General features: G+C 41.8%; 5 protein-coding genes across 9 annotated transcripts; 3 read left to right on the top strand and 2 right to left on the bottom strand.

Annotated features, from left to right (window-relative positions):
* Window positions 1–25,641: 25,641 nt before the first annotated feature.
* Window positions 25,642–74,594, top strand: samd11 (sterile alpha motif domain containing 11). 2 transcript variants are annotated; one of them, XM_079359236.1, is made up of 13 exons: window positions 25,643–26,894; window positions 27,932–28,023; window positions 38,454–38,629; window positions 46,242–46,351; window positions 54,203–54,295; window positions 58,897–59,061; window positions 63,947–64,100; window positions 68,889–69,004; window positions 69,368–69,446; window positions 69,775–70,559; window positions 71,572–71,705; window positions 72,597–72,707; window positions 72,957–74,594. In XM_079359236.1, the coding sequence occupies exons 1-13, from the start codon at window positions 26,195–26,197 to the stop codon at window positions 73,239–73,241; spliced, it is 3,000 nt and encodes a 999-aa protein (XP_079215362.1). In that variant the 5' UTR covers window positions 25,643–26,194; the 3' UTR covers window positions 73,242–74,594. The 2 variants fall into 2 exon arrangements, with proteins under 2 accessions (XP_079215363.1, XP_079215362.1); XM_079359237.1 differs by lacking the exon at window positions 72,597–72,707 and having other exon boundaries at window positions 25,642–26,894.
* Window positions 74,595–77,723: 3,129 nt separating this feature from the next.
* noc2l (NOC2-like nucleolar associated transcriptional repressor) lies at window positions 77,724–93,609 on the bottom strand. The gene is made up of 18 exons (XM_079359903.1): window positions 93,494–93,609; window positions 92,971–93,105; window positions 92,682–92,865; window positions 92,361–92,601; window positions 91,704–91,794; window positions 91,525–91,603; window positions 91,190–91,300; window positions 89,863–89,976; window positions 89,499–89,687; window positions 88,711–88,850; window positions 87,744–87,855; window positions 86,149–86,262; window positions 84,483–84,584; window positions 84,139–84,282; window positions 81,060–81,173; window positions 80,683–80,818; window positions 78,615–78,713; window positions 77,724–78,019 (listed from the first exon to the last, which is right to left on the bottom strand). The coding sequence occupies exons 1-18, from the start codon at window positions 93,511–93,513 to the stop codon at window positions 77,898–77,900; spliced, it is 2,247 nt and encodes a 748-aa protein (XP_079216029.1). The 5' UTR covers window positions 93,514–93,609; the 3' UTR covers window positions 77,724–77,897.
* Window positions 93,610–93,910: 301 nt separating this feature from the next.
* klhl17 (kelch-like family member 17) lies at window positions 93,911–107,886 on the top strand. Of its 3 annotated transcripts, none has more exons than XM_079359901.1 (12): window positions 93,911–94,012; window positions 95,698–95,962; window positions 96,730–96,851; window positions 96,973–97,194; window positions 100,845–100,961; window positions 101,089–101,320; window positions 101,402–101,546; window positions 102,456–102,623; window positions 102,786–102,874; window positions 103,042–103,115; window positions 103,273–103,454; window positions 105,585–107,886. In XM_079359901.1, the coding sequence occupies exons 2-12, from the start codon at window positions 95,749–95,751 to the stop codon at window positions 105,811–105,813; spliced, it is 1,794 nt and encodes a 597-aa protein (XP_079216027.1). In that variant the 5' UTR covers window positions 93,911–94,012; window positions 95,698–95,748; the 3' UTR covers window positions 105,814–107,886. The 3 variants fall into 3 exon arrangements, with proteins under 3 accessions (XP_079216027.1, XP_079216028.1, XP_079216026.1); XM_079359902.1 differs by lacking the exon at window positions 93,911–94,012 and adding an exon at window positions 94,019–94,691 and having other exon boundaries at window positions 101,089–101,302; XM_079359900.1 differs by lacking the exon at window positions 93,911–94,012 and adding an exon at window positions 94,019–94,691.
* Window positions 107,887–112,315: 4,429 nt separating this feature from the next.
* On the top strand, window positions 112,316–125,155 carry plekhn1 (pleckstrin homology domain containing, family N member 1). 2 transcript variants are annotated; one of them, XM_079359482.1, is made up of 16 exons: window positions 112,316–112,606; window positions 114,292–114,382; window positions 114,515–114,676; window positions 115,543–115,623; window positions 116,042–116,132; window positions 118,050–118,183; window positions 118,760–118,900; window positions 120,074–120,154; window positions 120,275–120,350; window positions 120,625–120,770; window positions 121,068–121,220; window positions 121,708–121,950; window positions 122,398–122,553; window positions 122,869–123,108; window positions 123,326–123,386; window positions 124,325–125,155. In XM_079359482.1, exons 1-16 carry the CDS (start codon window positions 112,533–112,535, stop codon window positions 124,507–124,509), a joined length of 2,115 nt encoding a protein of 704 aa, XP_079215608.1. In that variant the 5' UTR covers window positions 112,316–112,532; the 3' UTR covers window positions 124,510–125,155. The 2 variants fall into 2 exon arrangements, with proteins under 2 accessions (XP_079215608.1, XP_079215607.1); XM_079359481.1 differs by having other exon boundaries at window positions 122,866–123,108.
* A 1,141-nt stretch (window positions 125,156–126,296) lies between these two features.
* perm1a (PPARGC1 and ESRR induced regulator, muscle 1a) lies at window positions 126,297–133,719 on the bottom strand. The gene is made up of 4 exons (XM_079359474.1): window positions 133,114–133,719; window positions 128,479–132,182; window positions 126,643–126,759; window positions 126,297–126,466 (listed from the first exon to the last, which is right to left on the bottom strand). The coding sequence occupies exons 2-4, from the start codon at window positions 132,155–132,157 to the stop codon at window positions 126,351–126,353; spliced, it is 3,912 nt and encodes a 1,303-aa protein (XP_079215600.1). The 5' UTR covers window positions 132,158–132,182; window positions 133,114–133,719; the 3' UTR covers window positions 126,297–126,350.
* Window positions 133,720–144,179: the final 10,460 nt, after the last annotated feature.

Genomic DNA, 144,179 nt, shown 5'->3' with positions numbered 1-144,179 from the left:
GAATTTATGTTTCTCCTTTCTATACTGTACTATATACTACCTATTTACTGCACATTGAACCCAACATGATTTGGAATTGAAGAGATTCAGAGTATATCACTACAGTGTGTTAATAATGAAACAAACTTCACATGTTTGAAACAAGGTTGTATTTAAGGATGGCTGCCTTATATTCACTTGGTCATTATCTGAAAGAGGATTATAATAATTTCCACAAAGGTGTGTGTGTGTGTGTGTGTGTGTGTGCATGCTGATGGTATGACTGTTGGGGGTTCCTTATTTACGTTCATTATAATTAAGTTTGTGCACTTTTCACCTCTCCTACAGTTTCTGTAAGCTTCAATCTCACCAGTGCTATTTCCAGTAGGATGAAGGATAAGCTGACCAGAATCCGCACCCAAAACTGGCAGAGTTCAGATGGCTTTCAAAAGGTACAGTCAACGAGTCATCTTCTTTAATGAATTTAAAAGCTCAATTGTGATCACAGACATGTAGAATGATCTTTTTTTAACATATTAACATGTTATTTTACTACTACTGAAAGTCTGTCATAGATTGCTTTGCCACTTATATTGCACTCTTTTGAGTGCAATATAAGCAACATACCAAAGGTGTGTATATATATATATATATATATATATATATATATATATATAGAGAGAGAGAGAGAGAGAGAGAGAGAGAGATAAATTGATCATTCTTCTATTGTCATGAAAACCAATTCTACATTTTTGTACTGATACCTCTTCCAATATCTTCACTGAACTTATTGACACTAAACCTTTCATGCCAGAACTCGCCTCCCCCATGTGCAAATGTTCATATCAAACAAGTTCTTTTTTCTGACCAACAAAGCACAAAGACTGCCCACTACATCTTGGCCTTGTCCACCCATCAATTACTCAAGTGAATTAGCTGTCTATGTGATTTCCTGTTTTGCTAATGAATGACAACATGCAGGCAGTGTCTTGCAGTGTATTAAATACATCCTTTCTGATGGGGGCCTGTGGTACCTTAGGTCTGGCAAAAAAGACAAATGCCTTTATCCACCAAATATCCTCGATCACTCCAGTAGAATAATGTAAACCATGCTATAGTGTTGATTTTTGCTTTTTTTATTATATCTATAAAGTTAGCCATGTGGGGCTGAGAATGCATGGGAATGTATGCTTCTGAATATGGCTAGTTCTTGTTTTAAACAAACCTATTTATTGTCTATATTTTGCATTAGCCCTTATATACATGCAACCATACACTGCTGTGTGTGTGTGTGTGTGTGTACACATGTACACGTGTGTACTTGTGTGTTCCAGTTGATGTTGGCTTCCTGAGGCTGATTACCACCCTCATCCCAGCGTCTTGTTTTTGCCCGTCTCTCCGCCTGTGTGGAAGTTGTGTGGGCACCCTCTGGATTGCCTCACCGCCGAAGCATGCCGGACCCTGTTATCCAGCTATCCATCTGTGTTATTGATTTTTTTTCCCTCTTTGTAGAGTTTCATCTTTCCTCCACTTTTCTGTAGAGCAATAGAGAGGGAGGGAGTGCAAGAGAGAAAGGAGGGGCAAGCAAGGGGGCAGAGCAGAGATCTGAGAGTTGGTAGAAGAGGGGGGAGGAAGGGATGGAGCGGTGGAGGCGCAGAGCAGCGGTAGGGCTTCTGAAGGTTGGGGTTTAAGAGGTTGGGGGGGGGCTGAGCCTGGACTATGGATGAGCAGAGAGAAGGAGCGAGAGGGAGACTCTTGAAGTGTTGGGTTTTTTTCTCACTCTCTCTTCCTTCGTGTCTCTCCGTTCTCAGGGGAGCGCCCCCCCCCCCCGTCGCCCTCCTCCTCCTCCATCTCTCCTTCCTCCTCCATCCTGCTCCGAGGCGCCTCTGGTACACACGCTCCACTCGCCACCCCCTCCTCCCTCCTATATCTCCCCCTCCTCCTTCTCTGCCTCTTGCTCCGTCCGCCTGCCTGCCGTCTCTCCTTCCCGGGGGGCTTGGACAGTGCTGGCGGCGTAGCCGTGATTTGCAGGAGATTTGTCTAAGTGAGAAGCAATTAGTGCGCCTAAGCACTGCTAATGTATGCATGCTGGGGTAGCTGCCGTGTCTCCCGCCTGGTAGTGCCAGGACCCAGGCATGGCACTGTTGGTGTTCTCTGTCCCTGAGTCTCTTTTTTTCCTTTTCATCTGCAGGACCTTATCTTACTCTCTTTTAGATGACCCAGTCAACTCATATTTTATTGAAACATCCTCAGTTTACTGGAATTTCTTATTAGAATGTATAAATCTGTATTTGTAACTTTTCCCAGTCAAAAGGATTTTCAAAATGATTGTGGTGTAATGTGGGGTTGTGCACCCAAAGGCCAATGTTGGGGTCTTTGTCCCTTGGGTTCCCCAGTATTTGTTTCCAGATTAGAAGGAGGCTTCAGTTAACCTGGAAATCTAAGTGAGTGAGGGTGAGTGTAAGCATAACTTAAATGTTGTAACCATCCACACACAAGATTATAGACTCAAATGAACACACTGACACATCACAAACGCACATGCTTTACAAGGTGGAACAGTGGTGGGTGGTAGGATTCCCTTTGAAACCTGTGTTGTACAAAGGGTTGTTTGCAAGGGTGCATGCATGAGGGACATTCTGTATGCTGCAACTCCCCAACTGCTTGAAGTTGAACTCTGCCCTTTTCTGAACATTCACTCTCTCTTAACTCAGACAAAAACAAGATTAAGTCTGCTCATCTTTACGCTGCGCTGACTGCCTTCCAAGTGGAAGCCTTCATGGACCGTGGGTGGTTTTGGAGCGAGGTGCTCGTTAATTAAAGTTAGGCTAATTGCTGGTGCTTCTTAGACTGGCTTTGGCGGTGTTGATAAGAGGATAATCCTGGAGAGAAAGGCGGAGATCGAACTGGTCCCCGGAAGACCAAGCCTCCTGTTCAACAGGGCTGGACGAAAATGTGCCCCCACTCCTCCTCCCCCCGTCCTGTCTGTGCTTAGAAGAGCAGGACTTGCCACCAGATAGTATAGAATATTCAAGCAGGCTGCACTTCTCCATGAGGCTGCCGACACAAGAGGCTCAAAACCTTTAGCCATCTCTTCTTGGGCTAAGGGTTTCTTTGGAGTTATTAATACTACATCCATTTATTTCTTGAAGAAAAATAATTCCTCATTCCAGATGTAAAAAACAATGCAGACATGTAAACATATATCACATTTACAATCCACCTTACACTCACATGACTAAAAGGTTGCGGGCCCCGGATATTATTCACGTGTTCCTTACCCGTATTTTGTCATAGGGAGTTAGCCATTAGCACTTGCAGGGCTGTTACCATATGCTGGGCCTCCACATCTATAATTCAAGGGTGGCAGATGTCCCCATGCATTATTCATGAGAGCCGTTCCGTGCTGGGCTAGCAAGCGAGCCAGCAGCAGAGCAGTCACAAGGTCCTTGCATATAGCGGGTCTCTTCCATGTTGACCTGTGTGTGCACCTTTTTCCTTCCTGCAAATGGACCACAGCGAGCTTTCAGAGATGGTGGGAATCTCTTTGCACTCTCAGCATCATGGAATAGGAATGCACCATTTTCTTTGAAATTGTTGACAAAATTTGAAGACAAAATCACTTGCCGATAAGTTTTAACTGGGATAATTTGTTGTATCCGTCATCCAGCACTTTTCATACTGTGTGCGGACATAATACCATTTTCTGGGACTGAGTTGCTGAGAAGTGTCAGGTGAACAAAACATTGCATAAAAAGTGGTGGCCAATGCAACATCATCTCTTCCAAACTTTGGGATAATTCCCCTAAAAGTGTTAACCTTTCCCTCTTTAGAATCATGACCATAGCCAGAAAGCACAGGGTAGGCTTAAACGTGAAATAAGCCATTCAAAGTGGCAGAGGTGTGGTTTTTCCGATCACTGTGGCTACAGAGAAATGCTAACAGTTTTTGCTTAGCCATAGCGACAAAATAGCCCACGATTTCAAATAAAGGCATTCATTTCAGGTCTAAATCGCATTGCGATTTACACGTTAATGCTCGCAGCCCTGCTTTCTAGTTTTGTGAAGCAGACGTTGATTATCATTAACAAGAAAATCTGACTAATGAAAAAGATGAGAAGTGGGTGTTCAGGCAAAAACATATTGGATAAACTAGATTCACTTTGTTTTCTAATAACACATCTAGCTATAAATCCCTGTTCTTTTCTTAGGCCCTCTCAGTCAGTCCTGATTTCATCCTTTGAGATTTAAGATATTTAAAGAATGGGACCCAAGTCCGATTTTAAAATAGAAAAGGTATTTCCTTTACGACTTTGGAGAAAGCTTCATGGTATGATGCTTGTCACAGTGTTCTCTCATTTGGGTTTAAAACTCCTCATCTCCCCTTGTTAAACCTAGCAGTGTGCGATGCAGTACGAATATTGTAGTTGCTTTGGATTATTGGAGGTCAGATTTGCATGTAGGTGCACATGACTGTGAAGCGTCTACACTGTAAATTACACTTACATACCTAGAAGAGACAGCAGCGCTGTGTGTTGATACCCTCAAAGAGTGGGAGATAAAACAACGCACTCACACAGGCATCCAAGATCACAAGCCGCCGCCAGCACCAAGCCTGCACGGCGCTGAACCAGCAACCCGATACCTCCTCCGGAGCCCTGCGGAGGGGGAGAGTGGGTGTGGGAGAGAGGCTTCCATAAAGTCTGTCCCGACGGTCAGCCGTAACCTGAGCTCCCAGCAGACAGCCGCGGTGCCTTGCAGTCAGAAACGGAGTGTGTGTGGGTGTGATGTGTGTATGTGTTTTCAGCGCAAGTGGATTGGTGACATGCAGCCACATGCGTGGCCAAACTTGGGATCAGACCTTTGTGCGTGTTTAGATTACAGGCTCATTCACTTACAACAAGACGTCCTCTTGACTCTTTGTCTTTCTCACAACTTTACACGTTACACACCCTAAATCACAAAGAAATTCTTTCAGCTATGTGTTATTACATCTACATTCACCCTTCCTCTCCCTGTAATTGATACAGATGACGAGCTGACGGGACCTCTGTCACAGAGTCACTGAGATTTTATCTCCTTCAGACTTTTCTCCACTATCATTTCCCTCTTTGCCCTCTGTGCACCTCCAATAGGACCATCTTCCAAAAACAACGAAGACGTCAGAGAGCTGAAAACTGCTGTCAGCTGCTATTTTGCATGTGCTGCCAGGTTGCTGCCCTTTACGGATGCGAGTGTGGTGTGCGGTTTAGGAACTGGATTGCAAGAAGAGGCAAGGGGCAGGGGGTTGATCGTGCTCTTCTTTGGACTGGCAGTGGGACAGGGGCCCCCCTCGTGCGGTTGCAGTGGGTGAGGAGGTTAACTGAGCCCCAGCAGAGCCAAGACGCTGCCTGGGATATTGACAGGTTGGAACCTGAGGGCTCCTGCAGGATAGGAACACACTGCCAGAGGCTTGGTTACCACCACAGCCTCACTGCCTCAGAGGGAGGGAGGGGTGTAAAGGGGAGAGAAGGATGAAGGGAGGATGGGGAGGGAAAGATGGAAAGACTGGGTGAGGGCAAGAATATGAGATTATGTCCTCCAAAATTAAAAAAAAAAAAAGCCCTATGCTTGTCCACTTTAATAAAGGTTATGATTCATGACGGGGAGTCTCCTTGAAAAAATGTGAACATAATTTTAGATAGTTGAATCGACGTTTACAGCAATGTTTTCCTCATCGATCAATCATTTGTATAGTGCCAATACATAACTGTTCAAGACGCTTTAAAAAAGGAGTATATGGGATAATATGCAGACAGGATTATTCCTTTGTATTCCTCGTGTTCCGGTTGTCCACACTTCCTTGCTGCTGATGTGGGGCCGGAGAAGGCTGTGCATGAATGAGGACGGCAATACTTTATATCAATATATATATATGACGAGTTTTACACAAAACCCACCATAACTATGTTTCTTCATTATTTGGTGAAGTAGAATTGTGATGAACACAGTGACATCAGATAAGGACAATTTAATACCACCTAAACTCAATAAACCTCAAGGAATTATCCCAGAACCCTCTAAAGTTTTTCAAAGAGCAAGTGACATTTACTAACTAAAACCAAATGTACAGTAACAGCAACATTACCCGCCCATACCGAAGGATTTGAATTAGTTTCACCAGCTTTGCTGAGCTCTGCTTTGCTGCCTTCACTCATCGAGGAGCTGAGTATATAGTCTGCGTGGTTCAGGGTCATTTACCATGGTAACGGTGGACCAGGTCATGAGGTGATTGGCTCAGCTGAGGAGGGTGCTGGCGGCTGTTTGTTGATTCTCTGATAGGGGTGACCTACCCCTGACCTCCACACAAATCAATACTGCCTCCTTAAACTTTCATTTGTTCTCGTTTGCTGACGCCCAACCCCAATTGGGAGCAATTAAGATTGGGCTTCACCAAGTCGGGAAAAAACACGTTGAAATTCAAGGCTGAGTTTGGACAGAGAAATGTTTGTGTGTAATTATGTCATGTTAGTGGAAAGAGAAAAACGGGTTGAATCATCTACGGCATTACACAGATAAATTTAGATGTGAACTTAAATGGCCTTTGTATTGGTGTAGGTGAAATGTAGCTGGTAAATTTCCAGTCACAGTGTACTGTGTTTATAAAGAATCTGCGTGGTGCAGGGAGTCCCTCCAACGCAGGAAAGCCTTTGAGAAGTTCCTTCCTGTCTTCCTCTTCGTTGCACTTTTGTTTCTCTCACTCCTCTCACCCCCTCATTCTCACTTTTACAAACCGTAATCCCCGGCGTGGCCTACAAGGTGACTGTGTTCCCCTCCCGATTAGGGCTCTGTGGGTGCATGTTTTTTTATGATATTACTCCTTTCTAGGGTCACCCTTTTCCACTTCCCACGAACAGGGAATCACCGAATTGAAAGGTGCTGTGGTTGATTTAGTGGGTAGTTGCACCAAAACGTTCGTCTTCTGCAGTGTAAGTGACATGACTTGCTGTGCTGCTAGTTCCCAAAAATAACAGGCCAACATACAGTGTATGCGTTAGAGTGTTATTACAATGCATAAGACTTAGCTTCTGTATTTTATTCTATTTTATGTACATAGATACAAAATTACATACATATATACACACATACAAACATAATTAATACATACATACATACATACATACATACATACATACATACATACATACATACATACACACACACACATACACACAAACATACATACATGTGTGTGAGTTACTGTACTGTATCTCCAGAAAGTTAGTAGCTGTTGAGGCGTCTGGAGGGCTGCACCGTGGCCGTAGCTGCGTGAAGCAGCAGCACAGGAAACACGTCAAGGCGCTGAGAACTAACTGGAACCAGATGTTTGAGGCTACTGGCTGAGGGACTCTCACTGTGGAACAAGAGCGTCAGAGGGACAAGTTCACTTCCCCCTCACTGTGTTTGTGTCTTTTTCTCTGCATTTCTTAATCTTTTCTCTTAACTTTTTGTCTTACTTATTTCTTTGGATTTATAATGAATTTGATATCTAAACACTTGCAAAATCAGTAACAAGAGATATATAAAATAGCTACGATGAACAGAAAAATAGTAAAGCCATGTTTTAACCCACAAAAGGCACACCTGCCCTTCAGTATAACTCAACACAAAAGTTCACAGTTGCCAGAAACCACTTATCACCATTCAGAAGATTAAAAAAAAAACACCAACTGGTTTTCAAATGTTGGTTTTAACTGTGAAATGTAGTCATTGGTTTAGTTTAAATAGAACATAACAGCCCATTTTACATAACTTTAGTGACAAAACCTAGCATTCTCTATCATCTTGCGTTTTACTGCCCCATCTCTTTGAAGCTCTCCGTAGTGGGAGATGGAGTTGGCCTGCTTTCTATGCCTGGGAGCATTGCCTGCCCTCCTCCGCTTCACTGCCCCCTGACTTTCTCTCACATATACAGTACAGACACACACACACACATGTGCATTTAAGCACACATGCCACACACTCTCGGATGTGCATTTAACTTATTCACTCATGCACAGCAATCATGCATGGCACGTGCACAGGCATGATGACCCATGCAGCGCTGACTCTTAATCTGCATGACTCCAGCTGAGCCTCCAGTCTCCCCGGTCTGCTGATGCCTTGCTCCGGTTTTACCTCAGTCTTTTTTCAATTGGTGGTTCCTTCAAAGCAGGCGACTCGGTGACTTCCACACTCACGCTCCTGCGATGAGGTACACTTTAACATAGGACTTTATACTCGTACTGTAGGAAGAAGGACGAAAGACAATCACTTTTGTCATGTGTTCATGACTGTTGGATGTAACAAGATGAATACTTCATCAATGTTTTGTTGTAACTATTTTCTTTTTTACTTTGTTGCTTCTTGGTGGATCGGCACAGCCTGAAGGTCCTGGATAGCTCTGGGTTAGAGCTGCTTTCAGCAAGCTGTTAGTCTTATCATCACACTCGCACACACACACACACACACACACACACACAGACACTGTCCCCTCTGACCCAGGCCGTTTCCTGCCCCTGGCTGATCTATTGGCTGATGCCTGCCCTGTGACTGTAGAGAAAAAGAGAAAAAGAGGAGGGGAAGGAAGAGTGTGTATGTGTGTGTATATGTGCTTGCAGCCTGTCCCAGCGAATCGATATCCGTCTCGTATCCGTGAGCTGCGCCTGACCCCTGGTCGACCTTGCTCAGTATTGGTGGTTGGAGTGTTCTGTTTTTTTTGTTGGGGTCTGAAAATGTAAGAGGCACATCAAGTTTTACCCCCCCCCCCCCCCCCCCCCGCTAATAGAGGTCTGGGGCCACAGAAAAGTGTGAAAAGTCCAGACTTAAATGTGCCAGTCTGAGGAGGCAGAAACAACACATATGAAAAGAAGTGAAATACGCAATAAAGCAGGAAATACTTAACATAGATTATTTCAAAGTTAGTAAAAATATAGTTCGAAGTATTTCTCTAAAGATGAGTCCGACATGATTCAGTTTCAAATCTCCATGGAAACATGCCATCCTAAAGCTAGCAATGGAATCATCCATCCCTCCATTTTGGGGTTTACAAAAAACGACAGAAAATGAGTAAAACACAGTTTTTACTTGATGCATTTTTGCTTATGTCTTCTACACTAGTACAACAGATCTTAATTGTGCATGTGAGCATACTTCCATGAGCCTCATGTGCTTATATGTGTGTGTGTGACTCAACTTGCCTTGACGTCAGTTCACTAGTTGGATTCAGCCTTGCGTGTTGTTGGTGTGTGCTGATTGAGGCTCCAGCTCCCGGACTGAGCGGGGCTGCGGGTGCTAGCTGCCGCCGGCACTAATTGAACCCTGCCGCTAAGGTAAGGGGGGGAGCTGTCAGCGAGGGAGAGAAAAGAGAAAAGAAAAAAAGAGGTGGAAGAAAAAAATAGCGTGGTGAGGGCGAAGTGCCCCTGGGGGGTTGGGTCCCTGCCTGCCTGCCTCTCCGGCTCCGGCTCCTTCCCCCTCCTTTTCTAAATAGCCGTGCCGGCGCTCCAGGGCTTCCTGCGCCTTATCTGCTGATAATTGGGCACTGGAGCTCCACAGCTCGCTTATGAAATATAGATTCCTGACGGAGGGGAAGTGTGGGGGGAGGAGGAGAGGTGGTGAAGGGAGTGTGCAGGCAGAGAAAAGCCCCTGGTCGTATCAGAGAGCATGGAGCCTTGTGGGCTCTGTGTGTTGCTCTGGCTTGTTTAGCAAACACAGCCTCAGTAGTAAAGGCGAAGTCCTCTCTGTTGAGCAGCACACAATGTCACAGACCATTGAAAAACAGAACAGTACTTTGTTCGTTTTGTTTCCCTGCACCCATATGGTTAAAAAAAGCTACAAAATGGCGTGTTAAATGCTTTTTGCGTAGTTTGTCGCAGAGGACGTGGAAGCATCTCAACAAATTTGATTATGCAATACAAGACTCAATTCTCTACAGCTCAGTGTTCTACTTTGTGTTTGCATATCTAATATCTAATGAAATTGTAAAATGGTGCTAATGATGAGCCTACATAGTTGTAGTGTCATTACAGTTAGTCTTGAAGAGGGTATGTTACATATCTCAGTATTCCTCCTTGTATAGATTGAACAGGAAATTATTTTACTGCTATCCACAGTCTTATGGGAGAACGTTGTTGGATTGCAACAGAGACCAAATCCCAAGGAGAGAATACTCTGCTGAGTGCTCTTCGCAGCATAACTCCCACTTGTCCACGGTGTCTTGTAGCTTTGAGTAAAGTTGTTCATTTACACTTTTATTGTGTGTTAGTAAATTTGGGCTTAGTCCATACTATTTCATTTCATGCTATGTCAATCTGTGTCTATACAAATTTACATGAACACTGGTAAACTGGGCATTGAAGCAATACTGAGCATTGATTCAAGGCAAGTGCTCAATTTATAGCTTGTCTTCAAAAACAAGAAAGGCCATAATTAGTCATTTTAGTCAGCTTTTTGATTGTTTTTGTTTTCCTCCAAAATATTGTGAAATGATGGTGACATGTCAAACAAAGGAAGGAGATATTCTGAGGAAAACCCAATCAGAAAGCTAATGTGGATTTTCCCATCATCCTTACTAAAAGTCGTTTTGATGCATGTCCACGCTCAGGGTGTTTTGACTCCTGGATTATTTGGACAAGTTCTTCCGAAACATGAGTGCGTTCCTCCTTGGTATGGTTTTTTTGGACATACGTCAACACACCTTTATTCTGAACAAAACAAGACAGAGGAAGTCCCCTAGAAAAAGTGGTCTACTTTTTTTTTAAAAACGAACCCTGGAATGGTTTATTTGCAGTAAGAACCCCAATCAAACCAGCCACCAGAAAAATAACTACTTGACTCATCACACTCCACGAGTAGGCCTAGTTGTATTTTCAGCAGTAGTAGTAGTAGTAATAGTAGTTGTAGTAGTTGTAGTAATAGTAGTAGTAGTAGTAGTAGTAGTAATAATAGTAGTAGTAGTTGTAGAATCAGTAGTAGTAATGTAGTAATAGTAGAAGTAATAGTTGTAGTAGTAGTAGTAGTAATAATAGTAGTTGTAGTTGTAGAAGTAGTAGTAGTAGTAGTAGTAATGTAGTAATAGTAGAAGTAGTAGTTGTAGTAGTAGTAGTAGTAGTAGTAGTAGTAATGTAGTAGTAGTAGTAGTAATGTAGTAATAGTAGAAGTAGTAGTTGTAGTAGTAGTAGTAGTAGTAGTAGTAGTAGTAGTAGTAGTAGTAGTAATGTAGTAGTAGTAGTAGTAGTAGTAGTAGTAATGTAGTAATAGTAGAAGTAATAGTTGTAGTAGTAGTAATAATAGTAGTTGTTGTTGTAGAAGTAGTAGTAGTAGTAGTAGTAATGTAGTAATAGTAGAAGTAGTAGTTGTAGTAGTAGTAGTAGTAATGTAGTAGTAGTAATGTAGTAATAGTAGAAGTAGTAGTTGTAGTAGTAGTAATGTAGTAGTAGTAGTAGTAGGAGTAGTAGGGGATAGATGAAATTTCAATTACACTGATAACCAGCATAAAGATAGCCATAGGTTAACATTACTCCATCTAATTCAACATCAGCAGAGCATCACAGGTCTGTACAACATCTACTGGTTCAAAAACTAAAACTTATTTAGTTCAGAGAATTTTGTCCATCTCTGTAAACCTGGGGAATTTGTCCTTCTCATCACTATAACCCTGACATTTGAGAAGCTGGTCTCCTTCCTTTTCAGTTGTGTTGACATGATACCTACATTTGGTCCTTTAAACTCAAACCACGTTTATTATCATAAAATGTGATACTCAAATGATACTGATTCAATACGCCTTATGATCAGCTATAGGATGTCCAAAGAGGCAGTTCACAGTTTTTAATAACCTGAGGTTTGAAAAATACATTAGTAATGATTGCTTAATCAGTTAATATTCATTTGTAATTTATCAGAGCACATTGTTAGTTGATATTCAATACAGTGCAATATATTTATTTAGAGAAATGTGTGTTTTTGCAAAACAATAGGACTACATTTAATAATTTATTAATAGGTAAATTTATGAATCGGTGGATAAAACTTCCCATCAGGGTCATCTCTGTAGGCAAGTAGTCCTTCTGAAGATGTCTGCAGCCCCATCTGTTTAGGAGGACAAGGCGTGGAGTTTGTTAGTCTTAGGTTCTTTTGAACAATGACATGTTGACAGTTTCATTCGGAAACAATGCGTCTCTCTTGTGGCTGAGAGACGCTCTATTTCACCATTGACAGTCTAACTGGACGATCTTCCCTTAAACTTACACTAACAGAGTTTCACTGCTGACAACTGCTGTTCAGGTTTTAAGAGCTGCCATGTTAACTGGCAACCTTCAGCTCCGTAAAATGGCAAGAGCACTTACAAATTCCTTTTTTTTTCATTTCAGAATAAACTCATAACTTACAGTTTGTATTTCATGAAAACCAAGCAGTGTTTTTTCAGAGCTGTCCCAGAAGCTTTTGGCTCAAATTCGCCAGTTATCAGGATCAACCATTAAACCGTAACAGAGCATTGTATGCCCCATTTGCTTATATGTTGATTCACAGGTTTACAGGTTACACAACTTTACAGTACTACAATAACAATATATAATTTTATCATCTGAATGAACAAAGTAAATAAGCTATAGGTGTGAAAACACCCTAAACGGTTTGAGTAGTGCCAATTGTAATGAAACAAAACCTTTCTTTTGTTGTCTGCCTTTTTTTCCCTTTGTGACTGTGTCTTAATTTATCCTACATTAATTTAAGATGGATATTAATTCATAATATTTTAAATAGAGACACGGGTTGCAGGTTCCAATTAGTTAGTGGGTAATTGGTAAATGAATGGGGAGTGACCTGAATCCCTGTGAGAGGTTGACTTGCTGTTAGGGTTTTAAAAAAAACACTGTAGTTCTCTACTACAGTAACAGCACAGAGGCTATGTGCTGTTTCAATAAGCTTTTTTTACTTACTGGGCAATGTTTTGCACATTTTATTCGAGGTTGTAAAAACAAAAAAATCACGGGCAGGCTAAAGCAATCTCAGGATTGATTCCCCTCTGTAGCCTTTACCTTTGTACATTTCACGTTATTTTTCAATAACACTAGCTCACATCTAAATTGTGGCCAAAAGTCAGAAAACCCTATACCATGAATAACAACACCATCATCCCACAGATCACAGTTGCCACATGAGCCACCGAGAATAACTTATTTGTTACATGCTTCAACTGCTACCACCTTTTATTAACTGTACACAAAGGCTAGTGCTGGGTCATGCATTGACCTTGGCACGGACACTCTGCGCTCCCTGTTTAATTTCCTTTGGATCACTAGGGCCCTATTGGTCAATAGCAATTGCAATTCCCTGTACCATGGGCCAGATAAATTCATTTCAATTACAATTAGCATGGACGCCCAGTGGGTGATTTATGGTCTTGTTTTCCTTCCTGTGAGTTCCTTCACGCATTAATCACCCCTACGCCGGCCCGTGTGATCCTCACTTCATCTACCTGCCAAGGCAGCGGCCCTGCTGTGCATTCCTGGATCCCTTATCCCCCTCCTTTCCTCCCCAACTCTTGTCCTCCTTTCTTCTGGCTGCATGGAACAGGAGGTGTCCTTAACTGGTACCTGACACAGACCAGGGCAGGAGCAGGGCTGCATTTCTGGCTTCTGATTCACACTTATTTATTATAATGTGAAGGAAAAGTTGTGTGGTATATTTTATAATTTAAAAAAAAAATAGCACAATATGTTTTCATATATTTGCTAATTTTATAGTAAGGAAATTTGTTGTCAAATGATTCCTCTTTATGGTTAAGAACTACAGGATGAACATGCCCCTTAGATCTTTGTACCCATGTGCTGCAGCCAGAGTGTAGGTTTAGATGTCTTCTGCCTTGACTGGGAAATAATTTTATAACCTACAAACACTCTCATCCCTCACTCTACATTTGGTTACCATCAGGCTGGGATTAACAGGCCTGTTTTGGAAAGTCTGGAAACTGTTTGGGATGGAGCGGTGTCTCTTCACTCATCCTGTGCCGTGGCGGAGGCTGAGTCATCCACGGCCAGACGTTTCCACTGGGACAATGTAGCAATCCCTGATGGCCACACTCACTCTTGTTTATCCGGCCCTGTGGATATGGCCAACTTCTGTCCTGTTCCTGGCTCCGTTACCCTTTGACGTTATACCTCAAAGGCTTGACGTGTGTTTGCGTGGGTCAGGTTGTAGTGACCAAGGAAAAGGTGCTTCAGTGGAAAGCCGTGTATTCAGAGAGCCAATAAAAACAGAGTGCAGAGCACAACTCAGGGCAGACTAAACATCTGTTAGCACAACATCCTGACTGGAGGTTCTCTGATGGCAGGATGGTCTGTAAGCATGTGCATGTACACGTACAACTGACTCCTAAATATACATCAGTGAGGTTTTTATTTCTGTTTGAACACAAAAGTGAGTAAGCAATAACTAATGACTATTGGAGATCAGGGACTTGGCACTATTTTGAATTGGCTTAATTGACTATGATATGATTGTTATTGGAAACAGTTTGAGAGTTATTGGCCTATATTGAAGTGGGAGTTTCCCATCAAAATAGACTTAAACATTGTACTATCGTGTCCACAGTAGAAATACTTTTTTCCCCACAACATTTAAGGCACTGTGCATTGTTAAAGTACAGAGGTAAAACAACAAACGTATTAATATTATTTTTGCTAATTGACTAAAAACTCAAACTCTATGTTATATTATTGGGTCAAAACTTGGATGCATTATGCCACACCAGTTATTTGTAAAGGATCAAATCCAGGAGTTGAAATTAGAGATATTTCTCGTCTGCTCAGCTTACTCAGCTTTTTCCTGATCTTGGCTGACCAGGTCAACACCATTGTGAAAGTACAATTTAAAAAAAAAAGTTTAACAACAAAAAGAGCACTGGTTGGCTTACCAGCCGTGTCATTGTCCCCAAATTAAAATTAAGATTTTCAAAAATAAAGGTTGTTTGCGTTTATTTGCCATTAAATTTACAAAAGTTTTTTTGGGGGGCTCTGATGCATGGACGCATGCGTGACCTTTTTTTTGTTTTCTTTAACCAATTACTGAAAGTATTTTGGTCTGCTCATGCTACTTTGGTTTTGTTTGACTTGCTAGACTTTAGGTTTAAATCTTTCAAAAAGTAATGGGACATTATTTTCAACAATAAGATGGACTGATTTGTTTTTAAGTGGAACTTAAGATATATATATATCAAATCACATTCAGTTATGTATCTAAACAAGCTGGCTTATCTGCAACCTACCCAAGCTCTCCCACACTACACCTCTCCTCCACACCGTGCTGTAGCTACTGGTGGCGGTTTGAATCTGAATCAAGACTCTGACACTGGGTTTTTGTGCTGGAAATAATACAATCCCATCCTACATCTAGGACATGGTCTACTTGTACTCTCAGCCATCTACCACGCTCTGCTATTGCTAATTGACCTGCTACTCCCTCACTGTAATGGGCTTTTAATATTTCTACTTTTGTGCCTCAAGGATTTGCTCCATTCTCAACTGCAACCTGTAAAGTACAGTTAATAGACTTGGTCTGAGTGTGCCATTAAAATCTCCCCAATAAAGTTAAAGGTGCAATATTTTACACATAAGTACAACTTAAATTAAGTATATCCTCTGTAAATATCTCTCTGAGTCATTTACAATGAGTGAGAAGCGTGACTCCCACTGGCTGTATTGTTGTCAGATCTTTGTTTACATCATGTTTACATAGATGGGACAGCCTTGTGTATAAAGTTGTTTAGTCAAAGAGAAAAGAAGAATTATATACGTACACTCTGCTTACTTGGATGTCTTTAGATCACATATGGAGCTATGAATTAACTAAAGTGTGCTAATGTTAGCCTGCTCCAGGAGAGGACAATTTCAATCACCTCTTGTGCGTAATGGTGGTTAATTATGGTGCGTTAACTGATAACTCCTTTCTGGAGAGGGGTTGGAGTTGTGGCACTGGAGGAGGGCAGAGGCTTCTGAATAGCGACGGTTTCGCCAAACAGCAATTTTATATTTGGTTAATGCTCGTGCGTGTTTTTAATGTGACTGCTTACAAGACAAACATGTTTGCCATTATGCAGGGTTTGTAACATCCGTTTGGAGATGAATATGGTGAAGAGAAAAAAAAAGACCAAGAGGCGATAATACTTTCACAAGGTGATGAGTGGTTTCATCTTTTTTTCTCTAACCTGAAGTCACACCCATACCCTTTCAAAAGGGTTGTTTAAGGTAAAAAGTCTGAATCTGTTATGACTTAATAAGTAGCTCTTCTACAGTTTTTTTTAAGCAATGGAGGTCTGGTATACCTGCTCTCCTGTTGTGTCTTTCTGTAAAATAATTCCAGACTTTGTAAACCTTTTTCCATATGCGTTAAGTTTTCCTCATGGGAGGTGGTGTTTTTTCGCGTGACCTCTGTGTGACCTGCGCAGCCTCTCTTGTTTAACACCTGGGTGCTGAGTGAAGAGGTTCAGTCTCTCCCTCTTTGAAACAGGAAGTTGGGATTCCTTGTCTACAAACAAGACAGAGATAGGCAGGATAAGCAAAGAAGAGAGGGAGAGAGAGCGAGAGAGAGAGAGAGAATTTAGACTCCCAATCCTCAAACAACACAGGAGGCTGTTGGAAAAGCAGAGAAGAAATTGAGAGAGCAATGGATGTTGCCCCTTCTACTTTTGAAGTATTTATGAGGATTTCCACTAAGACTGAACTTTCCTCCCACAGACTCAGAGCGTCAGCACAGGTAGAATATATTTCAACCTCCTGAGGCTTAAGGAATTTTTATTTCAATAATGTTAAATACAGTGATAAGTTTACCAATACAAAAAGTGTTAAGCTTTTTTCCAATTCAGGACCTCGCAATCAATGAAAAGCAACTCTCCTTGAACCATTCGAAGAAAACTCCTCCTTTTATACATCATTTGATGCGTGTCTATTCTTTATGTTTAAGCAGCTGGTCTAATCTTTCATATAAATACCCATCAAATTAAGCATACACTTCATACGTTTTTCTCCTTTGTTTGATTTACATCAGCGTTTGCCGACTTGCATGAAACCTTTACTGTATGACTCACGCCCACACACTCTCATTCACAAACACATGAACCTGTAGTCCAGCATCAGTGCATGCACACACACAAACATACACGCACGCACGCACGAACACACACACACACACACACACACACACACACATAATAAGCTACCCAGAGAGGGAGTGCCGTATTGGGTTTTCTTCAGGAAGTGTGGCTCCTCCAAAGCTTTGGTCAGATGAAAGGCAAAGAGCTGTATTGATCGGCCCAGAGCAGGCGGAGGGGGATGGTGGGGGAGGGGGTGTTATGTTGGTGGGGGGAGCAGAGCCTGTTGTGTGTCTGCCTCATGCAAGGCTGCCAGCCAGGCGAGGAGCAAAGGACCAGAGGGGTGAGTGGGCTGAGGGGGGGACAGCGAGTTGTCGCTGTGGCCCCGTGGCTCCACCGTAACCCCCTGGCCCCTCGGTGGAGAATGTACAGCACGTTCACACACCCAAGCACGCATGCATGCACACACATCGCCAGCACTAGCCTGCTGTTGTTGATGTGAGCTGTCAGAGAAGAAACAACACGACTACCAGTGAGAAAAAGAGAGACTAACAAATACACATTTCCAAACATTTATCTGGTGATACTTAAAATCTGCTTTCAGGAATGTTTTGTTAAATCTCTTTAAGGAAAAAAACTTTTCCTTAAAAATGTAAGTCTAAGTTCTCTCATGTTGTCTAAACCACTGCTGGTCTATCATGACCACCTAAATAAAGCATTTTCTGGATAAGCTGTTCAAATAGTTAAATGTGAAACAGTTGAGGGTTATTTATCATATGTATTTCATGTCAGTAATCACTGTCTCATCTTGCCCCACTGCTCCCTCTTTCTACTGGGAACAACCCATGTCAAACAAACCACTCGTGTGAGGAGGGTTTCAAAATCAGTTTTTACTGCTAATACACTAGCTTTTGTTTTGCACTCAATGTTCAGGATCTAGAACTCGGCACTAAACAGAATACTTGCAGGCCATGTATATAATATCCCAGTGTGTTATCAGAATCATTTGAACCAACACAGAGCCATATGTGGACCTGTCTGGGTGTGCCCGACCCTGTGTGCCTCGGGGGAGAGATCGGCCTGGGCGGCTCGCTAATTGAAATGTGTTGGCGACTCATCGACGTCTCGGCTCCAGTTTCAGGGCTATTTCGAACCGCAGTGCTGATTGCTGGTTTCACATCACACCGGGTAAAAAAAATCAATAGTAGCTGGAAGAGCTCGAGTTTATTCTTTGCAAGCAGACATTAATGCTTTGCAGAGGAGGGTTTGATATTTTATCATTTGTCATTTTGTCTTTTCAGATCAGCTTAATCTGTGGAATATATCCAAACTGATCATTGATAGTAGAAAGTGCTTCTAAGGAGTTTCCAAAAAACCCTTTTTTGTTTGAACGTGAAGATTGTGGCCAAATCATGAGGCCAATTTTTTCAATTAATCTCAAAACTTTTGTTTTTTCGTATTTATAGTGGAGAGAGGCCCCTTTTCTGCTAATTTAATTAGTGGCTCTTGTGCAGTTCAGCAGGTTCAATCTTTTGCTGTTTTCAGTTTGTTTTTAGGCTCTTCATGTTGGCGTAGATTGGTAGCTACTATCACTGTGATTATATGTTTTGTAGTTGACAGAACACAGCTAGTTCACCATTTCTGTACTGAGGATTTTAACTTTAGAAAACTAGTTTGTCACATTTTATAAATAAAAAAACATCAAGTCTTTAAAAATCGTAAGGCCACCCAAACTGTCTCCACTTTGTTCTCTCACTAAAGTTGGTAGAATCTCTCAGAAATCATGTATCATCCAAGTTGTTACTGCTTGGCTCCAAAATAGCTCTACATTTAACTAAATAACTTTGTGACAGTGTCTGCCTTGTGCTGGTGCTAAAGCTGCACTTTGTTTTTTTATTTTTCACTGGATTCCAGGGAGATAATTTGGTGTGAAATTATGGTCATATATGGCACTGGCCATATCAATGAGTTCTGTTCTTATTGCATTGTTTGAAATCATTAAGTCAAATCTCTTGGAGGCTAATGTAGCAGACTATCTGGGCTTTGGCTGCTGGCGCTGCTACCCTTCAAACACAGAGTGAGCCCTTTGAAAAATGGATTGCGGAAGAGATAAGAAATAATTTATGTTCCTATCACTGCCTCGCACAAATATGGTGGGGAATACTGTGCCAATAACTCCCACAAACTCAGAGAGGCACGCTATCTTTTACTGCACAAATTATTAACGGCGCTGGGGAGGAAGGGGAGACGCCGTGCATTTTTTGCTCGATAGACCTGGCTCATTGCTCTTGGAAGCTTTGAGTTCACCACAGTGCTTAATAATCACAGATAAGGACTCCTAAAATGAAAAGTGAACAGAAACTTGTAGAATTTTTTTTAATTTCATGATTTCCAACCTCATCAAAAGCTGAGGGAAAGTTTCACTGAGACAAAATAAGAGGCTGTGAAGTCATTCTTTGTGTTTGTGTGTGTGTGTGTGTGTGTGTGTGTGTGTGTGTGTGTGTGTGTGTGTGTGTGTGTGTATTTTCTCTATGCCTTGTCTGTGTGTGAACAGGGAATAGAAGGAGGGGAGGGAGTCCAAAGGGGAGTGTTGAGGGAGGATACTCGGGGTCGGGTGTCCGCTCACCTCTGTCGGCTGGCGTTGACAGCTACAGACGCTGGTCTAAAATGAGAATCCTCTTGGGCCGCCTGCCTGCCCATCCAGCAAGAAAATAAATCCCATGTGGAAGAGCCGCTGTGTGGGATCACAGACAGCCGCCTGACCCCCCAGTTCCACAGGGGGAGGCCAAGGGCGCCGGCACGACAGCATAAGCCCCCCTTCAGCCCCCCCTCATGGGGTCTAATGTTACTGTTCCTGCTTGCCAACTCTGAAATTCTGAAGTTGCCAGGTTGTGTTGGAGCCGAACAAGTTCAGCTTTAAACTGATTTTGGGGGGAGTTTTTGGATGAGTCTTAGTGGTTATTTAGCTTTAGGCTCAGGTGATATCACAAAAATAGCACGGGGGCCTCTCTGTGCTTTCTAGGCCAAACACAGTTAAAAATATTTTGAAACCCAAAACAAAAGGAAAATTTAACTTAAACCTTAAGAAAAGGGGCTGGTGCAAACAGTGGCCAAAATGCTTCCTGGTGAGCAATGAGAGACACTAAACTCTCTGGGATTACAATGTCATGTTTAGCACTACAACCGAATCATTGAACCCCAGAAATTCAACACACGGTTCTCTTTCAAATGACATCAAATGTTAAAGATAAAAATAAACTCAGGACCTGAGACAGCATCCCCTCAAACATTTTCAGATATTAAATTCCTCAAACTCCAATTTCGGAGGGCTAAACTCCCTCCAGGACCCCTGAGAAGTTTCATGTTCAGTTAAAATGATAGTGAGTCAGCAAAAAGAAGCACTTATTTGAGGGGAGAAAATAGACTTAAGGATTATTAATGGCTACAACAGAAAGTTTAACTGAACAAAAAGGTGCCTTTTACATTTTTAAACTTTAATTTCAACAAATAGCACTGACATGAAATGCTTGATGATAAAACAGAAAAAAAGTCATGATCACAGTGATGTCCAGGTCAATGTGTAGTTTAGCTGGTAACATCTTTATCATGGTTGTCATACTTGACATCCACACAAAACGTTCTTTGAAATGAACAAAACAAATGGATTTACATAAACTAATCATAATACTCACCTGGAGTAAGATGAGGACTATAAGAGAGAATCTGAAACAGAAAATGACAGAAACACGTGTGGATGTTTTTATGGTCCTGAAAAGTTACATTTTATACAGGGCTTCAGACAAACTGTTGGCTTAAAAGTACAATGTTTCATCTGTCTGTCTTAACAGCTCAAGCTAAAGTTAAGCTGCATGTCTGTTGAACCTACTGCAGCTTGTTGCACTATGGGGCTGTTGACAAAGTATTTTGCACTGCCTTACTAAACAAATTCATACTTTGCTTTAAATAGTTAATTACTCTCGCCTTGTCTCCGGCGGTGACTGGATGCGGATGGGTGGGGAGGGGGGGACGCTTCTGTCTGTCTTCCTTTTTTTTTTTCCAGTAGGGGAAGGCCTATATATTTTGCAGCTCATGTCTGAAAGGCTGGCTCCAAGCGCTAGGGGTGGGCTTTCGCTCTCTGATGGTTTTCCAGTGAGTATTTGTCAGGTCAGACTGTGCACCGCCCGGCGGTCTCCGCTCCTCTCCCCGGGTTATTTATTACCTCTCTCCCCCGCCGGCAGCGCTGCGGCTCCGGGGCCGCTGCCAACAACGGCGCAGAGGCGGGGGCCGCGACAGGGGGGTTCCCGACGGACGATGAGGGTAAAGGAATGGACGTGAAATGCATTTTGAGTATGGGCAGACGTGCAGCCTTTTAAAATGGCCAAGTAACCGTCCTTGACATATTCAGTAAACATAATTTGTAGTTTGTGTCCAGGAGGGAACTTCTTTTTTAAAACTATTTATGTAAATCAGAGTGCAGGTTTTTTTTTAACTGGAAGGGGTAGTTGCATTTGTCATTATTCATCTCTGTTAATGAAAAATATATATTTATAGCTTTTGACACATTTTTAAAATGTAGATTTTAGTGCCACAAGGATAATTACATTGTATTGCAAAGCAGTGATCCAGATCAACTGTATCTGTGTAATCCACAAAATGAAACAAAAAAAAAAGAGAATTCAAGTATTTATTTTAACTGACTACATTATTGGCTATTTTCCAATTTCACTGTTTTTGTAGACATGAAGATGAAAAAGTGTTTGCTTATGTTTTGTTCAACTTTGAGTAACTTACTGTCACTTGAACAGTGACATCAGTTCATTTATCATAAAGACACAACCTGTCAAAAGAGAAACCAAAATAGTTCTGGAAAATAGAAAAAAAAACACACCTCCTGATTAACACATGTGAAATACACAAATTAGAGTTATGAGATAACACAACGCTGAAAATGTGTCCTGCCTCAAAGATTTCTTCAAACTTTATAGTGAACTTTCAGGGGCTATGCTCAGTTCTTTTTTTTTTGTGGAAATAACCCAAAAGACTCTGAAAACCAATCCTAGTAAAAAAGCACAAAGCAGGAATATCACTGTGTACATGCAGCGTTAGCTTCATCGCTGGGAAAGTATTGACTGGAGTTTAGCTCCGTAACAAACTCAAAGGAGCTACCATTGCAGAGCATCAATTTAGCATTTAATGCTTTAAGAACAAATGTGGGTATAACTACTTAAGTCCTCTGACTCAGACAAACATTTCAGTGCTGGAATATAGATAGTCAAACTCCTTAATTCATCTTTATATAATCAGCGTAGATTGTTATGCTGCCTTTGTAATTTGTCGAACCAAAGCCATGTCAATAAAAATATCCTCATCCACGGCCTCAAAAAATACTTTTTTGAGGCCGGGATACTTAATAAAATCTTTAACTCTAAAAACAACTGTTTAAAAAAACAAACATTTAACAGATAAATTTAGTTTGTTGCTTTATAAAATGATACTTTTTTATGGATTGTAATGAATAAAACTTGAATGAAACTGCAATAATGTTTAAAATGTAGATTGGTCTAACGCAGAGGAGTCAGTCAAGCTTGTGTGTTTGCATTGAGTAGCAGCCTCACAGTTTGTCTGTATTGCTGTGAAATCTGAATCACTGTTATTCTAAATGTTCTTATGTTCTTATAGCTTTAATTTCCCTCGGGATCAATAAAGTATCTATCTATCTATCTATCTATCTATCTATCTATCTATCTATCTATCTATCTATCTATCTATCTATCTATCTATCTATCTATCTATCTATTGTGAGATAGATATACTTTCTTGATTTCAGACAGCAAAAATGTGGAAACAATCTCATTTATCAGAATCCATGCTTACGTTATCTCCTCTAATTTTGTCTTAAATGTTTTAATTAGGGATGGCAATTTACTGTCATCTATTTACTTGTTCTTCGAGTACTCAAGTACTCAAATATTATTATCATTCGCATGATTATTATTTTTTATTATTAAAAAAACAGGGAAATAAACATCTAATCTTTAAAGATAAATATAAATAAATAGCCAACAATAGAAAGCGATCGTCATGTCACAACAGCAGAGTAGGCTATATACTTCGTACTGTGTTGCTTCAAACTGTCAAAGAACAGCCTCGTACCTGTCGTTCTCCGTGATGGTAGCATGTGCTCTGTTTTGGTTATTAGCAGGCTAACAACGTGTGCTAGCAGGGCTAGCTAATGACATGACTCGAGACTGCCTGTTTCAGTCTCTATTTGTGTTTTAAGCGTCAAACTAATATTTCTATGGTATGCAATTTGAACTCCACAAATCTTGCACTGAACATTCACTTCTTCGTGTTGTCATCACTTTTCTTGACTGACATGTTGCAGGTGTAGCAGACAGTTCTGTATTTATTGTGCTTTTGCTTTCAGCTTAATTTGTCCCTTGTGAGTTGCCATAGAGACCTATTGTTTTTGTTGACATCTGGCTCGTGTGTACTAAAGCTGAAGCCGTGGCCGGAGAAGTCATAAGTTTGTGTCCTGTTCCTTATTTTCCTTGCTAGTATATTCAAGGAGGCGAAAATAAAAAGCTGGGTCAACGCTGTATGAGCCTAAAGCGGCGCTTGCACAGGTGCGCGAGTAATGAATCGCAACTTGAATAATGGAGTCGGCAGCGAGTAATCGAGTGCTCATATCCATCCCTTGTTTTAATAGTCTCAATTGTGTTTTAATAAACAATCTACACACAGGTAATTCAGTTGACAGTTCTGAGGTTTGAATTGATGTACAGTAATTCCCTGGAAATTCTTGGTTAGAAAGAGTAGGAGGTATATGCAGGTTGCTTTTTTCACTTTTTAGAAACAGAACACTCGAACTGCCATCAAATTCGAGAGAAGAAAAAGTTATGTGCTTTAACAAGGTTTCCCCATCACATCAAAGTAAAAAAAAAAACAAAAAAAAAACATGAAGGCTAATGGAAAGATCTACTCATTTAACACTTGACTACATTTTAAAGATATGAAAGTTGAAGCGTTGTCAGCAGACAAGTTTGGGGAACCCCTCTCTGACGAGCCGCGTAGAATGAGTCACAATCAGGGATGAAGAGTAGGCGTATGAGTGAGCATGGGTGTCCCCTTTATGACTAGTTTCATCAGGGCTCTCCTGATTGTGCAACCTGTGGCGCCAACGCACACATAGAAAAGGTTTCCATTGAGACATTTGGCTGCGGTGAAAACTGGTTTGATAAAGACAGAATCAAAAAGGTTTTCATTTGAGAAAATGTTCCACTTCCTCGAAACGGTTTTGTAAACATAAGCCGTAAATGTCAGCAGAAACAGGTTTTATGTCATTGCTGCTTCTGCTCTGTTACATGTGGGAAGTAAATTTATTGTTTGGCTAAATAACAATGCCCTTCAATTAAAGTTTACTGACCTTGACATTGCATCTTTGCTTTCGTACAAGTGATTTCAGGGCTTTTATTTCACTGAGTTTGTTAGTGTGAAATCTGTTTTGGTCTGTAACGATAAACAAATCAACGTATGTCTTTAATTTCCATTCAGGTATTAATGCTCCTCAAGTTCAAAGACAAAAAAGTCACCTTCCTGCCCGTCATTGTCTTTGTAGAGGTAACTGGCATGTGTTTTGTGTAAATGTCTGCTGTCTGTTCGCCTCCCTTGTCCTGGCTGTAGGCATAACACCAGCTCTGGCCAGGCTGTGGTCTCTGGCCTTCTCATGCACCGCTTCCGTTTGCGGTGTGGCGTGCCTCCTTCCTGTGTGTGTCGGAGGCAGTTTGGCCTGATTTATAGGCCCCCAACACACAGCGCTCCAGACCCCACCTCTGCTGCTAGAATGGCTATCCCATGTGTTGGTGGTGGATCTACCTGGGTGGTTCTCCACTGATGGAGGTCAGATGTGGCCTTGCTCATGAGCTCCAGGAGCTCAGGGGAACATGGCCTGCTGTCAACGTGGAGAGAAAGTGCTCTCAGAAAATGTGGTTAAAGGCTGAGGATGTTAAACCTTTGCCAGAGCAACAAGCTTGCAGCAACTGCTGCACATGTGAAGATGTTTTCTTATTGGGGTGGGGGAGTGAGCGCATATCACTAGTGTCACTGTAGGTCAAGTATAATGAATACATAGCTGAATTTAGACACATGATGCATTGACTGACAACTGATGTCATTGTTCTGTTAATCCCGACTGACTAAGTCAAAGTTGAAGTACTTAATTTAGGCAAATACTTTGGTGTTAGCTTCTAACACCATCAAAAATAATAATTTTGGTGATATTTGACTTTGCCTGAAGTTGAAGGCCTGGTTTGATTCACTCTTTCAACAATCAGATTATTTTAAAATGTGGGACAAGAGGGTTTGAGGAGACTGTATCCAAAGTAAATGTTTTTAATGCAGTCTATGTGATCACACTATTTCAATGTCATGTATTTAAAAATTTTAATATGAGGACACAGGTGTTAGTATGGCTTGCTCATGCTCACTTCCTCGTGCTCATTTATGACGGTTCCTCCGTTTGACGCAGTGAAGCGCCGTCCTTCGGAGCCCCCCTTTTTCTCTGTGGCTCCCGCCGAGCCTCCGCTGTTTAAATGGGCCAAGTTGAGAAGCAGCGGAGAGTGCAAATCTTGTTTGGTCTGGGTCTGTGAACTTCAGCGTGACTTCAACGACATACACGGGCTGAAAACAGCTCTTCCCTAACTTTCGACTATATTAATGTTGCTAAATACCACTCAGGGATAGCAGGCCTCTTGTGTTCGGCGCATGTTTCTAAACATGGCATGTCAGTTTAAGCGACAGAAGACATTAATTTATATCATTTTCTATTTGAATCTCATTGTGTATTGAAATATATGCTAACTTGGCTATATGCTGACGCCCTGTTATTGTATCTATAGGATATTTGAAAATTTAAATTTGACAGCCATATCCAAATTTCGATTTTACTTACGAAAGTGAAATAACTTTAAAAAGTAACTTCCTGAAAAGAAAAGAAATAAGAGACAGGACGCGTAGCCGCGACGTGTAGCCTAATGACCAGTGGGTAACATAATGTCCGGGGCTCAGGGCTGCTCAGCATGTCAGGTATTAAGAGAGCGCGTGTGATTAAATGTGGGAGGTAGGAGCTGTGAGGCTGGTGGAGAGCGCTGCTGCCGCTGCGAGCTGGAAACTACTGAATGGGAATCTATCCGGCAGCTTCAGCAGCAGACCGCTGTCTCACGGCCACACGGGGAATCTGCGTAAAACCAAGCGCCGCGTCTCCAAGTCTGGCTCAGCCCAACTCACAGACGGAGAGGACGCTCAAGTTGGATCGGAAGAGCTTTTCACTTGTTACCGGCGCGCGGCACCCACGACCATGCCTGCCATCAAAAAGGAGAGGCTGGATGGAGACGACATGGCATTGACTGCGTTCAACCAGTCCGAATACCTGGCCCCTTTAAATGCCACCGCTATCCCCGTGGTGACCCCGCATCCGCCGTCCTACGATCACATTTTCGCCCATCACCGTGCGTACTTGGGACTCCACGAATCGGCGCTTCATCACCAGCACCTCCACCATCACACGGACGACTTAATGCTGGAGAGGTTTTCCTCCATCCCCGACTTTCAGCCCTTCTTCGACAACGGGGAGCCGTGCATCGAAGTGGAGTGCGGGGAAAACAAGGCTTTGCTTTATATCAATAAATTGTGCCAAGGTAGCAAGGGACCCTCAATTAAATACAGGGGCGAGTGGCTAACTCCTAACGAGTTCCAGTTTGTCAGTGGACGAGAGACTGCCAAAGATTGGAAACGGAGTATTAGACATAAAGGTAAGAACAACCTACACTGTCTTTTTCAGACACTTTTAGAGGCCATTTATTTTGGGTAAAAAACTTAGTCTCGTGGTTCAGTGCGGAGTTTTGGAGTGAAAGGGTTACAACAGTCGTGCGTAAGAGGACGAGAAAAGGCGCAGATCCTTCACGCAGCCTCTGACGCTCACACAGAGTTTGGGCTGCGGTCATACACCAAACCGGGGCATCTGGAGTTTGCTGAACGGGACTGAGGTGAAAAGTTGGACAGAGCTTCTACACCGTGTGACATTTGAAATATATATTCCTTCATAGTGGTTTGAATCGTTGCGTCAAGTGCTGCGCTCTGCACTTTTGCAGGAGTGTTTACTCATGACATATTTAACGTGAGATTTTGTTTTATTTGTTGATCCAATATTGCAGTCAGTGTAATGGGGGACGAATTTGTGACGAATAACATTTTTTAATGCTGTACCTCTATGTTTGCTTATTTTAGGTTATGGTATGGCTGTTGGCGACCGTAGCAACATCAATTCAGTTGTTCCGTTCCGGTATTTTTTGCAATAATTATGCATGGCGGGCCTTACCACGCACACACACACACACACACACACACACACACACACACACACGCACACACTCAAGGTTACTCATGCAGAACTGACAGGCGTTAAGATGTGTGTGTGGTGGTGGGGGGGGGGGGGATGTCGCGTTGCCCCCAGGTAAAAAAATGTTAGCCTAATACTTTAATTTTCCGATTCTTATAGGCAGATGACAGTAGGCTGCTGTCTCTCTTGCTCAACACCCTGAACATGATTTGAGTTAGACGTTACATACACATGTGAAGTGTGTCTGTATAAGGAGAGCCCATGATTACATTATTTTTGACACGATTTGTCATTTGACACCTATAGGAGGATGGAAAAGAAACTTAAGGACACAATTCTAAAGCAAGTTGTTGATCATATTGTGTCACATGCTGTGTCCTGGAGGTGATGAGTTTGTTGATTGGATGCTGTTTTCTTAGTTTTTCTTAGTTTGTCTTTTTTGTATTTCAGGAAAAAGTCTCAAGACTCTGATGTCCAAAGGAATCTTACAGGTGCACCCTCCAATCTGTGATTGTCCTGGCTGTCGAATTTCATCTCCAGTGGTAAGAATATTTGATCTCCTGTCATGCTATCTCTGTTCTTGTTGAATTCATGTCGTAACTGAGAACCTGCATTGAAGATGTAGTCGTTGTTGCTTTAGGGCTGACTTTTTTTTTTTGTGGATTTGCACAATATGGAACATTTAGGGACGCTGTATTGTATTCTGTGGTGTTCAAGAACTCACCTCATTTGTTTGAAGGTTGTAAAACAGCAAAAGGGATACAGACTGAACTAACTGATTATATAAAAAGTTGCGTTATAAGGTAGTAATTATAGTTATTTCTCTTGTCTTGGTCCATAATATTAAGGACACGTTAGTGCTTTCTTAGCTGTCATTAGGATTGTTGTATATATTTTATTTTATTTTATTTTTTCAAATGTAGTTGTTAATCATTTTAATTCCTCACGTTTGCTATGGGTCATAGTTTAATTAAGTTAAGCTTGTGTTGGTTTGTGGAGCAGCTCTGGGTATTTGGGTGTACTAAAGCATTGTCTGTCTTTGTAACCTTGACGGTTGAAGACCCCACAGGCACACATGTCAACTTTGATGGTAATTTCTCTCAGCATGGATATCAAATTCACTTTCAGCCGTTGACTGACACTGAGTATCAGACAGCCTTTTATTCAGAGCCATTGAGCGGCCCAGTCTGTCCGTCTGACGTTGTGTGTCGTTGCTGTCTCCCCGTCCCATTGAATCAAATTCTTCACCTGGCTGTTGAACTTTTGTTTGCCCGATGTGTCCCTCGGGGCTCGGCTGGGGGCATGGTGCCAAACCTTGAGGCCTTGCAGGTGTGTCACGATTACAGCATCACCACCCTGCTTGTGTGTGTGTGTGTGTGTGTGTGTGTGTGTCAGCTTTGAGCAAGCACACTGCCGGCTCACCGTCGCCAAATCTGTTCACACAGGTGCGTTGGGTGTGTGTGTTTTTATCACCACGGAGCGCATCTGTCGTCGCTCCCCAGCACTAATCTTGAGGGAAGGGTGTAAGAGGCTTAGCAAGCTACTGAGCGTGGCTACTGCTGATTATTGTGTGCGAGGCACGCAAGGCAAAGGCGGTTTAGATAAGCCGGAGGTGTTTGAGTGATACAGGTAAACTGGTGACATTTTTCACAGCCAAGAATGGAGACCTGCACCTTAACACGCAGGGTTCAGCCAAAACGAATTACCTGAAGGAGGCAGGGGGGCAAGGAACACATACAGGAGAAATGCTCATGCGTTATTTTTCAAAGAAGGATTAAAAGAATCTGAGCATGTTTGGTTATGTTTGGGCTTATTACAGATATCAAAGTGATTGGCTTTTGGCTTGCCAGGGCTTGTACAGCTCCACATCAATTACAGCTGTGACGGAATACAACTCTGTTATTGACGTCAGCAGGGATATGAGAGTCTTAAGATTGTTGTTGTGCTTAGCCTCTCTTCCTTTCCTTGTCTGGTGGTGAAGCCTATGTCTAACCCAACAATTGAATACCACCATGACGCTTTGGTGCACACGCGCACACGCACGCACACGCACACACACACACACACACACACACACACACACACACACACACACACACACACACACACACACACACAGACACACACCCACAAACTGAGTAAGTTGGCAGTTCCATGCGAGGCGGTAAGGGTTAGTCGGAGGAGGGAAGGCAGCGGGACTTGTATGGCCTGCACTGGCGTCTTCCTCTCTCCCCACTGATTCCCCTCAGGGCATGGCAGCCTGCACTCCCTCACTGATGAGCTCTCTCTCTCAATCACATGCACACAGCAAGCACGCACACACACACAAAGACACACAAACTATATGCCTGCCTACTGACACAAATTACCTCATGCAGTCATTTATTTTGAAAGTTTGACGTCTGAACTTTGAGTGATCTTGTTTCGCTATAGGCATGAGGCAAGCGATCATAAAAAAGCTGCAGCAGCTGGTGGGAAGACTTTCACCTGCCTGCTCAGAACTTGTGGAATTTAATTTGCTGTGTCGGTCTGAGCACAAGCTGTTCACAACAACACAACATCAACGAAACTGTTTTCACACTCAATAGTTTTAAGTTTAATTGTCTTGATAAAATGTATAATCTGCGCTCCCTAAGTGAATAATATGGACTGAGATATGTTTGTTAACTCAGTGTCAACTCTCTGTTCAGCCTGTTGTTCTCTTATTATCAGCTGTTAGATGACTTCATTCTCAGTAGGTTCTTTTGATCCCAAATTTTTCGCTTTAAGTTTATCCATACTGCTTATTTTTTGTTTGTGGCACCATATGTAATAAACTTACATGTATAAAGTGTTATACACAGTATTGCATGTTGAATTTAATTTTTAGTTCTGTTCGTGTTTTTCGTCTGCAAGTGTTTGTTTGTGGCTTGTTCTTTATCCATGCATTTCTGATTATTTGCACACCCGTTATTGGTGGCTGACTTGCGTGGTTTCTGTGTTTGTGCATGTGGGCCTGTGTGTGTGTCTCCTCCTGGGAGAGCGGGGCTTCCTCTCCTCTGTTATTTCAGCGGAACTGGCGGAGGCCGGGAGGAAATTACACTCCCCTCCTCCGGCTCGTAAAGACCTCCTCCAATCAAGGGCTCCTCTTGCAAAGTTGAATTAAACACACACAAAAAAAACACATGAACAGACACACACACACACACACGCACAGACACACACTTTTGCCTATAACTTATAGTGTATTCTCATTAGATTTTCATAATGCTGTTTCCGATAGGGTTAATGGGGAACAGATAATTAAACTGAAAGCACAGAGTGAAATAAAAGAAGTTTCATGTTGATGTGATGTGGAGTTGTCTTCATAGATCACACACCTTCTGTTGTCATCTATTTATTTTTTGTGATACTGTATATGATCAGTGCGTTTATGATTGCGAGTTGCTTAGGCTATGTTGCTATGGTAACAAGAGAATTGGTCACTGGCCCTGAAGTGTGCCAAACTAGTAGTCATGCTGTGTATGTTTATTTGTTCTATGTACTTTTGTGTGTTTTGTTCAATATTCAGACAAATTAGAGATTTCATTGAGATTCTCTTCTTTTTGAGATCCATGCAGATATGACTTCATTGTGTCAATAAGTAAATCAGCAACATGATAGAGATTGGTATTGAGCTGAAAGTGTATTTGTTTGTGTGTACATGAGTGAGATTCCTTAAAGTAAAGCACACGGACTGACTGGACCCTGGTGCAGACCCTATTAACAGGCACCAAAAAAAGATGAAGCATCAGCATCGGGCAAATGTGATTGATCATAACAAGCCAATGATGATATTTCTCAAAATCCTCCTCCCAACATCTGTGTGTGTGTGTGTGTGTGTGTGTGTGTGTGCGCGTGTGTGTGCGTGTGTGTGTGTGTGTGTGTGTGTGTGTGTGTGTGTGTGCGCGTGTGTGTGCGCGTGTGTGTGTGTGTGTGTACACTGTCCACAAAGTATTTTTGCGATTGTTGTTTGCCACATGATTTCCTCTGACAGTTTCACACATTAGGCTTTTGCAGACAGTACTGCTTCATTAAGCTATCACACTACCACAACACTCAAAGCTGCCCACAAATAACTTTATTCTAAGTGAAATGTTTAAATAATTTTCTTAATTTTTACGCACTAAATTTTCAACAAAAGTAGAATTAAAATATGTATGTTTTTTAATACTTTCTCCCCAACTAAAGTCAGATTTAAAAATCCAGCTGTCAGCATTTACACATGCAGCTCACCCTGAAAACTTTGCAGAAAGTTTGTGCAGATGTGAAAGTACTACATGTGGGGGACTAATGGCATGTTAGGTGCAGGCTAATTTCTATTTTGAGAGTATATAAGTTCACCTGAGCTGTTGCTGACCATTAGAATGACTTATTTTTTATGTCTGTGTCCCTATAGTTTAGTCAAGAACTGGTCTTAACCTTAGCGATAAAGATCTTTAAAACTTATAAGAGGTTTAATTTAAATGTATTGCATTGCATTGTATTGCATTTGTTTGTGCCTGTCTATTTAACCAATATATTTTTAACGTGTTGTACTTAAGATGAAAACATTTAAATGAACGATAGTAACAACTATTGTTTAAACCAACACAAGAGGATTTTCAGTTTAATTTAACCAACCTCTACAACACGCTCTCTTTCACTTCCCTTGTTTTTGTGTCGGGGAAAGTGGCTCGTTACCTGCGCGTAAAGCTCCCTCGCAGCAGCCTTGGTGGGCCTAACCAAACACAGAGAGAGACAGAGAGAGAGAGAGAGAGAGGGCAAGAGAGAGAGAGAGACAGAAAGAAGAAGAGTAAGAAACTGGAGGTAGAGTGGAAGCAAGAGGCACGCTTGATTGCACCGCCACTGACCTCCCAGCGCCGTCCCAGCAGCCCCCCCCCACCACCGCCGCCTCACGCCCTCTGTGCAATGCCCCCCATCCCCCTCCCTTTGCCCTGTGTGCCGCTCCACTGGGCTGCAACTGCCTGCTCGACTCAGCGCGTGAGGGCCGAGGGGGTGTGTGTGTGTGTGTGTGTGTGTGTGTGTGTGTGTGTGTGTGTGTGTGTGTGTGTGTGTGTGTGTGTTGGGGCATACTTGGTCGCATGCCTGTCCGCCCTACAGTGCTTTCTCACTTTTTTCCTTCTCTCACATGGCCTTGAACAACCAAGTGTTGCCTTTAATCTAGACATGAGCCACATACACACAGGCACACACCAGCACAAAGCTTTCGAATATGTTAGCAGTTATAAGGAATTTTACACCTTTTAGATTCATTAAAAAAAAAAAAAAAAATCCAACATTTGCTCTGTCTCAACCACTTAATCACTAATAACTAATATTAACCTGAAACCTCAAAATAATGTACTTAAACTGTTCACCTTAGACTGACTATTTGTAATGTTACACCTGTTGAGAAGATTACATGAAAAATGTGTTAGTTTATAAATTTCTCCCACTATAAACCAAGAAATAATGGACAAGGGCTCTGTAGGCTGTCATCTTTGCCTTAAACTTGCAAAATGTGACACATTGGAGTTTCAAGGTGTCACAGGAAATGTTCGATGCTCACTTAGCAAATTCTGACATCATTATTAAAAGAGAACACCACTGTTTTGCAAAAAAAATTAAAATGTGGGGTTTAACCCATACACAACTGACTCTATACAAGGGTCAATGAGTGTGCTATACATAGGAGTTTGTATTTGTTACGCATTAGTTCATGTTTTTTCAATTTGTGTATGAGCATAGTAAAGATTTGATAATATCCATATCACGGAACTGTAAGACTTTTCATTTATTATGTGGGCTCAACAGTTTAGAGGGACTTCACATGATTGGAGAGGTAAAAGAGTAACGTTAATGTTTCTATCAAAAACAGTTTCATGGATAGAAGTGAGTACAACTAGTTACATTTCCTTTTTGTATAGTAGCACCAAGGAGAAGTTTTCTACGCTTAGCTACAAATCCTTTCAACAATGTTCTGACTATCAAATATATCATTTAAACTCTATTATGGGGTTACTGAAATCTGGTTACTATGAACCTTGTAAACATTTTAATCAGATTATTCACAGTAATCAGGTCATGTTTGCGTACTGAGCAAACTCAATTTGATGAAAGCCGACAAATGTGTCGCTCATCACCTTTCATAGGTGCACCTGTGAAAATGTCGAGATTAGTCTCTATATGAGCCAGAGACATAGAGGTGAGCCTGAAGTATGATTTAGTAACATTTACATCAAGATGTACCTGATGTCCAAACACACAGCAGACAAGTTGTTTGTTACAGCCTTGTTTCAGCACTCGGTAATGACCGCTTCAACCCCCCTCCCACTCTCCTCACGCTCATTTTTTCCCCGCTCTCCTTCTCTGTCGTCTCCTCATTCCCCCTCCCCCCTTTCCCCTAGTGCTCGCGCCAAATCAGGCTGCCATCCCGCCTCCACACACACACACACACACATACACACACTCATACACACACACACACACACACACACACACACACACACACACACACACACACACACACACACGCTGCGAGGTAACGGCAGACAGGCGCGTGACTCATTAGGCATTCGTCCCCCAGGGAGATCGCTGGGGGGGCGCGTGCGAGGGAGAGAGAGCGCCGCAGCTGCAGGAATGTCACGGGCGGCTACCGCTGCGTGTGCTCATGTGTCTGTGTGTGTGTGTGTGTGTGTGTGTGTGGGAGTGTGCTCACTAATGTTGGTTGGAGCCAGCAGCAGGGCACCGCACCTTTCAGGAAATAACGCAAGGAGAAAGAAGAAAAAAAAAAAACCACACTCATATTAGTTCTCTTTTTCCATCAAGAGCTCATTTCACAGTCTGAATTAAATTAGTACAGCGAACACATTGGATAGCTTTAAAAATTCTGCTTCACCAGCCAACACGTAGTTGAGATATTACCATGATTAATTTTTTTTACCGCATGTTGCCATAGACTGGGATGGTGATGACGTATTTTTGTAGGCCAACCCGGAAGTAACTACACAAGATTTTTGCATTGGGTTTTGGATCATTGCAGAAAATAATCTCTGTGGCAAACACTCGTTTCTGTTGTGTAGCTGTTTTGTTCAGCTGGATAATCTTTACAGATGAACAACATTTTTATGAAGTTTGAAGCATCAATGCAGTCAAGAGAAGTAAAAAGCTACAGTACAAGCGAACTACACTTTACTGTTTATTTTGACGACCATTATGCTTCATTGATCTAACTAGCAGTTTTGACAAGCTAGCGATGCCATAGCTTTATGTTGTTTATTAACCTAATATTTATAAGAGCACTGAAAAACATGACTATAGGCTGTAAGGCGGATTAGTGAGAGAGTTTCCGGCGTGATGATGTTTAATGTCTCCATGACAACCACTGTAGTCACAAGTGGGAGTCTTATCTAATGTAGTTAGCTTAGTTTATTTTGTTTCACAAAAACGTCAACATCTCTCAAGCTTGCGTTAACCATGGACCTTATTTCAGGCATCTAACCACAAACCCATTCAAAATTCCTATTAACTTTTAGAGTTAGGAACCCATGGTGCTAAAATGCTGACTCACTTCCGGGTTTTAGGACTCATCCCTGTGCCGGTCTATTGAGCCATCCTTTGTTTTAAATGTAGGAATCAATTCAATTCAAGAGACTTTATTTATCCCAGAGAGGCTGTGATCCCAATAAGTTTATGCAACATATTAAACTGTTTAACTTGATTTCAATATTAAAACTTTAATACATATATCTGCTACTTTCTTAAAGTCCTTTCACAGAAAAGCATGATTTACAGTAGGGATGTTGTTCTTGGGATGGTACTCAGCCTTCTTTTTCCTCCAAACACAGCGAGTGAAATTTAGACCAAAAAGTTCGATTTTGGTCTCATCTGACCACATTTTTTCCCATGCGTCCTCTGGATCATCCAGGTGGTCAGATGGGCCTGGACATGTGATGACTTGAGCAGGGCAATCTTCCATGCAATGCATGATTTTATACCATGACGGCATAGGGTTTTACCGACCGTAACCTTTGAAACTGTGGTCCCAGCTCTCTTCAGGTCATTGACCAGCTCCTCCTGTGTAGTTCTGGGCTGATTTCTCACCTGTCTTATAATCACTGATACCCCACGAGGTGAGATCTTGCATGGAGCCCCAATCTAAGGTAGACTGACTGTCATCTTTAGCCTTTTCCATTGTCTAACAATTGCTCCAACAGTTGATCTATTTTCACCAAGCTGCTTGGCAATTGCCCCATAGCCCCTTCCAGCCTTGAAGTCTACAATTTTTCAACTTCTAAAGTTATACTAAGAGATGTCTGAACTATATATGTATGTTAATTATGTATGCCAATTTTAAAAGACAGTATTCATGTATTGTCATGTACACAATTTTGAATTGTCTTCCTAGATTGTGACTTGGTTAGTTTGTCCCCTGTATCTGTAGTGCATCTTTATGTATTTGTCATTTTTTTTGTCTAAATGTGAAGCCCAGATATATTCTTTGGCTGCCTGTCAGACAGAAAGCGTGGGTGGTGATATTCATAGAGGTGCTTTTAGCAGATCTTTTATGAGAGACTTTTTTCCACGGCTGAAAGGAGGCTGACCACACACAGTAAGGTTGCTTCAGCTCTGTGCAGACGCCTGTGTTTGTTCGTGCACGTACAAGCCGGCGCACTCAGACGCCCTTCCTTTGAGCGCTCCTACGTGGGCTGCAAGGGGTGTGTTTTTCTTCGTGTTTTGTTTCGGAGAGCCCTCCCCCGTGCTGCGGAAGTGTTGCCGGAAGCAGTGGGAGCTCACCCCCAGTTCTGCGTCAGTGCCACTAAAGAAAGGATCGGGGCTTTCCGGGAGGAGAGAGGAGAGGTGGGGGGTTGACGGGGGCTGTCAGCCTGGGTATGTCACGGCCATGTGGGTGGTTGTCTGCACACTCACACACAGCCACAGTCACGACTGGTCTCCGACAAACTATTCTTGTGTACACGATATTTCTAGCATGCTCTGAGTAAAATACCCTCTTAGAGGGGAATTCTAAGAAATAGGAATAGAGTGTGCGTGCATGTGTAGGTCGTAAGTGGGGTACTCATGTACAATTGTGTAGTTTCCCTGAGATTGTTAAAACAGCAATGAAAGACACTAGGGGTTGAACATTTGTATTTAACAGATGTCTGCGTCCAAGAAATGTGACTGTAGTAGCTCCATGAAAAACTGCTCTTCATTTGTTTTTGTTTGTTGCCCATGTTTTCTCCTTTAATAAGTGGTTAGAGCGCCAGTACAAACTTTCAACAGCAAGGCATTGTGTGGAAGTAGCAGAAGTATCAGAAAGTGATCTACTGCACTTGAACACCAGAGCAGAAACTTCGGCGAAAGCTCCAACAGGAAAGAAGAAAGGAGGTAAAACCTCTTTTCTGGCATGGCATGATAAAACAGAGAAAGCAGAGAAATGTGCAGAACTCTGTGGCCTGCTCATCCTGGGGGATGTTTTCATCTTTCTCTGTCTTCCCCTCCTCCCAAACTCTTTTTAATGTCTGCCATTTGAGAGATCCAGAGGGGCTGCACCTGTTTGCCTCTTGGCTAAGAGCCCCCAAATCCCTCCTCCTGCCCCTGCCTGCCACTCACGCTGCCGCGCCTCCTGGGATGGAGGGAGCGGTGGAGAGTGAGGTTGCGTGTGGTGGAAGGGATAGCTGGAGGGCCTGAAGGCGTCCGGGAGTTAGAGCAGAGATGCAGGCACAGAGAAAGAAGAGGGAGAGGGAATAAAGTTTCAAATCCAAGTCCACTCACACTGGACAGACCTTACTTCTGTGGAGCCTTCTCTCTGTAATGTTCTTACTCACCACATTCTCTTTCATTGTGGCTTTCTTTTCGCTCACCTTATCGCTTCTCTCTCCTGTACAAACCCACATATGCCCTCCCTCTCTTCTCTTGGCGTTAACTTTTCTCCTCAGCCTACCCTTCTCCTGTTTCCTCCCCCTTCACAATAGTTCCTACACTTTCCACGTCTCTCCTCCTAACTCTGCTTCTCTATCGTGTCTTTCTTTCTCCCCCATGTCCCTTCTCTCTGTGATAGGACCTTGTTAATCTGCAGTGACCTCTTCAGGTCACATTAAAAGTCGCCCAGCTTCACTTCCTTACACCCCCAGGGCCAGATTCTCCTGTTTATCCTATCTTTTCTCTGTTTATTGCTGGCTGCTTTGGAGCAAAATAAACACTCAAATCATTGTCCAATCCCCCCCCCCCCCAAATCAGTAGCTATAAATGGTTTGTTTCACAACGACAGACCTAATGCAGACTATCAAAACATTTTTTTCAGTAGTGCTTTGTCATGCATTGACAGTGTATACTGGATTAAGGGTGGCTGGCCTGGAGCCTGAATGTCAGCTTTACAAGTGACAATGATTTGGATTCAGCGACACTGATTGCTGTTTAACCAGTTTTTTTCTCAAAACTAACCAAACCACACATGTCACATGGAAGTGGCCTGTCAGATATTGTCAAGCGCCATATTACAATAGTGTTAATTTAAGCTAGAGCTTCACTTAATGGTGAAAAAGTCTTACTGCAATGATTTGGACATCATTTGTAATTAAAATATGATTGTGCTTTGTTACTGTGATCATTTTTACAATACGTCTCCTATTATCACTGAAAAAAACTGTTACAATCATGATGGTGTAACATATCTGTGGTTTGGTACCTAAAAAAACAAACGTCTTCTTACATCTGGATGGAACAGTTTTGACTTATTGCTCACTTCTTGCAAATTGTTTGTCTGTTATTCCAGTACTTTTAGCTCATTAATGCAAATAGGCACATGTTAGATCAGGCTCAATATTTGAGTAAACTTTTTTGAAAATAAAATTGCAATGAGTTGCCTTAATATGCCCCATGGCAACTTCACGAGTTGGGGCCACCAGTGCTCATGGCTGAGTATGTACCTAGCTGTACTGAAGTTCTCTTTCCTTGTGGTGTTTTTAAACAGAACCGTGGGCGCTTGGCTGAAAAACGCACCATACCCCTGCCTCCCAACCGGGTCCCCAAGAAGGAGCTGGCCTCCATCTTCAGCAGTGACGACAGTGAAGGCAGCGAAAGAGCCAGTGCGGATCATGCCCACATCAAACAGGAAGACGAGTTGCATTACAGTATCATGAGAAAGAGGTGAGGACTCCATGACTTCTGTGTAGATTCGAGGACAATGTACTATTTAGATTTCCTTTTTATTGTTCCTTAATGTAGGCTACATTATGTGGTCAATCATCACACAAAGAAAATGTCATGCCAGCCTCTGAGTCAGTTTTGTGAAAAAAACAAAAAAACAAGTTAAAAGTCGTAAGTTGATCTTCCTTTTCTGTATAACTTTTACCTTTTTGTTACCACCCGAGATCAAGTGCAGAATTTTCAATAACAGTGATTGTTGAATAATTTTGTGGTGTTAGAGACACATTATGAGAAACAGCTTAAACAGACAAAGATCAGTGTTTCAAAAATGGCTGTTGCTCTGGGATTTTCATTGGAAGCGCGTGTGCTGCGCTTTGAAAGTGTTAATTGGTTTGTCGGTTTGTTTGTTGCTCCTGCCAAGTCTGAGTGTATATGTCTTGACTTGATGTTGAAAGACTGAGTCACCTTAGTCACCACTATCTGCCTCATCTCTGTGCTGTGTCTGGGAACGGTTTGGTAATAGAACGTTTAATATAAAACTGAAGTCATTATGTCTTTATGTCATGGCTTTTAACTAATTTAGGATCATTGTATTGAATCAAATTCCAGAAACCTCCTTAGCCTTTACACTACATAAAGAACAAAAACATTGAGTCATTTTGATTTTTACCATTGTTTCTAGTGATAATCAAAGCATGATCATAAATACTTGAATTGAAGTGAATATTCTAATATATTAGTAAATATTCAGAGGGACTCAAACATTGGGATTTTTTTTTTCATCTTTTAATTGTGATCAGGGTTCACATTGGCTTATTTGAGGAATTAAAAAACTAAATCAGTCATAGACCATTGACCAATTGTCCAAACAGATCATTTGTATATCAAAGGCTGTCAAAGTTTTTTAAGGCGTTAAAGGGGACACTCACACTAGTCAATCCGTAATGTGCCCAAGTATGCTTCAAACCTAAAGTCCAGTTTGTTGACTTGGCATGGAATAACTTTGTTGTCCCTGGTACGCTTGGAAGCGGGGTGCTTTGGCACGGTACAGTTCATGCACGAGCACGGGTACATTATGTGGACAGCCTTCATAATGGAGAAATCCTAGAGTGTAACGGCTGTATCCGCCTAATAACTTAAAATAAAGTCAGAAACGATGCTGTGAAGTCCTGTGTTTTTCTCCAATGTGTGGATGTTGACTTGAGAGCGTGTGCCTTTTTATTTTTTGTCTGATTAAAGAATCAGATGTGCTAAGGATGGATATAATACAGTAGCTGTTCATTGATTAACCTCAGAAAGTCCCCTGTCCGCGTTATAAGCAGCTTGTGCAGCCTTATTACAGGAGGGGATGTTTTTCATGTCTTGAGACTTGCTTGTGACATGGCAGACAGCACAGCAACTGTGAAGCTTTAAACGGATCCAGTAACCTCGTTTTAGAGGGCTTCCCCTCCCCCTGACACTTGTGCCGCTGGCGTGTTAAGATGATAATGAATTTAAAGAACACTTATGACTAATATGTCAGGCTTTTACCCTTTGAAAGGCGACGGACTCGCTGGAGCCGCTGCTCCGGTCTGTCCTGGGCATCCGTCTCAAGCCTGCTTTATCCCCTAGTGCAGGTCTGGACGAACGGGATAATGGGATGTCCAATCACGGAAATGTGATTTCCATTGACCGAAGCTTCGTAAGTGAGTCGTAGAAGGGTCTTAACAAATTGGATTTGGCCAATGGATGTGAAAAATACGAGCCCCTGTATACATGTGTGAGTGTATCTGTGCCGTTTCATCCACACATCATCAGGCTGGCGGCAGCACTGTCACACCCACTTGGTTTTTGCGACATGCCTACTGTAAATACAATTTAGTCTACATGAACACTTTAAAGCTGTATGTGTCAATCATATTTTCTAAATAATTTTATTCACAAAAATAACGCCTCAGACAGCAAAAGAAGAATTCAGGTGGCATGCCTTTAATAGATACTAAGAGTATTTAACTTTTTGAACTGAAGTTCCTTTCGTTCTTATCCTGATCTTCTCAGGTTAATCATAAACCTGCTACATTCTCTAAATCAGATTAATGTTCATAGCCTTATGCACAATTTATTTACTTTGTGCTGCATTGATTCCCACTTCTGCTGAATAAGCCCATAATATCTAGTGACTGAAAGGCAGCCAAGTCACGTAGACAACCAAATAATGATTTATTAAAAAGGTGTAAATCAAAGGTGCTTGACACTAAACTGTAACAACACATAGGAAACAAAATGTTGTTTTGTTTTCACCGTGGCGTGGTAGTTTCTATCCGACGTGGATTTGTTAACCATGATTTATGGATTTCATCTGAGGGTCTAAATATTTGATGGAGGTAACTTAAGATTTTACTGTCTTATACTCAGGGGTAAAACAAATGCGACTTTATAGTGTTTGTATAAGTTGGCCGTAGATAACAAAGCTTTGATTGAAAAGTGCTGACATGGTCGGGTAATTATCCGTTAACCACCATGGATTTTGTATGTTACACCCACTGACGTCTGCCTTTCAGCCTGCAAACATAGCCAATATTCATATTAACCAAAAATGCAGTTTTCTCAGTCACTTGCGCAGTAGGCCATGTGGTACTTGATCATGTAGCAGGTGCAGGTAATTCAGTCAACAAAATGCAAAGCTGGTACGTTTTGTGGAAGACCTACTTGGAAGTTATTATTTTTAAATGAGTATAGTTTCCACAATCTTCATCATAGCCACAGATGAATTAATACACTCATGTTGTGTTGGTTCTGTATGCCTTTTGAATTTGACATTTTGTCCTCTGGCTTACTGTGTCATGCAGTTAGAAGTCAGGGACAGTGTGAAATTACTGGAAACAGCTCTCCCCCCAAGAACTAATTAGTGAGCTTAGAGGTTTTATAGCTTTCTAGAGTTTTGGCGTTGTTTACACTCAATTACCATGGCAACAAAGTCATAGCTATGTAGTTGGTCGGCTGTTCGCTAGCAGGTAGATATTGGGTTTCCAAATAGAGCAGTGTTTTATCAACCCCCACTCAAAACAAAGAATTTGAAAAGAGGGTCAGTGGATTTTCAGATTGAGATTGGGTGTTTGCATCAAGGCTGAGACTCATCACGTCCACATGTAAAGACCATCATGGTAAACATTTAGCATGTTCTGCCTGTCGTATTGAATCACTCAGCTGTAAATATGACAGACTTATTTTCTTATTTTTAAAATGATCCTAAAAAACGTTTTTTTATGTTTTTAGGAGTGGAAGTGGGAAAAAAAGGAGTAGGGTAGTTAAAAAACAAAACAATCTGAAAAAAAGAAGAACAGTGTGTAAGCGAAGAAGACGTTCACAGCTAAACGAGCAAATGTGTGGCTTATAGCTGTAAAACCTTCATGCAACATGGTGGGTTTCTATTTCACCTCCCATGGCTGGTTTATTGACCTTATGTCAGCCAGTACAGCAGAGAAACAAAAAGGAGGAGAGAAGCCAGGCTACACCTACTTATTTATGTATCTATTTCTGTATTTATTCATTAGCCCCTCTGCTTGCAGGGTTCTTCGTAGCCGCTTGCTTTTCGATCCAGCTGTGAGCAGCATGACAATTGTGTATCCCTGCTCAGAGGCATCAGCCCAAAAAAAAAAAGACTTTCAATAAATCCTATTCCTGCTTTGAGCATTCTGTGTTCCAAATTATGGATATTTCCTAATAATCATTATTTTCTGACAGCATTGGATGACCAGTTCTCGAAAGTACAGTACAATCTTTAAGAAGTCCATACCTTATTTTCCAGTGGTTGTCGAATAGGGCTGAACGATATTAGGAAAAAAACTGGAATAAAGTCCTTTTCTGAATTCAAATCTAAACCCCCTCCTGATTTCATCACACACTGGATCCAGCCTCCGACAGCGACTCTGACACAGAAACATGGAGAAGAGGAGACATGTGTAGAGAGAACAGGAGGAGCGACACGTTTTTATCACATTGACTCAACGATAAATAAACTTGTGGCGTGTTATTGTGTGACTTGTATCTCATGTATTCTTTCCAGCAATGTTCATGTTTAGTTTGTATTACAAGCTCAGTGATAAAGGCATAGCCACTAAAAGTAAACAATCAGCGACACATCGGCTTCATTAATGGACACAGCATTATAAAGCGAATACCTGGTATCTGGAATACTCTCTATTTAAATCCGCCTCACCTGCATCATTTTGGAGAATTTGAAGGCAGCAGTGTCTCCTGTATGTCTAGTTCTTACATGAAGGGACACATAGACTCTGCATGGTCGGTTTTATGACCACTGAAATTTATACTGGACCGACCTTTATTGTGAATTATGGAAAACACGAAAGCTTGTTTTTTTTTTTTTTTGTCCGCTTCCAAAAATAAAAAAGTGCCAACATGACATGCAGTCACATGATTGGCCTTGCACATGCTCACATTGCCGTTGCGATGTTAAAACAATGTAGTGTTCAGTCTTATTGTCAGATGTTATATACGGTATTGGTGTTAGGTTTGGATCGTTGCGCTGGGCCACCTCTAAAGGTTAGAGTAGAACATGTGTTGCTGTTAGAGCAGAGGACTGGCGCGCTGTCAACCTGCAAGCATCAGATGATACACAGCTCTTGCGACCTGTCTCGGTCGCTTTCTCCTCTGTCTCAGTCGCCTTCTCTTGTCTGTCTGGGTGGCTTTCTCCTCTCTGTCTCTCTTTCCCTTTCCTCCTCCACCTTCCCTGCTGTCTGTCTGTCAGCACTTTCCCAGTGGTGGTGTGAGACATGGCGTCAGGGTGCCTGGGCTGCCAGCTCACACTGTGACCTCCAGCCCTGCCACCTCAGCGCCGCGTGCCAAAGCCACAGCGGGCCGCTACTGGGCATTTACAGAGTCGCCTCTCTCTGCCAGGAGGAGAGGCTTTTCATGTGGTGTGGACCATTTTGAATAGTAACACTTATTGTAATGGTAGAGGGAAACAGAGCATCTTTTTTAACAAAAGAATGAGCCACAAAAAATGATTAATATTTACTTAAATCCTCATTTGATACAGGAATATATCAATGTCTTTATAGCTGTTAAATTGTATAAAAATCTTACACAACATATAACCTGAAGTAGTGGGGACGATAATAAGTAGTAGTGTATTTAAAAAGTCATAGAGAAGTAATATTGAAAGAAAGCAGGACACATTTGGACTTGCTAATGTCTGAACCATTGAAGCACAAAGTAGCATCTTCAGCATGAAATGCTACTTTAGACACCGAGTGTTGGATACCAATAGTATCCATGACAGATTTTGAGTATTAACTCATATTAGTTATCCTGCTATCTGGGTCAGTGTGTCTGACCTGCGGACGGGGATGATGGGCCCGTATTGACAAGTTAGGGGATGAGCTGAGGATCAGATGATTGTCTCCGGCGTGCACCTGTGTGATAAGAAGCCAGCTCATGTCCTTCTTATCTGTCGGGCCCAACAGCCACAATATAACCCCCCTCCATCCTCTCTGAGGCTCCCGTCCTTCCCATCTTACGCAGGAGCTCCTTAGGGAGCGCTGACTCAGGTGACTGGGTTTTAAACACCATCTCCACCCCCGTCCTTCATCTTCCTGGGCTTGAGTATGACCTTGCCTCAACCCAGAGAAGAAGGGGGAGGGAGTTGAGGGAGGGCAGAGGTGGGTGGAGATAGGGCTTGGCCCTCATTAGCCCAAGCCAAGGCAGGACGGCTTGGGAAAAGTGCGCTAATTACCCCACTAACAATGTCCTTGTCATTCATAGCTTAGAGCGGCCACCTCTCCATGGGATAATAGTCCCATCACCTCTCTGAAAATTTTAGGATTGCATTATCATGATCAATTTAAATGATAGACAATGGATGGTGTTATGATAACTCAGATGGATAAACCCTGCGTGTTGCTGACGTTTGTGTTATTTGTGTTTTGTTGGAGACACTGGATGATGTAGATACATTATTATAGGACTCCATGAACAATTTCAAAACCCTGCCTGCATCTCATTTTTCTTTTGGAGAAAACGAATGACTTCTCTGACACAGACAGCTACTAATTTTGGCAAGTTTTCTCTCAAAAAAAGAAGTCTATCATTAGTCCAAAAAGTTTGCAGCCTGAGTCCAATCAAGTGTGTCTTCTCTAAGCAACAGGTCGTGACTGTTTTGTCTGAGATCGTTTTGTGAGTCAGTGCTTCTTTGCGACTGAAAGGTGACTGGTGAAGCCAGCATGGCCAGCATTATAGCCCTTCACACACTTCTCCTTCATCTTTTCTGTTAGCGTGTGGAAACAGCTTGGCGACCGACAGCCTGACATTACAGCAACAGCAGCCTGTAATCATGGGACTGTAAAAACCCAAATCCAGCAGCCGCAAACAGTGCGGCCTCGTCATCGTGGTGGCAGCTAAGAACCATTCACTGCCTCTGTCCCATAAACTGTGCTTGCTGTGTCATACCAGACCCCCTTCATAGATGATTCTGCTTTCAATAAAGCAGTTGCCAGTTAAACCTATAAACAAAATTCCTGCTGACACGGGAGGCTGCTGACACCATCAAACTGCCATGTCTAAATAATGTGTTTGCAAACCTATTCTGTAAATAAAGTAAAATAAAAATATATAAAATGAGCTTGGTGCTCTTCCATGCAGCATATACAGTATGTTAGTCATTTACCAATGAATTCTATTTATAATTTAATCTAAAAAAATGTAGAATTTATTGCTCTCCCTCCACACAAGCTGTTTGCCATTACATTGTCTACACTTGTGCTGCTCAGCTGCTTTAGTCTTCTCAAACTTTTAAGCGCTGATTTCCCATCATTATGCCATTTAATGTGATCACGATGGTAATCAGATTGCAAATGAAATACGTCAATGACACAGTTGTTTGTGCCCAATGGTGTGGGGAGACAGGAGACTGGTGGAACATTTGGAAGGGCAGAGCAGCTCCAACCAGATCTTGGCCTAATCTCTAAAACCCTCCTACTGCACCTTCTTTGGGTGCTGAACGGTAGAGACTGACTTGTGGACAATTTTATTGAATAGGACGTGTTGTTCAAGTAAGAAGTTAGAATGGAAAACAAGGCAAGCACCCATTTCCCCATACCCATTCGCTAAAGGAATGACATCACAAACAAGTGAAAAAGAAAAGCTTAAGCCTTTTTAATTTTGCCACCATTCGTGTTATTTTAATGCTTTACTTCTCTTAAACAGCTGTTGGCAGCCTGATTTTTAAAAAAAAGAGCTTTAATCAGGTTTTAAGCCTCTAAACTACTTTGGAGTTGTGAATATCTTACTGTGGAAGATGAGCAGGGATGAGACCCAAAAGTGCTGGATGGGGTAGTCTGTCAGAATGTATTACACACCTCACAGCTAAAAGCCAGTTGACAGAACAGCCACTTGTAGCTGCTGAGTCTGTGTGGAGGTATGCAATTTTGAGGGGACAGTGCTTTCTGGACGGAGGATTTGTGTGGTAAGTAGAGTGTGAAATAGTATGAATTTATGCTCTGCTGCTTTATCACAAACTGGTCGGGATTGCTTTGTGGAATATAGTTTGTTTGGGGCTGCTTTTAAACGTTTTAATCCTCTTCTCCCTGTGTTTGCATGTGTCTGTGTGTTACAGTCGTGACAGTGACCTCTCTACAATCATCTCGAACTTGCACCACACCAGACAGCACGGGATGCCTGAGGGCCAGTCAGCCTCTGAACACAACACCAGTTCTGGACACACAGGTAAGACACTCAGTGAAGTTGTGTGTATTTGTGTGTACTTGAATGTAGGGTTTGGTAGGATGCTTTAATGTTGTTTTTATCTCTTTCTTTTTTGCTTTGCCCCTATGCTGCTGATATATCCCTCTGCACATCTCCTCTAACATATGTAAACGTTCTATTACCCATTTAATTTGCTCTAATTTGTGTGATTGGGGGAATTTAACATAAGCTTATTACTCATTCCTGGGGGTCGCTCTCAAGTTGATTACTTAATGTTCTTCCCACATTCTCTTCTGCACTCTAGGATTTTTGTTAAACCCCCTGTTTTAAATTACCTCTGAATAAATAGCTTTGTTTGCCATTAATCCAGTTTCATGTGAGCAGAGGAACAGTGCTTGTGTGTGCGTGTGTGTGTGTGTGTGTGTGTGTGTGTGTGTGTGTGTGTCTGCGCTAAGAGCCTTTCTTAAAGCTTACAGACAGAACACACAAAGCATTTAATCACAGCTATTTGTCAAGAAGCTTGTATGAGGATAGTGTGCAATCAAAGACACATGGCTGTAAAACAGTCTTTACTGATATCACTTTTAAACAATCAGCCAATTTAACTTGTTTCTGACTCTTTGGGTTAGTAAAGCCTGTTTCATGACATACGTTTGTCCAGTATGCTATATGGTCCCACCATTGAATTGAATAGACTGTGCTCATATAACACATTTCTAGTCATCTAACCTTTATATTTCTTTACACTACCTGCAACATTAACCCATTCACAAATGCATGGCACAGACTTTGCTTACCTGCTCTTTTGGATTTGACCTCCTTTTATAGTGGTGGAGGAGAGTGTAGGTTCTGGGGATGTAACCCTTGATCTACTTGTTTGTCTTCTGGTTTTGGTCTCCATCTTCTGAGCCAAAGCTGTCCCTCATTTTTAGAGCAACATTGCTTAACTTAACTAATGTGCAATAATTACATTATTATTATTACATTGTAAGTGTGTAATTACTTTTAATACTTAGTGAAATAGTTTTTAAGGGACATGAAAATTGGTTGAATTCAATACAATCCATTAGCAAATACTACAGATAAATACATTAGATAGACATACTTCATATTATCATAAAGATATTATTTATAAAATAAAATATTATCTTAAACTTTGATAATATTATGCTGTATATACTTTTATCATATAAGAGCGTTCCTTTGTTTTAACATGTTTCCCAGGCTTTGACCCTATTTCTTCTCATACCATTAGACGTAGGCACAGCAAATGCCATAATTAGCCCAGACCTGGCACCTCCAAACCCTCTTTCTTTATGTGTCTGCCAGATTAATTGTCCATACGGTGCCTCTGATATCAGCCAGGGTGGGTGGAAGAGGGTATTAGACTGCTCAACAGCCAGCCCATCCAGTGTCTTAAACCCTGGTTTGCGACGGATTTCCACCCAAATACCGGCCTAATCAGCTGATAAACTAAATGGAGAAATCAAAGCCCTAAGTAGTTATCTTAATGGAGAAAGACACAAGTAGATAGGTGGGTGGGTAGTGATTTATGGAGGAGGGGGTGAGCACCGTGTGGCCTAAACCAGAGGGGGTCCAAAACCCTAAAAATCTGTCCGGTTGACCATTAAAGGGAGATTTAACAGGCGCTGCCTAAGCGGCTCGCTCTGTGTCTGTAAACAAGTCCAATCCGATCAGCCACTGGCTCTAATTCTGTCTGCCAGTGAAATTATACACACACATTCACAAACACAAAATTGCACACAAATAACACACTGTTTAACACAGTTATACAGATGCGTGCCCACGCAAGATCAACACAGGTTCAAATTTGCGTCTAAATACATATGTGGGTGTATGAAGTTTTAGAGCAGTGGATTATTTGACTTTGGGATGGATGAGATGGTAAACACAGCTCACTGTCTATGATATTGTGTTTACACTCTTCTGTCAGTCAGCTGTCCTATCGGACTTATCTTTTAAAAGTGTTTTATGTCTATTAGAGAGATGTCAAAAGAGAGAATTTGAAGTTGGAGAGTAAGGCAGGAGAGAAATAAGAGGGAAAAATCAGAGAAAGAGATGCACTGATGGGAGAAACATTTGGACATACAGAGACAGAGGAAAGAGAGATGAATGAGTGCGGTGGTGGTAACAGGGGAGGACAGGCAGCAGCTATGGCGGCGGACAGCTCTGTGTGTGTTTGTGTGTGTATGCACGTGTGTGTGGGTCAGGAGGAAAGAGAAGCAGGCTTGCTGGGTCGTCTCTGCGCCGGAGTGGGCCGTTAATTAAATCTGAGGGACAGACAGGAGGTCTGCCTCCCTCCTTCTCTTCTTCTCTCCATCCCTCCCTCCCTCTCTTCACTCCCCAGCCGCTGGCTGTTCAGAGGCTCCGTTAGATGAGGGAGGAGGGAAGGGAGGGGGAGAGAGAGAGAGAGAGAGGGAAAGAGCAGGGGCGCCGACGCTGATAGTCTGGCTGCCTGTGGAGACTGTAAACCGTGGCTCTGTGGTCAGACCGGAGACTCAAACAGGCAGATAAGGTGTTTTTGGACTGCTACACTCTCTCTCCTCTGCTCCCTGCACTCAGACTCCCAGAGGCAGTTACAGCCTGTCGATGTGTGTGTGGTGGAGAGTTGTAGCAGTGGTTTGGGGCTTGTGCACATTTGTGTGTGTGTATGTGTTAGTTTCAGCATGTACACTTTTCCGTGTGTGGTTTTAAATGCCTGGTTTTAGATGTTTGCTTGCGTGTGAATCTGCAACCCAACGTGTTTGTGCAAGACATTTTACCTCCAAACTGATTGTGAGCAAGGACTGCTTTAAAAGTATTACTAGCTTGTTATTACATGATTAACATTGATTTGAAACTATTTTAAACAAAAGTAAACACTTCTTTGATTTCTGGCTATTTTAGCTCAATTAAACGGAAGCAAAAAGGAAGTGTTGGTCGTAAATACTTCAGAACATCCCCCGCTTCATTGGAATGTCATTTTGCAGCCGTAACAAAAAGGTTTCATAGGATTAGTAATGAAATGTACTAATGCAACTGTCAAGACATAAAAAATATGGATAAAGGTCAAATGTTCAGTTGGTAAAAAAAATATTTACACATTTTCCCATATGCATTATTTTGAGAGAATTTCAGGACTGCCACTGAAATCCTCCTAATCCAGTTCACAAATGAAATGCAGCAGTTAAATAACGTGTGCAGAGATCAAACACGACACATGCAGACAGTCTGTTCACAGCACTGTTTGCAGGGAGTGAACATCACCTCTGCCTCCAAATCGCTCGAGGTAAATTCTCCTGATTATATCCTGTTGAGTTCTCACATCGGCTCATTTGGACTTCCTGTGGAAAAAATACAAGGGGGCTGGCAGGAGAAACTTAAGATGAAGTGAAAAGTGTGGCTGTTTACTCATGCAGCTAACCCTGGAAATATCAATATTAACCCTTTTTATGGAGTTTTTCCAGGGTGTGAAAGCATTATTAGAGATTTTACAAACAAGCAGTGCATTTAAATAGATATCTAAAGTATAAAGCCTTTGTTTCTGTTAACTCTAGTTCATAAGACTTACTGTGAAATGTATTTTGTCGTTATGTCATAATCATGAATTGTTGTAATTTCTATAAATCACTAATATAACACAATGTGTGGCAGTATTAGTAATAATTAAAATCCACAGTTGAGATAGTATAACATCAAAGAAAAGGCTGTTTGACAGTAAGGTCAATACAGTAATTTAATTTAAATACCCCGCCTGTCATAGCTTAGCTTCCATCTATGTTTAGACTGTTGCCAACTTCTCCAGCTTCTCACTGGTTGTGCTGATAGTCTACTACTTTGGGCAACAATGACTATTGATGAAAGAAACATCCGATGCTCTAGGACGCATCATCAGTGATGTGTTCTCAGTTCATTGAGTGTTTCGGGTCTGGCAACATCACACACCCTCACCCAGACGAGCCAGTCGGGGTTCAGGCGAGACTGACTAATAAGAAGAAATGAATAAAAACTATGAGCCATCTAAGATTGAATAATATTAATATTTTCAATCAGTAGATTCATTTTGGTGTCTTTAGAATGACGGTATATAACACACATTACATCGGTTTTTATTGTGAAGCTTAACTAGATTAAGGTTGAAAGTGGTGAGCTCAACTCCATTTACCTTTTTTCCACCTAATGGTTAGATGTTTTTTTAGCCAGTTGGCTACATATTGATGTTTCCTTACTATTCTTCCCTTTTTGTTGTGTTATTATGTCTTTATCCCTCTTGATTTCTCCCTTCCCTGTTAAAAAGTCAAAACATGACAAAAAGAGCAGCAATGTTGCTGTTTGTGTAAATGCACGTGTCAAAAGTGGCGCTTCTTTCCCTTAGTGTGAGCCGCCATCAGCCCTCCCCCTCCTCCCCTCTCTTTCCCAGCTGCATCGGCCTGTAAGCCAATCAATGGCAGGGCTTTCAGGGCCGGCGGAGGCCCCGGCGCACTGAGGGGGGATCAATAAGTTATTAGCACCATTCTGTCAGCTGTAATGTGGAGATTGATCGGGGGGCTGCGGCTGGCGGCCCACCCCACGTCCCCGCCTGTCATTCCCCCCTCCTCTCACAGCTTCCCCCCTCCCCAGTCTGATAAAGATGACAGATTAACGGAGTAAGAGAGGAATTAAGGAGTCTGGCTGTCTGAGCTGTCACCACGCTCCATGGGATGGAGAGAGGAAAGGAAGCGGACTAAAGTTTGAGGGAGGAAAGGAAATCAGAGAGTAGGGGGAAAAAGAGTAATGTTCCCCTGCCTGATGATTCGCCTGGTGGTGTCACATGAAAGAGAAGTGGTTTAGGTCCTGCTGTTTCCTCTTTCTCTATATGATCCCTCTGTTTTCATCCCTCTTTTCTCTCAGTGGGAGGAAAAGAAGATAAGGAGGTTAACTAGTAAATGGAACAGAGGCAATGGCTACAGTACTCTGTTTTGCCAAGTTAGCCTGAAGAAGTGCTTTATCATAGCAATTGAAGCTATTTAAAAAATATTTTTTGACAGATACAACACTCCCATGAAGCTAAAATTAAAACTCCTGACTCCATAACTGCAAATTTTTCAGCTATATTTACAAGCAGGTGATAGGGAATCTCCCAGGGTGCCAAACTAGACTGTAAGCGCTGTTAGTGGGAGTAAAAGGGTTAGCATAGACGCTAGCAGAGCTCAGGGCTGGGCATTAAAAGGGAGCGCCGGTGCTCTAAGAAGCCCCATTTAATTGGCTTTAAAAGCTTTCCGCCCTCAAATCTCTGGCCCTTGGGCACTGGCTCAGGAGACGCGGTGTCTTGAGTGAGGTCTGCTTAAGAGACGGCTCAAGTGTGTGTGTGTTTGATCATGAGAGGCTCCGGGTGTGGGTGTAAGCATATAAGTGTGTATGTGTTTTAAAAGAGATGGGCTTTAACTAATGGGGGTTCTCTCTCTTTGTTAATGTTTCACTAACAGGATAGATGGAGACCAGTGAAAGAAATGTATTGAACATTTTTTTGAAAATGAGAAGAAACACAGAATGGGGGCATAATAATGGAGATGACAGAAGAAGTAGAAATCATAAAATATATGTGTGGTGTGTGTGTGGTTGTGGTGGTGGTGGGGGGGGTGCAAGGTTGCATGCACTTGTCCATTAGTGCCCCTCCTCCCCCTCACTTCCCTGTCTCCTTTGGATAGTATGAGAAGCGGATCTCTTCTGGACCTCAGAGAAAACATCAAACACTGGATCATTAGTGAACCTCCTCTCTCTCCCTTCATCGTTTGCTCACTCGACCTCTCATCAACACCAGGGCTCCTGCAGCAGCCCAACAAAATCCTCTGAGTCCTGTCTAAGTCACCATCTGTCTCTTTCCCTCCCTTGCTATCTGTTCTTGTTATGGAGAAGAAAGAACATAAGTTGAGGTGATGGGTTAAAGGTAAAGGTCAGACTCTGATAGTTCAGTGGTTGCTAAGGTTACAATAATATCAGGAGTGTACACATGACAGAAATGTTGTTTGCTTTAGTACAGCCATGAAATTGCGTCTCTTTTTTTCACCGTCTCTTCATAATGTCTCTGTACTGTTTACACATGCTGTGCAAATGATGAAAAATTGCTCTGCTGAAAAAGAAAGAGAAAAGAGAAAGGAACCATTCTCCTTCAGGGGGGGTTAAATATGCCCCCATCCCTAAAAATATGCACAGAGGAGTGAGAGAGACAAAGCCAGAAAAAAGAGAAAGGCTTGGCTGACTGAGTGGGGAAAGAAACTGTGTTGGAGAAAAAGCATAGGTGCAAGAGATAGTAATAGAGAGACAGAAAGAGACAGCAAGAGGGAGTGCAATGACAAACAGCTTTTTCCTTCCTGTCGGCGCTGCGTGCGATGTGCTCTGCATTCCCTCCCTCCGTGATTAGGCCCGTATTGATTTGAGGTGTGTTTGGGGGGGTTAGGGTGGGGTGGGGGTGAGACCAATGGGTGGAAAGGAAGAGAGGGATGGAGAGGTGGAGGAAGAGGCAGTAGGAGGTGCAGTAATTGTACACTGGATCCTCCACTTTGGCGTCAGGGGAGGCAAGTGTCGGGGAGGCGGAGCTGGAGGCAGGGAGGGGCGAAATGAGAGGCGAGATGGAGAACTTCTGCTTCTCATACACACCTTGAGGAGTTTAGAAGGAAACAGATGGAGAGATGAGATACTGTAAGAAGATCAGAAGTGTGTTCAAGAGGAGGACAACAACAAGAGAGAGGGAAGTGGTTGCTGTGTTTATACAAAGAAAAACCTAAAAATAAAGACATTATATAGACATAAAGCAGGATGAGAGACATTTCTTAAGCAGCTGAGAGGCTCTCATGCACTTTGGATCACCATGAAGCTTTTGTTCCAATATTTTAAAAAGACAGGAAATAAAATGAGAGATGCAGAAAGAACAGTTAATACATTTACATGCGGTGAGAAAATGTTGATTTACAGTGTTAGTCTGACTAAAACTGTACTAAAAATACATGTTCACACATTTGTCTGGTTGAAATGGAGCTAAATTGAATTTCTTAAAGTTGGACTAACACACCTAGACAATGTGATGATGATGAAGAGAATGATTCAATCTTACATGTATACACCTCAAGCAGACCCAAACCGGACTATAGGCATTTTGCTCATGGCCCACGCCCTGTGCCGGGTTTCTACCCGGATATCAAACTTCATGAGAGCGTAGCATACCAAAAGTGGTTTGTTGTCTGCCTTTAGATATAACCATCAAATTGAAACGAAAGTAAACATAGAGAAATTATGAAATGTAGAGCTGTACAGTTGTCAAATATTTTCACTGTTCTACATCCAACCACCTCTTTGCCGTTTGCTAAGTTGTTCATTTGTTTACAAGGTTAACCGTAAGAAGGGTCAGCCAGTAACTCTCGAGAGGCCTACTATAGCACAACATTTTTCATCAATAAATTGACATATACAGGGTAAGCACAGTATTCAAACTAAATGACCTAATCAGTCTGTAACCGTAGCTTGACTTAACTGTACATGTAAATGTACTGACCGATAGCATTTAAGTTTCTGCAGGATGCAGAAAGAAAAGAGCCCATCGTTTTTCCTCAAATAGACAAACACGCACACATTCACACACGTAAATGAGCTGGGCAGATCTATCGTCCACGACAGTTCAGGCCCCTTTTGTTTCTGACAGAACAGGCACATCTCCAGACACCAGTGGCTTGTTTCTCTCTTCACTTTTTTTTCTCTGTGGCCCTTTTTCTTTCTCTCTCCTCTAACTCTGCATTTTTAAAGCAGTTGTCATGTATACAGGTAGAGCAGAGCTTTGATATCAGGCTTTTACTTCAGCCTACTTTCTCACTGTTTGTCCCTCTTCCTTTGTGTTCACAGATGACCTTCTAGGCAAGAGGAAGAGCTTCTCTCCCAACAGCAGCAGCGATTGTCCCTCTGACAGTAAGAAGTCCCGCAGTGTGTCCCCCAAAGGTAATAACTCTTGCTGTATTTTGTGTTAAGATGTTTTAGATGTGGCAGACCAGCATCTTCAGGGAGGGAATTGGTGAAATTATTTGAAAGGGACGCAAGATGACTGAGTGTTATAGTGTAAGAGAAGCGATAACAACTGCAGATGGAAAAAAGAATATTGTAGTTTTTTGTGGGGTTAGTTGTGATGCTGTGACTACAGATACACAACATTTCAAAGATGCAGACAGAAGTCCTGTTTATACCTTGCAATAACATCCATACTGGGTGATCGGAGAGCAAGAGGATAACACTACATGGCCGTTTACACTTTGCATCAACATTTTGTCCCCATCGACCACTTGTGATGGGGTCTCCCTTTCCTGCTTCAGCTGCAAATATAGAGCCTCAGTCAATCTCATAAGACTTGAAAAAGCCTCCAATGATGATGACAAACAACCACAGACACATTGCACGAGCAGCAGAGCGGATTGTGTCGTTGCAGAATTAAGTTTCTGTTTATCAGAATTTCCGTTTTTGATTATTTGAATCTTTCAATTGAAAGATTAGTAGAGGCCGTTTAAAGTTAGAAAACAAAAGACAAGATAGGCACAATGAACACACATCTGCATTGTATCTCATAACTGCACTACATTAAAAAAAAAATGTGCGTTGCTCAGCTCTCCTGGTATCATTTACAGCATGTGTAGGAATTGATGATGCGCTGAAAAACAGGACAGGTCATGTCCCAAATGGAGTCAGGGATGGTGCATGACAGACAGACAGTGAGAAATCTGAAATCAGTAATGCATGAGAGGTTAAAGATCTGTTAGACTGCTCCACGTGATTGTTTTATACAGGGAGAGTGGGAGGTCCTTAATGTAGCCCAGGACACATGAGCAATAAGACTGTGGACAAAGGCTTCTATAGGACCCCGTCTCCTTTGCCTTTACCACACAATTGTACCATGACATTATACTTGACAGGTCCGCCATTTTGCTTACAAGTGTATGAGTTCTACACTACAAAAAATGAAGTGGTCATTTTTTGTCTGAGGATTTAATGATATACAGTATAATCTAAATTATATAATACCTTAGGTTATAGCCTCTGCTCACAGAGAAAGTTCAACAAAAAGATATTTAAACATATTTTCAGCTAATACACACACATTTTATTGATAATCTTCTCCAGATTACACAGGAACAACATAAATTATGGACCTTTAGGAGGCAAACCTTGGCAAGACAATGCGGCTCTGTTGCGCATCAATCCGGTCGCTGTCCTCTATTATTCATATCTACTTCATGCAGTGTGAAACTGGGCGCCAGGCCTGGAGCCGGCAAAGCTACTGGGCCATTCCCTCTGGGCTTCTAAGAAAGACTTCCTGAATGATGCATTATACAGTAGGAAAAACCACAAAACCAAGGGCAGCTCACCACATCTCTGAAGACACCAGAACAACATGCATACACGCACACACACGTCTACAAATACAGATTAGAAGAACACACTTGCCAAACAAACATTTGCAGCACGCAATCTCGGATTAATTTCAACATCAAAATATGATTGTCGAACAGAAAATAGATGGGTGGGCGTTGGTGTAAACGTGTTATCAATCAATCTTTATTTGTATAGCGTCAGTTCATAACAGGTGTTATCTTGAGACACTTTACAAAAGCAGGTAAAGGACCTTACTCTTTGTCTGTTAACATTAACGAAAGAGCAGGTAACAACACCATGCTCATCGTTATGTTTAGCAGCAGGTAAAGGACCTTACTTATGGCTATATAAGAGCCCAGCTTAATCCGTCATAGCGTGGCAAGAAAAAACTTCCCTTTTAACAGGCAGAAGTCTTCTTCTTTATGATGTCAGATTGATTGTAGAGCTCATCCTGAGCCTGGTTTTGACCTTTGCCCTCAGTATGACCTTTGGCTGACAGGAGCCCAGCCTGGAGCCTCTTCTTGTATACCCATCTCTGGCCATTAAAGTCTTACTCGGACACAACCCTGCTTCTGAAAGATGTATGGGCTTTTGTGGATGTGGGTTTGTGTGAGTGTTTATCTGTGTGTCTGTTTGTGGAGTAAGGCTTTGCTTCCTTTCTAAGGCACATGGGGCTTGTGTGTTTTTTATTTTCTGTATGTTTCTTCGTAGAGCCTGCTGTTCAGGGAGATGCATTTAATTAAGCCATTTAAAAACACTTGATCCTGTATCTTAACTGCACCCAAACCCTACTCTGCACCTGCATGTCTGTCTGTGTTAAATCTTCTTGCCTCTGAACAGAAGCTAACTCTTGATGGCAAATGTACAAAATAGATTCAGAGTGCAAGACGGAGTGTGTAGCATTGGATGGAGTTAGAGAGATTGGAGGATGCTGTGTAAATGAGGTTTGTTTTCTTTTTGTTGCCAAGTCGGCATCCCCAGCTGTGTTTAAAAACTGAGAAAACTTTAGACAGGCACAGAATAGTTGCACACACACATACATACATTCAAGGACCTTGGGTGAATGAGCTGGAGCTTGGCGGTGGAGACCGAGATGCTTGCTCCCTCCCCCACCAGCACCAGCAGCAACACCTCCGCTCCTCAGTGCCACTCCTGCTCGCCTGCCCGGGGCCAGGCTCAGGTTTCAATGAGAAGGAGGTGGTAAAAATAACCCCAGCTTTTTTCTGTCTCTCCCTCCTCCTCCTCACCCTCTTTCTTCCTCCTCTAACTCCCAAACCACCTTCCCCATATCCCCCACCGCCCTTACCTTAGATCATGTTACTATTGACAGAGGGAGGGAGGGCGGAGGTCAGCAAGGAGATAAGTGTGGTAACTGACTGCTATAACATAATTCCACACATTATCCTCCAAACTTAAAACAGCATAAACACAGCACTGCAGTACAAATTAATGGTATACATATTGCAAAAACAGTTCACTAAGAAAGAAACTAAATATTAGCCTCTTGTTTCAGCCACGAGAGATTTTTAAACACCTTAAAACTAATAAAAAATATCCACAGCTCTCCTGGTGTCATTTGCAGCATGTGTAGGCATCGATCATGCACTGAAGTTCATGACAGATCATTTCCTTAACGGAGTCAGGGACGGTACATGAGAGACAGATAGATCAAAAAACGACTTCCAAATGTTCATGATTTGTCTTGAATTAAGGCACAAGCATTCTTATTTGTAGCCTCTTTTATTGAATCCGCATGATTTTTACACCTGGCCTTGGGGGAACAGAATAAAAGTGACCCATTACTTCTTCACTCTCAATAATGACCGAAAAATCATGGTTTAAGTTCAGCTTCTCGCCAACCTAAGACGACTGTGTTGAGAGAGAGGAAAACAAGACACAGCACATCAAATTAATTATTGTTATTTCTTTCGAAACAAATGCCATCTTAGTTTAACAATAGTTCCGCTTTTAGCTTATTTATGCACCACAATACATGCAGGAGCAGACTGAGTATCTTTGTACAGCTCTACCTGTCATTAGTTATTTTTTTAATGAGTGATGATGATCTGTCTACATGTTTCCTGGCTGATATGTAAGGACTCCTGAACGTCAGAGTGCAGATATACACGATAAATCAGTAGGAAGCAAGAATGCAATAACCAGGAAGTGGCTAGATAAGGAACCACTAAAAAAGGGAAAGGGTGATTGTAAAAGATATGTATGATATGGAGAAACTGACAGTTTCCTTAACACTGTGCAATGATACATTCTATTAATCCAAATGGTAAATCTATATGAACATTGAAAGTACAAAGAAACACTTGTTGCATATTTACGTTCTCTCACTCTCCCAGCTTATTTCTTCCTGTTTTTGTTAGTTAACTTCGGTTTGTATGCAAATGTGCGATCTAACTTTTATATATAATACAATCATTTTTAATTCATCTTGAAGACGAAAAAAAAGAACAAAACTGTTATGAGCTGAAGGTAATCCCATATTGTGCCTGGATTTTATTTTCACCCTGTCCTGCTGATCTGGACTATTGGGAGAGTAATTCCTCAATGAAAGTTAACTTTAAAAGAACACATGTCCCACTCTTGATGACCTGTCAGTTCAGTTGCACACTTTGTTGTGTAAAATGAAAATCTTAGCAGAATGTATTTTCTGCTTCTTAAAACAAACTTGTCCTATTATGGAAATATTACAAAATGTGGACAAAAATAGTCCCTTCTACCAAAAAGGTAAACCTCAGACTCCTCAGAAGAAGTTTACATTTAAATATTAAGTAAAGGCAAACATGTTGACTGGTTCTTAATCAGCAGTAGTTAGCCCCATGTAGATTTAATTATTTGAGTTAAATTGGTAATATACCTTGCACAGCTGCAGCTGTGCTCTGTTACAAATGTCCTGAAATATGTTTTTTTTAATTTAAATGTGTGGTTTATGTTTACATCATTTCATCTCATTCTCAACTTATATGTGGTTGAAATGATAATAAAGAGTAGGCCTACTAAACTTCACTTCACTAAAATGAAGAAATCTTAATATGCTTAATAATTTGGAGTCCTAAGAACAAAGAGTGTCACGCAGGTAAATGTAAATCATAACTATTGTATTATAAGTATTTATCCCTGCATTGTTGGATGCTGACAATGTTTCCCTTTCATTCTCTCATCAGAGAACTCCCAAAGCCCTGTGGTTGAGGCAGGCGGCAGCCACGGCCTCATGAGCCCTGAGGAGCACTACAGACGCATGATGTCAGCGCTCAGCGAGCAGGGATCCTATGAGGAGCAGCAACAACGGCTTTACCAGCTGGCAAGCAGTATGGGTCTCCCCAGCCACGGTCAGTCCACAGGCTCTGTATTTTTAGATATGCAGGAGTATATATGTGTATGTGTAATGATCAATTCTCACTGTCACCATACTAGCTTTTTAACATCTGGTCTAACCTTAGTTATCATTAGTTCTCCATCAATACCTCAGCACACATTTTAAATTCAGAATACTGATTTCCTTTTCCTCCAGAATGACAGATGAAAGAACAAGAGGAACTTTAAAGTTACTTTATAGAAACTTGAAATTTACTTTTGAGTTTACTTGTGAAGTACCTCACAAGCTTCTGTAAAAAAAATCCCCCTTTCCATCACCTGTCACCATGTCAGTGAGATGTAGAGCTACTTTGTAACCTTGAAGTGTAGCTCTGTTTTCAAGGTGCCATGTTAAGGTGTAACACTGTTGCCATTGTAAAATCCGACCATGGAGACAGCTGACATTTCTATTTGCGGTGCTTGCCCACCCGGTGTCAAAGTGTCACTCAGGGTGATTTCTGACCACCTCGGCAACCCAATGTTAACACCCACAAGCCGTCGCATGCATCAACGCCACGATTGATCCATGAGCTCATTGGCCGCCTGCCAACCCTTTAAATCTCCAAACCCCCTGGAAACCACCACTTTTTCTCTTTCTACAGACGCATATAACCCACTGCTTTTAGCTTTAGAAAATTGTAGTTTGATAAGCAAAATGGGAAAATAAGAGAAGTTGCATGGTTTAAATTTTGCATTGGCTCAATATTCACTTCTGTGTCTGCCATTAAGTGTTCACCTTTTTCTTGCATTTTCGTTGGAAAAGTAAAATTTAGTCCTACAAGTTTTTATGAGCTCTTTTGCAGCGGCATAAACCAAATCAATGCCTCTGCCAGATTGTAGTTCAAGTTCCTTTTATTTTATTTGATAAGTAATGATTTTTAATTGCTGGCTGCAAATCTGGGGGGCGAAGCCTATAAATAGTTTAATTGCTGTTTCCCCATGTCTTAGAGGAATTTGAAGCAAAAGGCTGTGCAGTGTGTGGATTTTTTGGCCGAGGGTGCAGTACAATCATTGGCTTCCTTTTCTCGAAGCTTTGCTGGCATGAGGCAGTTGCTCTGGTGCAATACAGATACAGATTTCTTCAATTCCACAATCCAAATCATGTGATAGTTTAACATTATCCATTATTGTGTCGTGCATATGTGCATTCTTCATAAGTAGGAAAGGTAAGGGTTTCTCTTCTTCCTAAGGTCCTGACACACAAGGCAGACGGCAAATAACGAAGAAGGCCGCATCTGGCGTCGCCTCATATCGCTTCTTGTCTTGGCCAAAAAGTTGCACTCGAACACACCGCAAAGACTACAGCCAACGGCCAATAATCTCGTACGCTCTGCGCATGCGCGAGAGGAAATAGCTCTTCGTGCCAGCAGGCGGCGGTAGTCTGTATTCGTCATTCCAAAACGTAAGATATAGAGAAACCAGGGGAAATGTAATGATGGAGCAGCAGTAAGAATAGAAATGAAAAGCAAAAGCTTCGATCAGAAACACAACTTCGGGTTTAGATTTTCCTCATAGTGATGTGTATGCTAACATCGGCTGTTTGGCATCTGTGCCTCAGATCCTCAAAGCAGACGATAAACCATGGGCATCACGCAACCTGAACTGCCAAGCCTTTGGTACTGCTAGTGTTTGTTTTCTTTCACACCTGGCAAGTTCCTCCCTCTGTCCACTGACTGTGACAGGTTTAAACAGAAGACTTAATATAACTCTACCATCACAACCCATTTTCTCATTGTAGCCGTTGGAGCTTTTTAAGACTTTCCGAACAATCTGGTAGGTGGGACAGGCTGTTTAGTTCTGTTGAGATGCTGACATGAATCACTTCGGGGAGAGCCCCTTGACATTGACCTGGTCTCAGATGGGGCCTCTGTGACCCCCTCCACATCCCCTCCATCATCTCTCCTATACACTTCCATTTCAGACACTGCTTTTAAAACCCCTTCCTCAGTGCCTTCCTTTCCATACCCCCACCGCCAACTTTCCCTTTAGCCTTGGTCCCGGCAGAGCATCCTTTCATGTGTTTGAAGTGTTGGGCACAGAAAATTAAAGTGTGTGCGTGAAAGAGGCAGGGGTGAGGAGGAACTCTGTGTGCTTGAGTGTGGATGTGTGTATGAGCGTGTAGGTGCAAGGTGTTGTTTGAGAGGTTCTCTCTGGACCTGATGGGCATAAGAAGAGTAGGGAAGTTGAGAGTTGGGGGTGTAGAAATAGCCAGGAGGGCTTTCCCTCCTTCTTTACATGATGAAAGCAGAGTGAGGGAGAGAACAGAAAAAGAGAGGTGGGGGTGGACATCCAGATGAAAGTGAGGGGCTCATGGAAGGGTTGTGCTTTTGTTTTGTCTCCTGCAGTTTAGTCAGAATTGAAACATTAGGCTGTTCACAAAACCTCTTCCCTCCAGAAAAGAAACTTAATTTTCTGGTGTAGGGTGCACATTTGCAGATATGTCGTCTTTTATGTAAATGCCAGTCGGCCTATTCCTTGAGGCTGGCCATGCTGTATCAGAGCAGCACATCTCTGCATTCTTGCCCTGAGAGAACCCAGCTTAACTGAGGGGTTTTGGGCCCAACTCGAGGGACGCAGAAAGAAGGATGGCACAGTAGAGGGATATGCGGGATAGGTCCAAGGAGTAAACTGGGCCCCCCGAAATAACGAAGAGGTGGAAGAGATTGAGTGTTTGAGTGTGGTGTGCTTCAGTGAGTGTGTGTGTGTGTGTGTGTGTGTGTCCTCAATTAGGTCTCTAATGTGCAGTTTGAGTGACACTCCCTTGCATTTGAGCAGCTGCACAAAGAGTTTTAAGGGGAAATGCTGCAGTTGAGTACCTATATTGTAGAGAGACACACACACACACACACACACACACACACACACACACACACACACACACACACACACACACACACACACACACACACACACACACACACACACACACACACACACACACACACACACACACACACACACACACACACACACACACACACACACACACACACACACACACACACACACACACACACAATGAAGGGCAGAGCCCCAGGTGACCCTGCTCATCTCAGTTCACATGAAAGAGAATTTGAGAGGTGGGGGGAGGGGACTTGAACCCAGTTTTTGAGTGAACCTTTACAAAAATAAATAATATAATAGAAACTGAAGGTAATACATATGTTTTTCCAGTGCTTTATTCCTTGGGTATCATCCGGGATTAAAGCGTAATTTAGCCCATTAAACATGCCAATTTAGGACCCTAGATACCAAAATCTTCAGTTTTTGCAGTGGATATGAAGAAAAATAATCAGATTTTTTTCTTCTATTTTTCTTAACCAATTAACAAGTCAACATTTTACTTAGTCTACTCAAAGTTGTGTAAAGTCTATTGCTCTGGTAAAACAGAATCAAAGACACAAAGCTCTCAGGGGAACTGGGAAATTGCTTACAGTCCATGTGCAAGTCTAGCAAAGGCACTGTTGAATTGCTTTATGGGACGTGTAGTTTCCAGCATTTTATTCTCTTTTAAAACAATATGGACCCTTATTAAGGTCATCAACCTAAAGTTAGGTTCTCTGTGTTTGATTTTTGGCTGCTGGAGGATATTTGAAGCTGCAATTTTACCACTCTTTTTCGAAGTGCTAAGAGCTACCATACTAATAAAATTGCTTGTGTTCTCCCTTACCTGACACAATATTGTAAAATTAACAGTGAGGTGAAAGAAACTTGCAGAGGTCAAATTTCTACCCTGTCATTCCTAAAACATGTATGCAAGTGCGTGTGTATGTGCGAGTGTGCTTTGGGGCTTCAGCGCCCTCTGATGCCTCCCTTATCTCTCACAATCCCCCACACCCCTCTTCCCCAATCCACCTACACACAAATACACACGCACACACACACACACTTGTCTGCCGCCAGCCGAGTCCCCTGCGGCCTGGCGCAGCAAACAGATCGATACACCGGAGCTAGGCTGCATTAATATCTGTCGCTTCACCCCTCCCGCCCCCTGCCCGGCGCCTGCCCAACTGCTATAGTGCGCGCGCGCGCACACACGCGCGCGCACACGCACACGCACACGCACACGCACACGCACACGCACACACACACACACACACACACACACACACACACACACACACACACACACACACACACACACACACACACACACACACACACACACACACACACACAATAAAGAAACGCACTGTGGGGCATGCACATACAAGCACCTTAATCACACAGACGCACACAAACCCACGTCACGCCCGTACTGGCGGCGGAAATGGCCCCTCGCTCCCGCGGGATATGTCTAATTAAAAAAGGGGGAGGCAGTGGAGGGAGAGAGAGAGAGGGGATAGATAGATCGCGGCGGAGAGAGAGGAGAGAGAAAGAGAGCTGGATGGATTTTTCTCTCATTAGAAGCCATGTCTCCTGGTGTGGCCTGGCCTGGCTGATAATGATGAGGCCTCTTTTCCTACGACGGCAAGAGAGAACAGGGTCTGCTGGGAGAGGGGGAGAGGGAGGGGAGGAGAGGTGAAGAAGTGGGATGAGGCGAGTGGCAGAGGGCAGAAGGTGGAAAGAAAGGGCAAGCCAGAGATAGAGGAAGGAGGTAGTTTTAGAACAAGAGAGGGGTAAAAGCATCCTGATGTGTGAACTTCCTTTCATCTCCCCAGAATTCAGGTCACTGTTTGTTTAAAAAAAACTCAAACAATATTTCTACAAATAGTCTTTCCAGCATTTCCATATTCAATGTTGTATTAGAAGCATTTAAGATTGATTTAATTCCCAATTATTTATCATATTTGTCTTGTCAACTCAATATTATTATCTCTATCTCATTTTCCTTCCTTCGTCCCTTACCTCCAATTTCAGACTTTCTGCGTGCTCGACAGGAGGCATTGGCTACAGCAGTAAGAAATCCAGCAGCCTTGGAAGCTCACCTGCCCTCTGCGGGCAGCTCCTCTTCATCCAGCCAGAGACGCAAGCAGGGTCTGCCACAGCACCGGGACGCACATTACACCGACAGGTAAGAAACAAGGGTGGACAGTTTGTTACAATCCAAGTCTTTGGGTATTTAAAAAAGTGCTATGTATTATTGTTATTATTTCTGTCAGCAAAGCTATTGCTTGCTTCTCGAACCAAAACCCTGTCCACACAGCTGTGGCTCACTTAGAGAGTTGGTCGTATCTCAATTGGAAGGTTGGGCTTCTACCATCAGCATGAATGTTGTGTGAATGTGCCATGCGATGTAAAAAGCACTTTGAGTGGCCAGAAGCTATACAAGCTGAAGTCCATTTACCATTACTACACACACAAATGCATACAAATGCTTTCCACACTTTTCCTAATCTCAGTTTCTTAGTCAGATTTGATCTCATATATGGCTTCCTCAGTGTGCCTCTGTGCACAGTTGTACGGGTGTGTGGATGGATGTGCATCTCCACATACATGACTGAACCAAGGATCCAATAACCTCTCGGCTACAACTGTGGAGCTGCACGCCTGCATCCCGGATACCCCCCCTCCCTCCGGCCCCTGCGCCTCCCAAACAAAGCCGGGGGCAGCGGGAGTGGGCGGGTAATTGCTTGTCGATTATTTATGTGGCGCGGAGAGAGGCGGGGGATCGATAATGGGCCGGCGGTGCGGCAGCAGGGGGAGGGTGTGTGTGTGATTGTGTGTTTGTGTGTGCGTGTGTGAGAGAGAGAGAGAGAGAGAGAGAGAGAGACAGAGAAGGGGGTGGGGGGATATAAGCAGGAAGCTGAGCGGCCAGGCGCTGTGTGGTGTAGCTCAGGGAGGCTGTATTTATTGTGTGTGTAAGTGAGGAGGAGGGCCTGAGTGTTCATGTGTGTGTTTGTTTGTTCTATTTTCGAGCTGCTGATTTTCACGTGTGCTCATCTATCTGGATTGAATCTGGGTTTGTTTTTGTGAATGTCTGCTTATTTGTGAGTGTGTAAAGGTATATGTGTGCTCGAGAGAGGCCAGTTGTGCAGCTTGATTGTAGTCAGTGAGCTGCCGCTGTTCTCCAACAGCACAGACAGTAATTAGCCACACTGGACCAGGGAGAGCTAACGACACTAGGTCAGTAGTACTGAAGGCCTCACCCTCCCCTTGTCCTCACCACTTTACCCTGTGTGTGTATATATAGAAAGAAACAAAAGAGAAATAGTTCGGGAAAATATGTTGCGCAGTCATCGCCATCAATTGAGCCAGTGTCCAAACAAAAATATGTAAAATGACAATATAAAGGGAAAAAGTTACAAAACAACTATGGCGGTGACAGAACTCTTGATCCAGGGCCGTGTTCTCTTTTGGGCATGGCCCCTTAAAATTAAACAAATCTTTTGATTTGAGACGATTTTATTTAGCCAGTATTTAGGTGCTTAAATTTTTCTGGCTACAGGTCTCAATCTTTGTGTTTATATATTGCAATCCCTCCTTCCAGATTCCCCTTCCAACACATTTTGTAAGATCTTAATCAAATACTATATACAAGGCTTTGTTTCTCATTATCAGTCCTAAAAAAGTCTAAATGCCAAAATCAGTCAAAAAGTGAGTAAATTATGCTGCCAAGTAAACAAAACCAGGCAAAAAAAGGAAATGACAAAAGATGGCCTAGTGGTGAGGTCATGTTCTATGTATGGAAGCTATAGCCATCCAAGTTGGCGACCCAGTCTCAAGTCTGACCTGTGGCTCCTTTCCTGCATGTCCTTCCTCACTCTCTCTCCTTGATTTCCTACTTTGCTGTTCCATCAAATAAAGGAATGAAATCCCCAAAACCAATGCTGGAAAAAAAGAGAAAGGGTGAAAATTGAGAGCTAATAGTAGTATTAGTGTAAAGAGTAGAATGTGTTTTAATTGAGATAATCTGTGAGAAAGAGTAAAACACAGGCTAAGAGCGTGAATAGTGACAGAAGCTCTCCTTCTCTCTCTCTTTAACTCTCTCTGTGGCTCACCTTTCCATCGACCCCTCATCATTGATTATCTGGGGCCCATTAGGGCCCATTGTTAAAAACAAATCATTAGGGCCGCTCGATGGGCTTAGAGCCTGGCGCTCCATTTGTCTGGCCTTAAATGGCACTAAGCTCACCAAGCATCTGCAAGGCAAATGGGGGTGTGGGTGTGTGTGTGTGTGTGTGTGTGGGGGGGGGGGGGGGGGCAAACATAGAAGCTTTAAATGGGGATGAAGAGAGGAGGCAAAAGAGAGGAGACTGAGAGGACGAAGTGAGAGAGAGAGATGAACCAAAATAGGGAGTGAGGAGATCGAGAGAGTGCGAGATAAGGGGAGGGAGGGAGAAAGAGAGCGAGCGAGCGAGGAGGGAGCCTCATCCATTTTAATGAGCTTCCTGTGTAAATGTGTTCCTGCAGAGAAGGAGCCGAGGGCGGCCGCGCGGCGCTCCTAATCCCCCCACGCTCCCGTCATTAAGGGCAGCCCTGTCATACACACACACATACACACACTCTCTGTCTCTCTCGCGCTCTCACACACACACACACACACACACACACACACACACACACACACTCTTGCACAGGCGCATAAAAACACAAACTGGCTAGGCTGCAGCGGGACAGGACCGCTGTCGCCACTCTGACAGGTCGTCACACACCAGTGAATTCCCCTGGAGCCCCTGGCCTCACTGCAGGCGGATAGAGAGAGAAACTGAGAGAAATAACAGTGATATAGTTTTGTCTGATTATAAGAACGCCTTGCATTTGATAAATTTGCCTATTTTAAGTCACGTGAAAAAAACTAGGTGTTTGTTTCTGTCTCATCTCTTTCTATAGTATGTGGTTTTTCCAACAAAATGCATATAGGATCGAAAGACAACCACACAACCCAAGAGCAAAACGACTAATGTCTGCCACTCCTCCCTTAAAATTGCCTCGTATAAAAAGAGGAATAGAAGGAGAGATGGAGGGAGGGAGTGAAGGGGAGTGTCAGACACTCTCTGTCCCTCTCTGTCTCTCTCTCCCCCAGTGATTAGGCCTAATTATGGTGGTGCAGACGCCTGGCAGCCCCAGTCATGCAGCTTTAATTGAACGTTATTCATCTGCGGGCTAACGGTAGGCAAGGGTAGGCGGTGCAATGAGAGGAAAGAAAGAGAAGGACTATCAGAAAGGGGGAGGGGGGTTCATGAGAGTATAGCATGCGGGAGCTTTGGCGGGGTTGAATTGGAGTTTTGCGGGCGCCTTAGCCTAGCCTTGTGGAACTGCGCGTCGCAAGGCTAATTGCTAGCCTCAAGGGATTAGGCCAGGTGATTACACACTGGGCGGTGTAATTACATAAGCAGCGGCTAGTGGGGCCCTGGCTCGCGGCACCAGGGTCACGCGCCGCAGCCCTTACCCAAGATTAATTGGAGCTGCCACTGGAGCGCGAGGCACCGCCGGAGAGAGCGGTTATACGATTAGCATTAACATTTCAGCGGCGGAGGCGATCGATGAATGGTTTTCACTCTTCAGCCACCACCTTTTCAGAGCTTGCTTCACCCCCCCCCCCCCCCAATCTTCCTGCTCCTGCATGTGTGCTCTACCTCCTTCAATCTCCTCGCTCTCAATTTCCCCTAGCATTTAGTGAGACAGGAGACTTGGAGGCGCTGGCTAATTTGAACACGTTTGCAAAACAATGTTTGCGGTTACAGGCATCCCGTTGTTGATTTTGATTTTGTTGTTTTCTTCAGCTAGTGTTTTAGTATAATGGCAGTCACACAGCTGGGCTCTGGTTGGTGTGACAGTGCAGCTCAAGAGGAGAGGGACAGGAGATAGGAGAGGTGTAGTTAGGAAGCTGTAGAGTGAGCTCAGGAAAGGCCTTGAAACAGCTGACATCATCCACTCCTTGCACTAACATGTTAAAAAGTCAATGTGCAGTTACCTCACTCCTTTGACAGACTTTTATCTTAACCTTCAACAACATGCCCCTGGGCCCATGTACAAAAGAAAGTGCCCATGTACATCGGGACACATTGAGAGACATAGGCTAATTAGTGAGAAAAAATAAATGTGAGTGAATCTGAAGGAATTACAAAGAAAGAGGAGGCATGAATCGGTTAGAGAGGCAGAACTAGATGGAGGGATGAAGAGAGTAGAGAAAAATACACAAAGGGGGAAAAAACGAATAAGAACCCGAGACGAAGAGAGAGACGGGGAGAAAGGTGAGAGGCACCTCTCCCCCTCAAGGAGGACAAAAGACGAAGCCAATAATAGAGAGGCCTTTTCACAATCAGAGGTTGCGGGACGCTCCATCTTTTCACCGCTTTCAATACAGCCTAGAGAGGGAGAGGGGTGAGGAAGGGAAACAGGGAGAGGGGCATAAAAAAAGAGAGAGAAGAGAGGAGGGATGAGTGTTAATTAGAAGGTCCTTCAGCCCGTGGCCCCGGTCAAGACGCAGGGGCCGCCCCAGCTGTCGGAGCATGACACACTGGCATTGTGCATTCAGCCCTCATTATGTGCGTGGATCTAGAGCTGTGTGCGTGTGTGTGTGTGTGTGTTTGTGTGTGGCAGCAGGGGAAGGAAAGGCTGAAGTCCAGGGTACAGTGATGGCCAGCGGCGCTTGCTGCGGCGTGACAAGACTGATGAGGCACCGGGGCAACACAGGGGCCTCTGGAGCTCCACTGATAAAAATACACTGCATCATTGGTGTAGCTCTGTGACACACATGAAGACTGACTTGGGATGCCTTAAATATAGAGGAAAACAAAATAATTATTAGAGGATGCACTATTTATTAACACTTGATGCTTTCATTTTTTATTTACAAATTCAGGAATTCAGTTAAATCCAATATAAACATGTTGTATTTTTATGTTTGTATCAACAGAGATCTTGCCCACCCTCCACCCCTACTGTCACCTCCATCCGCCCCTCACATTGCCTTAGGACCCCACCTGCGACCTCCTTTCCTGGGCATACCCTCAGCTCTTTGCCAGGCCCCTGGTGAGTCATCAATCATAATGAGGCTAAATCCAAAAAAATAAGTATGCACAGAACCATAATGTATGCATATAGTATCCTTGGCATGCATGTATACCTTGTATGTATAAACAAACCATTTGATTGATGTTAATTAAGGACATTTCTCGGACAGAACCGGGGATCAAATTAGAGGTTTTAGTTTTTGGTTATGGAATTATTCTTTGAAAGGAATGTTTGTTGTAGAGATAAAGCATGTAGACGTATAGTGTTGGTTGCTAATGATCATTTTTCTCTTTTTCAAATCTTAACCGAGTTTAAAACCTTTCAGGGGCTTCATGCCACCGTTTACTTTACAGGTTTGTTTTTTTCTTGTTTCTATCAAAGGTTATAGTTTCCTCCAGCCAGCTCAAGCTGAGATCTTTGCTCGTCATCAGGAAATGCTGAGAAAGCAGAATCTAGCAAGGTATGTTTTGTACTGTTATATGTAATAGATGTGGAATTATAGCAGGCATTAAAAGGGAACAATATTAAAATGTAAATGTCAATAGTAGCTTACTTTTTTTTTTTTTATTTGAAGCAAAAACATTTACAATGACAGAAAAGTGCTCCACCTGCACCCTCTACCCAGGTGTCCCCTATTGCCCAAACTAGTAAAAATCTTTTAGTTCTGAACAACAATCTCCTTCTGTGTGCTACATGTGTTAAATGACAGCTTTAGACTGATTGTAAATTGTGTTCTAAATGTAAAAATATTGGCAATTTGAATGAAGTCCCTGTGTTTCTCCACTCAGACTGGAGATATCAGCAGAGCTTCTGAGACAGAAAGAGTTGGAAAGTCTCCACCAGCGACAGCAGCAGCAACGTCTCCTGGGCTCTAACCCTCTGGGAGCGCTACCTCCTGGCCTACCACCTGATCATCCGGCCCTGCGGAGCCTTCACGATATCCCAGAATCCCATCCTCTCCGTGAGGAACTTGCCCGGCGTTCGAATGCAATGCTGGTGCTTCGCCATGGGGCTGCCACACCCCTTCTTACCCTCAACCACCAGCAGCAGCAAGCAGGAAGCCCATCCACACCCAAAGATAACCATGCACAGAGCTCCACTGCTGAGCAGGATGCTGAGTCAAGGAAGGCCCTTCACAGGGGCCCCAAGACACCAGTCCTTGTGGGGAACCACTCAGGAGGAGTGGACAGAGTAAATGACAGAGACAGAGAGATGCAGGATGAAGAGATGAGGGACTCAGACAGTGACTCAGAAATGTGTGAGAGAAGGCAGGACAGAGTCTGTGCCACATCCAGCAATAAACCCCGGGACAGAGAGAGAGAACTGGGGAAAGAGACTCGCAGCAAGGGGGTGTGTGATAGTGCCAAGGACAGTGGAGAGGCCTCAGGTAGACTGAGCACCCCTTGTAGCTCAGGAGATACAGAGTCACCTGCTCATCACCTCTTCTCTACTGGACTGGGCAAAGCTGATGTGAAGTACCACCTGCCACCTGCATTCATGCCACCACTGCCTGCTCTGCATGCTCAGTCGCTGCCCTTTGGATTCCCTTACACCAACCCCTACTTCCACACCGGTGAGAGACACACACAAACGCACACGTATATACACACACAAGGCTGTAAGCCGACATGTGAAACCCATTAGTGTCACTCTCTGCATGCGTGTCTCCAGTGTGGAGACCTTTCCCTGTCAGGGGCCCTGCTTCTGACCCCAGTCTGACCCTCACACTCACCACAAAGCAGCGCTGCCACGTGGGCAGAAAGAGGGAGGGGTTATTTGTTCTAATACATATTGTGACAGACACAGACCACATGCCATTCATTTTAAAACAGCTGCAATCTGAACATTTGTACTTTCTGCATAAAAAAATAAATACTCCTGGAATTAGTTGCATTATTCTTTAAATTTCCACAAGCAACTTGTCAATAAAATAGTTTAATCATCTAGAAGGTAAAAGGACAGTCGTTCACAATAATGAGCATATTATGATTTTTAAATATCACATATTATGCCATGGTTTAACACTAGTATGTCCCTAGTCTGTCTAAAAACCCCACTTGTAAGAAAAGTCCATCCTCCACGTATTTTGCCCTCTCCACCCTTTAGAAAATGCATACTGAAATAGGTTGTTGGAGATTTTCCCTTTGTGACATCACAAAGGGCAAGTTTTCCCTCCCACAGGTGGGTGACACTCCCACAGCTAGGTGTTTTTTCTGTGCTCTCAGTCTGCCTCCTCACCATAAACAAGAGGGCACGGTGCGCGAAAGCTTGAGCCACTCAAGCCCTTTTAGAGGTCAGACAGCGCACCTAGATTTAGAGCTATAGATATTCTGTACAGAAACAGCCTGTTCTGAGCAGGGCTGTAATGATAGAGTATATAGACATGCTAAAATAGAGGATCAGTTGATTTTTGGCAAGAAAGTAATGAGACTTATTTAAACGTTTTAAAAGCAGTATATGTAACTTTAAAGTTTGGAGGGACTTGCAACATTTTCTATTATGAATACACTCAGGTTTAAGTTTTTTTCCTAAGAATAGGCTCAATAAGTTTTAAACATGAAATTCACCCACTGCTGCTCTCTCAGGCTCAATGGGAGGTCTTTTCATGGATGGGGAAGACTCAGCCACAGCAAACTCTGTGGAGGACATCAGCAAGTGGAGTGTGGAGGACGTTTGTGGATTCATAAGCAGCCTGGCTGGATGTGCTGAATACACACAGGTGAGGATAGAGGGAGTAAAGAGAGAGGAGGGGATGAGGCCAGAGGCAGGCTGACTACTGACCATAGAAGAATAAGACTAACATGGACAGAACATACTGCAGGACTACTTTTGTATCTTGTGGTTAAAGTTAGAAGCAGTCAACCTGCATAGAATATCTATACTTTATCGTGAATGAGTGTGGATGGTTGAATGATTGTTTTCCAAAATGCATATTTGTGGTTTTGGTGTGTTTGAGCTTCGAATTAGTGATGCATGTAGGTGAACACCTGTGTGTATGAAGTTTGTCTGTATATCCATTTAAATAAAAAAATAATATCCAGCATTGCCATAGCAATCCATAATAAAAAAAACTAAACCGAACAAAAGGTGTCTCTGTTTTTAGGACAACACTTAAGCAGTATTTGAAGCTGCTTGCTTCTGAAATCATTCTGGCTGTGCTGTGAAGAATCTCTCCTAAAATTTGAGAGATCTGTGGGGAGACAAAATCCAATTCTTGTTCCATGCTAAATGGATTAGTAATATTTAGCTGAAACTTTAATTGTCTCAGTCAGCCAAGTCAAGTGAATACATTCTTTAACTCTTCTCAGTAGTAATTCCCCTCTTATTGCCATGCGAGAGCATGAAACAAGGCTGTGGAGTTTGTCATCTTTTACAGAGACCAGTCAGCTTTGACATTACAGAGCAGTTTGGACAGTAACCAATATTAGCTAATGTACATTTGGCAAAAAGAGTATTTTCTCTAGTAGACGGCTCATTTTTTACTTTCCCACCTTAAATTAGGGGTATTTGAAAAGGAGAGGATAGGTTGTGTGTGAACGTGTAGTTGTGTCGAGTGTGTTCTTGTGTGTGTATGTTGGGGCTGTGGCTGAAGCGGCTGTGTCTCCGCCAGGTGTTTCAGGAGCAGGCCATCGATGGAGAGACCTTACCACTGCTCACTGAGGAGCACCTGCTTAACACCATGGGACTTAAACTGGGGCCTGCGCTCAAGATCCGCTCACAGGTACACACACCACAGACCTGCTCGTGTGTTTGTGTGTGAGCGAAAGGACTTGTGTGTTTGAATGTGTGTTTCTGTTTGGAGGCCCAAGACAAACTGTTAGTGTAGTATAGACGATTCCCTTAAAGTAGCCAGCCCCTCAGACCAAAGCCTCTCTTCTTCTCTGTTTTTAAACAGTACACAGTAGTAGTCCATTATTCAGTCCTCAGCAGGCTGTACTGACAGTCATGTGATCTCTTCTCGTGTCTTCAGGTGGCACGACGCGTTGGCAGGCTTTTCTACATGACTGGATTCCCACTGGCGTTCCCGTTTCCTCCTTCTGCTGCGCTACGTACCCAAGAACGGGAACGGGACCCCTTGTCTACACCATCTGACACCCCTCTGCCCCTCTCTGTGTCCCTGCCTCAAAGACCCAACTCCACCAGCAGCAGCTCCTCTCCTTACCGCAGGCCTACCCCAGGATGCTCATCCCCAAGACAGGAAAACGGTAACGGCCCCACAGGGGTTGGAAGATACGAGGCTAAAACTCCTTCGTAGGGCTGGAAGAAGCAAGGAGGACAGACATTCCTCAAACCAACCAGAGTCTAAGAGCCCCATTTCCAGACTTGCCTCCCTGTGGGACCTTCACAATGAACCAATGGGACAATATTGGACTGGAGAAAGGACAACTTGGAGATAAAGACAGTATCAGACAAACCAATCAGTGTCTGAATTTAACTGCAATTACTGTTGTCGTGCAGAATCCATACAAACTGGGTAGGAAAGGAGAGGAAGGAAGAGAAAAAGGAGACAGCTGGTCACAGACAGACTGCCAAAAAAAAGGAGCAAAGCCCTGCCACAAATGTGACATTCTTGCAAGGCAGACTCTAGCGGAAACTCTTCCTTCCTGGGCTGGTGGAAGCTCTGCTTACCCACTTTCTTTCTCGGACTGCTCTCACCACAAGCCCTGTACAACCCAGGATTGAAAAACGCTTCTCCCCCCTTTTCGTTCCTTTCTTCTCTTGCTAACCGAGGCCAAACAGCATGGTGAAGCTGTCTATTTAGAGGCTGGAGATGAAGCATATGCTGAGCATCAGATCTTACCAGCTCCCTCTTATCACTGCAACTATGCATTCCACTATCCTAATACCAAAGATGACCGGATGTGTGGAATTGAACCCGGGTTTCACAATGTGTCTGCTACTTTTTGCATCAAGATCTCAGATAAAGACTAGTCCTAAATGCTAGGCTAGTGCCTCACTTGATGGACTGTTTGAGGTGACGCATCAGTTACTGACTTTAAAGTGATAGCGAAACAATATAGCCTTAATGGCCACTATGGGGTGTATGGCTTTTGTCATTGTACGCTTAACTACTGTGGGAGGTAGGAAAACCATGCAAAATTGTACAGAATCATGCTCAAGATGAAAATATTCTGAAGGTTACATATGTGGTACTTTTACTATTTGTTTATTGTAGTTGCACGAATAACGTTTTCTTTACTGAAAAATGTGACTTGCTGAACTTTGATGGTACTTTTGTTAATACTCTTCGGTTCTGCCATTTTTTTAAAAGTGTAATATTAAACGCTCCAATCTTGAATGCTACTTCAGCATATAAATGACGAAAAAAATATTTATAGGACTTTTGATGTAGAAGATAAAGCAGATTATGATATGTATTATAATTACCCTGAAACTGGATTCCAAAGATGCTTTTACTTTGGGTTTGTTCTTTTGGTTGCAGGGAGAAGAAAGACAAAGCTCTTAATACAAATGTTTTAAATTTAGTTTTTTGTTTTCAAACCACGCAAGCAATTAATTAAAAATGGTCTAGATTTCCCTTCAAAGGTTTTGTCGTCATCCTATTTTTCTATTCACCAAACAGGTGAAATAAAGCCTGATGAAATTCCTTTGTCTCTTTTGTGTCTGTGTCAAAAAAAACAAAATTTTAGCCTTTCACCACTCAAGGGTTTGTGGCATTTGTGTAAAAACGTGCAGAGAGGCGTATGTGGTCTCCTGATGATGTGTGTTTGTGTGGAGGGGAGATGACCCATCGAGGGCACAGTTCAGGTCAACACCAGCTGTCAGAGTGTGAGGTTCAGCCGCAGGCCAAGGCCTCTGTTGACGGTGGGGATAAACCTCCACCCCCCCCCCCCCCCCACTCACTCTTACCGGCCTCCTTTACAGAGTTTACACTGACGCAGTATGCTGCACACTCTACTGGGACTTCACCTCACTTTGGGCTGGCCCTCAGCACCAGAAGGTTCTGCTTTCACTGCAGATGACTAGAAGTCCATCCATCCATTTTCTGCCGCTTTTCCGGAGCCGGGTTGCGGGGGCAGCAGTCTAAGCAGAGAAGCCCAGGCTTCCCTCGCCCCAGACACCTTCTCCAGCTCTTCCGGTGGGACCCGAGGCGTTCCCAAGCCAGCCGAGAGAGACAGTCTCTCCAGCGTGTCCTGGGTCAACCCCGAGGCCTCCTCCTGGCGGGACATGCCCGGAACACCTCCCAAGGAAGGCGTCCAGGGGGCATCCGGAACAGATGCCCGAACCACCTCAACTGACTCCTCTCCATGTGAAGGGGAGTAGCGGCTCTACTCCGAGCTCCTCACCTTATCTCTAAGGGTGCGCCCAGCCACCCTACGGAGGAAGCCCATTTCAGCCGCTTGTATCCGGGGATCTCGTTCTTTCGGTCATGACCATAAGCCACCTCACATTCGGTAGCAAACCGCCCCAGTGCGCGCTGAAGGTCCGGGTTCGATGGAGCCAACAAGACCACATCATCCGCAAAAAGCAGAGACGAGATCCCGTGGTCCCGGAACCAGACCCTCTCCGACCCCTGGCTGCACCTAGAAATTCTGTCCATAAAAGTAATGAACAGAACCGGTGACAAAGGGCAGTCCTGTCGGAGGCAAACAAGCACCAGTGCGAACCAGACTCCAGCTCCGGTCGTACAGGGACTAGACCGCCCTTAGCAAGGGCCCCGAACCCCATACTCTTGGAGCACCCCCCACAGGATGCCACAAGGGACACGGTCAAAGGCCTTCTCCAGACCCACAAAGCACATGTGGACTGGTTGGGCGAACTCCCATGAACCCTCAAGCACCCGCTGGGAGTGTAGAGCTGGTCCAGTGTTCCGCGGGCAGGACGAAAATCGCATTGTTCCGCTTGGATACAAGCTTCGACTAACGGCCGCATCCTCCTCTCCAGCACCCTGGAATAGACTTTCCCAGGGAGGCTGAGGAGTGTGATTCCCCGGTAGTTGGAACACACCCTCCAATCCCCCTTCTTGAAAAGAGGGACCACCACCCCAGTCTGCCAGTCCAGAGGCACTGTCCCCGACCTCCACGCAATGTTACAGAGGCGTGTCAACCATGACAGCCCCTGCACATCCAGAGACTTAAAATACTCAGGACGAATCTCATCCACCCCCGGAGCCTTGCCACCAAGGAGTTTGACAACCACCTCGGTGGCTTCGGCTTGGGTGATGGACAAGTCCACCTCTGAGAACTTGGCCTCTGCTTCCTCAGCGGAAGACGTGACAGTGGGATTGAGGAGATCCTCGAAGTATTTCTTCCACTGTCCGACTACATCCCCAGTTGAAGTCAGCAGCTCCCCACCTGCACTGTAAACAGTGTTTTTGAAGTACTGCTTCCCCCTCCTGAGGCGACGGACGGTTTGCCAGAATTTCCTCGAGGCCGACCAAAAGTCCTCCTTCATGGTCTCCCCGAACTCCTCCCAGACCCGAGTTTTTGCCTCCACAACACCCCGGGCTGCAGCATGCCTGGCCTGCCGATGCCTGTAAGCTGCCTCCAGAGTCCTATGCGCTAGCAACGCCCGATAGGACTCCTTCAGCTTGACGGCCTGTCTTACTTTCGGTGTTCAGGGACTGCTGCCATGACAGGCACCAGAGACCCTGCAACCACAGCTCTGAGCAGCTGCTTTGACAACGGAGGTGGAGAACATGGTCCACTCGGACTCAAAGTCTCCAGCCTCCCCCTGTGAAAAGCTGTGAAAGTTCACAATGCATCCGACCCCTACGGCTTCCTCTGTGGATGGTGGGTCCACAGGAGGACAGGCCTGCGTCATCCTTTTGGGCTGGACCCGGCCGGGCCCCATAGGCAAAGGCGCTCTCCTGCGGGCCCTAACCCCAGGCCTGGCTCCAGGGTGGGGTCCCGGCTCCGCCATGCCGGGGGACCTCACGGTCCCTGCTTTTAAAATTTTCATAGGGGTTTATGAACTGCTTTAAGTCTGACCCGTCACCTAAGACCCGTTTGCCTTGGGTGACCCTGCTGGGGGCATAAAGCCCCCAACAACATAGCTCCTAGGATCATTCAGGTGCTCAAACTCCCCCACCATGATAAGGTAGCAGTTCAGGGAGGACTGAACTGAACGACTAAAAGTCATTCTCAAAACAAATCTCCATTGTGACATTTAAATCCATGTCCAACAACTCCTTTATCCTGTATTGTGCACCAGTGAAAGCATGCAATAAACAGTAACCCAACCAAGGCAAGTATCACCTGTAGTGAGGTGGTGAATGTTGAGGAAAGTACAGTGAGTCCAGAAAGAAAAGGGGATATTTTGCAGCAGTAAAGCAGAGTTTCAGCATGTGTAAACACACACACAGAAGACAGTGGTCTGGACAGGGGGTGGGTGAGGAGTTGGCACAAAAACAGACCAGCCTGTGTTGCTGCTCTACCACCTGGGCAGAGAATCTTGGCACAGCATCAGACACCTCCCTGCCAGCCTGGCACCACACTGCTGCCTCAGGGCACAACACCCGCCTCTCTGCACCCCTCCTCTTGGCCGGCCTAGCTGAGACTCATGGCTCTCTCCAAATAGCCCGTCCTCACAACGCCTGAGGGTGCCTACAGGTGTGCACATGTACCGAAGACACAAATGACTTGTTTCAGGTGCATCAACATGTACGTAAATGCATACATTAACAGTTTTAAAAAAGCCCCCCCCCCCCATAAAAATAAATGAATAAAAAACGTTAAAAAAAACAAGGAAACAGTTTGAACTGTTGAATAACTCTCGTTATTTATAATATTTCATTGTCTGGAAAAAGGAACATTTTTACTGTACACAATGAAACATTCAAAAGCAAAGACAATTACAAAAAGCTCATTATTTGGAATTACAGACACTTGAAATATTGGAGAGCTTTAGAGTCTCTCAGCTGACACCGAATGTTTCCATCTCTAAAACCTCAGTCGTCATCAGAGAGCTCCAAGTCCTCCACAAGATCCTCGCCTCCCTCTGCTAGCTTTATCAGAGCAGAAGAGGACAGCGGCTGAGGAGCTTTGGAAGCCCCTTCCTCTTCATCATCATCTGGAACACAGAGAGGGCGCACTTTAATACTCAGACAGATAAGAATGAAACACTGCTGCTAGAGAAGTAAACTTTTAATATAACTGTTGCTTGGACCCATTTGTAGAAGGCTGCACTGATTTATGAGCTGATATTTAATGTTTGGGGAGTTAAACGTGTTGAATTTAAAACGTTCTTTAACTTATTTCAACGGACAGCAGGTGATTTTAATTACTTGTACACAATCTATATAAGAAATTCAATGGGAATCCTACAAATTCAATTTATTTGAACATTTGAACAATCAACTCACATTTAATTATGTCAAGCTTTTGTTTTTCTGCAAGACGTTCTAAAGGCTTGAGAGAGAAGTTTGCAGTGCATACTCTAATAAATATTATGCTTTAAAATATTACTATAAAGTATTAACAATCAAAAACACCTGCCATTAACGTTCTGAAGCTCAACTTATCTGATCTTTGGACATCTAAAAACATCTTGTGCTTCACTGTTATACCTGCAACCGTCTTAAAGGGGTCGGTAGAATCATGCATTATTTGTTTAATTATAAATGATACAAAAGAGCCATTCTTTCTGACTTTATTATTGTACCAACCTGAGTCTCTGCCCTCCATCCCCTCGTCATCACTCATGTCCAACATATCTTCAAGATCATCATCATCATCATCATCATACTTGTGGGCACCTTTTTTACCTGAGGGGAAGTAATGAAAAAAATTATGCTGAGTTCAATTTGGTCTAGCAGTACTTTTTTTACAGACAATTCTTAAGTTTGTGTTGGTGCATTGCTGCCGTCTGAGGACTTTGGAGACACCTATATGTGGGCCAGGCATCAGAGGCAGCTGGAAGTGTCTATTTCCTCCAGAGATGGAACCGAGAGTCGATTACAGACGCTGCTGCTGCACAAACACCCATGACAGTTTACTACCGGCAATTTCAGACATCTTATGCTCACAGCCTAAATATAGCAAATGGAGATAACAGGCAGGTTCCTCAGCTACCATGATGATGGGAAAAGCTGTGTGTGTGTATGTGTGTGTGTGTGTGTGTGTGTGTGTGTGTGTGTGCACTGGAGAGAAGCAGGGAATTTGTCTCAATTTGTGTTGTGCAAAACTTGTGTGTTTGTGTGTTGTTTAGCCAAAGGGACAACTGGGGTCCACAGACTTTGAAGTTGAGGTATGACGAGAGTCTGGGGGCGCAGTGAAGGGAAGCAAAAAAAAAAAAAAAAAAAAGACTTCCTCTGTCTGCTGAAGTGCCAACACGAGCACACTCACATACACATGTACAACAAAGACAGACACACAGATACACAGACTTAAAAACAAAAAAAAACAGTTACTTGACTTCCCTTCTATCTAAACTTAAGACAAAAATACTAAACTCTCTGCGGTAGTACCTCAGAGGTTGACCCAAAATGACCTGGAAGACTTATAACCCACACATACTGACACTAACACAAACATGCACACGCAGACACACACACACCAATCAAAATCATCAGCCCCCTCCTCTCACACTCCTCCTCTTTCCGGGAGCGTGTGAGACCACAAAGAGCTTTGGTGAGCTGCCCAAAAGCTTTTGGCTCTTCAAGACTGGACGAGACGGCGGTGGGTGTATGCTCGCCTGTGTTCTATCATCAACATGTGTGTGTGTGTCTTCGCGTGTGCACGTGTTGAAAGGACATATGGGGGCAGCTGGATAAAGCTGAGAGAGAGAGAGAGAGAGAGAGAGAGAGAGAGAGAGAGAGAGAGAGAGAGAGAGAGAGAGAGAGAGAGAGAGAGAGAGAGAGAGAGAGAGAGAGAGAGAGAGAGAGAGAGAGAGAGAGAGAGAGAGAGAGAGAGAGAGAGAGAGAGAGAGAGAGAGAGAGAGAGAGAGAGAGAGAGAGAGAGAGAGAGAGAGAGAGAGAGAGAGAGAGAGAGAGAGAGAGAGAAAAAACACAGAGGAGAGAGAGAGACAGGGCGCTAGTATGAAAGCGGAAAAAACAGAGTGAGAGAGGAGAGGAAGCAGCCACCTCTGGCTGTTCCACCAGGCTGGTTTGAATTAGGATCCCCCGCTGGGATCCAAGCCTGTACTTCCTGTCGGGGGGTTTCAGAACGTGTGCGCGCGTGAGGTGTGGGGGGTGTGTGTGTGTGTGTGTGGGGGGGGGGGGGGGGGTGAGAGTGAGAGGCGGAGGCCCGTCACTCGCGGCAGCTGCCCATCCGTTTGTAGGGACTCTCCCTACAATGAAGTCCAGATGCAGCGAATAAAAATCCCCCGGCCGCCTACTCCGGTCCTCTGTGACCTGGTGGAGGACTATTTTATGCTTAGAGTGAATCTGAGTGTAAAGCAATAAAAGGCAGGGTGCGGCTGTGACCCTTGGATGACCCCATGAGGACACTAGGTTAAAGACAGATCAAACTGAAGGTTCCTTCAAACTTCCTTCATATGCAGAGACTATTCAGCTTTTATTTGTCACCTCAAATAAAACTTCTAAAACTTCTGATCACAAAGTCATGTTGCTAAATCTTAAGGAAATAACACTGGACTGTCATTGTCTACTTCACTGCTTCTGCACTGTAGAGTAAAAAGCAACAAAACACAGCCCCCTAGAGGCCAAGATGTATTAGCTCCCTGCAGCCCAAGTGATATTCTATTTAATGTGAGTGTTTTTGATGTCAGCTTGCCTCCGATTTTGAGCGTTCCATCATCTTCATCTGATTCGCTGTCAGACTGAAACAAATCCTTGAACTCCTTTTTGTCCTCGGCCTTCTTCTCCTGAATCTTTTTACGTTTGATCTCAGGGAGGTCCAGATCCTCCATCTATGCCAAACACACACACAAAAAACAACCAGTTGTGTAAGTACACAAATATATACACTTTCATTGCATCATTGATGAAGACAGGAAATATATTTATAGTTAAATGTAGAACTGTTTATCATTTATATGAAACAGCCTTTCTTGTGGTTAGCAGTGACAGTCAAAGGAATAATCTAAAGTGATTCATGAGGACTGAGTAGGATGAGGCACGTGTGTGTGGTTCTTCTTGTTGGATAGTTACCCGGTCTTTGCCGGAGATCTCCAGCTGGATTTCCTTCTCCCTCAGCTTCTTCCACTGGCTGTAGTACTTGCTGAGGGGAGTTCCTTCCTCCTTCATCTGCTTCTCCCAGGCCGCCTAAAGAGGACATGATTGTTAAACCTTTTTATGTTGAAAAAGTACAACCACAGGTTGATCTGTATTTTGGTGCATCTTGGACAGGACGCTGATTTTTGCATGAGCATTTTGAAAGAAAAAAAAAAAAAGAAGGGTTAAAAGAGAATAAGAGCAGAGTGGGAGGACGCAGAAAACAGATTGACGATGGCAGAAAAGGGGAGACCAGCAGATCTTGCCCTAAAGGTCTTTGTGGATATTGATTAGGCCAAATCACATTACCTGACCAACAAATCCAATAGAGTGAACAGATTGCGGTCATCTCCATCAGTTAGCTTAACACATTTACAACAATGTGCTCTGAAGCAAATAAGATTGGTGACATGTATGTAAAAAAACATACATACATCCAGCCTGGACTCGGGGAAGTACAAAAATGATTTCCGCATAGAGTCAACAGACAGAGACAAGGAACAACACAGTGTGACCTGGGCCGATGAGGCAAGGCATCATTAATTAGGCTAGCTCTCAGTTTTTGACATGTCAGCAGGGGTGGGGGGCCGGAGGGGGGCTGTGGCCTTTTCCACAGCAGCGGCATCAGCAGGGCTGTCCTGTCTTCTCAGCCCGCAGTGACACCGCCACCAGGGAGTGGATACTACAGCGACAGCTTCTACTGAGAACAGAGCATCAGGAGCTGGCGTTGCCGTCTGTCTACGTGGTACACACACACACACGCGCACTTCCATGCATGTAAACATCTTCCTCATTAGCTCAATTAAAAAGATCGCCCTATTTCGTTTCTAGCTGAAACACTTTGAAATATTAATTGATGGTACATGTAAAAGCTGGCAGCAGTTGCAAAGTTTCACAGAATTCTACACGAGGTGTGTACAGGTTACATAGAGAGCAAGTCAACACAAAAACACAGCAAGGGCAGCTCATTCAGACTGAGCCTGAAAGAGCTTTAAATACCCACAGTCGTCTAAATTCCCAACACATGGGACCCCAGTTTAACAATTTATTATAAATGTTCCCAACTCGAGTTCTTCGTAACAAAAAAGTAAATGAAAGTTCAGATGTTCGGAGGCAGTGGCTCTGATATTTGGTCTGAAATTTAGAGGATTTATTTTTGCGTTTCTCTTTCCAGCTTTAAGGACTTCCGACTGAGACTCAGCTGCTTGATTGTCCTTAATGGTTGTGAATACCAATCATCACACGTCATCCCAGTGTGTCTGAGCTTTGTAAAAGCAAGAGGAAGAAATGAAGAGACTCCCAAAGCTAAGACTTTTTAATCTGTTGATTGTTTTTCTGTGACTGAGGATACGTCGTTGATTTACTATCAGTTTTAGGTCTCACCGATCAATAAATTAATTGAATCAATATTTAAGGTGGACTGACGACGCAGCAGCTTGCAGCACTCAATATCAAAATAATGTTTGTCAGTGTAGAAAACAACAGCCTCAGTCATTGAAAAGAAAAATGTATTGTTTTACAGGAGAATGGTGTATTAGGAACTAACTATTGCTTGGCCCAATAACAATGATCAACCATGGCTGGTTACAAATCCCATACAATATGCTACAGCAAAGATGATCATATCTTTGACTGACAGTCTCTTCTTAATCACAATGCAGTCTAACCTCAACAGGTTCAAGGAGTCACTTGAAGTAGTTTGACTCTTTATGACCCTTACATTTCTAATCATGTTGGAGTTTGATGCTTTTATACATATAATTAACTGAGGTTTAAACCCTTCAATGGTTTATGTATCCTGGCGGATAAACACAGTTGATAGGCTGTGGGATAAAGGGACAACACGCGTGTAAACAAACTTCCATTAGGAACACTGAAGGAAGGTGAGGGTCAAATACTCAGGTCATGTGACTTCATGCCATCATGCAAATATTTTCTATCAAAATGACAAAATCATCCATGAAGAACTAAGCTTTGTAATTACGTTCATGTTTATCAGTTGTTAAACGTTTGTATCCTGAAGGATACGTTGCCCAGCTGAGGGTACAAAACATGAAGAATCACTCGCATATATACATTTGTTTGATGTTTTTGTTGTTATTTTTATCAGTTTGTTTCATTTACCGGCCCATTGCATTTTTGAGCTGTGTTGAGGGACTCTATTACCACAGAGATGTGGTAATGTAAAACTACGATTTTTCACTTTCTATAAATTTAGATGAGAATCATGATTAAAAGAGGCCGAGCAATTGTTTTTTAAATGTTTTAAAAGTTGGAACAGATCATTTTGAAATAAAGAAGAGAAATGTTGAACTAATATTGTGGGCGATGAATCCTGGGAGATACAGACTCTAAAATCGGAAAAACAAAAGTTATTTTATCCCAAATACAACAAAAAAACAGCAATTCATTAATTTTCCAAAAGACGTTTTTATGTCTGCCCAGTTACGGGTTAAAGTTCAAGTTGGGAACCATGAAAGGAGCTTATGTTTTGATAAAATGTTAATAACATCATATCTGATACCTTATGACTTCTTTTATTACACGTCTCCTTGATACCTTAGACCAGGGGTGTCAAACTCCAGTCCTGGAGGGCCGGCTTCCTCAGACTGTTAGATGTCTCCCTGCTCGGACGCAGCTGAATCCAATGAGTGACTCGTTATCAGGCTTCTGCAGAGCTTGATGACAACACATTGGTTTAAAGCAGGTGTGTTAGAGCAAGGAGACATCTAAAAGTCTGAGGAAGCCGGCCCTCGAGGACTGGAGTTTGACACCTGTGCCTTAGACGTTCCTTTAAGGTTTGGGATTGATGCAAGAGGACAAGGTTTCAGTGACTCACTTTGTAATCTTTCAGAATTCACTCTTAAAGGCTCAAAACAAGTACTATTACGAAACATGAGACAAAAAAACAAAAGTACAATGATGACACTGACATAGCAGTCTGAAAAATTAGGACAAGACAGTCGTCATGTGACCTTACTCCTGCTGCGTTTCACTCATAAACACACAAACTCACCACAGCAGAGGCATCGGCCACTCCGAAAGCAGCCTTCTGTCTGCGTCCTGTGATGTAGCTGCTGTTCTCCTGCACCTTCTCTAGCAGCTGGCGCACTGGCTTGCAGTAATTGGCCACTTTGCATTCCTTCAGGAACCCTTTCAGCTGCAGGAACACAAGAGTGAGAGTGAGAAGGAACAAACTCTTTGGGGAGCAGATTCAAAAATCCAGAACCGTCTTATCTCACAGGTCATGAGTGACATTCAATGTCAATGCGTTCTTGTTAGTTTTGGATCAGTAAGACTGAGATAAGAGGATGTACAATTACAAGACCAACATCGTTCCAGGATTCGTTTTCAGTTTACCTGGATGACAGTGGGCAGGGCGAGCTCTGGGAAGCCGATGGAACTGGCCTGAGTGTGAAAGTATTCCAGTATCAGGTCGTACAGCTGGTCAATCAGCCCGTCCTACAAAACAACAACATCCAAAGAAATTGTAAAACTTCCATTTAGCATTACTTTCTCCAAACTCAAATCAGTGCACATTATGGAAAGCTGAGATTAAAATCTTCATTAGCTTCTCCAAAGAATAACTGACTGCTTAGTCTAGCATAGCCTGTTGCAGACCTCTGAAAGGTCTCAAAGCCGTCATATAATCCATGATGGTCAATTTGGAAAAAGATAGACATAAAAAAGCAAATATTTTACAATACAAAAAACAAAAAAAGAATTTTAGATGATTCAATCAAATATCATTCAGAGTTTATTGGAAGGATTAAGCTGCAGATCATCTGTGAATAAGATATTTTGCTGCCTTTCTTTGTAAATAAACTCAACAATAAATCTGAATAAACGATTTTACGATTGCTCTACGTACACAAAGGGTCTATTTCGTTCACAGGTTTGTTCCAATCTGTCAGTGAGCACTTCTCCTTTTTCAATATAATCCGTCCACCTGACAGGTGAGGCATATGGGCCTCAGGATCTCGTCACGGTATCTGTACAGCCATGAACTGCAGTCAAGACAACAGTGAGGACGAGAAGCATGCAGATGAGCTTCCCTGAGATGGTTTCTGACAGTTTGTGCAAACCAATTATTTCATCAGCTGTACAGGTGGCTGATCTCAGGCGATCATGCGTGTCAAGATGCCAGATGTAAAGGTCCTCGGGAGAAGCGGTTAAGTGGACTGTGGTTCTGAGGCCAGTTGGATGTGCTGCCAAATTCTCAAAAACAACTTTGGCGATGGCTTACGATCGAGAAATGAACATTCAATTTACTGGCAAACAGCTCTGGTGGACATTCCTGCAGTCAGCCTTTAAAACTCAGGGGTCTCAGTGGCTGTGTGATAAGAGTGAACATTTTAGAGTGGCCTTTCATTGTGATCAACCTAAGGCACACCTGAGAAATAATCCTGCTGTCTGATCTGCATCTTGATATGCCACAGACCAATCAGGGTGATGGATTATCTCAGCAAAGGAGAAGTGATCACTAACAAATTAAAACATTTGTAAACAAAATTTAAGGGGAGTATGCCTTTTATATACACATAGATCTGAGATCTGTGTATCTCTGTTCAGTCTAATCGGTGATGGTTCAGCCATGAGGCAGGGTTTGGTAGCTGCTGCCTAGGTTGACAGCAGTTAAAACAGCACTAGCGAGCGGCGTGCGAGGGATAATCCCACAGGGCCGTGCTACAATCCTCTTTGCTGTAGCGCTGAGCGTGGCGACTGAGGACCAGTTTTAGAGTTCTGAGCCCTCTGTGTTGCCCTCAATCCCCTTATGTACACACGCACACCGACAAGGTGTAGGGAGCAGCGTGAAAACAACATTAAGTAAGACGTGAAGCACTCATCTGATGAGCTGCTGCTGCTGCTGCTTCTTCTTCTTCTCAGCGAGAGGCGCGTGAGAAAGAGGAGCACAAGCACCAGTGCACAGAGGTCGGCTTCACACGGAATATGCCTCCTGAACTGTGGAGAAAATAATCTGACCTTCCATCTGCCCCGATTAGTGCTGGATCACAGCAACACTCACCTTGTAAGCTTTCTCCATCAGGTTGACTTTGCTTAGTTTAAGGATAACAGCAAAGTTGATTGGCTTCTTACTCATCCGCCCGGGCTTCTTGTTGAAGTCCACCTGTTGAAAGATCTACAAAGCAGTGGAAATAAGATGGCAAGGTTGAACTGGGACCAGAGCGCTTAGAAATGATCCATGTTATTTGTAGAATAATGCATATTCACTGTCTTGAGTGAATTTATTTGAGATTTTTTCCCTTTACATACTCGCAGTATTAGTGTGATGACACATCTCTATCTTCGTCTGTGAAGGTACATTCTAGCCAACGTGTGGGCTATTTGTCTACAAGCTTTAGCTTTCACATCTGCCCACAGCGCGCAAGTGAATTTCTGCCTTGTATTTGTGTATCAAGCTATTTCTGACTCCCCATATCTTAGTGCGTTTTTTTGTGTCCGTGTGTGTGGTCGTTAATGTGCTCAGTGTGCGAAGCAGAGCAACGCTCCTGGCCGGTGCTGTCTGTACAAACATAGGATGTGGTGGCGGTCTGCGGGGGAGCCAGGGGGAAGTGGGAACGCATGGGCCAACCCTAGCGCATGCACATATATATACACACACACACACACACACACACACACACACACACACACTTTAACACAGAAACACGCACTGCAACTAAAGCAGGAAGCTCCAAATCGTACACCCCCCTCGGAGAAGCGAGAACACACACACAGGCGCAGACACACAGGAGGAAGCCGCTGCTTCTGCTGCTCTAATTAAAACAGTAGCAGCATACCTCCGCCTGCCTTTAACAGTGCTTTAACAAGGGGAACAGTAAAGGAGGAAAAAAAAACAACACAGGAAATATTGTGCGTCACAAATACACTCGGTTTGCTGTTGGGGGTTAGGGGGATGACTCTGTGTGTGCGGGGAAAAAGAGGTGGGGAGTGGGCCTAAGGCAGAGAGGATGTGGTCTTCTCAGCGTGTTAGGACCAGAGTGTAAACCACAGCCATGCTTTTATCACTTCGGCCAAACTGCTGCATGTCTGCACGCACACACAAATCAACACACAAAAGTGTGTGCAGTCCTCGTGGGTGGAGCCAGCTCCTGTCGCCAGTGCACCGTTCTCCTCCAACGGACCACAACAGCCACCCTCCAGCATGCATAAATACACGCACAAATTTGTGCACAAGACACACCGCACAACCACGTGTTCAGCACCTGAGCCAGACAAAGTGTTGTCAGTTGGTGACCTGTGATTGGTCTGATAACAAAGGTTTCTCTCGTCTGTTTCACAGTCCTACCCATAAATGTGTTTCCTCTTGAGCTCCTTTAGTTCGTGCCGTTGAGACCAAAACGCATTTCATTCACCACTGATGTTTCCACACACAACGACTGATGGAACAGTTCACTAAATATACCTTTACATTGTTTGCCAACAACAACCAATTGACCCTGGTTTATTCTGAATGATTGAAACCTTTTGTTTTACTTTTGTGTGCTGGTGATTTTGTTAAAGACTGTTAGAAATGTATAATCTGCACAAGCTGCACGGCTCCTGTTCTGGACCACACTTATACACAATCTGTGGTTACTGACGATGACAAAGTCCTACCTCCAAGAGGAAAGGCAGAACCGGTACAAATGTGTTGGTGCTGCTAGAAAGTAGGGTGAGGGCTCTGCAACAGTGCATCCTCAGAGGGTGATATCTAGATGTGGGCACTAGTCTGTTCAGAAAGAGAAAGAAAACATTGGTCAATATCTCCACCTGCTGGTGGAAAATGGACTTGTTAGGTGCAAATAAATCACGTCATTTAAACAGTATGTAAAAAAGGGCTTATTCAAGCTGTGACTACTAAAATGTCATTCAGTATTGGTATAGAAAATACAACATGGACACATTCACTGATTCACCTCAGTAAGTGTGACAAAAAATCTGTCAAAGTGTTGATGGCCAAAAGCTAAAATCAAAACCAGAGAAATCTGGAATTTTGAACGGGACACGTCTCGTCACGGCTGCCGCCATTACAGAGACAGCAAGACAGACAGAATGTTTGTCGTTGCCATGGAGACACCAGATGTTGCGTTGAAGACAGCTGCATGAGAAAGCGGGAGCTGCTACTGAAAGCTGCTCTACTGTTGCTGTGTGCTGCTGTACTAATTAGACTTTGATACATCGTGGGTAAACATGACCTCTAAGGTCAACACGGATACTGCTCACGATGTCATATTCATAATTGATTTTAATATCCAAGTTATTTTTTCAAGCATAAATGTAAAAAAAAAAAAATCGATCGTTTCAGCTTTCAAAATGTTATTTGCTGCATTTCCTGTTTCACATTTCTGTAAACAAATGATCACAGGAAGCAATTAGAATACATATTCATCATAAAAACCTATATGTGACAACCAGCTCTTTTTTTCTAACTGATTATAAACTTGTTGACATCTGTATAAGTAGTGACCATGAAATAATTTTTAACACATACAAAACATATATAGATACCATTTATAGATATTTTCTCAGATTGACAAAGACTAAAAGAACTTTAAGATTTTAAAGTGCATGTACATATACTCACTTGATGGTGCCTATGATGACCTGGCAGAGTGGATAGATGAGAGGTTGGAGTACATCACTGGGATGCAGGGAGCTGAGGACCCGACACCACAGGTACAGACAGTGGATATATTGCCAGTTATACACTGACTGGTACGTTTCCTGCAGAACACACCAAACACACTTTTTTAGGATTGTATTTGATTAGAAAACTGGATATGATCCTCTATAAAGACCTGAATTCTCGCAAATTCACAAATCACAATCAAAAAGGGAACACAACATCGGGGACAAGAGTCAGAAATGAGAAATTCCCTTTTCATTAACCCTATTAAATAGAAAAATCATGCTGGTGTGCTTAACACAAATATACTGGACAATAGCTTTGACAGCAGTGTATAATGTGGATCATAAGAATCTCGGTTAGGGGTCGCCGGTGGCGCAGCGGCAGTGCGCGCGACCCCATGTATTGAGGCTCAGTCCTCACGCGCGGGCGGCCCGGGTTCGTGTCCGGCCTGTGGCCCATTTCCCGCATGTCTCTCCCCACTCTCTCTCCCTGATTTCCGACTCTATCCACTGTCCTCCCTCTATAATAAAGGCATAAAAGCCAAAAAAAAAAAAAAAAAAAATTGTGCTAGAATCTCGGTTAAACCAGGAATAATGATATTTAAAATGAAAAATATTTCAATCAATGAGCTTGAATGGACAAATACTTCAACAATCCAACCATGTCTTTTTATGTCCTATCTTTTTTTTTCCCCTCTCTTTCCAAAGCAAACCACCAATGTGAGCACAAAGTAACAAACCAACCTTTTTCTTCATGGTCATGGCATTCCTGAGGTGGATGGCCAGCTGTCGGATGTAGATGAAGGCATGCTGGTAAGAGACTTGTGTGTCCAGGGAATACATCTCTGTTAAGGTTCGCTGCATGAAGTTGATCATGGGTAGCACATTTGGGGATGTGAACTTACAGTTCTGTACATATGAAATGTACATTTGCTGAAAAAAGAACACAAAAACATATTAAATCGAGAAATAAATTCTTTTAGGAGCTGGGTGTGGAATTATTACATTACATTGAGAAAAATGGAAACAATTTTAAGTAAATCATAGTTCATTGAATATGCAAGTTGACTGTATTTTCTATTCATGTATCATCGTGCATTTAGCTCACCTTGAGAACAGGGTTCAGATATGCTTCCTGCTTGTGTCTGCAGATTTTGTTGAGGGCCAAGAAAGCAAGAACACGACCCGTCTCCTCTCCTGTGCTCCACTGTTTCAGTAGTTGCTGAGCAAAAACACACGGGACAGATTGTAAAAAAAAAATTAAAACTTTTTTTTAGGATCACTTCAGTATCAGGTCTGGCAATATGGCTGGTCTCGAGGCACGATTAAAAAGGCTAAGGTCACATGTTCCACTGGCCAGTTAAAGTGCTGCCTTAAAAAACAACAACAACAATAGTAACATATTTCATCATTCACTTCATTTGGTGTTTTATCATTGACGCATAAACCTTTAAATAAGAGCCCTGTGCACGGGCCATTGTTGAAAGGCAGTAAACAGCTTCACTCCTGTTACTCCCTCGAGTGTGCTCGCTACACTGCGATTGTACACACGGATGGGTTGTAACAACTGGTTTTCTCTCATACATTAGGGAGGTAAATATTTTTTTTAAAACACCAGTTTCCAGCCAAAAGCCAGGAAAACTACCAGTCGGAGAGAGGAATATCATTGGAAGAGTGACTAGAGTATGAAAACAGAAGGAAGAAGTTCATGCAACATTGCTCAGACAGTTTGAGTTTCCTGGAACAGGATGCAGCGAAAAATGTGGGATGTTTTCAAAACTGCCTACTGCGAGCAAACGTACTATGCAGTACCTCCATACTGCATTCAACAGGAGTATGACTGCCAGTCTGTGGTTATTTCACAGTATACCTGGCTAAAGTGTTTTCAGGTTTTGGAAAGTGAAAGTAAACAAGAGCCCAGCTGATGGCAAACGCTGCTACCACTTTTGGTCTGAAGAAGCTGAAAATCGATTCATTTTGATTATCATGATTTTGAAAATCAATTAAGATGATTGGTAGTGGTAGTATTTTTGTGTGGGTTGGTCTGATTGTAATTATTTCCCCTCTAATGATGGCAGTTGCTGTCTATCATCTCAATCTCTGACCTGGCGCTCTGCAGTACAGGACACATGAGGGAGACTGGTCCCATACATACTGTAGACTTTTCCTCAATCACTATTTTTGGCATACTGCGGATCTCACATTTGTTTGCACGCTGCCTTTTGGCCAAATCATTATGTACTACTAGTATAGTAGGTGGTTTAGAAAACAGCCTTACTCTCTTGCCAAATCCCTTGATCAATGCAAACGTGCGTGTACAGAAAAATAGTTTGTTATTTTATGAATAAAAAAATATTGTTCCTGGGCCAGTGGCAAATTTCACTTAATGTCAACCCCTGATGTGAAATACCATCCTATGATAACATGTGCCTTACCTTCATAAGATGACGACACTGTTTGGGGAGACAAAGGTAATAAGGTACAAGCTGGTTTGCATGTCGGAGGACAGCACTGATGACGGTAGCCTCTGTTAGACACGATAACAGCTACAAATGGAGACAGAAACAAAGACACGTCAGAGACAAACACAGTTTGACAAAACAAAGCAGAGAAGATAAGTTATGCACCAAAGCATGTTCAATGTAGAAGGATTAAAAAGTAAAAGGACATTTCTCCACACTCACACATGTCCACCTCATAACAGATGAGGCAGAAATTAAAGTGAGGAAAGATCAGAGACAAACCCAGAGAAGAAAACTGCACATCAAACCTGAACTACTCCACTGAGATACATCTTGATGTCGATCTGATTTTTCTGCCACTTCTGACTGGACGAAGGGAGAACGAGCCTGTGAGCAAAACAGACGGAGAATGACAGGTGTAAACCATCTTTCTACAGCTTCAGTTCAACTCTTAACAGGACGCTGGATCAGTATGTGACAGTCATACTTTTTCTGGTCTTTTACTGCCTTGAGGTTGAGCATCCTCTGCAGGGCCCCGTAAATATCTCTGATGCAGAACAGGACCAAGGCGTTGAAAACTGCAGGATGTCAAGACGCAAAGAGTTAGTTTTTCACATTCATGGAATATAACACAGTCATATAAGTGTATTGTACCATTCAGTACAAGCTTCACTATTCAAATCTGTCAAAGCATTCACTGGATGTTATTTAACAAAACATGTGTTCATGAAGCTGAAGTGATGAAGCTGAAACAAATGCCCCATGTTTGTTTTCATATAGTTACTACTGAGGTGAGTTTCTGTTTCTGACAAAGCGGAAAGTGTATTAAAAAGTATTAAATGAATAACAGCCTCTGAATAGTTGTTTCGAACTGCACCAAATACTTCAGATAAAAAATTCATGGCAGTTTCTGAGCAGCCACTTCAATTTAAAAATCCTTCTACAGAAGTTGGATAGGAGCAGCTTATTTTTTTTTTTTTTTTTTTGTCAAACATCTGTAAATAGTGTTATTGTTTTTAGGGGGGTTACAAAAACCAAGTTTGGGTTGTGCACGACGATGTCAACATTGTTTTGTGCGATGATGGGAAAGAGAACATGGAGCAAAACACAAACATTGACATCTCTTTTTTACACGACATCTTACCTGAGCTGTCAGCCACTTTGTATCGACACTGGCCAGCTCCTTCACCCTTGGTTGTGGCCACAGCGGCCTTAAAAGCCTGGGTGACTTCTCTAAAGAGACGAGGTGACGGTTCCTTCTTCATAGCTGCTTTCCAGTCTTGAATCATTTTGTCCGTTACTTTTATTGTCTCCACTGACTTCTTAGATTGTTTCGACTCTTCTTGACCATTAACATCGTCATCGTCGTCCCCAGAGCCTGCCTCCTACAAGCAAAACATGCTTGAGTGAAAATTATAGTTTTCACAAGAGAAATCGTCAATTTAAATAGCAGCAGCTGACTTACCTCCAAAGTGGAAGGCAATGTGTGGTACTTCTTCTCAACCTCATCGTCAGAGCTGTCGGTGTCATCAAAGTTCAGCAGCGTTTGATCGTTCTCTTGCAGGAACTTGTAGAACTCCGGATCTTTATTCTGTAACCTAGACAGCTGCTGCTTATGCTGGGAGGCCTTGCCTTCTCTCGTTTCGTCACTAAAAAACAAAAGAGAGCACAAAATCACTGAATAGACTATGCCTATCTAGGGGAGGTTTTTCTTTCTTTTTTTTTTTTATTAAAATCCATATCAAAGAACTTACATGTTACAGGTTGCAGACTTCTGATATGTTTTCTTTTTAGTGAGTCCATTCTGTTTGGAAGTCTCTTCTTCAGATTCACCAGCAGAGTCAAACCCTGACAGCAGGAACTCATCCACACTTAGGTCTTCCAACCTCCTAATATCAAATAATACAAAAAAAAACATGAAATAAGTTCACCAACATGTGCTAGGTAACTACTTACAACGGTTGACTATCAGCTCCTAGTTTAACAGACAGCTTGTGGTTTGTTAGTCAATTGCAAATATCTGCTTTAACAAGTGGTCCACTTTTAAAAGAGGAAAAGACGAAACATGATGCTACGATTGTATATAGGCAGCTAAAATGGGTAGCATGGATAGCTAAGACACTGGAGTTTATGGTGTTAACTTTTGTTTTAAACGACTTCATCAATCCCATAAATGTACCGACTGGAATAACAACATGTGAATACACCTACAACAAATGTACTTCACGTTAAAACTCTGAATATCTGAGCACAAAGTGAGGAGAAATGTTCACCTACCGCTTCTGTTTGCCTGCCATGCTGGATCCAAAACGTGATAGCGTTCAGCCACATTACCCACAATCCCACAGTGCAAAACGGAGGAGTTGGTTTTACGTGTCCTGGGTACTACAGGTTCCACATCGTAGGCTAAATGTGTTTACAGTGAAATGATAAAACATATTGTTTATCCAGCATCACGGGTATATTTAGACTTACAATTAAAACGATGAAGCATCAACATTATCTATTCTAAACACTTTATAAAACGGGGTTGAAGAAGTGGTCGGCGTGCACGTCAACCTGTAAATTTCACTTTGGAGGCTGTAAGGACAAGAACAAGCTGTGTTTTGATGCTACACGTGAGGTTCACATTAAATCATCAGCTGCATTCACGAGACACAGCTGTCCGAAGACCCCGAGAGAGAATAATTACCCTTTTTAATTTATAATACAGGACGTTTTTAAGCCACAAAGCTGGGCAAGCTTTCAAACAGGAAGAAACCATTGCTGTCCTATCGACCCAGACGACGGCTGGTGGTGAGTGCCTGCAGAGCTAGCTAACGTGGATTTAGTATTTCTATTAGTGGTGAACAACAGTGAGTTTTAATAGTGAAATTACATCGCAACAGGGTAAAGGGCTTATACGTTGTATTGTATACTGCAGTTACTGACTGGTTTGTGGTTTGATTTGTATTGCGAGCAAGCTAAAACGAAGATGCTTCATGATCTGACCAATCACAGCGCTACTAAATTTGACCCCCGCCTTTTTGGCTTACAATGACGGATTTATCGAAGGCACTTCCGGACTCTGGTCTCAACCAGACCAGACTCTTAAGGTCGCCTGTGTCATGTCGAATAAGAGGTGAATAAAAATGTTTAAAGTCAGAAAATGTGCGTGGAAAATAACCTGATGTCTTTTTTTTAATAACAGTGTCATGCGTGCTTTGGTATCATATGATATATATATTTCACAACAATAATGACATTACAAGATATACCGACTATTGATCCAATTCCACCTTTACTAGCCTATGTCAGCTTTCATGCAGGTTTTTTTTTTTGCATTGACGTCAACAGCATAAAGCACAAAACACAGGCTTTCTTCATATATCGTGGTGTGGTAGGGCAGATAATGGACAAATAACTGGTAGAAATGTCACACCAGTCTCACTGCTGATTTTCATTTCATAGCGACGAGGAAGACGCTGTGTTTAAGGTAATGCAAATGAAACTCAATGTATTTCTATTGTTGCTGAAATTTAAAATAGATGGAGGGGGGGGGGGGGTTGGGGATTATTTAAAACGCATAATAAAGCTGGTGTGTGAGCAGACATCATTCAGTCTATAAATGATATCCGTTCATTCATTAACATTGGGCACGTTTGTTAAGCAGCCACAGATACTTGATCGGGAATCTTGCCGCGGATTTTTATTCAAAGATGAGATGTTTTAAGAGAGAAGTTGTGATGTACTCTACTAGCATGGACTATGACAATCACGTTATTAATTTTGTCTCATTCTCTCTTTACTGAGACGACTTGATTTGAATGTGTTTCTCGTGTGGATAGGGTCAGATCGCTCACTCGTAGAGGGACATGGTTGGTCGGTTTGTGTTTGTGGTCGATTGTGTTTTGGAAAATGGTACTCAGTGCTAGTCCTTAGCCAGCTGTGAGGGACATGATTTCTTCCTTGGACAGTGAATGCTGGTGTATAATTAAAATAATGTTCCAACACATAGCAAAATAATAATACTGAGTGAATAATGTAAGAGTGAAACTCAACTCTGAACTGATAGTATGTTGTTTATCAGCCTTTAAGGCTATATTTATTAGACCATAAATGTTTAGACATTATTTCCTGGGTCACAACCAATTGTGGAGCACTTTAACTCGCTGGTTAGGAGTCACTACAATGAGATAATCTAAGACAGTCCAACAGATGAGACACCTGCATTGATTTTATTCTGTGCATCTTCTCTTCTTGTCACACAAACACAATTGAAATAGTCTCGACACGCAATGTAAAACAACAAACATATTGGCAAGGTGACTTCCTGCTCTTTGTGACTCTTGTCACCCAAGTAGCTTCCTGTCATAGCTGTCAGAATGAATCCTATAACTATGGCAGATACAATTACTGTGATTGCCCTTGAAAACTGTCATTATGACATGACAATAACATTGGTATTAACTAACTTGAAAATGATTTTCTGTATGTTTCAGTTGCCCAGAGTGCGGCCGAGGCAAGAGCCCTTAACCGCCACATTCGGCACAATGATGGAGGGGGGCATGCAGCTGCTCAACCGTGATGGCCATAGCATCTCACACAACTCAAAGCGCCACTACCACGACTCATTCGTGTCCATGAACAGGATGCGACAGCGTGGTTTATTGTGTGACATTGTGCTCCATGTCTCCAACAAAGAAATCAAGGCACACAAAGTGGTGCTGGCATCCTGCAGCCCCTACTTCCATGCTATGTTTACGAGTAAGTACAATGCATTATTATGTTTGCATACACGCCACCTGTTTTCCCTCCACTTTGATATCTTATCCCTGAAATCCCTAAAGCACTCTGTACAGCTTAAAGTCAAGGCTAAAACCGTATGCGGGATAAAACACAGTTTGCTCATTAAAGTTTGCTCTCATGCTTTAAGTTTAATGGCACAACAACACATGTGTACAGTGAACACAACCTCACACTTTGATCATCATCGCTTCCTTCCTTGTCTTCCTGTCGAGGGCACAGGTGTTCAGATTATGTCTGAGTCCCACATTTGTCCTAACACTGGACCTTTGTTATGATACAATGTGTCTCCAGACAGTCAGTAGTCTGGCCTTGAGACTCAGCTGCATTGCTTCCCTTTGTCTGACCCAGTCTCTAATTTGCCCACATTTCAGATTTAGCTGAATACAGCAAAATCCCAACCCAGCTCCTAACACTGTGAACTATTTATTCTTATTAATAAGCACTGCATTTTTTGACAGTGGCTGTAGAGCTTCCAAATACAGAGTTCTGCCAGCACACCAAAGGTTGGGCCTCGACTGTATTGAGGAATTTCACAAACATCCAAACACAACGTTTGATTAAATGGACAGCAGCAGATGTAGACATTTGGCAGCTCTACTGTATACATTTGAATATTTCATGTGTCAGCATGACTGAACAGGGAGGCAACGGATTTAGCAGGAGATTGAGTGGTTATAACTTGACTGGTTAAAATTAAACTGCTCTCGTTCTGTGCGGTCATGCAGATGAGATGTCAGAGAGTCGTCAGACCCATGTGACCCTACACGACATCGACTCTCAAGCCTTGGAGCAGCTGGTCCAGTACGCATACACAGCAGAGATTGTTGTTGGGGAGGGAAATGTGCAGGTAGGATCAGAGATTTCAGATCACATGACAGGATGGACACATTTAAAAAAAAAAAAGTAAAAATCAACACAGCACAATCAGACTTTTGACTTATGTCTAACTAAAATTGCTCTCTGTCTAGACGTTGCTCCCAGCAGCGAGCCTACTGCAGCTCAATGGGGTGCGTGACGCCTGCTGCAAGTTCCTCCTCAGTCAGCTAGACCCCTCCAACTGCCTGGGCATCAGAGGATTCGCTGACACACACTCCTGCAGCGACCTTCTCAAGTCTGCACACAAGTACGTCCTACAGCACTTCGTGGAGGTGTCCAAGACCGAAGAGTTCATGCTGCTGCCACTGAAACAGGTATGGGAGGCTTTTTCTGTCTCACGTTGTCTGTGAAAAGCAGTTTAGTATTGTTACATTCAAAGACTATTAGGAACCTGGGCCCTCATTTATCAACAGTGTATTTGCACGGATATGTGCGCAGTGGGTGCATAGGAACTTTCCCACGCAAAGTGTGGTGTTAAACGAATTGGACACTGACAAAGACTGTTTAGAAATATAAGCACAGTTCTGACCACGCTTAGGTACAGAATCTAGTGTTAAAACATTGAAACTACAATTAGCAATAGCAATTTTATTTAAACAGCACATTTCATTACAGATAAGCTCAATGTGCTTTACATTGAGGATAAAAACAATACCAAAACACAGCATACAAAAAGTGTTTCCTCAGTCATTAATAAATAAGATACAGAGATCTAATCAATAAAGTCATAAACAAAACAAAGTTTCCACAAAAGTGAGCATACATGCACAAACGTATTAAAAAAATGGCTGTTCATACGCTTTGGAGAACAGACACCTGTCAAACTCAACATTAATGATCTGAGTCACTACATTAGTAAATGGTAAATAGACTTTAGTTCTTTCTAGTCTTCTGACTATTCAAAGTTCTTTGACACTGATGGCAGAGGTTGCTAACTAACCTTATCCATACACACTCAAACACTGCTGCTGAAACAATTCTGCCTTAAGTGACCTGCCCAAGGACGTGTCGCTGCACGAGCTGAAGATCAAACCCCGACTTCTGGTTGAGAGATGACTGACATTATCAACTGAGTAGTTGAAGTCTCAAAACCTTGAATAGAGAGCTGTGATAGGTGAGGCGTTTGAAATGTAATAACAGGGCTAATTTAGCCTTTTCCACGCTGCAGGTAGCACGTTTGTACAGAGTGCGTTGATCTGTTTGGTCAAGCTTGTTGAGATCATCACAGCTTGATTGTGTGTTGCTGATTTTGTTGAAAAGGTGCTGCCAAAGGGGGAACATTTTCTGGTATCCATTATCCTCCAATTGCAAATACTTCTCGCTTTTGTGCCGTGTTGCATTGTTGTTGTTTTTTCAATGAACTAAATATCAAAGCTGTTGTTTTTGTTTTCATGAAGCGTTTTCTCCTCTGAACCAACAATTTACTGCATTTATCACCTTCTCCCATCCAGCATGTGTTCTCTTGTTAGCAACCCACTAAGTCCTCCACTGGGTGAATAAACTAATTATTGCTTTTTTTATTCCACTGCATCTTACTGCTTTCCAGTTGCTATCAAGCTCTTTTTTTGTTGTTGCTGTTTTTGCCACTATCCACGGGAGGTAAAAAAAAAAATCACATGGTATTAAATGGGGTGTTATTACAACATGTGGTTTAGAGGAAGTGTTTAGTAATGGCAATGTCCCTGAACATGCACGGTCCTGCTGGTTACGAACATGTTGGATTTATCAACACTGATTACTTATTGATGTGTGCACAATCGCTGTCCACATGTTGGATAAATACAGATTTTGCTGTACTTAATCACATTCACAATTTCATTCGTAACACAGATTTAAGAAGAGACATTCTGCTGAGGGCCCTAAACGATAGAGTAGAAACTGTCTTCATGTGTAAGCTTCAGCCCCACATATAGCGTCTAGTCTTCATTTACTTTCCTCACTGGTGAGAGATCCGACATGAGATAGTTCAATTATTTTAAACTCACGGGAGACTATTGTTGTCATTTGGTTAACGAGTTACTCCTTATCAAACTTAAGTGCCTCTTTTTTTAAGTCATGCCTACAGTGGCATAGACGTGTGTAAAACACGATAAGACTGAACATATAGTAAAACAAAGATTTCTTTTTTGTATTTCTATATATTGTTCACATCCTTCTCCTCACCCGTGAGCGCAGGCTAGGAAGTGGCCAAAGTATGCATAGTGTTATAAAAGACCTCTCTCCCTCTTCAGCTGGCTGCATCAATCACTGTCTCTTATGGTTTAATCATCCCAATGTGCCGCCATGGACTAATTTATCCTGCACGCCAACTCTGACTTAATGCTCATCTGGGCTCATTGGCACCAATCCTGTCTTGGAAGTTGGAATTGGGTAAAGCTAGTGACATTTTCACAACTGCTGCTGTTTCAAGAGCAACAGAAATCTGAGTCTTTAATAAGGGGTTCTCTCGTCTTTCAAAAAAATGTTTTACAGATTATTCAGCAAAGGTTTTTGGGGGCTGGTATGAAGCGTGTTTATATAATCTATAAAGCTTGGCTGGTGTTGCAAGGAAGGTTGCTGGTGCAAATGAGCATATTCTGATATATATTCTGGGAGTCAGAGATTACAACGGGTCAATCAGATCAAAGGTAACAAGCACCTCTTCAGTCATGCGAATATTCCTCAATGTTCACAAAGTTATAAAATGTATGTCCTAATAAAAGGAGAAAACGGCATCGCTTCTCCAAAATGGCGTCTGTTTCAAGCCAAGAATGGTGACAATAAATTCAAGCATCTGTGAAAAGAAGTGACAAACCGCTGCCAGCATCGCTTTCCCATCATCTTCTCTCTGAGGAACAATCCCCACAGAACCAAAGAGATAGCGCTACATGAGAGTAAAATGCAGAGCCTCATTGTTTTCCTCTGTGTAGCTTTCAAAGCCATGAAACTGAATCTGGAGTTGGAGAGTGTGTGGGCACAGTGCATTAAAACAGAGGAAGTTAAGTCGCGTAAAGGTAGATTAAAAAACCGGCCGGTGTCTCTCTAGTTTCTTTGGCTAAACATCGAGTTCTGTCTACAGCTGTCCTGTGTCTGTCATAAATCTGCACCAGATCTGGATTCACTGTTTATACTGGCCTCTCCAAATGTGCCATATATTTCTCTCTGTTTACTTCAGTGTAAGAGGCTTTGACTAGTTTGCTTCTGTGTTTCACTGACTAAGCATCACATGAACATTTAAAAAAAAACATCTGCCTCAAGACACTGTTTGTACATAAGGACATAATAACAACCCCCTTTTATTCATTCATCCCTATCTCCTGCTGCCATACAATGAGAACCAGTAAAAAACAGTTTTTACAGACCAAGCAGTCCAATGTTTGTTCAGTTAATGTGTTGCAGTATTTACACAGGGGAAAGGAACTTGCAAAGTTGAGCGGCAGCAGATTTTCTCTATGTGTCTGGATTAGCGGAGGCTGTTCCTGGGAGGCTGCTAACTGTTGCCCTGATCTGGCCTGTAAGACGGCAGTAGCAGCTGGCTGCTCCAGCCCCACCCTGCCGGGCTTTGGGTTGATCTGGGAATAGTGCCAGCCAGTCTCTTTGACTGCAGCACTCATTGTGCCACAGACACACACATTTTGGTGATTTAAATATATCACAGCCAGATTATACACTAATGGACAAAAATATACCCACATGCATGTGTGTAAAACAGTGCCTGAAAGGATTTTGCTCTCAAACTCCTGGATTCTATTAAATGACCAATGACATAGAGCTCTACCCGTCTCTTTCAAAAATAAACCTGGTAGAGTACAGTAAATGAAGTGTGTGTGTGTGTGGGGGGGGGGGGGGGGGGGGGGCAATGTGTATGTGTATTGACATGTTTGGTGGTGATGTTTAAAATTATTTATTTAACTCTTTTTATTGTCTTCCACTTAAATGGTTATAGAAGATGTCCCTGCTTGTCTGCTCTGTCTTCTGCATTTAGGTCCTGGATTTGATCTCCAGTGACAATCTTAATGTGCCATCTGAGGAGGAAGTTTACCGTGCTGTGTTGAGCTGGGTGAAACACGATATAGATGGACGCAGGCAACATGTACCTTGGGTAGGACTTGTGTCATCGGGATTTCTAATCGATTTGGGTTTTTTTTTTACACTGTAGGAGTTTACATATATCTCGTTTCCTACATTCCCCTGTTTACCCCGACAAACCATCTCTTTCTCCTTGTTAGCTGATGAAGTGTGTGCGACTGCCACTGCTGAGGAGAGACTTTCTGATGAGTAACGTAGATACAGAGCTGCTGGTGCGTCATCATTCGGAGTGTAAGGACCTGCTGATTGAGGCTCTAAAGTACCACCTGATGCCTGAGCAGAGGGGAGTTCTCAGCAACAGCCGTACACGCCCGCGACGCTGTGAGGGCGCCAGCCCTGTGCTCTTCGCCGTTGGTCAGTGTGCCCCTGAAGGTACCCTCTAGGGTACACATAGCTTTATTTAGGTTACATGTTAAAAGCAGGTTTTCACCATATCTTTATGTGTCTCTGGAGGTGGTGGGAGCCTGTTTGCCATCCATGGAGATTGTGAGGCATACGACACCAGGACAGATCGCTGGCACATGGTGTCTTCCATGTCCACTCGGCGGGCACGGGTGGGCGTGGCAGCCATAGGGAACAGACTCTATGCTGTTGGAGGGTGAGTTGTAGAAACATTTTAGTGTTATATGAATCGTGATATCAGACGAACTGGATTAAAAAAAGGACGCCTCGACAGGTGGGTGATTTACATGTCAAATGTTCCTTAGCAGTGTTTATGGAAGGGCTTGTGTCCAGAGACGGGGCTTTTTGTGCTGACAGAGCCCACAACTTCCATCTCGGAGATCTTCTCATAAGTGCTTATTGTTTCTAGGTAACAAAAGTTTACCTCTACTTCCTTCGGTAATGACCATAAGCATGTTTTTAGATAGCTCCGTGTGCTTAATATTTGCATTAATTCAAGGAGCTTTTACCAAGAAAACAATGAGTCATGTCCTGGCAATAGCAGCAGGTCTAGGTTTGAAAAATGTACTCTCAAAAGACAAGTCAACTAGCATCTCCTTCTCCATTGTTGCGTAGTAGCGTAGCGACAAAAAAACAGCTGACTCTAATAAAACACTGAACTATATTGGTTTTGTATTCAAAAGCTCTAAAAACGCAGTGGAAAAACTCTGAGAAGCTGTTTGAGGCTTTCATTCGCTTCACTCCCTCCACTGGTTGCCCGTGCATTTTAGGATCCATTTTTAAAATTATTTTATTTGTTTTTAAATCTCTCAATGGTCTTGCTCCGCCCTACCTCTCTGAGCTTCTACACCCGAGCAAGATGTGAATTTTATTCATTTTATGTATTTTACTTCGTTTACAGCATACTATGAGTCATGTTTTTATGCCTTTTAACTTATTTTGTTATTTTATTGGACAGCACTTTGCTCAGCTGTGGTTGTTTTGTGATGCAAAAATGCCTCTTTAACTTGATCGTTTGCCAGTTGTCATTTGTTGCATTTCTATTCCGAGATGATTTGAGGCACCTTTCAGTCGTCCAAAAACCTTTTGTGATTCAACTCCTCAGGTACGATGGCACTTCAGACCTCGCAACTGTAGAGTCTTATGACCCCATCACTAATTCCTGGCAACCTGAGGTTTCCATGGGAACACGGCGAAGCTGCCTGGGTGTAGCAGTCCTTCATGGGCTGCTGTATGCTGCTGGAGGTTATGATGGTGCTTCCTGCCTTAATAGGTACACACAGAGTTCGGTTTGGTGAATGTGAAACGTCATGATACTTTAAGCTACATGAGCAACATTGTTGTGATTCATCCCAGCTTCTTTGGTGTTTATTTCCTAAGCCAGGTGTGAAAGGGTTTATAGTTTAGAGTCATTGTGTGTTTTTGCCTCTTTTAGTGCAGAGCGCTATGACCCTTTGACCAGTACATGGACCTCAATCGCTGCTATGAGCACCCGTAGGAGATATGTTCGAGTAGCAACTCTGGGTAGGATGCCGACAAAATATTTTATGCACATTCTGTTGTCAGCATGTTTATCTTTCCACTGTCTACACAGCAATGTGAGAAACTATGAGGGAGTTACCAGGTGGATATTGAAAAGCTAATACCGTATTTACATTCTGAATGTTACTCTCATTTCTCACTCTCTCCAGATGGCAGCTTGTATGCAGTGGGAGGTTATGATAGCTCCTCACATCTTGCAACAGTGGAAAAATATGACCCTCAGGTAAACTATGTGCTGTTGAATTTAATTTACCATCAGCTTTACCTAATTAGAGTCTGTTGCCAAGATAAACCTAAAATGAAGATAAAGTCTTACACTATGGATGGATTTATGAACATATGACCAAAACTCAGTCTCTTAATAAAAAAAACTAAAACAGAGCAACACGTGGACAGCCATCGCCAACATGCTGAGTAGGCGCAGCAGCGCAGGGGTTGCGGTGCTGGACGGCATGCTGTATGTTGCTGGAGGCAATGACGGCACCAGCTGCCTAAACTCTGTTGAGCGGTTCAACCCGAAGACCAACACCTGGGAGGGAGTGGCACCAATGAACATACGAAGGTTAGTCTACGCCCAGAATTCATGTTTACTGACAAAATGAAATTTGATTCACCAAACAAATGAGTAACCAATTACTATGTTAAAGATGCAAGTACATCAGTTCACAGAGACCTGGTAAGAGTGAAACACTTCCTGGCTGATGGCTTGATTCCAAGGACATAACTCAGTTTACTAAGGTGTTACCTTTTTCTACATATTGTGCTCAGCATCTTCACGCTCACAGGAATCTGACATTTTATGAGAATAAGAGTCAACCAATGTCAGTGGAAACGCAGCTTCTTCTACATCCTCCTTTTAGCAGTAGAAGTAGTTGCATGTAACGCTCGGTCCCTAGCCAGGTGGCGTCACAAACCCATAATATCACTGATCCAAGCCTATTGGCTTGTTGAAGCAAGCACAAGCTCACGGCACTACTCGGACTGGCTGTAGCATTCCCTATGGTAAAACGGGCAGGACATAACCTACAACAAAGCGAACGACTGACCAATGACGAGAAAGCAGATCGGCCGACCAATCTTGGCACACCATTATTATTTTTTTTGTTCTCTCTTCGTGGGGGATTCTGAGCGTTAAAAATACAGACAGATGAGAGCCTGCATGGAGCGGCAGTACATGAAAACAGACACTTTTTTCAAACATTAGCAATTGTTAACATACTTTAGTGCACACATAAAATAGATATATGATCCCCAAAAAGGGAATAATATGGGACCTTTAAATCAAGACCACCACTGATCAGCTATTTTCACATGACTGCGATTAGAAGAAAAACACCTTTTTCAAAAAGAGTAAATCACTTCAATTCCTTCATAATTAGATTTTTATCCCCTGGTTATGGCTGCAACTTTCCAGGTGTTACAGACTAAGTGAGTGACACACTGGCTGAAGATTTTTTGACTGAGATTTATGGTCTGCCTTGGTATTGGTCTCGACTTGGTTTTGATCCATAAATGTCTTGGTCTTGTCTGGCTCTAAGAGCAATCAGGTCTCAGGTATGTCTTGGTCTTGGCTAGTGTGGTGTTGAGTTGAATACAACCTAACTTTTAGTCAACCTTACTTTTTATCAACCTGACAACAGGAGCTGGACCTGAGGTGAGGTTTAAAGTCTGTTGACAAACCATTACTCAAGCCTGCAAGTCAATCAGATCAGCTACATGCCTTATTGTAAATAACGCTTACTGCTTCACCTCATACAACAGAGATAGTATCTGGGAGGTGCATGAGTGTGTCAACAATCACATCAGAAAGATTTCATGGACGGTCGTCCTGAAATTCTGTGCTGCATACGTGATAACGTCTTTAGAGTCTTGGTTTAAAGACAAACCAGCCAAACCATAGTTCCTAAAGCCTGAGATACTCACAAACAAATGTTGTTTTCAGTGTATATATATATATATATATATGTATGAGCCTCAGTGTGCTTCATGAGCAGAGAAACCTGACAACAGTTCACTTTGCAGCCCTATGAATAACCCATGTGTTAATCAGCTGTGTGGCGTTGAATGCTTTTCTTATCCAGTTGCATCGAGGGTCCATTTACACAGAACATCCGAAACCTCACGGCATATATCATTCTCATTTCATTTATCACTATTCTAAATAATTACATCAATGTGCACTGCAAATACTCAATGTATAATAATTGTCTTGGCCGAATTAAAATCACTAATTGATAAAATCCATATTAAAAACCTTTTTTGGTAAATACTTTTTAATGCCAGTGAAAGAACAGTCTCTGTCAACAACCCATATTCTTTTCCACTGGTCCTCTACTTTAATAATTAATAATGACGTACATTGTCCCGTCCTAGTGTCCTTGGAGGAGTTTAAAGTTGTTCATTTTATTTTACTGCTGTAAATGATGCATTTTATTTTTTAATCAAACAATTCTGATCATCTTCCAATCTGTAAGCAATTTTACATTTAGCAATCTTCTTTTTCAATGCTATCTTTGATGATATAAATTGTAAATTTACGTATAATGGACTTGTCAATCCCTACAAGTAAACTCTCTTTGTACTGTATATCACTGAATAGGTGACACTAGAATTAACGTTGTTTGCTGAGGGCAGTAGTGCATTTATGAAAACAGCTTTAGATACTGAATACTTTCTTTTTTGTATTTTGCAGGAGCACCCACGATCTTGTGGCAATGGATGGCTGGTTATATGCAGTGGGAGGTAACGATGGCAGCTCCAGTCTCAACTCCATCGAGAAGTACAACCCTCGCAGTAACAAATGGGTTGCTGCCTCCTGCATGTTCACAAGACGCAGCAGCGTGGGCGTGGCTGTGTTGGAGCTGCTGAACTTCCCACCGCCCTCCTCACCCACTCTCTCGGTTTCCTCCACCAGCCTTTGACACGGGGTCACCCCTTGGCTGACTTCAGCCTCTGCTGCTACAGCCCAGACTGGCTCTGGGAAGAGACGCAACTGCTCAGTTTGAGATGAGGTGGAGGAGGATGATAGGAGTGGACAGGTAAATACATGGAAGGAGAAGAAAGAAGTTTAGATGGCTGCTAACTCACTTCTGCTACATTACCCTCCAGAATTTGTGGTTCTCTTGGTAAAGACTAGTCGACCATGGTATTTATTTTAAACTTAGATTTAAAATAAGGAATAAAAAGATTATTAATAAGCCATGCCTTTGATTTCAAAACACAAAAACCATTCCGTTTTAAAGAATAGTTAGCAAGAGCCAGACAAAATACGAATATTCTACCATGTTTTTTTATTTAATAGTAAATCCTTCAGGCTGTTCTTTACCGAGTTTCTCATTTATTCTGGACTGCACTGTGAGGTCTCCACTGTACAACTCCACCATGCCGATACCAGCTTCCACTCCTTGTTAAAGATGTATTTACACTCACTTATTTGTCCTCCAGCCCCTCTTTTTATAAACCACTGCAGTGTTTGACACACTCATCTTGTAATGTGGTGGACACTTAACTATGTCATGTGTATTGTAACGGTTCTCCTCTGCAAGAGTTTTCCTTGGATGTCAGTTATTTTTTGGTTCGTTTTTTTTTTTTTTTTTGCAATAATGTACAAAAAGATTTATCTTGAATGATTTTTATTTTGGAATGTAGCTTCTGACTGGTTATATCATGCATGTTTACATCTCGGCACTGACTCCCAACAGGAGGCTAAAATGTTATAGTGCTGTTATGTCACACTAGGTGGCAGTAGGAGGTAATGCTAGAAACCCTTTCTGCACTGCAACACAGCATGGACACTAACAATATTGAAAAGTTAGGCCCTCAGACCTATAAATGAGTTTGGATGTTTTGCTTTTATAAAAAACTATATGTTAAACGATATGTATTTATGAAGCTGTATATATTATAGTATATTCTGTTTTAAAGATGTTTAGTGAAGGAAACAGGTCAGACATATCCTTATTTAAGAGTGTTTTTTAAATCTATTTATTTAGGTGCGTGATGTTTATTTTGTCAGAGAATGTTTAAACGTGAAAGAGGTCATAGTTCTGTTTGGGTGAGCTGAGCATTTCTTCAGGTTTTGAAGACTGAATGTTGCATTTTGATATGCAGCATGTAAGTTGCATTTCATAATGTTTCTTCACTGCCACAATCTAGATCTCACATGAGACTGTACATAATATCAAATACATTTGTCCAAAGACTTGAGTTATTTGCAAGACCATCAACCGGTGGATGAAGTGGCTCTATCTTGTCTTTAATCCTTCTTAACTATTTCTAAATAGACATGGAGGTGTTTGTTCTAGTTTACCAGAAGTATTCAAATACTAAACACAAACGAGTAATGCTGTTGACACTTGGTGCTGTCATATTCCACATCTCACTCTATCAAGTGCAGTGTCTTGTTATATTACCTCATTGTTGAAACGGATCCAACTCACAATTAAACTAGACACAATCAAACGTGAAATCGTGTCTGCAGTAAATATGGCAGTCAATTTCTAAAAGAAATGGTCACTTTGAGTCCTCTCCACTCAGCTAATAGCCGGGTTCAGCTCAGTTCATGTGTAGTGCAGTGATACCATTCCAAACTTCTGAGAAGTTAACTTTTTTTACCTTATTTTAAAGGATTATGTTGATCCTGTTCTGTGTATGTGAAACTACCTTGTGTTTTTTTTTTCTTTAAAAGACCCAGACACATAGTGGCTGGGATGGGATGGTCGAGTTAAGGTTTAAAGAGAAAGGCACACAAAATCACATAACACTTTGGCCTCCATTCTGCTTTTTGAACTGTAAATATTTAAGATAGCTCTTAAATCCATGTGTGCAATTTCAAAGTGACTGTGGCTTTCTTTTTTCATTTGTCTGCGATGTGATAATTGTTTACCTTTATTTATTTATGAGAAACCTTAAAATATTTAATTTTGCACTGTTGCGAAATGGAGCAATACACTGTAAGAAATGAAATAAAGGTGTTTTCAGGTGTGATAACTGTCCTCAAGTTTGAACTCATGCACACACTGGTTGGGCCAAACTCTAAAACATATCCTACAACTTAAGTGCATCAGTTATTTTCTCTGCATCTGCAAACATGGAGTAGTATAATTCAATGTTTCTGTCTTCTTCAGAGAAGCTGCTAAATTCTCATTAAAAACACACACACAACAAACATTAACGTGCGTTTGTTGCTAGGCTCACGATACACTGTTGCCTGGTACCTTCCCAACATACTCTTCTTTCACTGTGATCTAAGCAGACAGCTGAACACTCTCACTTTACCCTTCTTGACCTCAGTCTCATGGCATTCACACCTGTGGCTGCTTCTGCTCACACTCAAACCTATGAACACCCACTCTCCCAGTACACATACAAACACAGGCCAGATATACACAATGAAAAATACCCAGAGCTTTAAAATGGTCAAATTAGTCAAACCATAAAGTTAAACTAACAGTTTTTAGAAAAACATTTGAAAAACCTTAAATTGCAATGACAAAAATGTATTTTAAGGCTGCAAATATGTGTTCTAGTTGAGGAGAGACACAACTTATAAACACAGTTTCAGATGTTGAGTGGTTTTGTTAAAATGTTAACTATAACTAATTGTAAAGTTCAACATCTTAATAACTATGGTTTAATAACTACAGGCCAGCAGCACAAACCACAATCCTTGATGCTTTTTTGGTGGGTTTATTTGACAACCTTAAAACTGAGTGTCTCAAAAATGAGACCTCATGTTTGTTTCACTGCTTACTGGGACTTGTTCTAATAATTCCCTAATTCCCTAAATTCTTTTGGTGTGCTTTATTGTAATCTATTACTTTTGTTTTGTAAAATATGAATGGTGTCAGATCAGACCAGTTTATCTCAATTCACCCAAATACCCGAGGTAGATGTTCAATTTTGATGTCCAGCCAAGTCAGCGAGGCAGCTTTGACTGCTATTGCAGAAGTTTCTCACTGTTGTTTACAACATTGTTGCTTTTTATATACTTAATGTCAATTGAGTCCCAAAGAAAACGTTAACCTTGTCCAACATGTGTAACAATCTAGCCCTGTCATCAGTCATACAAGTTGAACTAATAAATAATAAAAAAAACTAATCAGATAGGATTTGACAGGATCTACAGAAACATTTGAATGAACTAATCTAAAATAATTTTTGCAATCCGCAGAATGGCTTGGACTGGTTTATTGCTGATATTGTTATTGTTGTGATTCTGTTGAATTACAAGTGGAGTTAATATGAAGACAAATATTTTCTTAATAGCATTATATAGCAAACTCTGTTGTTTCATCTCTCTCTCCTGAGTTGTTTTTTAATCCATCACGTCTTGCCTCAGATAAGACCCCCCATGACCCCTCCCATCTGAGAGGACCTGAGAGGATAGCCCATGAAGTGCATATGTGAACAGCCAGGTCAGAAGAATTTTTTAGGAGTTCTTAGGGATGCATATTCGAAAACAGCTTAAAAGTGATCAGGCTATTAGAGACCCTGAAGAATCTCATAGTTAATTTCCTCTTTTAAAGTATTACAGAAGACTTTTATTTATCTTAGGGACTTCAAGTAACTAATTTGCTACAATTATAATATATATATATATACATATATATATATATATATTTTTTTTGTTATGGTTATTTTCACCTTTTAATATAACTGTCATTTAATGTTTTTTGTACCCATTGTAATTTACTGTCCCCCTGGAACTCTTGTTTTGAGAACTGCTTAATAAATACATGTATTATAATGGCATTATCATTTAAATAGTTAGAACCTAAAAATGTGTTTTTTTATTCCTATATTTGGTCATTTCCCAAGTTTACTCTAAACATCTGCACTTCAAGTACTCACCAAAAACAGAACTGAATTTAATTTAGAACTAAAGTTAATCTGACTTTAACTGATCTTGTCTTCAAAGGAAGGCTCAGGTCCAATTAAGATTCCTTTATTGACCTCTTGTGTGAGAACTCTGGCACGTCAGATTCTCTGTTGGACACCTGATGTTGGAGGCCTCATATCCAGACTCCATTTTAATGGCCTGAGGTGTGACTTTAGCACCACTGCTCTCACCCACTGAGTCTAGATAAACACAAACGGGTGACTTCTCAGGGAGAGTCCGAGTTCAACCCGCCACACATTGAGAGAATGACATGTACCTCAGGATTCCTTTTCTGAACAGATGGGATGGCTGGCTGGTTTCAATAAGAAAAAACAAATATACACAAACAATCTTCATATAAACCAGAACATCAGTTAAAGTAAAGGTAGTATGTTGCTTAGTTCTACATTGTGTCTGTGAGTATATGTGTGTTGGGGGAGGGGTACCTGTGTCTTCCTTGTTTACTCGAATAAGAAACTACTTGGAAAGAGATCCATCTACCAGATAATATAGTAATCCAGATAATGGCAGGATGATGCACATCTACAACAAACAGAAACTGGACTGATGTCACAGGGGAAAAAAATACCTTTGACTGACTTCCTTTAAATTTTAGTAATAGTGGGAAACAGAGGTGAGTCACCATGCTGGCTGCATGTGTTGTCAAGTTCATCTACCTGATTTCCCATGATGATCCTCAAGTTATAAATGTTCCTTTTATTTGTTCTAGCTGTATAAAAGAATGTCACAATTTATCTTGTGATCAATAAAGTATCTATGTATCTATCTATCTATCTATCTATCTATCTATCTATCTATCTATCTATCTATCTAGTTATCTATCTAAAGTTTTGGTGTCCATGCTTTTATCCAACATGTTCTTACTTGGAGTATTTTTTCCAACACATTTCCAACAACTAATTTCTGAAGAACAAACCCTACTCATTGCCAATCATGTGATTACAATGGATGTATCACCAAATGAGTTAATCTACTTTATTTACCCTCATTTTGACTTAGTTTTTGTATAGTTGCACTGTCGTTATTTGCTGCTCTGTGTGCCCTGAATTGCCCCCCGGGGACAAATAAAGTTTTTTGAATTGAATTGAATTGAAAAGACTTTCTCCTTGATCACATGATAACCACTTGAAGGACAATCACCAGTCATCATTGATTGAATGATCGTTATGAGCCCAGTGGTCCATCAAACAGGGTTTCAGAGAACAATACTAGAGAACCAAGGCAGCTTAAAGGTGTTGATGATAGCTGATGACTGTTGCTGCCTCAGGTGCAACTGTTTGTATAATCCTGCTGAACAGGTTGCCATTACCTGACACAAGCTGCGCATGTTTCATTGCCTGTCTGAGGTAAAGAAGCTTGCCACAGACAATGACCTCATTTCTGAGCAAACACAAGATGATCATGAGTGTTTGACTTTTCAGTCTGACTGATAAAACCACATGTCACTGTCCAAAACATCCCTTTCATTTTGATTGTTACTGTGAATCACACGGGTTACAATATTATTTTATTACCTTAATTTGCTAAAAGGCTTATGATATATTGGCTTAATCTATTGAAATGTATGAAATGCCTGAATTTCCCCATTGGGGATCAATAAAGTAATATCCTATGTTCATCCTTTAAATATGTCTTTGTCTCCCTTTGCTTCTGTCTGTAACTTTGTGTTTTTGCTGCTGCCTGCCTTGGCCAGGTCTCTCTTGGAATATTGGTTCTTAACGGGACAGACCTGGTTAAATAAAGGTTAAATACAAAAATCTAAGAAAAACAAAACATTAAAGGGTTTAAAAAAAAGGTGACAATACAGAGAAAAGGAGCTAACTTATGACTGGGGTTTGACTGTGTTATTTTAAATAAATGTTCATTCAAAGCTGTCTAAACAATAAATGAACATACTCCTTACATGCAAATAAGAGACGTTTGCATACTCGTCTTGGCTTATGAAAATGAGAGCCTTTGAATACACAAAAGTCCAGTTCACACCATCCTCCTTGTGGAAGCTTCTGACAGATGAACACACTTTAAGTGATGACAAGTTGAAGAAAATACATGAACATAAAGCAAAAGAAAGAAAGAAACAATTAACCTCATGATTTAACTCCTAATTTCAAAAATCAAAGTGATGTTTTGTCTATTTTGAACAACTATCTTTACAAACATAAAGCCAAACCAAAAAAGGAGCCAATTGTAGAAGAGCTCTTTATAGATACATACTGTACGTGTCTAAATGGTACTGTTTTGTTTGACATATGTGGGCTCATAAGAAATAGACTATCTCAGGTTTGCATTTTCATGTCTGTACATGCCAGTGGACCCATCTCCCCCTTTGATTGACAAACACCATCCAGTGTGTTGGTGACCACTCATTACAGTGGTGACCCAACAATGAGCTCCATTTGGTCCCTGGAAGGTGTGAAACGACACACTTCTCCCTCAACCCCCAGTCTTTGTTGTTGGGATTGATTTAACAGACAGAGGCAACTCACAGGAGGTGTGAGTCCTACTGGTTATTTCACACACACACCCACAGATAGCCTGTGACGCAGCCTCAAACTCCACCCCTTTTACGCAGACACAGTCTCACCGGTCTGACTTAAGAGCTTTCACCCAGCCCACTTCTCCCTCAGTACAAGTCTGACTTCAACTGGGAGCACAGTGCTCTGTTGGATTACACCCAAAACCTAAAAGGAGTAACAGTTTGTCTTTAGAGCAGCACAAAGCCCCTCAGACCACACCAACATGGGGAGCAGAATGTCATGTGTCCCCCAGCACAACTTCAGATTCTCCAGCAAGAGCTTCATACGCAGAAACAGGTAAGAAAAATCCTACTCTTTCCTCTCCTCAGAACACATGTCATACCCTTGACTGACATTTGTTATTTTAGACTCTGCATTTCAGCTGGAAGGAATTATTGGTATTTCTCAGGGTTTGAGTAACCAAGGTTGAGAATTTTGTATGGCCAGGGTAAGGATCATATGGTTTAACAGGATAGTCTCTCAAAGTCAGGCCTGAGTGTGTCAGACTGGTCAACGGTGTCAATGACACAGTTACCATTTGCCTCCTCTTTGCATCTCTGTGAAGATGATCTGCCATCTGTCTTTTTCCCTCCAAAATCTGTACCTGACCGCATCATTATCACAAATTATGGTAGGATATATGTAGGAAGTTACACTTAATATATAAGGTTTGTAAAACTTGATCTATAAGTTCAGAGCTTGTAGTGATCTGACCTGAGGGCTTCAACATCAATATGTAAACTGGCTGATGCAACGAGATAACACTTTTATTTTGAATTAGGTTTTCTTGAATCCTTTAGGTGTATATACGCCTGGGCATGCCACTCTTAGTCCGGCCCACTCTGCTGAAGCACCACATCTGATTTTAATTAGCCTCTGCACAGCTCTTCTCCCCAGAGCGGTGCCAGTCTGGTTTTATCAACTGTGTTTTGAAGCTCTGCTTTTTTGAGGGTTTCTCTTCCTCTATTATTTGAAAACAGTTGGGTGTCAAAATACTTCACGGGTCCCGTTTGTACACAGCAGCAGTACACCTTTCTACAGTAGTTGGGCCAATTACTCAGCATGGACAATACATTTATTGTTCTTGTTTCCTACCTCCTCTTTTGTGATGGTGAATCAGGTCAGGCTCAGGTATTCCCAGCAGAGGAGTGAATGCCACAGCAGTGACATAGAGAATGTGAAGTGTGCAAAGCCACTACCAGTCTATTATCAACATTCCTCCTACATCTTTCCACTGCAAATTGCATCAGCATGCATTGTTAAAACAATATCAAATATAATAAAATATCACAGAGGAATAGCATCCCTCGCTTAACACTTATCAATGATTGATGTTGAGCATGGACTTCCTGATTAGACAGACCTTGATTCCCAACGTGCAAACAAAAGCCTGCCTTGTCACACTAAGGACACTGGCACACATGTGCACAGATAACCAGATAAACTGCCAGTGAAGATTGTAAAAGCAGTCCATGAGCCTTATCATGCACCAAGGGGGCTTCCTCATATGGATGTGGCACTAATGGTAACAGATGAGGGTCACGCAAAACAAAGAGGTACATTGAAAGCTGATTTTTCTTTGCATATCCTCACTATCAGAAACACAAGGCTCGATTGTTACTCGCAGTTAAATGGCTTGCATTGATGGAGGGAGGACAAAAGGAAACAGCCAATTTTACACAAGATACACATCATGGTTCAAAATCATTAATTTGCTGTAAAAATTGAACTCTGTCAGAAGTTCAGGATCAGTTTGGGACTTCATTATTATGGGGGGAAAAAAATAAGAAAAAAATTCTAAATGCAAAATAGGAAAGACAAGCTGTATGTTTGGGTCAAATTTAAAAGTAGACAACAGCAAACGTCCATAAATAGGAAATGTTCTTTGTTGACTCTTCAGATGGCAACTGAACATCAAACATAGGTTATATGGTAAACATTATAGAGAGAGTAGTCACATGTGGTTTTCTTCTCTCTGGCAGCAGTCGACTGTTTCGCAAGAAGAATCCTCAAGAGGGTCAGGAGAAGTCCAACAGCATCATCAATATCTTGTGTACTGTCACCCCTCGAAAGGTAAGAAACTCCATCAGCATGAAGGAAATGGCAATAGTTTGACAACTGTCTACATACCAACACATTTACAGATACAAATTATGATTTCTTTAAGTAATGTCTTAATTTCACGTCCATTGTGACTGTTTGCAGGAAATGTCCCATAAAGATCTGCAATCAATAGAAAACATAAAATGGGACCCTCCATTTCCCTACGACCCAGCTAGCGGATGGAAGAAGAGCAGCATAAATGTGAAGAACTACGGACGTATGATTCACAGCTCCAAAGTCCGTTTCCGCTTCCTCCACTGCCAGGTGAGGTGAACAAGATGACTTTCATGTTGTAACAGCAGGAAAGCAAAAATAAAAGAAAAACAAAGCGAATGCTGCACAATCAACGTTGTGGTTAATGAGGTCTTAAACAAAGACCAAGCCCACAATGACACATCACACCAGTCATCCCAGTGAACTGTGTGTGTCAAGACAAACAAAAGAAAACTGTGGAGTGTAACAGGATGTTGCTCCGTGGCCACCAAACACACCGAAACGTACTGCTGGCATTGACGTGGTGGCTGCCTCTGAATAATCCATCAGTTTTCCACAAAGCAGACCGCAGCCTGTGTTTGGACATGCATGCTGCTGCTGTGGTTGCGAAACATCTCAGAGAGAAAACCTCACGGTAGAGAGAGTTACTCTGATCCCAGGAACTGATAGAGGACACAACGGCTCCTAAAAGTAATTTGCAATAGTTGTGTCACAACAGCCCTGTCAAAAGCAAAAGGGTGATTTAGGGAATGGCGTCATGACAGGAAAGGAACATGTTGTAATATAACATAAGTTATAGACTTATCAAACCCTTTAAATCAAAACATCTCATATATTTATGCCATGAATCAGCTGATGATATGAGAACCTGATGTTCTAAAATATACAAACAGTAGTAAAACCCCTGGCAAGGTTTGAAATATCAATCATTTGTCATGCTCATTAGGTTGTCATATAAGATTCTTTCTTTGTCAGAGTACAACAATACCCAAAAGACGTGAATATGTGCCTGCAGAGTCCAATTTCATCAACAATATTTACGGATTACTTCTCTTAAAAAAAGTGTATTAAATTGTGATGTCAGGTGTAAAATGATCAATACTAAATCACCATAACTTTATATATTATTCTTACAGGATGTACATGATTGCTACCTGGATCTTTTCCAGACGCACCTTCATTTTGTCTCCAACAACACAACAGGATTGACATACCAGGTGAGTTTCATGTCAATCGGCAAAAATCACTATCCTTCCTTCAAAAAGTGGGCGTCTCACAATCTGCTAGCAGCTCAGATGGATATTTCTTCATTTAATATGCCTGAGGGGAAGGATTTCAGATTATGTAATTTCACCTTTTGACATGCGTAACTTATCAACCAGCAGTGTGTTGGTAAACAAAAAGGAAGATCATGCTTCTTCACCTGTCATATAAAGAGTGAGCAGCCATTAGTCATCATTTTACGGTGTCTGCTGAGAGCTCAACTCTCAAGTCAAGGACAGACAGCGAAGCACCTGTGTACAGTGTTAGTCACAATATAGATGACGAAAAATGAAAGACAGACATGAAAACATCATTGACTTCCGAGGCTGATTTCAGCCCACTGTGATTAACTTTTTCATTTTTGCTGTTCAGGGAACTCTGCCTTTGAAGGAAATAACCATCTGCAACCTGCAACAGAACTGCAACCACAGCCAACCCCAGGAATTCGCTTTTCAAATAAACGGTAAGTCTGACCTCACCAGAGAGGACGCAAATGGGTGTTTGCGAGGAGCAGGGGGAATGTTGTCATCTTATGTTTTGAGATTTATTGGCTAAATTGTTAAATGTTAAATTTAGCTTATCGACAACTTAGAATGGCAGCAGCTACAGCAGCGAGTTGTCAAAAAATAAAGGGAGATAAACCAGTGAAGTTCACTTAAGTGCAGCGAGAGTTGTTTGTTGGTTTGTATTCATTTTAATTGAATACTTCTAATCTGTTATCTTAGTCTTTCTTGTTTACTGCTGATGCTGGTACGCAATGTTTACCTCATCAGTTATGGATCAAAGGAAAAATGCTTCTCACTTTCAGAAAAACCACACCGAATTCACACGCTATTTTCAAGCACGAGCATTTCTTGTGTTTTCACATTCCAGTGATTCAAAGGTGGCGCGACCCTCTTCACCTCCACTCAACCCCAAGACTAACTAGAGCTGGGCCCCCTTCACCCTTGGTCAGGGGGCTAAACCGGCCTTAAAGGCCCTGCTTGTTAGACAACAGGTGCACTTCAGTCAGCCCAGCTGTCGCACAGAAAAGCCCAGCTACTGCTCTTAGCCTTGTCACTGTGGATGATCTATTGCAAATTCCAAAATGTACTCAGGTTAATGTCTGGTGTAAATGCCACTTAGCTTTTGAACTCAGAGAGGCCGGAAATATTTGAAGCTTGATTTCTTTTCCATTAAGTATAAATAAGCTGCTGGATTGACTAGGATTTGGTCCTCGCCTGGGAAACAATAAAAACAGTAAAGTCAAAGATGAATGCAAAATGAAGCAAAAATACTCCAATGTGTGACAAATCCTTTTACCATCAAGAGGAGTGTAGGGTTTCTGTGTTTATATTTCTTGATTAAAACTAATATCTTATCTCTGTTGTCATAATATTGACACTACTTGGTAATGCTTTCTCATATTGACTTCACCATATACCCGGTCAAGTTTGTTATTTTGAGTTATTGGATTTCAATGCTGAGCTTGAACCTGTATTTATTTTATCAGATGCATCACTGGCAGGAAACATGTACAGCTAGAAGGAAGGAATTCTGAGTCAAGTAAAATAACGGATAAAGATTTCCTCCCTGGGATCTGTCTTCCTGTCAAGAGCAGAAAACATGAATCAGCTTTAGCGTAAATTGTGCTTATAGAGTTAGAGAGTGACGAAGCAAACGCAGCACGAGACGGTGCGTCAAATTCCAGGAATCCTTCACATGGTTTGAATTAATGTGGCTGTGAAAGTTAGATAATGATAGTTAACTACTTTTAAAAGCAGTTAAAATCCCCGTTAACTGACTGAAAGTTGGAACGAGAGAAAGCCTCATTATTTGCCTCCAGCTTCAAGACTTCTTGAGCTGTAGAAAAACAAAACCTTTTAGGGGAGCGCTGTGGTCAAGGTCTACACTTCAAAAGTCTGATAAAAAAGAAAGTCAGCAGTTGAGTTCAGATCTGGCATCTTTGACAGAGCAGTAAATAAGTTACCGACAATTACAGTACAAAGCCATGGGGTTGGAATGAAAAGGCTATCTCTGCCGGTTATCTCTGGTATGTGTGGGACTGATAGAAATGGAGATTCCAGCTCTTTTCATCCCAGTTCCAGCTCATTCCTCCAAGGTGAGCAGTGTGAGGGAGGGTTAGTTTACGATGACTTAAATGCCAAATGAAGCAGTGGGAACTTCCGCAGGAGGTCTTTACATGTGATTTACAGCTTTTATCATGTGTAAGCATTTATTGTACTTATTGTACAACGTGGTCTCAACAGCTACTTAAATTGTGAACATCATAAATCATTGACCACCACTGTAGCAGGCAAGCTCTCTAAACAAAAACAGGCTCTAAAAAGAAGCCCTGATAATGCTCCCATTTTCATGTAATGACTTTTGGACTCTCCAGGTGTCAGCCTTAACCCCATCATCGTGTACTGCGCCAGCCAAGAAGAAATGGATCTATGGTTTGGCCTTCTCAAGGAGAACATTGAGGCCAATGGAGGCACTGCGATTGCACCTGAAAACTACACCAGGGTTAAAGTAAGTTTAAAAAACGTTGTTTTGAAGCCTCTTCACACAAAAGGGGCTTATTTTATTTTATACAAGGCTGTATAAAACTGGTACCTGTACTGCAACTAGGATTAACATCCTTTTTTTTCAAATTCAAACACATTTTAGTGTGGTCATTTTTAATCCACCTGGTGTATTAGCCATAAAATGGTTTAACCACTTCTGATAATACAAGGGTGTGCGTGTGGAGATTTGATGAGTCAAGTAGGTCATTGCAGGCTCTCCCTGAGGCCTGGATACTAAGGAGCGGCCCTCACTGCATCACAGCCTACATCAAAGTACCCCTTACATCTGCAATGGGTTAATGTGCCGAGTCTGCACCCACAGGTGGGGAAATGGCTAATGAAACACATGAGCCTCAATGAGGACACACAAGTAGAAGGCGATAACAAAAGAAAACTGAACTGATGAATCTTTTAAGAGTGTTAGCTTTGGAGCCTTAAAAATGCACAGAGAAAAACAAACATGTTCAAATTAGCTTATGGGAGGAGCCGCGTTTAAGTTGACTTTACTGAGGATCCTCACCTGTGTACCTTCTTAAACCAGAAAGAAGCTCCCGAGGGAAGAGAGGAGCTGAGGAACTCTGTCAACAGAGAGCACATCTACGAGTGGGAGGGCTCACAGCGGGACAGCCTGGGCACCATCACCTACGTCACCAAAGTCCGACTGCAGCATCTGCCTTGTCAGGTATGACATCTCATGACACAACAGCTGCTTATCAATGCTGAATCACTGACCTGTCTCTGCTCCTTTCTATTTATGGAAATATACAGTGCAGCAGACTGTAAAATTGTGAAATATACTGTACGTTTTCCAACTCTGGGAATTTTTCCCATGATGTACAAAAGCTGGTCATCACCATCTCTTAATCCAGGTGACTCACTTAATTTTAACACACACATCACTTCAACAACATGTAATTAGTGAGAGAGGTTAGAGTTAATCTTTTAGCAAGTTGTAGCTGTCCAACAAATGCAACTCTGTTATCTCTGTTTTCATTTTAAGGTGTGACACAACACCTGCATAAACTGATGAAAATCTATGACTGCTTGAAAACCAAATCAGACTTGACCACAAATAAATAAGGCTGACAAAGCCTTGCATGGCAGTCAATAAAAAATTAGTCATGACACAGCTTGTATGGATCCTACTATTTAATTCTCTGTGGGAAATAGCGGTAGTGCTATTGAAGTGTGTGAGATTTAAGGCCTGGGTGTGTGAGAGGCACTTGCCCGGCTCATGCAGTGACTCGACTCACCTCACAGCTGGAATGTCAGCTGTCTGTTCATACACACCCTCTGAGAGCGCAAGGAAACATAAACTCACCGTCTGCCGCACCTTTAAATTCCCCGCTAACTGGTTTCACTGAAGATCCTACTGGGATTCAAACGTTGTCTCTCAGCAGAGAATTCAAGAATAACACTGGTGTTTTTCAATGTTTGACAAGGTCTAAAGGTTGCTCTGTCCGTCTTTTCTTGAAAGGAATTTTCATCAGTTATCAGGGCATGTTTCTCAATTTAAGAAAAACATACATGATGCAGTGTATTATTGTATAGTATCCAAACTATGAGAAGTGACAATCACAAATAAAGTGAGCTTTTCCTTTTGCAGAGGACTTAACAAAGTGAGAGAAAGACAATGATGCCAAATATTGTTTTTTGTGCTCTATTTTTGTATCTCAACAACTTTCAAAATTACGAACCTCAATGAATTTGGGGAGGCTTAAATAAGTGACATTAGAGTGGTATTACCTATTAATCATAGTATTATTCTGCAATTGGATAAGAATGTTTAAGCACTGTTACAGAAATGAAACAACAATTAAATAAATAAATAACAGATATAATCTTGTTTCCACAGGAACAAAGTGATAGGCTCCTGGTAATGTACCCATCAACGCTGATCATCCTATCAGAAGAGAACAATGGACTCTTCTATAAGGTAACAATGACCCTCTAAACTTTTACACTTACGCTCAATCATATCCTGAGATGTGAGGGTACATTATTATTTCCAGTGTATGTGTCATGCACTTTTGATAAAAAGGCATTATGATTACAGGGAAAACTTCCTCTGAACATGATTACTGTGACCACGCCCTGCCAAGATGTCAAACCCAACACCTTTATGATTGAAGGTAAATTCACTGAATCACTGCTCTGCTGTCATCTCTTAGCCGACAGGCATTTAAAAAGATATGTTAAAGGGATTGTAATGAGTCTACATTCTTACGCATGTTTTAATTCTATTTGGACTAATACATGCATACATGAATCCGCTAACGTCACAGAGTGTAACCCTCCATGAATGAGCTGGTTTTATCTCCAGTGAATGACAATCTGACTGTTGCACATTCCAGTAAGCGACTGAACCAAATGACAAGCTTTGTCCCCCCCCCCCTCTCTTCCCAGGAAAGCTGATCAACCCCATAGTGGTGTCGTGTCTGGATAGGGCTGAGTTTTGCGACTGGATCGAGCATTTCAAATCTGCTGACGTGCCCGTTCTCAGCCCCCCGCCCCCTGTGTATGACATCATCTACACCCCGACGCACAGAGAGGTGAGACCTGCCTTCCTTCCTTTCACAAGCCAAAAACAATCACACCAATCACACAATCCACAGCTGTCGATGATCCAACTGTCTGGCATGATATCTCCACCTGGTTTTTTGAACCTGCATGCTGTATGAGTTTAGTTATGAGGGAGAGTAATAAAGAAAAGAACAAAGCTCTTCCTCTTTTTAAACATGTTGGAATAATGATCCAATCAAAGTTTGAAAATGACAAAATCTGAATTGCTGGGCTCATTTTCCTGTAGTCAAATATTTTAAATCATACTTTTTTTCTTTACTCTCTAGGCTCCACAGTTTGATAGGTGGAGTGGAAACAGCCAGGGAAGAGCCGGGTCCTTTAAGTTCAGCCAGTCAACAAGCGGTTATGGGTCCCACAACATACAGTTACCCATTCATGAAGACAACCCTCTGTCCCCAGGATACACTGAACCCCTCTGTGTAAGTCTGCTCCGTGCTACGTCTGAAGATCATTTTGCTTGAGCTTATAAACTAAAACTCAGGGTTTTTTAATGCAATCGCAAAGAGTACACCAAATGAAATGTAAAAAATAACATTTGCATGAAGGGAAATAAGCACTTGAGATATTTGCTGATTCAGCAGTGAAAACTTTGCTTTAAAATGCCAGTAGAGTAACTTGAAGTTAAACTCTTGCAGCGGGGAACTATGCAGGCCAACGTCTCATCCAATTAGCGAGGGTTAAAGAAGGCTCAGTGCCCAGATGTCATGTTATCTGTTTTTGACCTAACCAACCCAATTAAATTTATAGATTGTTTCTATCACATTCAGGGTTAAAAGAGAGTATGAGAAGAAAAAAGAAAACATACTCTGTAGAGAAGGGGAACAGATATAATCTTTGTTCTTATAGGTCTTAGTTTACACAGCTTTTGTCTGACTTTTGTCCTGTGTGCGTTTGTCGTCCCTACAGTACACCTCCAGTCGTCCCTCCTCAACTGAGACCGCCCGCCTTGGCAGCAGAACCAACAGCGTGTCTTCCCACACCAGGCCCGAGCGCGACCTCCGGCCGATGTCACTGCGCTACTCCTCCCCCCAGCGCAGCTCCTACCTCCAGCCTGCTGAGAGTTCGTCACCGTCTCAGGTCTACAGCACACCCTACTCTGCACTGCACCATGCCAGCCCACAGAGGCTGGAAAAAACCCCGCTGGTCAAGGTAATTCAGTCTGCCGTCAAATTTAATATCCTTATATACTCCTGAACTTATTTTACATGTCATGTGTGCAGTGACTAAAATAGATACACTGGGGGTCAGCTGAGAGGGGCAATCTTATACATTAGTGTCAACAAATGGGTGAATGACTGCAACTGAGCAGAACTAAGGTTGACAGATCAATCTTGTTAATGGTTCATGGAATTAATTGTGAGGTTGTATCAATTACTAAGGGGCAATTTCTTTACACAACACTAACAGCTGAATGTGGATTTTGAGACACCAGATTGTTCTCACGCAGCACAGCGTAGTCCAAAACCTCTCCTTTGTAACCTGATCCTTAAGTGAAGCTTAACCGATGGCCTCCATAAAACAGACAGCAGACAGTCATCCTTGTATTATTTGGTGATTTAAAACTAACTCCTAGATCCTTTTTTTTTTTTTTTAAAGTCCAACAGCTGGAGCACCCCTCAGACATCCCTGAACTACTCCCATAACGCACACCAGCGCCACTCAGACATGTGTGCTCCCCGACAACCCTTGTCACCCCTATACGACGAGCCCTGCAGCCCTGAAATCTACTCCCTGGATGAAGCCAGGCCAGTGGTAAGTGGGTCAGCGATACTGGAACCATAAGTTCAATTTACACCAACGCAGCCTGTCTGCTGTCATGCAGGATACAGATAGCAGCACATGTCGAGTGAAAAAAATACAAAAAATTTAACTTTATTCATTGGAGGGCTTAAGAATGAGTTTTGCATTGAAAGAGTTGTTTTTTTTCCAAAAGGAATGAATTACATTTTCACTTTTTTTCTAACCAAATATCCTCAATAACAACCATAATATTATACGAAGTATACAAACTACTGTTGTTGATGCTTATAGTTGCACTACACTGACTGTTTCCTTGTTCTTTAGCAGCAAAGCTGGCAAAAGCCCCTACAGCATCACCCCCTCCCTGGCTCGCAGCTCATGTCCTCCCCCTTCCAGCTAAGCACACCTCCCATTGGCAGACGGAGCAGGAGAAGTCTGGTCCTGATCAATTCCCAGGGTGAAGCTCTGGGCCTGGACACAGAGAGTCCTCAAAGACAAGTGGAGCAGAGAGCAGAGGCCGTGTCAAGGCTAAAACTGCTGCCTGTGCCCGGCCAAGTGCAAGAGCAGGTGAGAAACACAGAAATACTCGTCTCTCAGAGCACTCCTACGCTCAAAGTGCAACACCGGTGCACCGTATGGTAGCAGAGTCCTGTGTATGTACTTGATCTGCAGGTGATATTTGAACAGGTGCTGCAGATGAAACAGATGTTTTAGGTTACATAAGGATGTTTGTTATAAGAGATCACAGGAAGTAACTTTCACTTGTTTTCACATCTGTTGATAGATTGTCGTCCCGTCAAGCTCTGTGAGGAACAACTGTCAGAAACCCTACGGTTACTCACCAGGTAAGAATTTAAGACATATTATCTGAAGCCATATCCATAAAGAAACCTTTGTCTGTTTATTTATACTTTGCCTTTGTGCAGAGATCCAACAGTTGGCCACAACACAATAATTGTGTAACCCTATATTTTAAACAGACAAAAGTTTTATATATATATATATATATATATATATATATATATAAAATCACTATGTTGCTGGACCTAACAAAATATGTTTATATTAAACAAAAGAAGGCATGGCTAACTAAAGTGTATGATTTAATGGAGCAACAATGAGCATACTTTTAAACAGCAGCTGTTACCTTACCACATTATACTTCCTCACAAGTGTGAGTTACGGAAGTCAACAGTGTCTGCCACCTTTATAAATATCACCAAGGAGGCATAACATAACTCACACTCCATTATACCTCAAATCAAACACTGCATTGATTGAACTCTTGGGTCTGTCAGCCGCTCAAGGCTTTGGCAGAATTGACAGTGTAGAGTCAATGCCTTTTGCAGATCTGAAGGCCATTTGTGCAGAAGTCTCATGTGGGGAAAGCCCATTGTTAGACAATACTGTTTCACAGGCAGGATTTACTCCTGTACTTTGATTGACAGCACACAGCTGGTAATGGTCACACAAATTTGCAAGCTCTTTTATTACAAATGAAAGAACAAAATCAAACTTAAGTGGAAGATTGATTTCATTTTGATTTGTAAAAATAAAACATGCTGTGATTCAATGATGTCATGCGTGTTTCTGTAAGAGAACATGAAACACTTAAAGGTGTTGTTGTAGTGGTATGTTACACTTCCAGTTTTACAGTAACATTTTTATGTTGGCCATTCTCATCACAAGTAATTGGGACTGTGCCAAGTTTATTCAGTTGGGGTGAGGTTTGTCCTTCATTGTTTGAGACTAAAAGCCTGGGAATCTTCTATCGCTTCTATAGATCACCACTCGTACCTTGAACCCACAGAACCAGATGACCAGGAAATGGACTATGACAACATTTGGGAGTACGACCATGATACTGGAATGATCCAGCCAACGTCTGGAATTTCAACACACTGGACAGGATTAGAATTTGGGGCCATGGGCCATGGTGCCATGACAACCCAGCAGAGATGGTCATAAAGCAAAACAAAAGGCCGGCACTCGTCTGGACGTGTGCAAACAACTGATCCCTATCAGATGGGTAATAAAAGCCCTCTCACACAGTCTGTGTTTCTCCGGCTGCGTACAGTATGAACAACAAATCCCATGAACTGCACTCTTACATGTTTGGAGGTCAAGCAAACGAATGAAGGTGCTGGAATTAAGAGGAACAGGCTATTGCTAATTTAAAATTCAATATGATGAAAGAAAAAATAGACTAGGCTTTGACTGTCTTTAAAGTAGCATTCAAGAGAAAAGAGAAGAGTGAACATACTGTGCATAAAGTTATTTTTTCAACATATTGTATATTTGCACTAAAGGTTTCATAATAAGTGCAAAAACCTCAGTTATTTTATAGTTAAAGTATTTTCTAACATGTTTTGTTAACTTTATAAATATTGTATTCTGTTTGTGTTACAGTTATAAAAGCATTCCTTCAGGATTTGTATATTTTTGTAAATACTGTAAATTATTTTTTTTTCCAATGCAACATTATCAGGCAAATGGATGTGGCTTAAACTGACTGCTTTACATGTTGATAATATTAATATATCACAGTGTGGCTTCCTTTTTGTTTTGTTTGATGTGTTTTATTTATATTTGGAAATTAAACATTTAAAAAATATTTGAAAAGGTTCTTTGTTTTGTGTTATTCTAATGATCATTCTGAAATGGTACTAATCAATATTGGTCAATGTTCGATGTTATCAAATGGCCAGGTAAAAAATAGGAAATTAAGGTCTAAATCTTATGTTACAAGTAATTTCATTGTTGTTCTTTGAAGTTCTTTAAATGAAGAACATATAACTATATGATGTAGAAGATCATATGGAAAAAGAAATTCCAGCAAACGTAATTATTTGTTTTTGATGTTAAAACATAGCATAGCTTCATGAGCTGTGATCTACAGCAGGGCACCTATTATGTTATAGCTTAACTTTGCCATCTACTGGAGAGAAATATGTTTCTTAAACGTCAGACGCTAAGGAGTGAAGTTGAGTAAGAAGGGAATTTAAATTGATGCTACATAAACTAATGGTGTTCTCAATATCATAATGAAACACATCTTTTAAACAAACATAAGATGTATATAAACAACTTAATCACAACTGTTGTGATGCATCAGGTTCTACACTGAGCTTATGTTGCCATCTAGTGTTTGTAAAGCATCATGTTCAGCTCTGAGTTGCTCATGGAAAAACAAGAAACACAGCATCCAAATGGTGTTGTTTACTACAGTAAAACTGAAAGACAACAGCTCACAGAGCAAACCATATAAAAAAAAATATGGAACTGTCATTAACATTATCACCAATATCACATGCTCTTCATACAATATAAAACTGATACTGGCAGAGAATATAGTCCCCTCCTAATAAATTATGTTACAAGGCTTTTTTGTTAGATAGCCAACATTGAAATACATTTCAATAAGTATCATCTCACCTTTTGTGCAATTATTGTTGCAAAGTAATCGCTAAGGATCAAAGAATCTCCAAAATAAATGTAAGGTCATTAAAAAGAAGCTTTTCAAGCCATAAATCACATTCTCATCTACAAACTGAACTCTGTACATCTCTGGCTCAACCTTCCGCTTTCTTTCTTAAGTACATACTAAAACCATATATACACACGTAACGTAAGCATTCATCTTCATATAAAGGGGCTCATTCATTTGAGGTTTAAATATCAGCCCAATATTTTTTTAAGTGTCAAAACAAACCTTCCATTTTACACCAATTCAACTGAGATAAAAGGAAAACAAATAAGAGACATGATATTGTTTAATCAATAGCATGGCGTAGTGGAAGGCAGATACGTCATAAACCAGATGGAGAATTGTAATGCAATTTCTTCTCACTGGATGCCGCCTCCATCCTGATGTATTTACGCAGGTATCGAATGGCAGACAGGGCGCTTACATTCGCCAACAGGACTGTGGAAAAAAATGTCCTTACGTCATTCCCCATACTTTGAAACCCAACCCAGAGTTTGTTGAATCATATTAATAACAGATTTTCTTGATATTGATTTATTTCCAATTTTACCTCAATATTTAATGGGAGACACATTTTACAGCCCCAGAATACTTTTGCTATTCGACATACATACCAGCCTTCCAGGCATCTCCAACTTGTGGATTTGTAGTCTTTAGCACCCAGGAAGCAAATGCTATACAGAGTAAACACATGTCTGAATGTCTGATAGGCAGGAGGGAGGCATCCAACCCTTTAAAGAAATTGAGAAAGTGATATTAAAAAACATATAGTAAAGTGTTTGATCAAAAATGACAAAGCCCTCCACAGAGGAGTGTGATGAAAGGTCAAGGGTATTCTAGTTGGCACTAACACAGTGACAGCTGAGCAGAGACCACATTAATATGTTGGGACATCCTGTTGTGTCACACTGTGACCCTTTCAAATCCCAGCGGCTGAACAGATAACGATCATGCCAAACAAGGCTTCATCATGCTACTGACATTGTGACTCCAGCTGACTTAACTGTAATTATCTTTAATAATAATAATAATCATCTGCTAAACACTTAAGTCACTTGTGAGTATCTTTACTAAAGCTTAATTAAGCTTTAATTAAGCAGGGTATCATTCATACACAAAGCGTCCTCAAGTTGAGATATTTTCATTTCCCTGCACAACCAAACCTTTAGTTAGTTTAAGTGCTGTGAGATTATAAGGGACGCTCATTGAGTGTAGTCAAGTTATCACGTACAACCGTTCCTCTTGGCTTTCACCTCTGCGTGCCAGAAGCACAGTCAGTGTCCTGTGACAGCTGAGGTAAGAGAGTCTGTCCCAGTCATGACTGTAACAGCTGACTGAGCCTATATTACCACTGTCCACATGTGAGGAATCCACGTAACTGAAGAAGGTTGAATAGGTTATTAATACACAATATTTTTAAAAGTAGCATTAACAGGCAGCGTGGGTAACTTCATGGTTAGTGCTCGTGCCCCATGTGCAGACGCTAAAGCAGGTAGCCCGGTTAAAATGCAACCTTGGGCTTCTTCCCCTCTTTCCCCCCGGATTTCTGACATTATCCACTCTCGAAATAAAAGGCATGAAAAGTCCAAAAATAAATAAATAAATACAAAAAGTTGCATTTACATAAAATAGATAGGTTTGAATCTAAAAGGTTTGTTTTTCATTATTGCACGTTGAGATATATCCATGCTGGTTATTGCTGGATACTTTCCTAAGAATGGTCATCTTTTTTTAATAGCATTATTTACTATGCTTAAGAGTTTAATTTAATTAATGGGGGCACTGGTGGTGCAGTGGCAGTGTGCGCGCCCCCCATGTATCAAGGCTACAGTCCTCGCGCGGGTGGCCCAGGCTCGCGTCAGACCTATGGCTCCCCTCCCGCATGTCCATCCCCACTCTCTCTCCCTAGTTTCCGGCCTTATACACTGTCCTCCCTCTATAATAAAGGCTAAAAATGCCCAAAAATAAATCTTAAAAAAAAGAAAAGAAAAAAAGAGTTAAATTGAGCTCAGAACGGTGTATGCTTACTGTCAACATCATCAATACAATGCAAACACTTTAATTTGGCAGCAAGGTTTACAGAATTGCATCAGCTTGTTTTACTTTTATAACTTTTTGAGCTGCAGCTGGAGCTAAAAAAAGACCTTACATTTATACAACTTCTTTTTACTTATACAGTTGTGAACATTTTGCTTTTGACTTGGATATATAGAAGTGGTCCAGACCCGTTTAAACATTTTGAGGTCAAAGGTGATCCAAAGCTTGTGATCTCTATTTTTAGTGATGGTGCCAAAGTTTATTTAACCATTGTAATATATATTATAATATTGCAATATAAGCGAGTCTGTTTTTAAACACCACTAGACAATCCACAATGCATTATTTAAAACCTAATACTTTAGTCAAACGATAATCAATGTGTTTCTCGTGTGAAATTTGTTTGGACTTACTTGGATTTGAAACAGCCATCTGAAAGTCCTCATATCTTAAAGACTGTTGAGATAGTTGTCTGGAGATTCTCTCCTCCAGGTGATAGAGAAGGGGATCAGAAAACATCACATCTTGATTTCCCATGGTATTTATTCGGTGAGCTGTCCTTCCAGGTAATATTCCACTTTGTCTCAGAGTTGCAGGAGAAAGAGGATTTGAGATTGCCTGCTTTTGGACTGTAGATCCTGCAAAACTAATGTTTCTGAAGGAGAGCGTATTCTTCCAAAAGAAATTTTGTTGGAGGTCTCTATCTGTGAAGAAATTGTCATATATGTCGGTAGAGATCCGAGATGCACTTGATTTTCGACTAAACCTGGTCACCACCCTTACAGGACCGCAATTGTCTTCATCATCGGAAGAATCATCAGAAGAAGAGGAAGCAAAGAAGTGTTCATATGCCTCAGGATACTGGAGATTTCTGTTAACTGAGCGAGAGCAGGAGAAGATGGGTACTTGCTTGTCTTTGGACTGATCTTTTGCTGTCATAAGAGGGTAGAAGAAGCTTTCTGTATCAAACTCTGAGAAGAATTGATCGTACGTTTCTGGGACAGAGTTTCCATAAGTGTAGCGGGAGGTTATGGTATCTGTGGCAGACTGGGTGGGAATCGTTTGCTTTCCACCAAAGAGGTACTGGAATATATCTGTGAGAGAGATTCTGTAACTTTCTGCAGACGATGGAGCCAAACAGTCATTGTCTTTAGTAGGCATGTGTCCATCACTGAAATGTTTAACTTTACCTAACTCACCTGTGTCTGATGTTTGTGTTTGGCCTTTCCATGTGTAGCTGTAATATTTAGATTCCAGAGCAGGTAGATTATGGACACTTACATTTTTAGAAATCTTTTTGATGCACGTTTGAGCACTTCCAGGGGGGACAGTTTCAGGAATGTCACTAACAGATGTCAACATTATATTCTTAGGATAAACATCAGCAGCTAGATTAAAGCTGGCAGGTTTTTTTTCCCACATCACTGTTTTTGAAGAGGAAGAATTGTCTGTCAAACCAGAACCTGGACCTACATTGTCAGGATCAGCATGACTGTCCTCGTTGTTTTTCTCAGCCTTAGACTCATCCAGTTGATTAAAAAAGCCAGAGTCTGTCATTGCCAGCATGTCAGTCTCCTCAATTTCCTGTAACGGTGGGAGGGAGCTGGACTGTGCAGCTTTGCTTCGCAAACCTAAAATATCATTGATTGTCAGTTTCTCCATCTCCTTCCAAAAAGAAGACATGGCAAATACTGAATTTTTTGCATCAGGTGCCTTTTCAGGCTCACATTCTGCTATAGATGCAGTGAAAGCATCTTCTGTTTCAACCACTAAATCACTAATTGAGTGCATTGTGACTTCTGCTACAGACTGACTTATTGGTGTACAGTTTCCATCTCCTACTGCATGTTTCGCCGGTAAAAGGGATTTTGTTCTTTCTTCGGACTCATTTTGACTCACAGATAAACAAGAACTCACTGACATGTCTGTTAAATTTTCATGTGAGTCAGGAAAAACCCATTCTATGTCTTGAGTACCACAGGACGACACTAAGTTTTCAGACGCAGACAGTGGGGTTTCTCCATTAGTTTTGCCCGTTTGATTAATTTCATCAGATAGTACAGGATTCCCACTATGTGTAGCCAGTCTTAGTGGTGTTGCGAAATCACCTGTTATTTCTTTTTCTGATGAAACATTTAATTTGGAAACTACAGAAAGCACAGAGGGTGATTCTATTTGCTTCGTATTAACATCATGATCTGGGGGACATTCAGACAGAAAGCTTTTATCCGGCGAGGTATTGCTGCTATCCAATATTAATTTTGAACACTGACTGGAAACCTTCTCGATGAATGGAAAGGTACTAGTTTTTATTGGCTTTGTGCCGTCAGCGTCAGAGCTGCTTGTGGAAATTGCAGACAGAAGTAACTGAGTCTTTCCCAGAGAAGTGTTATATTGGTCTGTGTCGTTACAGTCAATTTCCAGCTGTTGTTGGGACTCTCTTTCACACAGTGTGTGCTTGTTTCTGCCAGAATTTCCAGCCTCTTGAGCCAGGACTGACTTAGCAACAGATAGTGTGTCATTTTGGCTAACATCCACAGTGGGATCATTTGCTTCGGTGCTTGGTAAAATACTATTTGTTATTGAATTGACCTCTGCTGTACACGATTCAGAATTGTGTTCATTTTCACAAAAAGTGAAAGGATGATTCATTTTATCAGACGTCCAGAGACTTCCTGCATGTGCAGATGCACCAGCTACAACAGCCGTTGATGAAACTGGCAACCCTGGACACTTCATTAGCAATGCTGATTCTTCAACATTTAATTTACAGCAGTTTTTAAAGTTTGTTGCCAAATTACCACTGTTGTTAGTTAGACTCAGTAGTGTTACTGACCTACCATTAGTTGCATTACTTTCTGTCGAGCCTATGTGTCCGGCTTGTAAATTTTGATAGTGACAGGGACATGGAAGAATTTTATGAGACGGATCATTTGAAGGTATGTTAACAGGGAGATTGCTGGTGGCTGAATATGACATTAAAGAGGGAATAGGAAGAGTTTTTGGTGATTGAAAAGGAAAATTATTTGATGGACAGAGACCTATTCCTCCTCTCCATAAACAATGCTCTTCCTCTGAGTCACTCTGCTTGACTGGCACCTGCTTCTCAAATCCATGCACACGCTCCTCTGTCTCAACACTGAGTCGCCTCTTCTTTCTTCGCTTTCTTTTGAAAGCGGCAGATGGAGAGGATCCTTGGCTCGTTCTTGTTGCGTCTGATTGTAAAACATTTGGGTTTTGGCCGTCATTCCATTTAACATCAGTAACATTACTCCACAAATCAGTGCTGCATTTTTTACTGGGATTTAACTGTTTTGGTAACAACTGTTCCAGCTTAAAGTCACTCGGAGTTGTGCACATTTCCACCTTTAAAACTTCGTCGCTTTGAGTTTCTGTTTCAGAGCAGACAACCTTGTCCTGTGAAACGTGAGACTGATTCCATTGTGTATCACTTACAATGGTTGCTGCCCCAGCCTTTTCTCTGATGAAGAACTTTGTTTCAGGATGAGCTGATTTGTTAGTCTTCAGCACGTGACTTGCTGCAGGTTCAAGGGAATCATTAGAAAAAGTTTTTTCTCTTTTAATTTTTTTCATGAACTTGCTGAAAGTGTCGACAGGCTCCATGATATCTTTGCCAACTGCTGTTTCACTGCTGGCCGGGCAGGATTTTAACTCTGGGCTGTTTTTTGGCAAAGCACTGCTACTGACCTGTGAATGGCTTGTTTCTGCTTCTGTACCATTTTTCAGCCCTTCAAAGAATATATTGACTGACTGCAGGTGTAAATCCTCCTCACTGCCCGATAGGATGCTCTCCATACCACTGATGCCGTGTTTGCTGAGATAATGCTCCACAGGAGAGCCCTCACAGTCTGGAGGGCCGTCCATCAGGCGGTCCGGAACTGACAAGCTTGCTTTAAGGTTGACTTTCTGAACTGTTTTTGCGAGAATGGCCCGTGTATCGTCAATATCACTCATCCCCGAGTCATCCACACCGGCTATTGAGGGAGGAAGCAGGTTACACTCCTCGCACTCCGCAAAGAAGCATTCCCAATCACGGTCACAGATCTCCACACTGTACTCAACGTCTTCCATTTGAACAGAGAGGGCATATTACAACCTGCAAAAACCAATCAGAAGGACAACATTTCAGAGTGATTACTTGGAAATGTATTTTCTTTCAATTTATGTGGTTTAAAGGAAGAATATGTGACTTTTTGATAAAGTAGATTTTGCCCTTGAGCACCAGCATGAAAACAAAACAACTCAAGCTCCATTGTTGTGCTAGGAGGCTAATGGTAGCGCTAGTTAGTTTGCTTGTAGCTTCACATGCATGTAAATGTTCATGAAATAAACGCTTACATGAGATTCAAATAAGAAGTGAAGTGAGCACAGTATGTTGTTCTTCTTTTCTCTAGTCCATCAATTAAGCAACTTTTAAACAAAAGGCAATGAGCAGCTGGCTGTCCTTTCCATGCTAATGTAGATACAGCTCAGACAACCTCACAGACAGCAGTACTCGGGTGTTACACTCATTGTAGACAGTCTTGACTCAGAGTTATTTTCAGAGGATTTACTCTCTGCTATAAAGTATTTGTGTAAAATTTTGCATATTCAGCCTTTAAATATAATGAAATCAAACATTTTCTTGATAACAGAAAAACACATTTTGAGCATGGAAAACAAACTGTCACAAGATGACTAAACCAAAGACTCAAAGTCATTCATGCAATTAAAAAAAATGCCATGCTTAACTGTGATCCTGCAAAATTCTGCAACACAATGTCAGTCATGTAAAATATATTAATACAATAAAAGGAAACTTTGCTATGTAGTTGAAATCTATTAATACAAGTGGCAAAAAAACAATGTTAGGTATACTGTAATTACTATACTGTATATCTTAAGGGCAAAAAAATGGAAATCTAAAATAATAATTAATAGATCAGTTAAATGTGGGTGTTTAAAATGGACAACATTACGTATTAATCTTGTAAGTATAGTAGTAAGCATCTGTACTGATTACTAAATTCATGGATTTTTTTTCTTACCTGTCAGCTGTGATCCTGTTCTACAGGATATGAAGAACTAGATAGTCTTGCAGCACCATGATGTGTCCTTCGGTGGGCGTTCTTTAGCACACGCATTAAACGTGTCCCATGGTTTGATAAATATAGAGAGGTTCTCCTGATCACGTAGTACACACAAGGTTCTTCGAGCAGCGTTCCCCAACAGAGGCATAAAGTTTCAGATCTTTATATAGACTCTCCACGCACAAACTGCTGGTTACACAGAGGTTGTAAATATATTACTTTAAACATGTACATGATACATTAGTCACCATTGCAAAGATTAAGGTGATATTTATGTTTATTTAGACCTGTTTTGGTTCATTCTCTATTACTGCACCCTCATTTTGATAGAAAAAAAAGAGAAAGAGATGAAAACCCAGCAGACAGCGTCCCTGGCAGCGGTCGTTGGTTCCGACACCAGTCAGGCCCTCAAAAGTATGTTAGGTTTGTCGGTCAGCTGATTCCTCTCTGGTCTGATGACCTGAGGTGACAGTGGATCTAAATCTTTTCCATTACATATTTCCAAACAGCGCAGAAGGGTCAAAAGGATGGGCGAATCATAATGGAGCGACATTACTAATCTAAACCTGAATGAAGAAGATACATACAAAAAAATTATGTTAATTTATTTTTTGAAAAAACAAACGTTAAGTTTTCCTTTTTTTAAATGTCATACTGTCATGATGGATTGATGACTTTCCATATGTGTGGGTAATGATCTTTTGAACAGTTCAAGCCGTGCTCCAGTCAAAGGTTTGCTCACAATTACTTCTTTTTTTTAATTTGAGCTTTTTTGGTGCTGAATCATATACGCAGACAGTTTTCACATTTTACATTCATTTTCTGAAGGAAAGGAAGTTACAGTTTTTGAGATTAAAGTTTGGAAAGCAATCACTTTAATATGCTAATTGGAGAAGTGCGATGTGAAAAGTAAATGCCAACAGTGTGAGAAACGAGAAAGATAATGTGGCTAATATCCAACTGTGACAACATTTTCTGTTTTAAAGGGGGCAGTGAAGCTTTAAGCTTTGTTTTTCAGATGCTGGATGTAATGAGCTGCAGTCACAGAGGGGAAGAGATGAACTAGAGGTGAATGGCTTTGAGGATGGTCCTAATGAGGGAAACAAATCATATTAGACTGCAGCAAAATTATGGAGGTTACTGCTAAATCTGATGGACTGAACCATTTAAATAAAATAAAAAACACCCATACTAAGATGCCTCATGAAGCAGGGAGTAAGAGGGAAGAACTGAAATTTGAAGAAATTATGCACAAAGATATCTCTTCCTTCCTGGAACTGACTGAGCTTCGTTTGACTTTAACTATACTGTATTAGAGATTAAATGCATTAAAGAAGCCCAAAAAATGTGGGTTACCATATCGACTAATACGCTAAATGCAAGAGTCATGTATTTGGTTGCATGTTTTCACACAGAGATGGTGGTTTGAGCCTACAGCAGTATGGCAATATCGTTTTGTTTGTTTGCTATTTCACTGGAATTGGTTATTGTGAATTTATATAATTAAAAATGATGTGAATTTTAACTACGACTTCTCAAAAGATTTGAGGTATCATCTCATTAGTATAATCATATTCATATATCCTGTATTGCCTTTACATTTTTATCCGTCCTCTCTTTCTTATATGTAGGATAACAATTAAAATTTCGATAAAAGATAAGTCACATACCCACCAGTTTAGAGACACTTTAACGCTTGGGTTGCTGACATTGTGGCACAGATGTTGGGGCTTATATCAGGCTTGAAATGTGACATCCACAATTATCGAGGAGAGCTTATCTGATGAGGCATTGTTTACTGCCATCAGTAAGACTAAGTGAGGACTTAGTGATTACAGGACCATCCTTGCTGTCAAAAAGTCACTGAGACTACAAGATACCAAGATAAGCAATCAGTCCTGATCTCATTATAAACTGTACTTAACAGATGTCTAATGTACCTTAACAATAGAAATGACCTTCGATAATGGGGTCTCATGGGATGTTAATGATGAAAATGCATCACATTATTCATTTGAATGATTGCAGAGTGTTTTTAAAAAAAAAAAAAATAACCTGAACAGAAAATTCCTTTTTTCTTCTTTAAGAATAGCAGTCTACATTTTCAGCAGTTTGGGCCTCAGGTTACTCTGAGCGTGTTCAATAGTTTGTAGGAATTTTAGGACAGCTTTAACTGCAGCTTGTATTGACCTCATTTTCATCACTATAGATATTTATGAGAAAACAGACCCTCTAATTAGCCAAACCACAGTCTGGGCTGTGTGCCCAAGAGGGCTCTCTCAATTCATCAGCTGTGATAGACGGAAACAAGCCAGGGCCTGTTTGGCTAGTGCACCTGGGGCAGCGGGCCGTTTGACACGGGTGGGATTCTGTTTCCATCAACAGGATTAGGCTCTTACAGCTCAGTTCTAGGAGTTAAGATTGGAATCTGTTTGGGCTGTTTCACAGTGGCTAATGCAACAGAAATCGCCCTAATTGTTCACCACGTCAGCCCCGGCAATTCAGCGTCAATTAAACAAAGCCTAGTAAACAACAGCTCAGCGACATGATGTTTACACAGAGGGGAGTTTGTATACGGTCCCGTTACCAAGCGTCCTTGTTTGGGGGCATCTCATGTGTGGAATGGGGTGCAAAGTCTCAATTATTACAAAGTAAAGGGTCTGGGGGGAAAATGAAGACAAAGATACCCGTTTGGAGAGAAGGGTTGTTTACAAATGCCACACAAGTTGATGTGGCCTTTTACCAAGGAAGCTTACAGAGAGTGCTTACATTACACAGCATTTTGTTGTAAGAGAATGAATGACTTAAAAAAAGTAGACATCTATTTAACATATTTGTAATCACTCATTCAGCCAACTAAAAGTTAATTAAGAAGACAAAATGTGACATCCATTATGTGATAGTTTTTTAAATAAAAATGATTTATAAAAACAAATAATATGCTCTTATTTGCCCTGAAAATGGCAATTCTCTGAATGTAATCAATCATTTGCTTCAGATAATCCTACTGTGCTCTTTGAATCTTATTAGCGCTGCCTTATGCTCAAACATCTGCATTATCCCACAACTTTTGTTTCTTTGTTTGGGTTATCAGAAAGAGGCTGTTCAAGATACGCGATCATTTCCAAACAGACAACTGATTACATATAATATGGGGATTATTTTAGAAATTAACACTATCTGAAAATACCAACATACAAACCATAGCCTACCCAACAACATAATAGTAGGCCTATTTATCTTTTGAATTAAAAAAGTAATGTCGCCATCTTCAAATGTAGACCCTCTGAACAAAATCTAAGTGATAGGGTCTCCTATTCAGTTACCAATAACTTCACTTTGCTCCTCTGCTCTCACAGTCCACTAAAGCTACAATGAAACGTGGTTATCAATCGTTGGGATATAATCCTAATATAACATCCTAAATGTCCGCACCTGTTGCTTAATGCTGTATCCTCGCCTCAGTATGAAGCAAAGAGCGCCTTCAGGCACTCCAAAGGATTATTTGTCCTGACGATGGTGAGATTTGATCAGTGCGAACTAACAAAACAGTATTGTCCTCAACGCAAATGTCACCGACAACACAGCAGTATCAGCGCTCAAGCTGTTCTGGGGTTGTGTAGAAATCATTTGAGTCGACTTATCAGTTCATTCTGTAGCACATACCTGCAGAGTACTGAGACCGCAGCCTGATTTTAATGATAAAAGGTTGAAAATAAATGCTTAAGTGAGCACTTAGTCATCAAATTTGATCTGAAACAGCTTTCAGTCACGAGATATCAGGAGAATTACATTTATTGGGACTTACTATGTTTAATGAACTCAATGACATAACTTAGCAAGAATGCAGTATTTCCTATAAACCACAAGATGGCAGTCACCGCCCACAACCATCAGGGACTAAACTCAGCAAACAACCATGCCAGCTATGAAGTTCTTTTAACAAGGTTTTGATTTCATTGGCAATATGTCTGTTTTTAACTTTTTAACCTTCAGAAATGAAGGCTAATTTGTAGAAGTATTGACGGCAAAGTAAGCTACCTACCAAAGGTAGAACACTGCATGGCCCATATCTGGGTAGCCTAGCCCATAGATATTTATGTTTATTTATATATATATGGCTTAGCCTACTTAATTTGGATTTATGCTACGAAAGCCCCGCCAAGAGAAAATCTTACAACTTGTAAGGCCTATAAGCTACTGTCTACTCTTCATAGGCAGGCGTACGTATTCTTTATGTAGTATTGAAGGCACTCATCAGTTATGTCAGCACACAAAGTTTACACATATGGTTTACACTCACTTGCCTGATTAGATTCTTCTCTTATTATCTCTTAATATTGAGGAAAAGGGTTTCATAAAAAGGCTGCTGCTTTTATCAGAAAAGTAATAGTTGGCTAAAACAGCATTTAATAATAGAACTTGAACGGTAAGGTAAAATTAAACTTTATATTCAAACATTTTGATTAAAGTAAAGCACTAACATAACCAAGTAAAGCGACATTTTACAGCTTGTAAACAATTAAAACTTTGTTTTTTCCAGTAGCCTGCCCTACTCTTTTCTAAGATGATACAAAATCAATTTAGTCCCATTAAATGTTAAAAGCTTCTGTTGTTTTTCCACACAAGGCATAAATCCAGTGGTTAACGTGATGAAGCTTCGAGACTTCAGTTTTAAATATAGATTTATTTACAAGAGTTCAGCCATAACGACTGTTCTGTTCATTATAAAACATGAAAAAAAAAAAAATAGTTAACATATTCCCGTGAGATCAACATTAATGAGACACTGAACAGATAGAGTGAAGCTGATTTAAAACCCTACTGGTACACACAACAAACTTTTATATTGTGCAGCGTCAAATTCCGGTTCCTCATGCATTACCTTCTTCTCCATCACAAGCAAATGTAAACGCGTATATAAATGTCAGACCTCTAGATTTCTCTAATCCCTATTTCACTTTCCAGCCTCAAGTCAGTCCAAGTCCTTTCACATAAAAACTATTTAGCCCATTTTCACCACTTTGTCATTTGAAGTCAAACAGCTGAAGCGATTGTAAAGTAAGCCAACCCGGACGTATATTGGAGAAGCTGAACAGTGCACCATTAAGGGAGAAGGCGCGTGACATCAGCTATGTGCCCGAGGTGTGTGGTGACCCTGGCTGACTCTGGTCTGTCTCTGGACTCTGTCTGTCTGTACACATATAGCCCTGAAGGTCCTGTCAGCTGGGTTAATTAGTGAAATACAGACAACACTGTTCACTTCATCTGCTTTGAGCAAAAGCTTTTGATTCTATAGTGCCAGCATTTTCACTGGACTGTGTAGGCTACATTAGTGAATTCAAATTCTTAAATGCTGCGTCTCTCACCAGCAGTTAATTTTCCCTCCTTTCAACTGAACTTTTGTGATATTAAGTGTTGTTCACTATCATTTATGTTTTCAATTTTTTTTATTTTTTTTACTTGTCATTTATATAGTTTGTTATTCTTCCCAAAAATTCTGAGATCATAATACAGTAAAGTACATCCTCATACTATAATACAGCTTCTATATTTTATCTACTGCAGTAATATCCCTAATTTACCACATTGTTTGCGAAACACCCATTATGTTCCAAAAATGATGTCCCAGGCAAACAAACTTAAACACACTACGCACTGATTATTATTATTTTTTTCAAATTAAAATCTCTTTTTAAAAGACTAAAACAAAATCTGAAATAACACATTATGGTTCAGATTTTTTTTGTCTAAAGTTGCCCTATGCTAGAATGCACCCTTGTCCCAGACACAAATGTAAAACTTTAAACAATTTTAAAAAGTGTCAGAGCATTCAACATCTTAAAACTACAAACCTACTGATACAAGGTGTGCAAAACACTATTATAGTCCGTAAGACGTCGACTTTGTCAGTTTTTACATCTGACTGGTGAGACGTAACTTAGTTTTCTTTTATAATTAAATGCTTTTTTCAAAATGTTTTTGTTTCATTATTATTATTATTTCCCTTGATTAATTAATGTACTATTTAAAAGAAAACAAATACAAAACAGAGTTGTTTCCCAATTCTCAAGAGTGAGTGAGAAATTACATCTTATCTTACATAAAAACTTGCTTTCAATTCCTAAATAGTCTTTTTGTCACTGTGTTCATGGATAACATGAGCTGGTTTTTGAAGTTGAGGCTGAATTCAATATAAGGCAGTGTTTTCTTTCATCCTGACAGGCTTGTCTTCATTTTTCTTTTTGACGACAAAAATACCTTTACTTCCTTCCTTGTTTTCTATTTTTCTCCTTCTCTGCAGACGTACTTCTGAAAAGCTGTTTACTTTGGGTTAACCATACAGCAAACCATGTGAGAAATCATTCTTCTCCCAGGGGACTTGTTGGTTAATAAGTTATACGAGGACAAAGAGCTGATCAGCCAGGCACCTCAAACTGAGCGATGGCCTTCCTTCCTTTGGTGCGGGTCACTAGGGTTATCAGTGACAGGGGAACAATAGGAAGTGCTACAACCAATGACACTGCAGCACTGTCACTCACCTCCTGCATAACTCTGCAGAGTGCTCCTGCATGGAAAACAGAGTGTTTCCTCTACTGCTCTTTACTTGGGATACACTAATGCTCAGCATTTAAAAGGAGCACTATTTAACTCACAATGTCTTTTCAGGCCCCTTGTGCTAAACACATGACCAACCAACAAAAATGTACAACTAATGGATGTGACAGCACACTTACTACTGAACAAAATGACATGCAGCTCCCCAGAGCAGCCACCTCAATGCTCCTGTAAGGATTTTTAAGGTATTGATGATGCTGCATATGTACTGGAGGATAATAATAATAACAAGAATAGATACCTCTATAGGGCATACAAAGAGCTCAGGCTGGAAGCAACTATTAGAAGTGCAGGATGTAAACATCAGACAAGAAGTAGATTACTATTATGTTCATTCTGAGATCACAGAAGAAATGTATAGATCAGCATTGCTCCCTTTCAGTTTCCAAAATGTTCATCTGGGCATAGATGTAACACTCCCTGACTTGTAACTGTTTAGTTATGAAGGTTTCTAATTTGACTTCTACAATGGAACTTGAATATTACCTGCTATTTGGCAGACATGTTTTTTGCGCTGCATTAGCAATGACATATCGGATCAGAGTGCCATTGTCTTTAAAACTGCCCCAACCTATTTTCTGGATTTTTGAGGATGTGCAAAGCAGACGCTTCAAACAGATGCAGGGCATGTATGGCAGCAATTATCCACATACACACACGTAGTCAAAAGCAGCTATCTTTCCGACCCATAATGATAAATATTAGATTCAACAATTTTTCTACTTATGTGCAGATAAAAGTAAAGAAAGTAACAAAAATATTTAGTCGTGGAGTGTACTTCTAATCCTAATTTGAGTCCTATAAAGTCTTTCCACTCATCAGCTTTATTTTCTGGTTACTTTGGTGATTCAAGTTTTATTTTACAAACAAAAGAGGAGCCTTTAAAGTATTGATTTATGGATTAACTTAACTGTATGTTACTGGCAGCTTGAGGGGTGTCAGTTCATCTCATGGTCACTCTCCTCCCCTCGACATTCCACTCACCTTGTGGAATAAAAATGTAATTTTCCCCAAAGGTCTTACTAATATCTAAAAATTAATTTCATCATCTTGGTTAGCAAGTACTTTTATTTAAATTAACTGGAGCATCAAAAGAGAAACCATGACTGGCCAATAACTGGTAATTTTGAGCTTGTAAAAATGTTATCAGATCTGGGCTGCGACGTGACCATAAAGTCAGTTTTCAGGGTCCCTTCCTTCCAGAAAGAAAGGCTTGCTGCACAGGCTGCTACATTGTCAGAACTAGCCTTTAAATCAAAGCTAACGTTCGCAGGTTCTGCAGTGCAAGCCCTAGACTCTACCAAGAGCGAGTGCGTCAAATGTGTACTGTATCTGCTTGTGTTGTGCCCTGGTGGCTGCCCTCTCGGTCTGAGTCAGCCCCGGGTGGTTTTTTGCTACTAAGGGCATGGGCATTCCCCTGAGAAACCTCAGTCTGAGCCTCCATGCAGCTTCCTCAGAAGGCAGAATGACTGATGGAGGGCACAAGTCCCTCTCAATACAGTAAAAAACATCCAGTACAAGACCGGTTTGTGGTTTAACTGACACAGCTTTTACTCCTCTTAATCTTTAGCTAGTTTGCATCCTGTTGATTTGGATCGCCCACTGTATTAAAAAGGACTCTCCCATGAAACCACTCAATGCATAAGGTCATCAATGGGTGACAACAGAGCCGCACAGTGAGGAAACTGTAGAACTCTAGTTTGTTTAACCACAGCTTGCTTTTGTGGCTTGACATTTGTTAATGATGTGTTGCTTGGAGTCTGAATGGCACTGGCACTTCAGCTGTTTTTAACTCATTTGCTATTGAGGTCCAGAAGACTGTGGATCAAGTAGGACTGAAGGCAGCTAAATTAACACAACCAGTCAGTCAATGCTGGTCTTTGCCGCTTGAGAGTGTGGAAGAATTTGCATTGAGGCAGCACCTTTCCTGCTACAATACAACAGGTCCCTGACAAGTGCTTCAGAGCTCGTCTGGGTCTCGGGGAGATCAGCTCTCCAAGGAGAGAGACTCTTCACTTGTATGGTGCCAAAGGCCAAATGGAGGGCTTAGGTAACAAGAGGCAAGTAGAAGCTTATTTGCTTGGTAGTAGCCATAACAAAAAGCGTAATAATAAGTTTTGGCTGACGTGTTCACCTTTCCTAATGAGAGACAACAAAAGCAAACGGTCAGAGGGCAGCATTAACGATTCTGTCTGCGTCTATAACAACTCAGAGCTGCAAACTTTTCTCACATGCAGAATAATCAACACTGACTGTCGGGACTTGAATGGTCAAAATGTGTAGTCATGCTTCTGCTGAATTCAAACAGTCCACAGAAGTATATATTCATATTAATACATTGACAGTTGCCAAATGTTCATTGATGTTCGTTTTGTTTTTAAAGTAATCAATGGGCTTGCTTCCTACCACTAACACATTTTATCCATAAAAAGTACAATATGGAATAAATAAAGCAACATGACAGGGCTGACTGTAATGTACAGAGGCATGGAACTGAATTTTGTCGAAAAGGTGGTGTCTTTTATACCCTTTCACACAAAGGGAAATCTCCTGGAAGACTCCTGAGATTATTTTAAGGGGCTGTATATAAACACATTACTGGAAAAATTATCACCACATAAAAGAGACACTGAAAAGTATTTAACATTTAAAAGAAAACTCAAACATTAGTTAAAAACAAACCAGTCATGTATTCATTCATAATATTCATCTCCTCTTCAGATATTTGTTCCTGTTGGGGCGTCTGGCTCATCCTGCATATTAACCAGCAAATTGTATATGGGTCAGTTATTTGTAATGTTTCATACGTGTCCTTATATAAAAATGTTAGTGATTTTTTTTGTGTGCCATTTTCAGACTGTCCTGCAACTGTAACATTTTGTCTTTTACCCGTCTATGAATGAAATTAAGATATTGTCCTTAAAATATTGACATTGATTTTAATTGCTCATATGTTGATTAAAGTGCATTGTGCTAATTCAATAAGTAAAAACTTAACAGGATTTATGTAAATGAGCTTAAATTCCCAAGACTGTGTGTCAACTTTATGTAGTGATAGCAGGAATTACACGGCAGAAGTTTTATCGGTCCAATTTCCACTAATGCAGTTATTTTTATTTTTTTAAATACCCTTCGATACCCAACCAATGCAGTTTAAAAAAGACTTAATGCTCACTACCAGGGGGGAGAGAGTAAGTGCCACTAGCCAGCATTTGTAACCTAGCAACAATAAGTGCTGTTTAGAAGCGCTCTGAAAGAAGCCGATCACTGGACACAGGCCCTTACAGCTTTTTACCTGGTAATCCATTCTGGAGATCACTGTCTGAGTGAAGTGTGAAACCAAAAGTTTGGACAAATTATTTGGACCACACCATGACATTTCTAATTTCTTCAAGTGTTTGATATCTGCATTTGAGGGATCAACGCAAGACGCAAGGTGTATGTCTTCATATGTCTATCTCTAAAGATCGGAGATAGATCAAATTATTATCAGTGTCAGATTTTTTTTTCTCTCCCCAATATCAGAACCAAAAATCTCAAAAGGTCTGGCCCTAACATTTTCTCATGCTATATATGCATTATGCTATAGAATAATGTAGAATTCATCCTGTATTTATTTTTTAAAAAGTAAAAAAAAAAAAAAGTGTAAACAAAAAAGCCTAAATCTCAGTTGAAAGGCTTCATTAGACATTAAAAAGGTAAAGCTGCAGAGCCAAAAGAAACAAGCACCAATTTCCTTTCAGCCATTCTGGTGAAGATGATTTCACTACACTGCAAGGTCTCACCTAAACTTGTATGACTGTTGAAGTAGCATACAGTATGTTGTATTACTTTTAACCACCCACCATAAAACTTTCTGGTCCGGTGTTCTTTACGTGTACATGTTGCCTTAACTGGCTCCAGACAAGAATGCTAAAAGTCACAAAATCATGGCCTTGCCCTGTCTATCATATTTCATAATGCAACTAATCACTTTTGCTAAGTTCTGCCCAGTGGTGTAAATATTTCAACATAGATGCAGTTTAGCCCGAAATAATGTTGCGTACACTTTCTAAGAATCCTCACACGGGAAAGCCCACAAAAGATCTCTACGGTCATAACTAAATTCCATGTTTGACTGGAAATGCTGGGGTGAGAAGTAGTCAGAAGAAAAAGACCTTCATATACTTGAGCAATCGATGTACTTGAAAATCAAACTACACCAATCATTGGCATGTTGGGAGAGAGCCTACCCCCACTGCAGCCTGGGAAAACGCCAGCTTGTCTTGAGAAGCTCGAGACAATCACTCCTTCCCCTCAGAGCTCCCACTGTGTTGTAATAAACAAGGGGGTACCAAGGCTGTGAGGGGTTAGTGCTGTCAGTGGGTACATTATAACTGAAGCTGTTGGACTGCCACACGATATTA

The sequence above is a fragment of the Symphodus melops genome, assembly GCF_947650265.1.
Source record: "Symphodus melops genome assembly, chromosome: 13".
In the NCBI taxonomy this organism is placed as follows: Eukaryota; Metazoa; Chordata; class Actinopteri; order Labriformes; family Labridae; genus Symphodus; species Symphodus melops.
The sequence above is the reverse complement of the archived record's forward strand: the minus strand, read 5'-3'. Positions and strand labels throughout refer to the sequence as shown.

What these genes read in the sequence shown, in the direction of transcription:
- samd11 (XM_079359236.1), top strand. Translation starts at nt 26,195, where the DNA reads ATGTGGGAGGTAGGAGCTGTGAGGCTGGTGGAGAGCGCTGCTGCCGCT. An exon ending in GACGCACATTACACCGACAG is followed by an intron (nt 64,101 to 68,888) that starts GTAAGAAACAAG and finishes TTGTATCAACAG; the next exon opens with AGATCTTGCCCACCCTCCAC. An exon ending in GATGTGCTGAATACACACAG is followed by an intron (nt 71,706 to 72,596) that starts GTGAGGATAGAG and finishes TGTCTCCGCCAG; the next exon opens with GTGTTTCAGGAGCAGGCCAT.
- noc2l (XM_079359903.1), bottom strand. Translation starts at nt 93,513, where the DNA reads ATGGCAGGCAAACAGAAGCG. An exon ending in AAGTCTGCAACCTGTAACAT is followed by an intron (nt 92,866 to 92,970) that starts GTAAGTTCTTTG and finishes TTTGTTTTTTAG; the next exon opens with TGACGAAACGAGAGAAGGCA. An exon ending in GATGGAGGGCAGAGACTCAG is followed by an intron (nt 78,020 to 78,614) that starts GTTGGTACAATA and finishes TCTGTGTTCCAG; the next exon opens with ATGATGATGAAGAGGAAGGG.
- klhl17 (XM_079359901.1), top strand. Translation starts at nt 95,749, where the DNA reads ATGATGGAGGGGGGCATGCAGCTGCTCAACCGTGATGGCCATAGCATC. An exon ending in GCAGGCAACATGTACCTTGG is followed by an intron (nt 100,962 to 101,088) that starts GTAGGACTTGTG and finishes TCTCCTTGTTAG; the next exon opens with CTGATGAAGTGTGTGCGACT. An exon ending in GCACCAATGAACATACGAAG is followed by an intron (nt 103,455 to 105,584) that starts GTTAGTCTACGC and finishes TGTATTTTGCAG; the next exon opens with GAGCACCCACGATCTTGTGG.
- plekhn1 (XM_079359481.1), top strand. Translation starts at nt 112,533, where the DNA reads ATGGGGAGCAGAATGTCATGTGTCCCCCAGCACAACTTCAGATTCTCC. An exon ending in TGGATGAAGCCAGGCCAGTG is followed by an intron (nt 122,554 to 122,865) that starts GTAAGTGGGTCA and finishes CTTGTTCTTTAG; the next exon opens with CAGCAAAGCTGGCAAAAGCC. An exon ending in ACCCTACGGTTACTCACCAG is followed by an intron (nt 123,387 to 124,324) that starts GTAAGAATTTAA and finishes TCGCTTCTATAG; the next exon opens with ATCACCACTCGTACCTTGAA.
- perm1a (XM_079359474.1), bottom strand. Translation starts at nt 132,157, where the DNA reads ATGGAAGACGTTGAGTACAGTGTGGAGATCTGTGACCGTGATTGGGAA. An exon ending in GATGGCTGTTTCAAATCCAA is followed by an intron (nt 126,760 to 128,478) that starts GTAAGTCCAAAC and finishes ATTTCTTTAAAG; the next exon opens with GGTTGGATGCCTCCCTCCTG. An exon ending in TGGAGATGCCTGGAAGGCTG is followed by an intron (nt 126,467 to 126,642) that starts GTATGTATGTCG and finishes TTTTTTCCACAG; the next exon opens with TCCTGTTGGCGAATGTAAGC.